Genomic DNA, 121,896 nt, shown 5'->3' on the forward strand with positions numbered 1-121,896 from the left:
GCACACGTGCGCACGCCGGCGCCCGCTGATACTGTGAGCTCCCATCAGTTATAATAGCTTTTTATTTTTTCCTTTCGGTTCCCGTCTTATAGAAGCACCAAATCCGTCTGTGTGTCCTGTGTGGTCACGATGGAGAGCGTCACCCTCACAGCCTGAACCACTTCTCGGTTAGACACGTGACTCCACTGCGAGTAGCTACAGCATGTTCTCTTTCTCTGTTGCGTTCCTCCTAGTCCCCCCCCCCCCCCCCCCCCCCTCCTGACGATTCGTCCCCCTATTTCTCCACCCGAATGGTCTGATCCGGCCGTTTCCTAAATTCTCATCAACTCCGATCTCAAATGTTGGCTAATGAATAAGAAAGGACAACTGTATGTTGAATGTAATAATGCTGGTGTGAAGTTAGCGAGCACTCAATGGGATTTTAGAAATATTATTATATATATATATTTTTTTTCTGGTTTAAGGAATTATTCCTGTATGTCTTTTCGGTGCCATTGTAGACAGGAAGTGTTCCCTGCTGGAAGAGACTGCTTGCTTTCTTTCTTTCTTTCTTTCTTTTGGGTGGAAAAAGAAATCACACACTCGCTTAGAATTGATTAAAGTTGAGATCCGCGCGCCAGTGGGTATCGCCTTTCACCGATTACGCAGATGTCTTTTTTGTCAGGCTCTTTGATACGCCGACGTGTTTCAATTCTGTTACATTTGCCGCACAACTAAGCGCGTTGTCTGTCGAGTTCTTCAGGGATTGTCCAGCGCACTCTTTAACAGTACGATCAGATCCCCTCAAAGAAAACAAAATCATTTGCACTTTAGAGACGAATAACGCCATGATACACAAACTGGGTTTTTGTTTGTTTGTTTCTGCGCCATGTTCTCTTTACTTTGGCTTTAAATATGAGTAGCTCTGTGTTTTGTTTTTTTTGTTTTGTTTTGTTTTTTTTTCTTTAAAGTCTTATTAAACTTCGAATCCGAGAGAGAGGGGGGATGTATGAAGTGAAGAACAACGTGTTATCGTGAATCTAGCTCTTGTGTAATGAGGTTTGAATTCTGTTTGAGAACCTGGTAGCGTTACAACCAATCCAGGTCATGAGTTTAGAGACTGGCCCGACGCTCTGGTGCACCGCCGCTCTGGTCTCATCTTAAAATAAAATTTAAAAAAAATCAACTTTTTAGGGTCTATAAAAAGGTTTCTGCTTGGAGTGGGGATTCAGATTGTTTGAAATCAAATCAGGACGTTTTGGCGAAGCTTTTGAAGCGTCCCCAAGCTCATGCGCGAATGATCCCCCCCCCCCCCCCCCCCCCCCTTTTTAAAGAAAAATAAATAAATAAATAAATAAATAAAGAGAAGTGCTGAGCAAGCCCGTCAGACCATGACATTACCACTAACTCTTCACTTTTTTCAGCTTGAGGTTCAACACAATATAATGATATACATTGCACTAAGATAAAAATGCCTGATGTGTGTGTGTATACACACACACACACACACACACGAAAAAATGTGACAGTTTGATGGTGAACCTGGTCGCTGGCTTGAATTATACAACAAAATCGTTTACTTTTAATATCTGTTACATCGCAAGCTGTGTAATTTAAGGCTGCAGTATTTTCTCCAAAGCAGTACCATTAAGCTGGAGAAGTGGAATAGCAGAAGGGATAGCGGTGATGTCATGGTCACATGGCGGTGTGATTAGCCGATCGGATGATCTCGTGCTTTTCGGATGCGTCAGTGACGAACTGTGTGTGTGTGTGTGTGTGTGCGGAGGGTTGATTGTGTAGGACCGCTGATCCAGGGTCTGTGTTGAGTTTAATTCAGGATTCCTCCGCTGTGCTCATGGACGAATTCCAGCTCTTGAGATGCTTTATCGCGTGGTATTTAATTCGTCTTTTTTTTTTTTCCCCTCCCCCTGAATGTCAACGGAGCACTTCTCCGCTTCTCTACCAGCATTTGGGAGTTTGTATGCATTCTACGTTTTTTTTTTTTTTGTTGTTGTTGTTGTTTCGTTCGTTTCTTCTTTTCCTGCTCGTGCAAGGTTTATGATGAAAGACTCGTTCGTGCTTCGTTCTTTCGTCTCGTATCAATAAGACTCGGTAAGGTTCGTGTTCTTGTCGTGGCTTGAGGTTACCTTTGTGGCTCTTGTGTACTTCCTGTAGGCGCTACGCGATGAACCTTAGCTACATGTGGCTTATTATTATTATAATATTGGTCTATTGGTAGGCAGCTAGTATAAAGCCCTGCAGTTCAGGATGAGCCGTCTGATTGGACGATTTGGTCGTGGCTTGGAGGATGGCATGAAGGGAAATGCCTTAATGAGCCAGAGAAGTTGTGTGTCGTAAGTATTTGGGTTGTACCGAGCGCTCTCTTGCTCGTGTAGTGCAGTGCTGAGGACGTGTAAATCCTCTGGTGTGTCAAATTTGGGATTTTGCCCTAGCAAGAGAGAGAGAGTGTGTGTGTGTGTGTGTGTGTGTGTGTGTGTGAGAGAGAGAGAGAGAGAGAGAGAAGTGAGCGAGTCCTGGACTGATGCAATAATCACATTAACGCCACACACTGCCCCGGTCCTCCTCCTCCTGCTCATATGAGATGTCAGACTGTACATACAGAGTTTCATTTTGTAAAGGTGAAACAGGATTCTTTTCTCTCTTCTAAAAGAATTTGATTGGCTAACGTGGTTTTTTTTTCTTTTTTTTTTGGTTTTGTTTGTATTTCCTGAATAAAGCAATTGTACAGCATGGTGTACTTTCAGTGACCAGCTTGAGGTTTTTATTCAGAAATGAGAAATAAATAGTTGTTCAAAATCCTTGTCCTTGAATTTTTTTTTTTATTTTATTATTCTTCTCTCGTCAGTACTCCTTTTCTCCGTTCTCCTGTTTGTTTGTTTTTTTTCTTTCTTCTTTCTTTCTCTCTCGCATTTTAGACTTCGGTTCTACCTTCATCGGTGGCAACTCGCGGTTGTTGCACAGTAATTCCTGTCTGTTAAAGTCCATCGCAACCTAGCGACAGCTTCCAGAACCGCCCATGAGAATGACCTTGATACGTCCTTCCGTGGTCAAAATACTACAATCCCAATTCTGAAAAAGTTGCGACCGTATGGAAAATAGAAAAAGCTCAGTGGTTACTGATCGGAAGGTCGTCAGGTCAAACCCCAGCACCACTAAGCTGCCGCTGTTGAGCCCTTGAGCAAGGCCCTTAATGAATAAATGAAATAAATGTAAGTCAGTCTGGATAAACTCCTCCACCACATGCCGCGATGTAAATATTGAGATGTTTATCGGGTGGGACGCGGTGCAGGACGACACTCGTTAAGGAGCTCGTAAAAAATACACATGGTTCAAGTTAGCCTTGCGAGAATGTTGTGGTGCCTTTAGAAACCTCTCCAGTATCGGCAGTTCAGGCGGAAATGGGAGGAGCGCCAGTGGATATTCGCAGACTTAAGTTACGTTGGTATGTTGGACCTCTTTAAAAGGACGCATCCAGCTGAAGATGGTGGGAGAATAAGTCGAATGATATTTTTTGGATGGACAGTACAGAAAGGCTGAGGGTACAGGACTGGCGAGAATAGATGCAAGTCCTACGGTGGTGATTCCTACAATACCGCCGTGGTTATTTCCAATGCCGATAGTAGACCGCCAACTTGGGAAGAAATGGATAACAAAAAGATAAATGTTCCTAAGAGAGATTTACAGATGGATTGAAAGACCCTGGCACATGACGGAAAGCGGCTTCTGATGGCGCTGCATTGGGTGGAGGAAATTCAGCCATTCAGAACAGTCACTGGCTCGGACTCGTATTCTCCTTCGACCAAGTTTATTAAGTGGCAAGTCTACATCTAGACAAGACGTATTATATGATATTCTACAAAGCATGTTCAAAATGAGCATATTTAATAGATCGAGCAGATTATTCTTATGGGTACCAGCACGTGTTGGGATAGAAGGAAATAAGTAAGCTGGTCAAATGGCTAAGAAGGCACTGAAAAACACCAACATGGATACAAAAATAACACAAAGTAAAGCAGAAATGAAAGGAGTAATTAGAGGGGCTATGATTAAGAAAAGAAACGAGGAGGTAAAAGGTCATCATCTATCATCTACCAACATTCAAAAACAAGTTGGAAATGGAAGGAAAAACTTTGGAAGCAGGACATGATAATATCTAGACTCCGTATTTGGTCACACAGCTCTCGATCAGACGCTAGCTATTATTGCAAACATGACTCGGGTCATTGCAATAAATGTGGACTACCAGAGGCCGTTGAACATGTACTATTAAAGTGTGTAGCTTATGAAAGGGAACGACTCAGGCTAATAGAAGAATTACGTTTGTTGAACGTTGAAAATGGAACTCTTAAAACAATATTAAAGAATGCATCAGTACAGTATAAAGTCTATTATGTAATTATAAAATATATTAAAGCAATAGGTGTAATAAATAGGATTTAAGGTCCTAGAAATTTTTTTTTATATATATATAAAGATGCACCGATCTATGATAAGGACTAGAGATGATACCGATTATCGGCCGATAGTTTAAAAACATCTGATGATCAGGGCTGATTATATCCTGTCAATCAAAAGAGGGCGGGAAAACACATTGATTTCATGCTGTGTGTAAAGAAGATGTCTATGGTGTGGAATGAAGACAAAAGTGCAGTTTGTAATCTCAGTGATCTCTGCACTGATAACATTAAACACCGCAAGTGAGCAGCAGTGAAGCGGGAGTTTCAGGAGTCTTTTTTTTTTTTTTTTTAAATTAAAGCTCCAGTACACTGTTGAAAGACTTAAATGAAGACGAGTTGACAAAAAAAGTATATATTGCACAGAAAAATATATTTGTAGTGTATTTCATATCCAGTTAATGTTAATATATATATGTGTATATATATATATATATATATATATATATATATATATATATATATATATATATATAAAAAAGTTGATATTATATATTACCGGTTTGATGTTAATAATGAAGTAGAAATGCTTTTGTTTGTGGTGAGTGAATGTGAGACTAACAGTTTTTTTTTGCAATTCAGTCAATGTTAATATGAATTAATATCATTCAATAAGTTAATAATCTTACTTTAATCTTCAGAATTGAGTTCATGTGTTCATGTTAATCAGAGTAATGTGTTTTCTGTTGATGAGACCAGTTACTGTCAAACAACGTGTTGAAATGGAGAGAATAAAGTTTTTATTTGCATTTCTTTCAGAATTGTGGAATTAATTATTATTCATTTAAAAGAAGGTATAAAAGAGAACTATCGGTATCGGCTGAGAAATTTAGTTTCGGTGCATCTCTAATATATAAATATATATGTGTACGTTTTGTTTTGTCACTAATATCCGTCATGCTTCACACTCCAGCCCAGTAGGTGGCGGAATTGCACTTTGAATCGAACCGCCATTAAAAGGAAAGAAGAAGGCTCTTAACGTGAAGCGAATCATTCGTTCGAGAATGAAGGATCACTACTGCGTATGCGCAGTGGAAACCAGCAGCGAAAAAGCACTGCGCATGCGCAGCTCACAGGGCACTGGGTAGCGTCGAGCGGTTGTAAACATGTCTGTTGTTTTTGTGCCAAAGAGACAACGTGGGAAAGCGCAAATTAACCAAGAAACCATTCAGAGAGTAAGTAATTGTAACTGAGCAAAAAAAGCAAAAAAGCGTGTGAAAGTTGAATTAACTAGTTACACGACCAACTATGTTAACTAGCTAGCATAAACAGCTAGGCTAGTTTCGTTTCAGGTAGTAATGTTTTATTTTTTAACAGCGTTTAACATTTAAAAAATAAAGTCTTGGGTGTAATTCGGCACTCTGAAATCTTAGAAAAACGCGTAAACTACGTTTCTCAAAAGGAGGCGTTCTTCTTCGGTGGTCCAAACGCTGCTAGGTCATGCCACACGTTAACTTGTCCGCCATATTGGAAGGGGCTACATTAACTCATAAAGCAGTATAAATCTATGGAGAGTTGCATGTCTCCCCTGCATAAATCGATTCTAACTCATTCTAACAAATTTCCACAAAGTTAGTTTTCTCAGACAAGTCATCAATGCGTATTATAGACCTGATAATGTGCTTTAGAACTAAATAAAAATAAAACACTGTGTTTGTCTGGTGTGCTTTATTACAGCTGCTGAATGAAAACGACCAGCTCGTGAGATGTATAGCGGAGTACATGCAGAAGGGCAGAGCCACTGAATGTGTACAGTAAGCACTGAGCTCATACACACTCATACTTTATTACATCTAATAAATCCATGCATCTCTCTTCCTTTTCTTTTTAAGCTGACATGACCGATTCAGAGTCTCGTAGATGGCGTGTTTTCATTTGCAGAAATGCAATTCTAAATGCTGTGTAAACATCCTCCCGCTGATTAAAGTTCGCTTCGGTTCTCTACATGTTTAGGAGTGTGTTTTGTGAAAGTCCTACAGGAGAACCGGACTCGTTGGAAGTGATGTTTAGACTCGTGGCACTAAATGGCTGATTAAAGGAACCATTTTAACGACCAATCTTTGGCCTTTGCTGGTTTAATATGCAGACATGACTTCTTATTTATGTGCAGGTATCAACAGATCCTCCACAGAAACATAGTTTATCTAGGAACGTTAGCAGATGCCAGTCCTGATGTGTCTGTAAGTCCATCACAACCTGCACAACTCTCACACACTCACACCTTGTGTTGCATAATCTTAAATTGTAATGACCCCGCTTGTCTTTCAGGCTCCTTGTGAAGGCGCAACTCTCACTGGAACGAAGGACGTCTCTAAAACCTGATATAGAGCCGCATCTGCAGTCTGACTGAACCTTGCAATATGTACGGTGTTTGTTTTTTTGTTTTGTTTTTTCTTTTCTTTAGGGCTAGTTACACCTGAGCGCTGTTCCATCCTTCATTCTGATTGGCCAGGTAGTGTTGATTTAACCTTGCGTAACAGCGGCTTAGACAGAGGACGGGTTTTTGATCGTCGTTTCTATCGGAAGGTGGACAATAACGTTAAAGGGATTCAAAGACAAGTGGTTAACATTTGTGGAAGGAGTCTCCAGTGTCAGCGTTTCGTAATGGTCAGTTTATCACCGTGGCAACGTCTTCAGAACGCAGGACTAATGTCGAGAGATGTTAAAACGGAATGATTGTTTAGAGCTGCTGTAATACAAGCGAGAACTCGTTTCGTGGACGTTCCAGAACAACTATAAATGGATAAAAAGTACACATTTTGTTTCTTTAGTTCCTTGTTAAGTGTGTAAGAGAAATAAATCACTTCAGGATGTGCCTGGTCATGGCCTCAGAGCCACTTTTGGTAAAAAAATAAACTGCTAATTAAATTGTGTGTGTGTGTGTGGTTTTAAATGAGAGCGTATGACTCGTTCTGTATTATGTTTATTTATTTTTTTTGCATTGCTGGTACACTTGTAAAGATTCAGACGCCAGCTCTAGTGAATAAGCAACGTAAGCCAAGCGCTCCCTCTTCACGTCATCGTATCATATCGTCCCGGGCTTTGTGTTATTCGTGAAGCCACTAGTAAACCGTTTCTGACACAGCCCAGTAATGCTAACGTTTACAGTCCAAGGTCTTCAAATATGTCTTTTTAAACCAAAAAAAAAAAAAAAAAAAGGGTGCAACAGTTTTGGGAGAGAACACAGACCAAGCAACAACCCCTATGTTTTGATTGTGCAAAGCACAGAACTATAAAAAGATATATATTTTTATATACAGCAAATGATTCTCTGTAAACATGTTAAGTATGTTAGTTTCAGGAAGGAGGGAAAAAAAACAAAAAAAAACATGGTCATATCATAAATACAGGCAACATCGGCATCCACAAACTTCAGAAAAAGAAAAGATCCTGGTCAGTTTAAAATGCGATGAAGGGCGGGGAGGGGGGAAAGAAAACAATCCAGACCACCCCAATCTAATATCGGGCTTTAGTGTTTGTGATTTTAATTGTATTTGGTGACGTTTTTATAGATAAGTTCAACTCTGTAGGAAAAATAATAATAGTAATAATAAGGAAATGTGCTTTTCACATCTTGGGGAAGAAAAAAAATAATGTTTTACTTAATAAGCCTATATTATGTTAACATATACAGTAATGGTATAACATAAGAAAATACAAAAATAAGATTAATACTGTCAATATCTTTAACAAGAAATATATCGTATCTCAAAGGAACAGATGTAATGAGAAGTCGTTTTTTTGTTTGTGTAGTGTTTAAGTGTTGCGCCAATAGCCAATCGAGAACAGAAAGTGAGCGGACGATGATGAACAGAACGGGGCGTCTCTCGCTTCTTTTCATTACAGGTTACTAGACTCCATCTGCTTCCATCAAGCACCTTTCACTGACTGAACAACAACAACAATAACAACAACAACAACAACAACAACAACAACAACGCTTTGGTTGGAGAAAAAGAAAGAAGGGGGGGGATTATGCAAGTGCTATTAATATCAACACATGGCACATAGTTTACTTACTGCGAACGTTTTCTTTTATTCTGTTTTAAACTTTGTCAGATGTTGAAAAAGTAGTGTATTTTCTTTTCAAATTACACATCTGCTATGATTTATTATATTTCTGCCGAGCCTGCTCAAAGCTTCTTCTTCATAAAAAGAATTATTCGTTATTTTTCTTCCGAGTCATTTACACGCTATGGAAGAGTAGCTTATGGGAGCTGTAGTCTAAGTGATCCGACACGAGATTTTGGCAGTTAGAGCTTTTTTTTGTTTGTTTTTAACTCCCTCCCCGTCCCTCGCCGATACGGTAACGGCGACCGGTTGTGTCCCGTTAGGCTCTGACGCGCGCCATGAGATCCGCTCTCTACGAGTCCACGGCAGCCTGGAAATAAACTGGAGAATTCCCGCTGAGAGCTGTTTTATGATCTTGGCAGATTTATTTATTTATTTATTTATTTTGGGGGGGGGGGTTTCTAGACTCGAGCATTTTTTGGCGCGGAAGGAAGCTCAAGCGACAACTTCACTAGCTGCTGGAAGCGGGAGTCATGCACTAATTCGGCGCGAATGGCAGTTTGGAAAACCGGGGACTCGTATGGATCTGACAAATACAAAAAGAAAATATATATATATGCCACAATGTTCAATATAAATTCGCCTATAAAAACACACTCGTCTAAAGGACTATCAAAATTGGGATATCGGAGTTCGGTCCAGAGTAAAGTGTCGGCTACGGGGGTGTAACTAAGCACATGAGTAAGGGTGTGATGGTGTCGCCATCCACCTGACCTCATATGTTAGTCCTTTCCGACCTCCTGACCCCCCCCCGCCCCAAATTTACATGGCGTGATGGTGTGAGCTGTAGCATCTCGTCTTTACACCAGCACCGACTCCAACCGTGGCATAACCATGGCAAAACCCTTAACCGCTGGTCTAGGACCAGTCTACAGCTTACCCAGGGACCTAAACGTCATGATTACGCTCCCTGGTCTCAGAACAGCGATTAAGAGGAAGCCGGGGCGAGGCGAGGCAGTGGAGAAGCGCGGGGTCAGTACTGGTGCAGGTACGAGGGCCGGTGCTCAGGTTTCAGAGGGAAGTTTTTGAAGCCTTTACTCAGAGCTTTATGCTGCGAGACCTGCTGCTGCGAGACCTGCTGCTGCTGAGTGAACGGGAAGCCGGACGAGAGGCCGCTGGAAGGAGAGCACTCATTGGCTGTTGACCAAACCGGAGACTGCAGCATTTGCATGGAGTCACCCCATTGGCTGGAAGGTATCGTCATTTGATAGAGGGAAGAGCTGGGATTGGGCATGGTGTTGGAGTGGGTGGAGTGCTGCCACGGCGCCTTCGGAGGCCATGTTTTAGTTTTGCTGTCCTGCGAAAACAAAAGGAAGAAGAAAAGAAAAAAAAACACGTACGGTTAACGAGACTCGCTGAAGTGCTTTATTTTTGTCTGGAGCGTTATTCCAATTTCCAACGATTATAACGTCGTTTACTAACGACCGACGCGTCACACTTTTTAACGGTTTATACACACGGGGTCTTCATGGACACTTTTCAACAAAATGTCTTCCCACGTTTTTCATACTTAGTTTATATATTTATTTATATATACACACATTAAAAAAAAAATTCCAGATAATTTTTAAGAACGCCTTTGACAAAAGAAGGACGTATTGAAATTGTCGGGAAGCTGTCGCGAGGTGGTGACGGACTTTAACAGGAAACACGGTGGGCGCTTCACGCTGTTGCCGAACCCATCAACAAACCAGAAGGACCTCAATAATCAGTATTGACCTGGGACAAGTCTTACCTGGTTATTGTCATCACTGGCGTGGTGGAGAGGAGGTGAGGGCAGCGTACACACTTCCTGCTCACCACAGCTGTGTTTCCTACACACACACACACACACACACACACACACACACACACAGCATTCAGATACTCTATTAAGTATTACAGCTAATATGTCAGTGACTGATAATATGCATTCATAGCTAATACCAAAATGTTCACTTAATGATCACACTGTTTTATTGAGGAAGCCAAAATAAAAACAAGTTACAGTAGCAATAGTCAATTTTTTAAAACAAAAATTCTTACTTGTACAAATAACCTGCAAAATATGTGGATGTACATTTTATAGCCACACTATTCTGTAGATCCTGGGGCAGAGCTTTGTGAACATGGGTGGGAATTCGGTGGGGATCGAACCCACGTACTGAACCGTTAAAGAGCTGATCTTAAAAAAGAGACTAATCTTATCTAATGCACCTTTAAAGCTCAAGGGCATGTTAAAGCTAAATGTTTCCACTGAAGTTCCTGAACCTTCTGAGGAACCGTTCCCTGGGGGGGATGGGGTTGTCTGTGTGTGTTGGGGGGGGTTAGAAGAGTTATTCATTTTGTGAATCACAGATGTTATGTTCAGCAAGCCCCACCCTAATAGTTCCTTTTCAACAGAATCTGGTGCAGGAGCTAAAACGGTTCCTGGAACTGCGGCCTGTGAAACTAAAACTGAACCAGGTTTCTGTGGTGGAAATGCGTTTAAATTCCTGTGGTGGAAATCCACCTATAAGGACAGTATAGGGTCTGGTGAGCGTGGTTTGTGTGTGTTTTTTTTTTTTGTACCTTCTTGGCTTGACTGCAGCTACCAGATCAGGACCAGAGAACATGGAGAACAGGCTGTCCCCGTTGGCTGAGGAGGTTTCGTCACTCGAGCTGGCAGAGTCACCCTGATTGGCTGACCAGGTACTGTTCACTGCTTCCCTGCTCACAGAAAAACACTCTGTCAGTAAACTCTACTTTTCAGAGTATAAAGACACACTCCTTAAATAAAAATCAATCCTACACATCACTATGTTTGATAACTCGCATTCAGGTATTAGCCTTTTGTTAGTGTTTTTCTGAACACGGTCATGGCACTTAGCTCGTTTGTTATGCCAGTGTTTGCAGTATATACCATTATATTACTTTTATTTTATTGAAAACTTTTATTTACAGCTTCTAAACCTGCACTATAGAGAGCCACAGTTTTTTTCGGTCTGGATATCCAGTGCCGTGCTATTTCCGGAACGCGTCTGTCCATCTGTCCAACGGACAAGTTATTACACATCGATGCCTAATGCCGAGACCTCATAATACACTCGGTAGATTTTATTTGTCCAATCATTGCCTCTATGATGATTCCTGAGTTTCAGCGCCATGCTGAAACTGGCTTGTAGTATGAAGCTGTCGAAAATGCAGAACCTGTGATCTAAAAAACACATTCATGCAAATTATGCCAAATATGAGAACAAGGATATGATCATAACATCACAGAGATGGTGTGTGTGTGTGTGTAAAACCTACTGTAGATACAACAAAGCTACTTACCCCTCGCTATAGTATTCTGGGTGGGACCAGGTCCTGTGCTGGTCGTCTGGGAGGGGCCAGTTGCTACGGGGGTTGCTGGGACGACGCACATGCTGTGCTTGCCTCTTCTGCTGCATCGCCTGGTTGACCCCAGCGACATAACGCGCAAACTCTGGATCTGAGCCGACTGAGAGACAGATAGATAGAGAGAGAGAGAGAGAGAGAGAGAGAGAAGAGAAGGAGAGAGAGAGAAAGAAAGAGAGCAAAACAAAACATGAGCTGTAGTATCATTGATGGACAGACAGGGGGCATCAGTGAGTAAAAAGGAAGGGAAGGAGAGAGAGCTTGGTGCGGGTGGAGGGACTGGATTCAGCATGCTCAGCTCTTTTGCCCCAGTGTGTTCAGTCTCTTTATCCAGAGTTGTCCAGCACAGCACAAACACACAAAGGAGCCATCAAAATCTGGCTCTGTGATAATGTGACCGTTCCTAATGCGCTATGAAAAACACCACATACACACACACCTACTTCAGCCAGTGAAAACATTAAACACACATACCTTATACCAACAGTTCCAGGAGGGTCCCCAGAATAGTCAGAGGATCCATGATTTAAACAAAACTGTTACAGTGGAGGAAATTACAATCCTCATCATTAAAGTTGGGTTTAGGGGTCCAAGCAGCAAAGTGTTCAAACCTAATGTGTTCTCTATGGCTCCAACTATATTTTTATTTATATATAAATATAAAATATAAAATATATATATATATATATATATATATATATATATATATATATATATATATATATATATATATATATATATATATACACATACACATACATGTACACACACACACACATACATATATACATATATATATATATATATATATATATATATATATATATATATATATATATATATATATATACATATATATATATACATATATATACACACACATACATACACACACACGTTTTATATATATATATATATATATATATATATATATATATATATATATATATATGTATATATATATATATATATATATATATATACACATTTGGAAATCAAGGTTCCAGAGTCTGGAGGAAGAATATATATATATATATATATATATATATATATATATATACACACACATACATACACACACACACACACACACATTATATATATATATATATATATATATATATATATATATATATATATATATATATATATATATATATATATATATATATATATATATATATATATATATATATATATATATATTCTTCCTCCAGACTCTGGAACCTTGATTTCCAAATGAAATGCAAAATACACTTCCATCTTCTCCGTGATTGTGGTTGTGTACTGAACGAGAGAGATTAAAGCCTCAGGAAACCTTCACAGGTGTTTTGAGTTAATTATCTGATTAGAGTTCTTCTCAGGTCGACATTTCTGTATTGTAAATTCTTTATTCTGATGTACTGGATTTTTGACTTGACCATGAGCTGTAAGCCGTAATCATCGAGATTAAAACAAACAAACAAAAAAGGCTTGAAATATTTCACTTTATGTGTAATGAATCTAGAATATATGAACATTATACGTTTTGAATTGAATTAGGGAATTTTAACGGAATATGTTTAGTCTATTTTGGGATCCATTCAGGGTTGTTTTAACAACTTTCGCACTCCTATTAGGATAATTTAAGTGCGATTATTTGCAGAACGTGTCAGGATTTTAAATCGCCTACGAGGGGAGGGAAGGCAATGCACTTATCGAGCATTCATTGCTACGAATTTGCCCAAATTAGAAGAGGCCGTGAAGCGGGTGAGGCGATATCCTGTGTAGGAAAGTTTTATTTAAAAAAAAAAATAAAAAAAAAAAGAAGAAGGAAAAAACAGACGAGAGCGTGCATTGCCGGCTGTGTGATGCTCTTCTGAAATATAAGAACAAGAATTCTGGAAATACCTTCAATTTTGTAACCCTGGAGAGATCCGATGGTTCTGAATTTTTTTTACATACAAAATAATACAAGCTGTGTTTCTTTGCTGCTACAATAACACACACATACACACACACACTGTTCTGTCAGATCCTGACACCAACCGACAGCACACAATGGACCATTTATCTTTTTCCACCTCACAGTCACTGATAATCTGTCGAGTTAGACGTCAGAGAGGAGGTTCAAGCACGTTCACACGTTCATGCTCATCCTTCAGCATTCTGATCTTTATCTACTGCACCTGACAGATCAGACATTCAACGTCAATCACATTTTCATCACTGCAGTCGACACTCAAAGATTTGGCAGGAAGTCAAGAAGTAAAGGGCGGCGAACGAGCCGAGACACGCCAAGACTTATCATCTTAATCAACTTGGCAGTGAAAAAATAAATAAATAAATGAACAAATCTCAGGAACCATGTAAGTGCCAACATGATAAACTGCATTCCTTACATGAATGTTACACACACACAGTAAAATTTTTTAAAACCTTACCTGCAGGGTCAAAGGGCATGGTGTCACCCAGCACCCCGAACACGCCTTGCTCGCTCTGCTCACGATTAGGCCAGGTGTTGTTGCGTGGCCCTGGCGGCGCCTTGTGACCCAACACCTCTGACATTACGCTGTCCATGTACGTGCTGACCAACCCCAGGCTGTACAGGTCAGAGCTCAGGTCAGGCAAAGTCCACTGAGTCATGTGCCCGATGGGTGAGAGCCCGCCCGGGGGAGCCTGGGTCCACTTTCCGGGAGCCCTCTGCTGCGGCGGGAGAGTCTGGGGCTGCTGTGAGGGGAGTTGTGGTGAGACGGGTGAGGGCTGCTGGGATTGCTGCAGGAGGTGCTGGTAGTACAGGGTCTGTGGGGAAGGTGAAGGCTGCGCTGGGGCTTGTGGTTGTGGAGGGACTGTGGTCTGTTGCTGCTGTTTGGGTGTAGTTGGGAGCTGTGGAGGCTGTTGCTGCTGCTGCTGCTGCTGTTGTTGTTGAGGCAGATTTTGAACCAATGGGATTGCAGCATGCAGAACCGGAGCTTGCGAAGTGGGCGGGGCCACAGAGCTAGGTGGTTTCAGGTCGGCGGCATTGCTGGAGGCGACCGAGTTCCTCCTCTTGACCAATGGCGAAGCCTGCTGCGACTTGCCCATGTTGAAGCCGGACAGAAAGTCAATCACATCCTGCATTTCCTGGTCCGTAGGCAGATTCATACCCTGCTCGTCCGGAGTCGAACCGTTAGCCGCGTGCTGGCCGGAGTCACCGGTACCCGACACGGTCATTTGGAGAATTTGGGACGACGCTTTGGGCTTGTCGTCGACGCCACTGGTGCTTCGAGACGGCGTGCTGGGGATGGAGAAGCTTCCGCCGCTTCCGGAGCTGGACGAAGCCTTTTTGGTGAACTTGGAGGTGAGTTTGGAAATGGTCTTGGGCAGGCCGCTAGAGGACTTGCTGCTGTTGCCTTGGTGGAGGTCGGCAGGGACGGTGTAATCAGCGCTGTCCCTCTGAAGCTGGATCTGAATGGTGGGAAGGGCTTGTTCCCTGACGACACACACCACCCATATTACATTACAGCAAGGCTAAACAAACCGCAATCTATATGAAAAGATAACGCACGCATCCAAGCTCAAACGTGAAGGGAAAATTTGATTTCGTTTTATTTAGAATAGATTATTACAGACACCCAACCCTAATTACACCACACTAATTACATCACAATTCAAAAGGAGGTGTAATGTTGACACGTTTTTTTCTCCAAGATGGTTGGGAAACTGAAGGATTCTGGGATATAGGGCAAGAACGGTGACCTCAGACAGACACGTAAATCGGCTTCCTTTCTGGCCTGGTTTCTAAACTCGGTTGAAAGTGCAGAGGCAGCAGATTGCTGTGCGTTTTGGAGGGAGGGAGGATGATTACGCTTTTCAGAAGTGGTGGAAAGAAATCATATTAAAATGAGAAGAGAGCTCGGCGGACATGTCAAAGCCTATTTAAAAAAAAAAAAAAAAAAAATTATTATTTTTTTAAAGAGTTAAACTGATTTGTCTCGCTGCTTGTGTTGAAAAGTTTTAAATCTGAAATTCAAAATGCAGTTTCCAAAAATAGGAGACAGAAATGAGAAACAGGGACATCAGGATAAATGTGAGCGTTTTTATGTACGTAAAGCCAAACGAGCTAAATTTGTACGGGACACAGAAGACGCATGCAACTGCTGTGCAGTTCCCCAGCTAACTTCACCTTTTTTCTCTCTCCCTAGAGCAGTCCTTATTACTACAATTTTGCACGTTTCTAGACATCTACGTACAGTTATGTGAAAAAATAAGTACACCCCATGGAAATTTGATCTTTTATGCACATTTGGACAAGGAAACATTTGATCCTCTTTGAAACGGTGCCTATTAATAAAGGTCATACACTATCAAATGATAGATTAAATTGACATTTTGTAGTAATTTTCACAATTTAAATTAACCCAAAAAAAAACAAATCATTCACATGGAACAACTAAGTACATCCCTACATTTAGCACACCTCCGAATCACGTGTTCAAGATTGGGTGCTAGTGATGAGAACATGCTTAGGGAGTGCAGGTGGAACCGGACTTAATTATACCCCTCATATATCTAGTGTCTATATGAGCATATAGGCAAAGACCAGGCCTTTCGGAATAATGTGCTCTGGACAGTCGAATGAAAAGATAGCGTTGTTTGGCCACAGTAACAGCAGACATGTTTGGCGCAGACCAAAGTCGGCTTTGTCAGCACCACATACCAACTGTGGTGGTGGAAATGTTATGGTTTGGGGTTGCTTCGCTGCCTCATGGACTGGATAGATTGCATTCGTGGATTCAACTATTGATTCCGCATCATATCAAAGAGTGCTTGAAGACAATGTGAGATCATCGGTCTGAAAGTTGAACTGAAAGTGGACTTTTCAACAGGATAATGATCCTAATCACACGAGCAAATCCACCAAGGAACGGCTCAACAAGAAGAAATGGAGGGTTATGGAATGGCCTAGTCAAAGCCCGGATTTGAATCCCATTGAAATGTTGTGGGGGGATTTGAAACGGGCAGTACGTGCAACTGAAAGAATATTGCATGGAAGAGCGGTCAAATCTTCCAGCAGACTGTCAAGAGACTGGTGGACAATTATGCAAAACACCTACAAGAAGTTATTTCTGCTAAAGGGGGAAATACTAGCTTCTGATGCCAAGGGTGTACTTACTTTTCCCACAGAAGACGATCACATCCATTGATATTCCTGTTGAGTAAATGATTGAAAAAACTAACTTTCCTTGTGTTTTTTTTCCCCCAAGTATATCGACAATATTAATAGGTGCTGTTTCAAAGAGGATCAAACTATCTCCATGGGGTGTACTTATCTTTTCACACGACTGCATGTTTACGCCTTATACCTTCCTGTCTCACATGTCCAATAACAATATAACTTAAACACAATAAATCAATCGATCGCTTTAATTAAGGGCTGGATATTTAGAAAAGGCATAATAATTCAATTCCAAAGCAGCCCTTTATGATGATTATTATTAGTTTTGAAGCAGATACAGTGTGTCGCAGGGCACAGAGAGAATAACGCTCCAGTAACGGGAGAAAGCAAAGGATCCTACTCACTTGCGCTCTTTCCAGCGGTTGAGGTCGAACACGGTGGTGTAGAGGACGTCGACCAGGCCGAGCGTTTTCTCCGGGTCCAGACTGCGCTGCAGCAAAGACATGGTGGCCGGGTCCTCCTTCAGACACCTGCAGAATTGAAACCACATCCATGCAGCTGACTAACACAGCCTGAAAAGGCTACTCAGCCTTGAGCTGGAGAACAACACAGTTACGAGCCGGTTCCAGATCAAAACTCGCATGTGGCTTTAATCAAGGACAGGATTTCCAGACAGGCTTGGACATGCTGCTGATTTACAGTCGCAGATAAAATCTGTTCGACCACAACACCACGACCGCATATTAGACGCTTCCCAAAAAGGGTATTTCGATTCGATTTGTATAGCGCGTCTAACGATGGACATTTTCACAAAGCAGCTTTACGGAAATATGAAAACTCGGGATATCAATTTTAAACGTATAAAACGATCCCTAAACGAGCAAGCCAGAGGCGACGGCGGCGGCAAGGAAAAACGTGACGTGCTCGCAGGCCTCGATTTACTGCCACTGAGAACAGATAGAACAAAAGAAGGCTTGAGACTCGAGTTTTCTGCTCTCGGAGCCTCTCCGATCACGCCGATGGATGACGTAAGCAGAATGTACTAATCTGCTTTAATTGCGGGTCTACCGTTCGAGGATCTTTTTATCACCTTATCTATCGCACGGCCTGGTAGAGTATTTTATTTATTTCATCTCACACTGTACAAAGTCATCCACCTAAATTCATTCAATCGCCCTTCACATAACTGGTCCATGTGTTTACGTTTCATTCAAAATGAGTTAAAAATGAATACAAATAAGTATCACAATAAGCTGCAAATACAAATAGTGATTAATAAGTCTTTAATAACACTCTTTTTGTTGTTGTTGTTATTTTTGTTTGTGCTTTTCTTACCCAATTCCCCCTCATTCACGTTCCTCCGCTCCCCGCTCTTTTTCGGTCACCTATTCTAATTTTTTCCAGTCTAACAGCTAAACAATAGCAGTGTTTGTTTATTTTTTTTTTTCTTTTCCGGCTGTTCACGTGAGTGCGTATGTTCTCACTCTGCGGTCCTACTTCAATGATGTCACCTGCATGTACGTTCATGCCCGGCTGGATATTCCTGCTCGGAATATCCAAGTGACATAATATATCTATTTAAGGGTGTACGGTTTCTTCTAAGAACCGACTACCTGTGAAACTGTGCCAAATAAAAACTTTTTTTCCCCCTTTAAAAGTAAGACAAAAATTGCGCAGTATTCAAGAGCGCACGTGCTTTCTTAAAAGCTGCATTTCGATTCGATTTCTCGGCGTTTCTACGCATTTGTAACATCCGTTCTTTATTATTTACGGATCTAGTGATTTTGTCGAATATTTCCGGCACAAAACTCGCGTCGCGTGAAGTGAATCGTATCTGAACTGACTCTTATGAAACATATGTGCTAATCAGAAGGCTAAGAAAAGAAAAAAAAAAACTGGTTCAGATAAAGGAAAAACATTTGCACGGAGCTTTGAAGGATGTCCAAACATAGACATTTTCCATAATTATGACCAGTTGTACTCACCATGTGGAAGGAACCTGCACCACAACCCTGGATCCCTCTAAAGTAATCTGTGGCGCGTACGCCTCCTTGTTCTCGATCTGAGCCGTGTCTACTACGACCTGCACGCAGAACACCAACACACAGGAGGGGGGAAAAAAAAAAAGTTATATACACACACACGCACACACACTGTTTAAACAGTATACATCATTGTTGTGTGTGTGTGAAATTTGCTGCTAATGGGAAACACATGTATATCATACACTATAATTATATTCCTAGCTCTAAGAACTAGAATATAGTGTATATTATTTAGATTCTTGCATTCCTGTGGATCAGTTCACGGTGACCTGCTCTGTGTATTGTAGACATTTTACTTTTTTTCTTACTTGCAGTAAGCATTAGGTACGCTAGGGATCAGACCAGCAGTAAATATCAGGGCATAAATAGGAATAATAGAAGGCACACAAATAAATATCGACCTCTCTATGGAGAAACGTTAGAAAAACTAATCCGGGTTGAATTGGCCTCTACGATCATAGAGGAAAGTTTTTAAACCGCTATTTAACCCCTATTTCAATTCTTTCTCAAACTAAACTAAACACAGACGCACGTCGATCGAAGAAATACGACGAAGACGCTTTCAGACGAAGAAGAAATGCCTCCGTGACCCAAAACGGCTTCGGCTTACGCTTAAACGTAGACCTTTTCTACTAGACGCGCTTTCCTGAACTGAAAGAGGTCTCATGTAAAGTTGTAGCATTTTAAAAAGTGAAAAAAGGAGAATAATAAATAAATAAATAAATAAATAAATAAGATGCACTGCGGTTCCACTGAACGACGCCTCGCTAATCCGTACATTTATAATCTAATCTCTTTAAGGAAAAAAGCATTACTGTACGTCCATCCAGTAAGTTTTTTCTTTTCTTTTCATGTTATATACATACCTACAGTAAATTCTGTTTTGATTGTTATTTAAAAATGTTTATATATGTTTGCTGTAAATTTCTATACAAATCCGAATGAATATCTTACTTTCGAACACTGGTCTGCGTTTTTCCCCTGAAAGCTCACCTGGCCAGTCATGCTAAATATATCTCACTGATGCTAAAGCTTGTGTGTGCAAAAACCTGGGCAAGTCAATACTCTGTTTAAATGCGACATCCGTAACGCCGAACGGTTTCAATCCTGCAATGCTGCGCTCCGCCCGCAGAAAGCCACGATACACGACTAAGCGCTCCGCTAAGAGCACTTAGACAAATCAAATCAATGCAACATGCAAGTAACAAATGCTGACACAGGTCTTTAATCCTAACTGTACGTCATTATCCAATCAACAACAGTCAAACAGTTTTGACTTTGATGCTTTGTTTACATCGTGACCCGATAAAAGGAGCTCGTTTTCCCTTTGAGGACATCAAACAGAGAAACCCGAGCGCTACTATAATGACGTTTCGGTCAAAACTAATCTTAACTCGACTAGGTATCTAACAAAGCCAATGATCGAGTCCAGAGTTCACTGACGTACGCCGAAACGCGGCCCGTTCTCTAACACACGCAATTAAACCGAGTTCTTTGAAAGAGACAGTGGTTTTCCTTACAGAGTTCTGCGTGAGGGAGGGGGCTGCGTTTCCTGCTGGACAGGAAGTGCTCTATTGTTATTTATAGAGCAGGTGTATCCTCACAACCCACATGACCCTGACTATCTGAAGCAAAGGAGTGCCCACTAACACACACACACACACACAGTTTGCGGGCTAGCGGGAAATCTGTTTCGAGATTAGAGTTTTTAGAAAGGATGAACCATTATAGCTATTTAATATACTTATTTTTAATAAAAAATAAAAGCCTGGGAGAGGGAAACACACACAATGGGCCAGATTTTGTAAATATAGGAGTAACAGTAATAAATTTATAAATAACTTTATCTTTAAAACTCCTTTCACATGGCACCTCAGAGTTGCTCTACAATCAAGCAGGGAAAGTTAAATACTAAAAGTAATGCAATAAAGTACGCAGGGACAAAATAAAAGCAGGTTAAAATAAAACACTCGGATATCGAGTAAAATATACAAACGAGAATGAAATTAATTCAAAGAACTTTAAAAATGTCAAAAGAAAATAATAATAAAATCTACTGTAAATGGAGGAAGTATTTTCTTCTTCGATCCACGTGCGCTGAACGCGAGTACAGCTAAAAAGGGCTCGTTTACCGACAAGCATCGCTGCGAAAGGCCGTGCCAAACTACTGCTACATTTCTAAATAGTAATACACTAGCAATAAAAAAAGAGCTCTGTGCGTGTGCGTGTGTGTGTCTTTAGTATCGGACATTAGTGTTCTACATAAACACTACAGCATGTTCAATCTCCGTAGCTCTCTCGTAAATACTGCGATCAGCGCACGGCTCCAAATCCAATAAATCTTTACACTCGTAGTGTTTTCCAGCCCCGGCTCCTGTACTTCACTGGATAATTTATTGGATTTGAGAACGTAACAGAAGGTAAGCTGTGAGTTATGTATGAACTCCTAATGGAAGCGTGGTTGTATGCATCTCGATATAATTGTATAAGGGGCAGTGATGGCTCAGTGGACTGCCAAAGATGCACTTAAGCCATTAACCTTCATCTGCTCAGCTGTAGGTTTGGACTTCATCAGTATGAATGAATGAATGAATGAATGAATGAATGAATGAATAAATAAATGTGGTGGAAGAAGCGGTAGAGGTCTCACCAGCCCGGCCTGTCCGAACAGCAGCTGCACAGCCGTTTTGCACGCCCCCCTCCAGGTGGAGGGACACACCAGGTTCAGCACCTCAGTCACGGGCGAGTCATCACGTGCAGACACGCCATTCTGCCCCGACGCCTCCTTAATGAGCTGTAACATGGTGTGCTAAAGAGCAGAAGAAAATCCCCTTCAAATACAGATACAACTCCAAAACCGAGCTTTTTATACACCTCTTTAACATTACCATACAATTCAGCTCAAGACTCCAAAGTGTACGATGAGCATAGGAATAGTTCGGCAAAACCATAAGACAGTTTATTTAGCTGCACGGCTGAAAGTTAGGAAGAATATCCTCAAGTTTAGCATCACATGCTCCTCTTCCTTTATCCAAAGACACTCTCGTTCTCTAAAGTTGTGTCTGAATCTGTTCGCAGGCCGAACCAAACTAAAATTTACTCACAAAGCATTCTGTAGCGCTGATCGTTATTTGAATAAATGGTAATCTGCCTACAAACGACGTCGCGGCTGACTTGCGTTCGGCGACGCCCACAAAACTCCTTAAAAGGCCAAGCTCATACAGAGCTGAAAACAAACAACGAAATGACGACTAAACGGCGAAAAAAAACAGCGCGTCAGCTGCAATAAACACGTACTAACTCTTCATCCTCTTTTAAAGTGCCTTTACTTTTTTTCCTTAACTGAACGGCTAGTGTGTTAAATTACGAGTTTTCGTCATTCAACTGCTTTCTTTCAAGTCGTTGATGTGAAACGAGCGGTTTTGGCGAACTTTTAATTAAATTTGTGCGCGTAATTGAAATAAATAAGCAATTCACGCTTGACGGCGTAAAACGTTAAAAAAAAAAAAAGATTACACTGTCGAGGTTCATCGTTGAGTCTCGTTATATAGAAATCTGCACAAACTCAGTAATAACTTAAGTTGTACAGGACAATTATTCAGAATTCAGGTCTGTTTTTAACCGTGACATCTCTTTGAACTCAATTTGACAGAAGAAGTGTGTAAGGATTTAAACATGCAGTCTGCACTATGCTAATCTGGAGCATTATAATATAGCTCACTTTATTTAACTGCCGCGCAAGGGAAGGGGAAGAAAAAAAAAAAGCCAAGTTCAGACACTGATCATATTTTGGCTGAAGTAAAAAGTGAAAAAGTACTGCAGTGGAACATAAACTCAAACTTCCCAGGACAAGGCAAGACAGGAAGAAAGGAAAGTCTGTGCCCCAGGGGACGTCTGTGTCGCAGGGAAACATTTGTAGGATTTTGTAACGGCAGAGCCGAGACAGGACCGGAACGCAGAGCGGTTGCTCGGGTTGAGACCGAGTGTCGATCCTGGAACAAACGATCAGGACTTGAGAAACGAGTAGAGAGAGTGCGTTGTGAAGTGCGTGTACCGTTTTGAGTTTGAGGTTGTCGGCAGCCGACTCGTTGAAGGAGACTCCTTTGAGGAAGTGAGAGCCGATCTGCAGGGGGATTGTGGGTAACTCGCATTGGAGCGGCTGAGATGTGGTCTGCATACGGCCTGCCTGCTGAGCCTCAGCCTCACTACAGCAACCCTACACGCACATACGCACACACTTATAAATATATAATATATATAAATCTGAACAATTAAAGAAAGCGTTAGCACGCTCATATACATCTCTAATAAATACATTGGCAATAAAAAAATAAATAAAAAAAATCGACAAAAAACAACATCTATACACACACTTCGCCGGCTCGGATCATACAACGGTTGACTCAGCAGCCCGTACCTGTAACACTGCTTCTATAGCTTTGGGTTTCAGGTGAAAGCCTCCTTTGAGAGCGTACTCACAGTGACCCAGAGAGTCCAGCGCGGATCTGTATGCCTGCACACAACATACGCAACACAATATAAAGCATCTTTGTGTATTTTTTTTTTTTTTTAGTAAAACTGAAATTAAAAAACAAATCGGATCCAATCAAAACCCCTGAATAATCGGATGATTCTGCGCTGCTGTGAGTCACCATGACATCCCGGTAGTAGTAAATCACACTATATCAGTATACATCTGTACGTACACATCATGAACCAGCTCCGATACGTTGACTACAGGCGTGAAAAAAGGCCGATGACAAAGTGGCAGGCAGGAGCCATCAGCCAATCAGGGTCGAGGAAGTATAAGTGTGTGAGATAATATCAAACAGGAATCAGAGTGATGCTGTAAGATATATTATATAGTGAATGACGTCATTCACTGTGGAATTTGCATCATTACCCAGTTGTGAACTTATTCAGCTAGAGAACTCATGTGTTGTCGAGCTTCTCTGCGTTTTTCTACGTCAGGCTCATTTACATTACTTCATATAGAGTCACCTGGTTATCCATTCACCCCGGTGTGTGTTTCCTGCTTCGTGTTTTAGCTAGCATGCTAACACTCTCCTGCTTTTAAGATTTAAGATTCAAGGCAGAAAATACAAATCAGGTAATTAAAAAAAAACAAAAACAAAACAAACAAAAAAAAAAAAAACAGTTTTCTTCTCCATGCTGTATTATTATTATTATTATCTCTCAGCGTTGGTGATGCATGGAGCTATCTCCAACACAGAAGCTCCATGACCGTACTGTGAGGTGATCGTGGAGCAAACAGAGGTTTTGCTCTTTTACCTGGTGCTTAAAGAAAGTGTCCTAAAACGGGCGCGCCGATTACCTGGGTAAGGTGCATCGCTTGCTGTAAAAGTGTATATATGCGGACTGTCTCTTATGCGTTGCTGTGTTTATAACCATCAAAACATCTCGTCTTTCAGTGTTTTATTACAAAAGGCAATCTAGTCGTCAGAGGTCTGACCTGCAGAGCGCTGTTTATCTTCAGGTTGAGCTCTTTGAGCTGTTGGTCGGGGAGAGAGGGGCTGTGGGAGCAGAAGAGCTGCTGCACCTGAAAACCAGCCAGACAGCCGTCACGCCCTCGCTCTCGGAGACGCGCCGTCGCCTGAAGAACGAACGCACACGCACACACAATCACAATCCACTAAAATGGAATAATGACAAATGTGGGCCAATTAGCAGCATCTCGTTTACTTCTACCACCGGACCATTCATCAGCAGGGAAGTTCACATTTTTAGTTAGTGAGGACACGTGTACATGGCCACGCCCCCTCCGAAACCACAAGTGACTGCGTACCTCTGCAGCCCCTTTCCACGAGCGTGCCGCCTCGTCCAGCTCGCCGAGAGCACCGGCCTGACTGCGAACCCCTGCGCAGCGCTCCTGCACCTGCGCCAGCGCCTCGGCCAGGCACGACTGCGCCACCGGCTGCACCTTCTGCAGAGCCTGAGACAGGAACTGGAAATGAACTTGCATCACGGTCAGAAAACAGCGGCCCAGTACCTGAGGGGAAGAAAGAAAAAGAAAAAAAAACAGCTCAGTGTTTAACGTTCTCAATTACAAGGGTGTGAGATCAAATCCCAGGAGGACAGGAGAGTCACTGTAGCTGCGTAGCACCGCTATTTATGGATCAGATCCCGAACGAAATAAAACCACCTTCCAAAATGAAACGTCTTGGTATTACTTCTAAGGTGTGTATTGAGTGTGTAAAATGAATAACGGTGTTAAGCGTCGAATGATTCTCTCAAGGCAAGGACCAGATAAAGTAGAAAAGTTAGCGTAGGTGTATAATCATCGCAACAATTCCCGTTCGATAAAGCAAAAATGTGGAACGCTTGGGGTACTCCATTCTCGAGTAAGCCTTAATAATATATAATATAAACACCATCAGATTATGGAAAGGCTGGGAATTACACACTGATTTCTGCAGATGTAGAAGTTTATAGTGGATCTCCACTGAGGTGAAACAAAACGACGTACCGATATCGTATCGGCGCTTCATCACACGCTTGACACTTGGGTCAATTCGGCCAAGAATAAAATCTGTACAGTGTGTGAACTCCTTTAACACTGTTTAAAAATCATCTCGGGGAAATTCCTCAAGAAATCGCTCGAGAAAACGCCAAGAATACATTTCTAGGTGAAACGCGCGTCTACTTTAAAGATGAGGAAATATTCGATTATTTTGGATTTTTTAATCACAACGTAGTTCCATTTGTGCTACTCTAGAGTTTTGATGACTTTATTATTACAAAATATGGGAAAACATAACAATAATAAAAAAGAACGAGTGTGTGTAAACTTTTGAGCGGTAGTGTTCGTAAGCAGACAAAATGTCTTAAGGTGCAGAAAGTGTATCAGACGGGACTTCGAGCGAACACTAATAAGTGTTATATGAGCCGTTATATATTTTGTGTTACAGGTAATCGTACTCCTGCCGCAATTCATTTGTCCTCCATTATGAAAAATTGTGCTTCCTTTACACACACACACACACACACTCCAGCTTGTGGCTCACTACCCGCTCTATCAAATCAGACGAGTTAATCAGACACACGCTCAGCTCTGCTTCATTTCAACGTGTCGTAATTTAGGCATAGACATCCGATAGCTCTAGTGGGAAAATCGAACGAACAACCACAAAAATCACAACCAAGGTCTCCGTCTTAGATTTTTACATCTCGCTCGTTACCAACGTCCAATCAGGCGTTTATCGAAGTCTCTCCCGTCACACCTGAAATCTAACCTTTTCGCGATCTCGAGAACTTTCGCACGCTTCCTACTGAGAAATGAGGCATTATCAGGCAGAAATGTACCATGCATCCTGAGAAGCTGTTGCTCCTGAACTACACTCTGAATGTTAACGGTGCTCCGGTTCCTTACGGAGATCCTCAGGATCTTCTGCCTTAATAGGGAATCTCTCGCTCCCTGCCGTTCACCGTAACGTGAAGGCCAAGGCCAGAGCGGAAAACACGAACACACGAAGTTTTTGAGGTGAGCCTCACAACAGCTCCATGTGTTGTGGATCGCATCGCATCGCTTCCGAACGTCTCCGATTTCCTCTGTAACTGACTCGCGTTCCACTGCCGTGCGACACACACTACAAGTGACGTGTGGAGAAGTCAATGCCGAGTGATTCCGAAGTATAAATAAAGAGAGAGAGAGAGAGAGAGAGAGAGAGAGACACACACAAAAACACGCCGACATCCCGTCTTCACCGAGGGAGGCCGGGGTGTTTTTTCACAGGTGCATGCTGAAAATACCTGCAGGCTAAGCTGTAAAAAGCAGAAATATGTGCCCCCCCCCGCCACCCCCTCGTAGCAGAAGACAAGAAAAACAAGGCTGCGCTAGTTTCAGTCACACACAGAGCATGGGACAACCCTGACCACAAGAATGGAGCTGAAATAATGAAACCAGACTGGCTTAGCTTAGTCTCATTCCAAGCCCGGAAAAATCGAGCGAGTTTCAGAGGAAAGGTCAATAATGAACTCTCAGAGACTGAACTGCCAACGACGAGCGCAAACAAACCATTCTAAACCAAAGGAAGAAAGCCATGCCACTGGATGAGACTGATATTTGTACCAAAAGCTTGTAAACCTTTCACTTTTAGTTGACTAGATAATAATAAACAGTACACTATAAAATCGAAGAGGCAGGAAAAGACTGTAGAGCAGACGGAGGCCACGCCTCCGTCACCGAAGCCGACGACCAGAGGCCACGCCTCTGTCACTGAAGCCGACGGCCAGAGGCCACGCCTCAGTCACTGAAGCCGAAGGCCAGAGGCCACGCCTCCGTCACTGAAGCCGAAGGCCAGAGGCCACGCCTCCGTCACTGAAGCCGACTGCCAGAGGCCACGCCTCCGTCACTGAAACCGACAGCCGGAGGCCACGCCTCCGTCACTGAAACCGACAGCCAGAGGCCACGCCTCCGTCTCGGAAGCCGACGGCCAGAGGCCACGCCTCCGTCACTGAAACCGACGGCCAGAGGCCACGCCTCCGTCACTGAAGCCGACGGCCAGAGGCCACGCCTCCGTCACTGAAGCCGACGGCCAGAGGCCACGCCTCCTTCACTGAAACCGACGCCTAAAGGCCACATCTGAGATGTTTTACACAATGCCCATCAACATGGGAAAGTGTTTAAGGAGGGAAAAACCCAGCTAGAAGAAGATACCCTATGCCCAGGCAAGCTGGGTGTTATATACACTTCCAATTTGTTCTTCCCCGCAGATAATAGCAGTGTTTAATTTAGACAAAAGCAGTATCAGGTATCGCAGGGGATGGTGGGGAAAACCCGGCATCAGATCCTGCCAAGAGCTCGGCGGCTTTAGTGCAACCCGACACCTCCATCCCTACAGAGCGCAGGCTTCCCTCGAACAAAAACAACTAAAACAAGACACTCAGAAATGCCACACCTTGTACAGTCCATGTGTGCGTGTGTGTGTGTGTGTGTGTGTGTGTGTGTGTGTGTGTGTTTGTGCCTGTCCGGAGTTCTGTTTCCTGTAGTTAGCTCCTGAGCACAGTAGACAGCAGACTAATAAACTGACATTTTCATGCATACTTTGTAGCTGAGTCGCACAGAGCAGACAGGGAGCAGTACTCAGATTTTTTTTTTTTTTTTTTAAAAAGAGGGAAAAAAAAAAAAGAAAGAAAAAAAAAAGACGCCATTTGTTTTCCATGAATCCTGAACTTCCCGGCCAAAACTGGAGAATCAAGGACACTCGCACTGCATTTTTTTTTCTCCTGAACACAGAATCACAGATTAACAAAATCAACAGTGAAATAAAATTACTTTAATGGAGAAAATGCGGATCTTCAGTTTATTTAAAAAGAGGTTTCAGGGACGCAAAACCTCACCTGACTTCTCCAACATGAACGTTCAGGGTACGTTTACTTCGGCAAACGATCTGCGAAACGATCTAGGACTCGTCAACGGTCCACGTTAAAAGTCTCTGCAGGAAGACTGCGTGGAAAACAGCGCTATCTATCTTTTTTGGGATGATCTGAAGTGATGAGTAAGAAATAAAACACCTCAGGAGTGTTCAAGTGTTTTATTCCGCTTATACCACATCAACGTACCAACACTGACAATCTTTAATTAATTAAAGAACGAGACGTCCCACTTTTTATCCCGCTAGAGCTGGGCGATACGACAAATTCAACACGATTCGATGATAAACGATACGCATCACTACACACACACGTACGTTTCCTAACAAACTGCCAGCGGGACTGCGGTGTTCATTTTACCTTAAAATATTTGCTTGTACAAAAATAAATGAACCCAGAAAAACTTCAGAACAGGTAATTATCTTTTTTTTTTTTTTTTATGATAAACATATTATATGCTTTATACAATCGTTCCCTCACCAGCCCCCCCCCCCCCCCCCCCCTTTCTCTCTCAGGCGTGATGTCACATGTGACATCACAACACGCATCCAGCCAAAGCCCGAACACGAGCACAGCTAAACGGTCTCCCTTACCAACAAACGTCGCCGTCGAAAGACAATCACGTGCGATTGCGATTTCGCCAATTCAAGCAGTTTCCCGCCAAAAAAAAAGAGAAGGTAATAAAATAAATCACAATGACATTCCGTGAAATCCTGTACAGACTGCTAGATGAGCTGTTGCTATAGAAACAATAACGAATCAGAATGAGCGCATTAATATACACCTGTTATGCAAAAATAATACTCGGCTTCTGACCAATCAGAATCGACCGCGCTGTGTCTCCGTTAATATGATGGTATAAGAATAATTCACACACACACACACACTGCTCTAATATTCGTGTTGAGTAAATTACATGATACACTCTAACAGCAGATACAGGAAGGAGAGCATACATTGCACAAAGCAACTTTAACATTAACGACCTGAAAATAGAAATGCACGTCTACTCGGTTTGATTACACAATATATTTTAGACACAAGTTCCTAAACTCGCATGTTTCTAGTCTCGAAATCAACATTTAAAGAAAAAGTGCTGGTGCAGGTCTGCGGTCTTGCTGGCTCTGAGGCGACTCTCGCTCCTCACCACAAGATGACCTGCTTTACGGATTGTGGCATGCGGCCTTCCTGCTCTGGGCACAACCACATCCCCATCCACATCCACATCCACCAGGGCACGGTCCTCCTCCACTCATAAAAGAGCGTTTAAAACTCATTTAAGCTGACGAGCTAAACTTCACTCTATCCGGCTCTGGGAAAACACCAGCAGGGCTAACCTCAGGAACGACCGGCAAGACCAAGGAGAGACTACTGTTGTCCGAAAGAGGGAAAAAATAACCGTGAGCCACTGAAATATTTTAAATCGAGCGAGAGGAAGAATTCCTTTGTAAGGAGCTCGACTGGACTTCCACTAAATTAGAGAGAAGCTTCTTTAGGAAACTCTCAAGGACTGAGCAAGACCTTACACACTCGTGCGACTCGGGAATCTACGTCTGAACTAACGCTCAAACTGATTAAAGAAAAAATTATATAATAGGAATATATAATCTCTATAACAGGAAAAAAAAAAAAAGACTAAAATCCACATCAAATTCTTCCTAAAGCTTTTGACCCCCAACCCATCGCAAGCGCGCTTTCTAACGAAACGCTCAACGTGATTTCAAGTCGAAATCTACAAAGACGTCGTGCGTTTGCGCGACTTGACGTTCCGTAGAAAAGTCTCGGAAAGATAGCGATACTCCTGGATAACCAAAAGAAAGATGAATAAAAAGATAGTTGTTCACATTTCTACGGTCTCAGCAAACGATTTCTACTTTGAGAAAAGCTTTCAATAGCTAACAGTCGGTACGTTTACACGGACGACAATGATCCGATATGATCCCGATTAAGACGATACTCTGATTAAGAAACTAGCATGTAAACAGAGATTATCGATGACCTTAATCCGATTAAAGTCGTACTCGAAGTAAACACTATATAGTAGGAAGTGAAATACATGTATCTCGGCTACTATATAGTAGGCAAGTACGCGGTTTGGGACGCAACCCACGGCTTCAAGCAGTCGTCTATCTGCATGACGAATCATTAACTGCACTTGAAGCTTTTGTAAAAATTAAAAATGAAACACCCAGAACTGTATACGGTTCCATAACGAAGACCAACTGCATGTCGATACGTGAAATTCTGGAGGGAACGTCGGACGGCGTGGCGTGGGGACGTAATGACGTGTGCCGTCAATCGATCTATGTTCTATAACACGTAAAACAGGAACATGAAAGGAGTATTCTAAAAGCGACTCATGTAAACACCTTAATCAGAATATTGTCTTATTCAGAATAAGGTCGATAATTAGATTACTGCTGTCCGTGTGAACGTAGTCACTCTTAAGGTCCTTACAGATGATGTCAGCATGGGTTTCCTCCGATTTCGTTCCGTTTTACACAACGAAAAAGGCCAAGCACCCCTCGTGGCAGGATTAAAAAAATACATAAATAAATAAATTTTAAAAAAAAGGTCGGTGAGGTGGGGTCAGACCCTGATGTAGCTCATCCTACCTGGGCGGAGTTGAACCAAAACTCCTCCAGTGGGTGGAGACTATACGTGTTTCACTCTGGATAAGTGTGTTTAACGTGTTCTACAGAGCTGTATGGGTTAAAGTTAGGGGCTAGGCTTACAGGAGGAGTCGGATCAGATCAGATCCGGATCCACCCACTGGACTTTTGGCTCTGTAGCGAGGGGCGTCTCCAAAATGCCAGTAGTTTCATTGGATCGGAGACTCGAAATTGTGTGTATCCTATCCAGGGTTTCTTTTCCTGGAACAAGCTCCGGATCAACGAAGACCCTGACCGGGATGAAGCTCTTACTGAAGAAGAATGAACGAAGGAACATGTTTCCGTTTCTTTTTCTACACAATCTGGTTATCTGGTCTGTAGTAGAGATGTGAGGAATGATGGCTATGTGCAAAGGAGGGGGGGGGGCATTACAGTTCACCTTAAACGACCCACTACTTGTTCTCCCTCTATAGAAGTAGAAGAACGCATTAAACTATATACACTAACAGTACAGAAAACAGATTATTGCCATATTTATTCACCAGATTGTGATTTTGAAGAGACGTGCTTTAACTTCTGCTGCCATTATGCATTATTAATGACTGTTCATCAGTTTTGTGCTATCATTCATTTCTCTACTGTATCGTCATATCAAATGCTGTAACATCAGCACTGAAAGTATTTCATGTTAGGAGAAAGATAGAAGAAGAAAAAAAAAGAAAAAAAAAAAAAAAGGAATGATCACGGTAATAAAAGGGAACAGCTCTCCAACACATTTCTCAGAAACATGATGGGGTTTGATATTATTGCACATAAATGGAAATAACTTACAAAGTGATGAGCAGAACTTATTTCCCTGTTCTCTCCGGTCAGTGTGTTTACTCAGCAAATAATGGAAAAACTTTTCTTTTCTTTTTTTTTAAAAAAAAGCTATAGTTTCGAGAAGCGGCCAAATCGACACGTCAAAAAAAAAAAAAAGATTCATCTTTTCTACCAGTGAAGATTAAATTGCTAGATTTAAGTATATTTAAGTGAACCTGTAATGCTAATCCAGAAGAGTTCCTGGAGACGTGTAGAATCTGAAGCGGTTCTTTGTGACCGGACACGTGACTAACGTTACTACTGTATGTCGAATTTGACTCATTTCGTCAGCGTAATAAGCGATGTCGATTCCCTGCATCGTACCTCTACGTCCTGAAGGCTGAAGTCGTTCTGGTCTTTGAAGTTGGCGGCACCGGCGCTGAGCTCCATCAGCATCTTGGCGATCTCGGGCTTTATGGCTGCTGTGAGGCGGCCGGCCGCCTCCATCACGTGCTCCTGCACGTCCTTGAGCTGCATGGCAGCTTTGGAGTAGCGCGAGTTGCGAAACACGCTGCCGAAGAGGTCCGTCAAGAAGGCGCTGGCGCGGCAGAAGACGTTCAGAGCGTCCAGGTACTTCGAGATCCCTTGCTGGATGTCGGCGACGGCGGTCGTGGCGTTGCCCGTGCCTGAAACATCGTGGCAAGCTGAAAGGGTGGGGCCTACAGGTGCCATCGGGGTCGGGGTGGAGCAGGAGGTCCCGAGCGGTGCGCTAAGGGCTCGGCTCAGCTCGGGCAGCGAGTATTGCTGGTGCTGGTGCTGCTGCTGCGCTTTCTGCTTGGACCCGCCAAGCAAGAAGCGTCGCTTGTAGTCCATTTTACTTTCTTGCGCGCTGCAACAATACATAAGTAGTGGACGCGGCCAGGAAGTGCCCTTTTCCCACCACGGGCTTGGCAAAGACTTTCTCGGTTTGCCTTTATTTTGATTTAGAAATCGCTAATGATTTCTGCCCCGATGTACGGCCGCGGAAACTTCGTTTTTTCCTCAAGTAAACTGGTAGCTTAAATGCTCCATGAGCCAGAGAGTCATGTCAGTATTCCTTATCGTGGCAGAGAAGTGATGAGAGAGAGACACACACAAACACGGTCACGTGTGAACGTCCGAAGGAGACGCGCAGCACTGCTGTAGCTCACAACGTGTGGGGGGGAAGGGGGGGGGGACCAACAATAACAAACAAACAAACAAACAAAAAATATATACACAGGATCAATGTGTAGCTATATTATATATTTTTTTGTAATCGAGTTAAAGATCAAATCTTTTTATCTTCACACCACAAGTAACCGTAAATCCTGAAAATAAATCCCAAAAGTGCATAATATATCCTTCAAACGGAACTGGGGGGGAAAAAAAGAAAGAAAAATCCTTATAACGTTGTATTGTAATCCCGTTTGTGTGTGTATATAGACCTCTAATAAAAAATAGAAAACTTTTAAAAAGGTGTCCGAAGAAAAAACAAAAACAATCCCACAGTATGATTATGAGAATAGTAACGGTCCACTGGTCAACAGTAAGGAAAGTGAAAAAAGTGAAATGTCCAGCTACAGGACGACGGCGCCTTGGCACAGACTGAACACTAGCAGGCTGACAGATCCAGTCCGTCAGAGAGATAACACACCACTGCCGCTGCTGCTGGGAAACTCATCCAGATCCTGTCTAGAGTTCCTCCCTAATGCCCCAGAGGTAGTTAATCTTCATAGGAAGCGTGTGTGTTAGCAGATTTCGGATTCTCCGTGAAAGCGACACAAAGCGCAGCGTGTCCGTAAGGCCTCGCGGTCACTTCCTGCGAAAAACAGAGAGAACGGGGTCAGAATGATATCACAGGAAGTGTGCTTTTTAAAATTCACACCGGTTTATATATAGAAAAGGGTATACGGTAAGATATACTATTATATATGGTTTAATAAAGCAATGCTTTATTCATGCATTCGAACCGTCGAAACCCGATTAAAAAGAAAGACTCGGGTCAAAGGGTCATTTCAAAATTTTGCAATGACTAAGACTTGAGAAACCATAGAAACATGAGGTCATATCCCGGCGCAGGCTGTGCTAGATGCAGCCCAGTGTTTCAGAAACCCACATATGACACACGACATGTCGAAACACGGAGCCACTCGGAGACCGGGCCAAAGTGTCCCATTGTTCAGAGACACTGGAGATCTGTACGCAGAGAATCAATACCGCCATTCAAACCATCTCCACCCCTGCCACTCTAACATCGCCGGCACCGAGCGAGGCCCCAGATTTTGCATACATGGAAATGAAAAGGTGACGTTTACATCGATTCTTGTGGGAGACACTTTTATCTACGATGGAGACGGGAAATGATTCAAGCGCACAGCGGAGTTCATGAGGTGAAAGGTCCGGCGGTGGGTCTCACGACGCCGAGATTCCGCTCTTGAGGTCTTCGTGAAATCTAATCTAATATATACAAAAGTACCAGAAATTCTGGCACCAGAAGGCTGGAAATGTGCTTTCTTCATTGGCCAGCAGTCCAGCACAAAATGTTCCAGCTGTACACGTCTCCCTTATCTCCAGAAAGGTTCAAGTATAATATCTCAAAAGCACAAACCATCATTTTTATAGCTCTCACATAGCACAGTTTTCTAAACCCATGAGACAACAAGCTTTAGGTCTGGGCTTTCTTTTGTATACACTGTCACGCCTTTCATTTATTTTTTTTAATACACGCGTCATCCTTTAAATCCTTTTAATTTTGGTAAAGTGAAAACTAGGCCTGGGTGATGTGATGAATTATTTCACAATACACATTTCTGAGATAAGCACGCTTGGTTTCCAGCTTCCTGTCCAAAGCATTTGGGCGTGGCCTAATACTCTAATAAGCACACTGGACTGCAATCTTCCTGTCCAAAGTGTTCGGGCGTGGCCTAATATTCTAATAAGCACACTGGACTGCAATCTTCCTGTCCAAAGTATTTGGGCGTGGCCTAATATTCTAATAAGCACACTGGACTGCAATCTTCCTGTCCAAAGTGTTTGGGCGTGGCCTAATATTCTAATAAGCACACTGGACTGCAATCTTCCTGTCCAAAGTGTTTGGGCGTGGCCTAATATTCTAATAAGCACACTGGACTGCAATCTTCCTGTCCAAAGTGTTTGGGCGTGGCCTAATATTCTAATAAGCACACTGGACTGCAATCTTCCTGTCCAAAGTATTTGGGCGTGGCCTAACATTCTAATAAGCACACTGGACTGCAATCTTCCTGTCCAAAGTATTTGGGCGTGGCCTAATATTCTAATAAGCACACTGGACTGCAATCTTCCTGTCCAAAGTGTTTGGGCGTGGCCTAAAAGTCTAAGAAGCACACTGGATTGCAATACAAACCTATATTATACTATAAAGCACCAAACCTCAGGACAGGATATAATGGATATAACTCCCCAGCAGTAGAACGATCACAGACGACTAACTAGGTTAGCTTTGTCTTGCTAGTCAATCGGTTTGAGCCTGTTCAAGAGCGAACACAGTTCTGAAGAAAGCCTAATCAGCAGGACAGCCTCGTAACTGGTTAACGCTTACGCCAGGATACGACCAAACATTTTACATAGAACTCGGGGAAACAAACACTAAAAAGTCAGCAGTTATTAATACACCTACGGCGCATTGTTCCCACAGAACGAACAGTACCCTCAGTGGAAAAACAAAACGATTCATTACTGCTACTGCTAGGGAAATATGGACACCCAACCCCTGCTTGGAAAACTCACTGCCGGGTGTGTTATGATGTGATACACATGGCTACTGCTGGCTGAAGATGAAGCTGGACAGAGAAACCGAAGGGGGAAAAAAATAATCCACTCTTTTCCTGAGGATGTGTCTGGTTGACTTCGCCCCTCCGGCTCATCCTCGTTACACCGCGCTAACATTCCTGTGCGCCACATAGTTTGTTCCACTGATTTCCAAACCTCGCTTCCTTTGACAAAAAGTGTGTACGTGTGAACGTGTAACAAATAGAACGAGAGACACAAAGTCGTATTAAATAAACACTGAAGGGTTTCATCATGTGCTGGAGGTCCCATGGGTTTCCACAGCTTGTCTCCGTGTGTGTGTGTGTGTGTGTGTGTGATTAGGGTGGAGGTGACGACAAAGAGCAATCTCCCTTCCAACCCCAGCGCAAACAGATTCATGTGTTTACCCGGCCTGGCCATTGTGTCACCTCAGCTACAGCGTGTCGAGAGGCTCTTTGGTGAACTCCTCTCCCTCCTCAAAAGCAAACGTCCCCACCACCTCACCGCGTTCAAAAGGCGAAGAGAGAAAATGAGTGATGGGGGTCGATTTGAAGGCTTTTAAACAAAAGTTCCTGGTTGTAAATCTGACGGATTAACAGCCAACCCGATCGTGCCAGCAGGCCCAGCGAAAGAGGCCTAGAAAGCTTCTTTATGAAGACCTGAACTGACAGGAGCAACTCGGATTCTTCTGAAGAAAAAGATCCGATTGAGAAACTCAGAAGCGCATCTGGAAAAATAAGGACGTCTCGTGATGATCGCTTATGTGTGCCGAAGGGCTCGGGTTTAAAAACGATCGACGTGCTGTAATCGATTGCGAAAAAGGCGACAGAATTAAAGAGAACCAGGATGCGTGTGAATTACACAGCCAAGTAAGGGTCCGGGGCGGCAATGTGCATCGCAAAACAGCGGCTTGTATACGTCAAAGCACTGAATATGTACTGAAATATAAATAAATAAATAAATAAATAAATAAATAAATAAATAACACCAAAACACAACTAATGACTAACGTGTGACGGTGTGCATCGTGGAAACGTGCTATTAATGATGCATGTAATGCAGCCGCACGGTTCGTACGCCGGACGTGCCACAAGTACAAATATATAGAGCGCACGCTGGTCACGCTCTTTCGGGGACGTTATACGGTTACATGAGCACATTACTGGTTCAAAAAGAGCTCTTCGTTAGCTTATAAAACACCAAACTCTGCAGAATCCGGGCACTTTAACCGACTTTGGAGCTCCGTTTCTGCTACAGAGTTCATTACAGTTCACTTGACCTTTTTCCTCAGGTCAGATTCTTTGTTTCTTCAATCAAATTTTGGGGAGAATTCATAAAACTTCTCATTGTTTACGATTCAGTCTGTTCAGTCATCACTTTTCATCGAATTTTGTTCCAAATATTCTGAGGATTGAAACTGAACTGAATCGTGAGTCGAATCGTGACCGGAGTGACACCCCTACTGATTAATTATACATCTGACGTCGGATTACGAGATATCTATGACAAAACTGGCCATTGTGTGTAAACACTTCACTTGTGTGTGTGTGTGTGTGTGTGTGTGTGTGTGTGTGTGTGTAAACCCTGTCACTGGAGTAGGTATGGTTACACGAGCTGGCGTATTTAAAGGACAATAGTGCAATCAATATTGATGCGACTGGCTGCACTTTCATTGTCGCGGTGCAGAGAGAATTAGTGCCAGCACCCAAACAAACTGCTCCGAGAGAGCCAGAGAGAGAGAGAGAGAGAGAGAGAAAGAGGGGAAGCAAGACATTAGGTGCGTTCCCTTTATAAATCTTAAGCAGTTTTCTCAGCAAAAGGACATATGAATCATTGTGCATTTTTCCACCAACTTCTGCTGAGTCGGCTAAAAAGGAACATGATGATGTGATCAAAACGGCACGAGCTAAACGCTGTAAAACCTCCCTCACTACCTACTTATTTACTTACTCAAAAACAACTATTAACAGACTACGCTGAGGAGCACCGAGGGGAAATAGTCGCTCGTACAATGCATCAGAAGACGCGTGAAGATTCTGCACCGGTGGAAGAAACGCGAGAACTGATCGTTAAAACACAAATCATATCGACTTTCTAAAGAAGACGGAGGGAGAAAGGGAGAGAGGAAAAGACAGAGGGGAGAGAGTGAGGAAAAGAATAAAAGAAGGCGATCAGTAGAGAGGAAGAGAGAGAGAGAATAGAGAGGGGGGAAAAAAGAGAGATGCAGAGAAGGAGAGAGGAAAAGAATGAAAGGCGAAGGAGAGAAGGAGATCAGTAGAGAGGGAGTGAGGAAAAGACTGAGAGAAGGAGTGAGGAAAAGAATAAAAGAAGGAGGGACGGAGATCAGTAGAGAATAGAAAGGGAGAAGAGGAGAGAATGGGAGAGGAAAAGGATAAAATACGGAGGGATGGAGATCAGTAGAGAATAGAAAGGGAGAAGAGGAGAGAATGAGAGAGGGAGAGAATGAAAGAGGAAAAGATTGAGAGAAGGAGTGAGGAAAAGAATAGAAGAAGGAGAGAAGGAGATCAGCAGAGAATAGAGAGGGAGAGAATGAGAGAGGGAGAGAATGAGAGAGGGAGTGAGGAGAAGAATAAAAGAAGGAGAGAAGGAGATCAGCAGAGAATAGAGAGGGAGAGAATGAGAGAGGGAGAGAATGAGTGAGGAGAAGAATAAAAGGAGAGAATGAGAGAAGGAGAGATGTCCTCTACGAAGTTAAGTAGTAAGGAACGTTCGCAGCGAGAAGTCGAAGCAGCGGTTTCTTTTCTAAGTGTTGACAGTTGGGAACACTTTGGGTTTTACGAGGCTGAGGATAAAGAAAAGAGAAATAAACAACACTCGACAAGACATTTGTCATTTGCACGCCCTGTTACAGTCCGAGTAAACACCATGACATCACCCCGAGCCAACAGCGGGAAAAACCGTTCTGTCGAACACGCGTCCGACTCGGACACGCCGAAAAAACACAAAGACGTTAACCTGAACTAAATTAATCAGAATAATTACTGCCGTGGATCTGCATCTTCTCTTACACGCCTTCAGACACACGCCCATACTGCCGCTCCATGGACCTCGAGCACTGAACACTCACTGATTGTGTACACTATAGTATTTGCGACGCGCGAATTAACGCGATTTGACGTGTTAAATCTGCAGTGTTTCATCAGGCGTAAACGATTCCTCGTTTACGTTAGCGCATCATTCGATCAAGTTTGACCCCGACTTCTCCCCGTTATCGCAGCGCAGTTAGTTACCTAGCTTTCCACGGCTAACTCGAGTATTGAGGAGACGGCGTCCCGCGCTGCTGAACGGCAAGCTTCCAGACGGACGTTAAACCGACGTTGTGTGCACTTATGAACTGTCCTTCCACCGAAGAGAGACGAGTCTAAAGTACCATCTCGTCAAAGGTCCTGATGTCAGCAAAGATGCTAGTGCTGAGACGGCGTCAACGAGCCGGGCTCGTCAAACGAGACTGGTGGAGTGCAGCAGGGGCAAGCCACAGACTGCAGGCCCATCAACATAGTTCAGGACCGGGGGCTTCAAGACATCATTCAGATCGCCCGAACGAGGCGACCCATCATACACGCTACCTTCGAGGGGAACTACCGTTACGAGAACACGTTACGAAAGTGAGGCAGTTGCTGAAGGATTGAAAACCTGCACCACAGACCTCTGGAGAAAAAGTGGAGCCAGAGCCTCCAAAGAAGAAGATGGGATCAGCCAACTGATGGGATCAGCGCCGGAGTCTGATGATGAGGTTCTAGCCACAGGTAAATCTCTAGAGAGGACGTCGCAGGCAGGTGCATACGGTAAGCTGGCCCATATTGCAAAAAAGGTCTACACCTGCCTCGACGGTTCCATGTGAGAGACTGTTCTCTTTGGCGGGCCACATTCTGCAGAAGAAGACGTCAGCTCTACCATCTGAAAATGTGAACAAGCTAGTCTGCCTGAGCAACTGGTTGAAAGAAGAGTAGACTGGTATGATCGGTTGACAGGAGGCATGTTGCACAGATGCACACTGTCTGAAGTAATTATCTTTAACCCAGAATGTCGAGACTGTTCGCTCGGTCTCTTCACAGACATTACGGCATTCCATTTCTAAAACAGGCCTACTTATTGTTGCATTGACGTTACTACGCAAAAATCTTTCACAGGTAAGCTATTTCCGAATTTGTCGCAGACGTTACTCTGTAACGGTTGTTGGTTTCTGCCAAACAAGCCTGCGGGTCATATGGATGCCGGACAAATTTAGAGATTGCTATTGAACACTCGTTAAATAAACACCAATAGTTGATATAACAAATCTGAAGAACCTGTTTCCTTAAACCGGTTTGTCGTGCGTTTATTTATTTACTTACTTATTTGCTTATTAACACTGCATGGAAAGGGACGGTGTGGGTGCAGGTGCCACACCTGTTTAATCAGTTGATCTTGGCTTTCAAAGACTTTCGTAGAGGTGTGGCTTCTGATTGGTTGGAATGAAACCCTGCACCCACACCGACCCTTCCCGGATACGATCGGACACCCCTGGGTTAGACGTATATATAAAACACGGCAATCGCGCTCGGTTCGCTTGTGGTGAGAAAGCAATCCCGATGCACCGACGAACCTGCATAGCAACGCGTGACGGGAACTGCGTACTTCGCTGATGGCTCGCGACATAAGTCGCGGTTTAACTCGGACCAAAGACGACGTACGACGCCTCGCTGAGATTTTAATGTCTGAACAACTTTCACTTAAACCACCAAGGCGTAGAAAGTGTTTACCGAGCACTCTCAATGAGATGGCCTTGAATCGCTCTGTGGAGCATATGAATTTGATCAATTATAGTAACTACAGCTAAAAAGAAAGCCACGATAAGCTCGTGGAGCTGCTGTCTCTCCATCTTGATGGATGACCGCTATGGGCAGAACCCCAGAACATCAACTCACGCACTCTGACCAATGAGAGGACAGTTTACTCACCTTGTGAAAGCGAACCGAGCCAAGGAGAAAATACAACAATATTGTGACAGTTTAAGTTCCCGTTTCCGAACAAAGCACAGATCTACAGGTCTGAAAGCACCCTGAGACTGAGACAAAGGCAGAGACAGAAGACTTGGCCTTGGGCCAGTTTAGCTTAGGGAGCTCTCTAACTAATGTTATCTCCCGGCTGTTCCTTCAGAGAGAAAACCGGCTCGGGTTTCTTCAAGCGTCCTCACTGTTGCCGGTTACAAATAACTCATCGACGCGGTATGTCCGCCAACAGAACTGCCATTTGCTGGGTGTTTTTTGTTTTTTCGCACCATCCTGTATAAACTCTAGAGACTGTTCTGGGTGAAAACACTCGAACCAACCCACCTGCCACCAATCATACCACTGTAAAAGTCACAAGCTCACATTCCGATGTTCGATATGAAAAATGGCGGACGTATAACTGACGCTGCTCTCTTGCCCGTTCTCGCTGCTGCTACATGATTGGCTGATCGGAAAATTGCACGCAAGTTGGGGCGTTCCTAATGAAATCTATATAGACAGGATGTAGGAATACTTTAGCAAAAACATCCTATAGACTCGTGTTACTCTTGTCCAAAGCTGAGAAAGTAAACACTAGACACTTTGGGCGTCGTGTCCGATCGTCTACGTTCGGTGTTTAAACGCGTAAATTAGTTTCGTTTCAATCCTTAAATGCAAATCTACAGAATACGCTTTGATCCGGGGGGTCGGGGGGAGGAGATAAAAAATATCCTCAGAGAAGATGATTGCAAATGAAGTGCTAGAAAAAAAAGCTGCTCACAAGCTAGAACACAATCACTACAGAAGTGTTTCTAACTATTCATTCACTTTTAATAACTGTTTTATTATTCCCGATACTTTTACAGAGAGGGAGAGAGAGAGGGAGGGAGAGAGAGAGAGAGGGAGGGAGAGAGAGAGAGAGAGAGAGAGAGAGCGCTCTGAGCTGCTTTGGCTCTCACAGCCGTCCTGGACATCTGGTGCCAATGAAGCAGAGGAATGTTTTACCTCACAGCCCGTCTGGGAGTCTAGCACAGCTCGCAGAGTTACAGCTAAAACCTGACGGATAGAGCTTAGGGTCGTGCTTCTTTTACACAGTGTAAGACATCATGTTACAAATGTTTTGCACAGCTAACTCCAAGTCACTGAGAGTGCATTTTAATGTGGTCCTATTTAAACAACATTTATACACAAATCTACTGTTTAAAAAAAAAAAACAAAAAAAAAAAAACACTCGATTAAGTCAGTTTAGGCCACGAAAAACGTAAACGTGGAAGAAAACGTAAACTGTTGTGCTATAGCGTGACCATCAGGACGACTGGGCCCGTCTCGCTTGCCTGGGTTCGGTCACAGAGACCAAAGTTGCAGCCCAAATCGCATACTTGTGCGCTATTCTACGCCATTTCGTAGTACAAATATTGCGCCCTTTAGCAGAAATAATTTCTCGTAGGCGTTTTGCATAATTATCCACCAGTCTCTGATATCGGCTTGCTGGGATTTTTGACCACTCTTCCATGTAATATTCTTTCAGTTGGGTTTTTCTTGCGTGTACTGCCTGGTTCAAAACCCAATGCAACATTTCAATGGGATTCATATCCGGGCTTTTACTAGGCCATTCTTTAACTCTCCGTTTCTGCTTTCTGACCAATCGCCTGGTGGATTTGCTAGTGCGCTTGAAAAGGTCCACTTTCGTTCAACTTCAGCTTTTGGACAGACGATCTCACGTTATCTTCAAGCACTCTTCGATATGATGCAGAATTCAGAGTTGAATCAATGAATGCAAGCTGTCCAGTCCCTGGGACAGTGAAGCAACCTTAAACCATAACATTTCCACCACCACGGTTGGTATGAGGTGCTTCTCCTGAAAAGCGGTCTTTGGTCTGCTCCAAACATGTCTGCTGTTACTCTGGCCAAACAACTCCATCTTTGATTCGTCTGTCCAGAGCACATTATTCTAAAAGGCTTGGTCTTTGACTATATGCTCCTTGGAGCTCATCGTAGTCTTGCAAAGGCTTCTTCCTGGCACGCCTCCCGTGCAGGTCAAATTTGTGCAATCTCTTGCTGATTGTAGACGCGTGCACTTTGACACCAACAGTTGCGAGACTTACTAGCACACCCCTTGATGAAATTCTTGGAGCCTTGAGATGGGCTGTTCTTGGGCTGAACTTGCTGGGATGGTCAGTCCTGGACGAATCGGCAGTCGTTTTAAATCCGCGCCATTTGTAGACGATTTTCTGTACGGTGGAATGATGTATTTCAAATAATTTAGAGATCTTATTACATCCCTTGCCAGACTCATAGGCATCTACAACCTTTTTTCCTGAAGGCCTTACAAATCTGCTTGTCTACCGATTTGTTCACTCCTACAGAAATACACAGAAATGCCGACGTCCTGAATTTCCTATTTACCGTCAACATTACCCGTGCTGAATAATACAGGAGAGAAAAAATAAACCCACACAAACCTGGCCTGCTCCGTCGCCACATACTTCGGTAATTAGATTTTGTTTGAACACACCTGCGATATAAGTAACCAGGAACGCTGATAAGATCTGACTAACAGACAATACATGTTCGGCTGAATTCCACACGGTTTTCAATCTGATCTGAGATTATTAAGCAGGCAGACAGACCGCGTATCCCCGGTGCGACTGTAAAATTAACCGAAATGGGCTTCACGCTGATTTTACAAACAGCGTAATGAGTCAACGTGTCGTTTATGAAGCAGCGTTTAAAAAGGCGTCTGAAACAGAAGCAGAAACGAGCTGAGAACTAAAAACCAGACCTGTTGGACAAAGTGTGTGTGTGTGTGTGAGAGAGAGCGCAGTTGTTCAGCTCCGTGTGAGTATTTATGGACATTCCTAATGTGGCGAGGGCAGAGGTCACGCTCAGCAGTCGCTCAAGTGGCAGTAAGCAACTGTGTCGTCTACTGGAGTGGAGAATGGCACGCACACACACACACACACTTTGTTAACACACGAGTGGCAGCTGATACGACTGAACGTAAGAGAAGTGGTTCACTTCAGAAATAAAAGACAACACAAAGCGTAAAACTTCATGAGCCGCACGTTTCATGATCACGGACCTTCAATAATCCTGATCTGAATTTACCTCGGCGAGGCTGCGTCTCGGCAGCGGGCCCAAAGTGAACGTGGCTCATGTTTCAGACTCGCACGCCGTGTTATAGGTCTGTGAGGGAACGCCGCTCCGACTCCTGCGGTCAAACAACTCGACTGGTGTTTAACAGAGACAGAAGACAATATTACCCCTTCTGTTCCACACACACACACACACACACACACACACAGGTACGAGAACAGTACCCGAATCATAATAAGTACAAGAGATTGGATTCATGAGCTGAAGCCTCAACACTGCACTTTCCACTAGTTTCTGTAACAAAAAAAAGATTCAGTTCACAGGAGCTATTCGCTCACTTCCTCTAATCACATGACAGGATATTTAAGATTGGTTGGTTTGTTTGTTTGTTTTAATCTTGATATTGTAAGCTTGATTTATTAATCTTGACTTCACAAGTATTGTGAATGTTTTTTTTTTTTTTTTTAAGCAGCCGATTTGATCATACTTTGGTACTGAACATTTAAAATATAAATTTATTTGATTCATTTATCAGTAGAATGTTTTGCAAATATTATTAGAATTTATTGAAATTATCCGAATACATTTATTTATTTATTTTAAACTTTTTCCCGTTTGTGATTTACTTTTATAGACATCATGTTTTTTTTCTTCCGTGGCAGTTTGTTCTAGCAAACACCGGCACCGAAATCTTGCACATCAAGTAAACACCACCATTCCCACGGTGAAACTTGGTGGTGGCAGCATGGTGATGGTGGCAGAATGGGGGTGAAACATGGTGGGGGTGAAGCATGGTGGTGGTGGCAGAATGGGGGTGAAACTTGGTGGTGGCAGCATGGTGATGGTGGCAGAATGGGGGTGAAACATGGTGGGGGTGAAGCATGGTGGTGGTGGCAGAATGGGGGTGAAACATGGTGGTGGAAGCATGGCGGTGGTGGCAGAATGGGGGTGAAACATGGTGGTGGCAGCATGGTGGTGGTGGCAGAATGGGGGTGAAACACGGTGGGGGTGAAGCATGGTGGTGGTGGAAGCATGGTGGTGGTGGCAGAATGGGGTGAAACATGGTGGTGGCAGCATGGTGATGGTGGCAGCATGGGGGTGAAACACGGTGGGGGTGAAGCATGGTGGTGGTGGAAGCATGGGGGTGAAACACGGTGGGGGTGAAGCATGGTGGTGGTGGAAGCATGGTGGTGGTGGTGAAGCCTGGTGGTCGTGGCAGCATGGTGGTGGCAGCATAGGGGTGGTGGTGAAGCATGGTGGTCGTGGCAGCATGATGGTGGTGAAGCATGGTGGCGACAGCATCATGCTTAAGAGCTGCTTTTCTTCAACCAGAACCAGGTATTTTATCAAGGTGGAGGGAATCATGAACAGCTACAGATACCAGTCGATTTCAGTCCAAACCCTTACGGTGTCTGAAGACTTTTCAGCACGACACTGACCCAAAGCAGACGTCCACATCAACAAAAGGAACACAGCTTAACCAAAAGATCATCAAGAAAGACGGGGATAATACTGCCAAGTCAAGACGTGCCACGCCGACCCGAAAAGCCCGAGTGGTGTAACAACATCTACACGTGCTTCCACAAAGTATTAGTTTACACGTGTGCACAACTATGCAATTCAATTATTTTCCCCCCTCGGTTTCTTATTTATTTATTTATTTCAGTCCTATACTTTGTAGTTGCACATTAAAAGGTGGGTAAAGATCTGACATGATGAATTTGTTGCATCGCTCACCCCTGATTCCTTCCTCACGCCTTTCCCGGGTGCACACGTTGGTGCTTTCTATTTTAAAGTCAGTATTTAAAACGCTATGCAGACGTCGGTTAATTTCATTTCCTCAAAAGAGCGATTCTTCACAAGTCTGGTCTCCTCTAGGGATGTCGCCGTTAGCCGTGGTTACTGATCAATACTTGCCCTCACGCTGGCTTTTACAAAACCGCGATTAAAATGAATCTCACTTTTTTTTTTACTTTTCGCTCAACATGCAAGTTTTCCTCTTAATCACTCTCTCTCTCTCGCCCGGTCTCTTTCAGCTAATAACCAGAACGTGATAAATACTGACAGTGTAACGGATCTTTAAGTCTTTCTAAGAAAGAACAACCACCAGGGTATCTGATTTATTGTTAAATCCTGTGGTATTTGGATGTGGAAAAATAACAGACGTTCGTACTGTAAGAACCTGTACTATAGTTTTTCATTATTTATTTATTTTTTTAACCACCAGCTTGTGCATTTTAATTTAAATTTTATTTTTACGACATGATCATACTGTGAAATCTTGGTAGAATTTCCACCATTTACTTCCTAGGTTTAAACAGCTTTTCTCACGTAGCGCTGCATCTATAAACCAGCCGCCGTAGCTTACGTGCTTCGTCCTACCATCTACGTACTTAATAAACAGTCGGCAAATCTGTACGACTGCGAGCCTGGAAGTTGCTTCGTCCGAACACGCCGTGCACCGACGTCCGCACGCCTGACGCCGAATGCGCACGCTTCAGACCGACAACACGACTTCGCCAAATGGCTAAACTTCCAAGATTTCCGCAAGTCAGCAATACAACTGTCTGAGCTTCTCTAGGGAAATTTCACATGCAAACAGAGCAGGCGAGCAGACAGGCGGAGGACACGTTACCTTGGAAACCGAATAAGAAAAAGCGCTGCCCTCTCTACTTTAAACACACACACACACACACACACACACACACAGAGAGCAGCCTAACCACGGGATCCCGTAATCCGGCTATGAGAACACATTTCTTCTGACTGGAGTAAAAAGAAACAACAACTTAAAATAAATAAACAAACAAACAAACAAACAAACACAAGTTTCCATAGTTCCTGCCAATTACAAAACTCCCGTCTGATTCACGTCGGAAAACGGTTCCCTTTCCGTGTCTTTGGTGGCCTCGCAAGCATGAGTAACACACCGCACGTTACGGACTCCACATGAACTCGCTGATGCTCTACGACACAGTATAAACCTGCGTGAGAGTTCAATTACGAATAAACGTTAACAGCACGTTTGCCGACAGGAACCAGGCCTCCGTGTTGCGATACGGTTAGCGCACAGATTTCCATTCTTCTCATCTCAAATCTGATTGGTTTACAGTAGCCTACCGCTCCTTATAGAAACGTTATCGTTTCTATAGTAACGGCTAATTCACAGGGACGCTCTACACAACTCGAGACGGCATTTAATGACGGAAAACGTATCATCGGTGAGATGGTGAAGTCTGACGTAAGGACACGTTTGTGAAAGTTTTTTTTGTTTTTTGTTAAAAGGGAGGAATCTCCAGTGTCGGCGCTTTGTAACAGGAAGTCATCAGGACTTGGTTAAATGGTTAAGAAAGCACAATGAAACATTCTTTAATAAAAGTAGAAATTGTAAATGTAGTCGTTGTACTCTTCAGAGAGCCCTGTTGAGTATAATGGATATGTTTAAATGAAGAACTGGTACGATGATGATGATGATGATGATAATAATAATAATAATAGAGCTATTTATAGAAAGATCAGAAAGCTACTCTCTTTTAGAAGTTAAAAACGTCATATTTGCATAGCACATGCAGTTTTCTGACTGAAATGACGAGAGACTGAACAAGCACCCGAGTGTCCTGCATGAATGGAAATGGACGAATCGTTCTGATGTTGTCATGGAGAAGTCGACATGAGCGTGTCAGATTAGCAATGTAAGAGGAAAAGGACAGTTGACTGTCTATGGTCACCCCAAGGTTGCATGCAGTAACCGAAGGTGGGATCAGAGAGTTGTCCAGGGAGATCACAAGATCCTGACATGGTGATGAATCACCTGGGATGACCAGCAGTTGGGATTACGTTTCAGCTGATGAGCTGAAATCAATGATGAGATGTCTGTCATACATGCTGAGATCTGAGTAGAAACGAGAGGATCTGAGGGAGGGAAGGAGAGGATGAGTTGAGCGTCATCTGTATAGCAGTGGTATGAGACCCCATGTGAGGATATGACCTCACCAAGAGATCGGGTATATAGGGAGAACAGAAGAGGACCACGTACTGAGCCTTGAGGGATACCAGTGGAGAATCTGTAGGGAGCAGATGTGGAGAAGCAAACCACTACCATGCTGCACCACAAATTCCAAGACTCATGAGGGTGGGCAAGAGAGTCTTGTGGTTGACCATGTCAGACGCTGCTGAAGGTCAAGGAGGATGAGGACTGATAACAGTTTGACTGATTTAGCAGCATGTATCTTCTCCTTGGCAACCAAACGGGCGGTCTCTGTGGAATGTGCCGCTTTGAAGCCGGACTGGTTAGTATCTTGGAGGTTGTTCTGTGAGAGGTATAGAGACAGTTGATTGGAGACAGTGCATTCAAGGGTTTTTAGAAAGAAAAGATGATATCGGTCGGTAGTTGCCGATGTCAGAATGATCCAGAGTGGGTTCTTCAGGATAGGAATAACCCTTGCTCTCTTGAATGTAGTTGGTACATGACCAGAGGTTATGGAGCCATTGTTAGTCATGATGAAGGGGAGGAGGTCATGTGAGATGGTCTGGAGCATTGTGGAAGGGATTGGAACCAATGGGCAGGTGGTAGGATTGCAGAACAAGATGACCTGCAGGATCTCTTCTGTTGCTAGATTAGAAAAATGAGCCAGTGAAGGAGAAGAGGAATCCTCAGTGGGTAGTGTCGGAGTCGGGGTAGAAGTGAAAGTCTTCGGCAGTCAGGAAGGACGGAGCAGGAGGAGTCGGTGGGTTGAGTAGTGCAGAAAAGTTGAAGAGCTTGCGAGGGTCTTGTGCAGAAGTTTCCAGCATTTCCTTGTAGAAGGCGGTCTTAGCAGAAGTCACTTTAGATGAGAACTTGGACAGGAGAGCACAGTAAGAGGCGAGATCCGTGTCGAGTTTTTCTCTGATGTTCTTAGTTCTCTCCGATCGCTGCCTAACAAATCCGACAGCCAAGGAAAGGGGTAAGAAATCTTCCTGGGCTTAGAGGATAGAGGGCAGAGGAGGTCCATGGATGAGGAAAGTGAGGAGAGGAACGTGTCTGTTGTTAGAGAAGATTAGATCTACTCTGAGCAGATGAAATAAAGACTGGTGCAACCCTGCTGATGAGGAGGTAGTCTGTCTTCACTGGAGCTTTGGAGGCAGAAAATCAAGAGAATACGTGCTGCTTGTGAGACTTTACACTCTCTCTGTCTCTCTCTTTTTCCCCAAGCCATGTGACCAGCAATATCGCGAGCGGGGAAACTCACTGAACGTTCCTCGTGGAAATCAGTGACAAGAAGTGTGTGTGGTCCAAAACATCCCTGTAAACACGTCCTGGAGCTGAACATATCATCATCAAATACAACTTCATCATGCAACACACACACACACACACACACACACACACACACACACACACACACAAAGACAAAACCGTGTTACAGTGAAGAATCACAACACATGGAGTGGTGCTGCTGCTGATGTTTAAATCCACATCACGATGCGACTCTCAGGGGCTTCACGATCGGCTGCTTCTGTGCACAAGATGACCGTTGTCTCTTCAGCTGTTCGTGAGCGCGAGTGTGTATTTCTCTCAAATCTGAGCATTCACACAATGCACGTTATGCCCGGTATATAATCCTTCACTGAGCAAAACTATCAGCAGATGCTGCTGAACAACAGATAAAAAGATCCAAATAAGCCTCTAACAAATTACACGGATCATTATGACAATGACGATGATGAATATTATTATTATTATTATTATTATTATTATTATTACACGGCTCAAACTGCAGCCACTGTGGTCGCATGTGCTCCCGAAATTCAATCCGTGCATGTGTGCGGGTGAAAATAATTGTTGTGGTGCGAGCGGTTTTCATTTCTCTACAAAGCGTTTGCTAATTACTGCACAGTATGTTCCTGCTGTGAGCTGATACAGTGACGGGATCTTTCTGTCAGCGGTGGGCAGGACCAGCCGGCATGACTGTAGCATCAAATATGATTGGCGGTCATTTTTTTAGAAATCAGCTCTGATTGGCTGGCTGCCACTGTAGTGAAACTTAGTGACGTTACCTGGTCTTACACGAGAGACACGATGTCATCCCCGGACCCTCTGCGTACGAGGCATTTATTTTTCCATTTCCTGATAAGTGTTTTGGCACGGGTTTACCTCCATACAGAGGTTGCAGGTATCACTGTGTTTGGCACGGAATCCACACGTTTTAAGCACGAGTGGTGTTTTGAAATAAAAGAAATATATAAATAAAAGAAGTATATAGAAATAAATTGCAGCTGTGGTGCTCCTTTATCGTCGGTGTGTGTTCCTGACTTTTTCAAAGTTACTACCAAGTAAAAAAAAAGTTCATTTCAAGCCTTGTTATTAATATTTAGAGATGGCATGATAATTTCCAACAATAAAATGCAAACGGTATTTTTTTTCCCCCTTTAAAAGTTACTGAGCTGTAAAATGAGATTTTTCACTTTTTTTGGGGGGGGGGGGGGGGGGGGGCAAATGGACTTCAGAAAAATACAGAAAAAATGCATTACAGGATCGGACTAAACTTATTTTATCCCCCAATAGACAATTATTATTATCATTATAATTATTATTGCTATTTATCGTTTTGTTACTCGGTATTGAGGACATGGGTCACGTGTGTGTTTGTCTTCGGCTGAAACAGATCCGAGAGCGACCCGAGGCGACGGTGTTCTCTTATGTAAGAGACATAAGCACATTTGCAAAAGGTGAAGCTTTATCCTGAGGGAAAGAAGGATCCAATCCCATAACACCTGCTCCACAATGACATCAGACTGAGAGAGAGAGAGAGAAAGAGAGACAGACAAAGAGAGAGAGACAGACAGAGAGAGAGAGACACAGAAAGACAGAGAGAAAGAGAAAGAGACAGAGAGAGAGAGAGACAGACAGAGAGACAGGGAGAGAGAGAGACAGACAGAGAGAGACACAGAAAGACAGAGAGAAACAGAAAGAGACAGAGAGAGAGAGAGAGACAGAGAAAGAGAGCGCGAGAGATGGGATTATAAACAATATCAGTGGTGTTTATTAACATCGTGCATTAATCCACGTCCACTAACATCGTCCTCGCTCATCTGAGCTCTGGACCATGTAGTGTACGTTTCTGACAGCGCTCGACTTGCTCCAGCTTTCACCAAACACAAGACAAACCTCGTCCACGTTGTACCAACAAACGGTCCCAACTTCTCCGCTAAGGAAATAATCCTAAGCATCCAGACCGCGAGAGGCTTTTACCGCATCTCTCGCGTAGACGCACTCGGTATCAGCCGAGTGATAACGGTACCACTTCCTTCGTATTTAAAGAGTCCGATAACACCGCTTCATCCTTTATTTTCAGTTTCTGTCAACACGTTCCCTCTTCACTTTTAGCTAGACCTAAAAAAAAGCGCGCGCCGGTCGTGTTGTTCGGACGGGTCTGGGGTTCCCGGCGCTACTAGAAACGCTTCAGGGCCAGACATGCGCAGTAGCACTGTAACTGGTTCGTTATCGTTTATGCCCGTGAAATGGTCTGTACACTGCCGAAAGTGGTCCATCTTTCAGCACCTAAACATGGCGACACGAGCGGTGTGAGAAAGTTCTGAGAAAGCGGTGTGAGAAAGGTCTCAACTGTTCGGTCGGAAATAAAAAAGGTCAGACAAAATCACGCTACAGTACAAGGGAATTTTTCCAACCAGTCCATCAGCGCGACGGATAATGATTTACTGTAACGCGAACCTCCGCTTAACACGCCCGCTACACTCGCAGCTTACGAGCTCCGAGTGGGACTCGTACGATCGAGTCAGAAACTCAAGCTCTCCCAAAGACTCCCGTGAGGAGAAAAGGTCGCTCGGGTTGTTGGGAGGAGGAAATCATTTCACATCGGAACAAATCCCAAAGAATGTGGAGGCCTCCTGCACCAACCACAAACACACAAACAGGTACAAACTCGGGTAATAAGATGACTCATATACTCCACTTCAAAGGCGGGAAGAAGAAACAAAACAAAACAAAGGAAACATGAAACAAGAGACAGCGCAGCTTTACTAATCGGGCTTGTTACAACATACCACTACACTTTGATAAAGAGAGAGAGAGAGACAGAGAGAGAGACAGAGAGAGAGAGAGAGAGAGAGAGAGAGAGAGAGAGAGAGGGAGACAGAGAGAGAGACAGAGAGAGAGACAGAGAGAGAGAGACAGAGAGAGAGAGACAGAGAGAGAGAGAGAGGGAGACAGACAGAGAGAGAGAGAGACAGAGAGAGAGAGACAGAGAGAGAGAGAGAGAGAGAGACAAAGGGAGACAGCGAGAGAGAGAAAAAGATAGAGAGAGTGAGTGAGAGAGACACAGAGAGAGAGCGAGAGAGACACAGAGACAGAGGGAGACAGAAAGAGCTAGAGAAAGAGAGACACAGACACAGAGCGAGAGAGACACACACAGAGACAGAGGGAGACAGAGAGAGACAGAAAGAGCTAGAGAAAGAGACACAGAGCGAGAGAGAGAGACACAGAGACAGAGGGAGACAGAGAGAGACAGAAAGAGCTAGAGAAAGAGACACAGAGCGAGAGAGAGAGACACAGACACAGAGGGAGACAGAGAGAGACAGAAAGAGCTAGAGAAAGAGAGACACAGAGCGAGAGAGAGACACACAGAGACAGAGGGAGACAGAGAGAGACAGAAAGAGCTAGAGAAAGAGAGACACAGACACAGAGCGAGAGAGAGAGACACAGAGACAGAGGGAGACAGAGAGAGACAGAGAGAGCTAGAGAGACACAGAGCGAGAGAGAGACACACAGACACAGAGGGAGACAGAGAGAGACAGAAAGAGCTAGAGAAAGAGACACAGAGCGAGAGAGAGAGACACAGAGACAGAGGGAGACAGAGAGAGACAGAAAGAGCTAGAGAAAGAGAGACACAGACACCGAGTGAGAGAGAGACACACAGAGACAGAGGGAGACAGAGAGAGACAGAAAGAGCTAGAGAAAGAGAGACACAGACACAGAGCGAGAGAGAGACACACAGAGAGACACAGAGAGAGCGAGAGAGACATAGAGACAGAGGGAGACAGAGAGACAGAAAGAGCTAGAGAAAGAGAGACACAGACACAGAGCGAGAGAGAGAGACACACAGAGAGAGACACAGAGAGAGAGCGAGAGAGACAGAGACAGAGGGAGACAGAGAGACAGAAAGAGCTAGAGAAAGAGAGAGACAGACACAGAGCAAGAGAGAGACACACAGAGACAGAGGGAGACAGAGAGAGACAGAACGAGCTAGAGAAAGAGAGACAGACAGAGAGAGAGACACACACAGAGAGCGAGAGAGACCCAGAGAGAGACAGAATTATTAATACAGGTGGTTGTCATAAGTCATTAATTCATCATCAGGAAGCGCATTATCGAAGTCAGTGTCAGGGTGGACTCGAAGTCTATTATGGGGCGTGAGGCAGGAACACACCCTGTACAGGATGCTGGTCCATCACAGGGTCCCCCCGCACACACACACACACACACACACACACACGGGGCAATTTAACACAACACTGTAATGTTGGAAAATCTCTGTGGTATAAGCGGAAGAACACACTCCAGACACACACACGTGGAGAATTTCCAATAAACTCTGATTTAGGATATTAATGAATACTGGTAACACGACCACTTAATTAATCCGTTGAGGATGACTAATCAGACGGTGCAGCTTCCATCAGGGTGATGATTCAGAAAATAAATGTCTGAATATAGGTCTGCATGAAGCGAAACGAAGAAGATGAAGTGATACCCATACCCCAATATTCTGACAAACCTTTCTGAGAAGACGTCTAGCGGTCTGTAATCGCGTGTTACGACACCACGACTCTTCCATACACGAGTACAGCTGAAAGGCTGCCAACAAACATCGCATACCTGGAGTGAGCGTGCAGTCATACGGACTATAGCTCCAGCTGTGCTGATATTCAGTACAACCGAACGTCGTATATCGCTAGAAACACAAATTGTATTCTAAATACAATTTATACAGGTCTATACATAAAAGATTTACACGGAGTAAGTGAAATATCGAACACAACACGGACAAACGTCCGGCTTATTCGCGCTCCGCTAGCGGAAAAACAGATCCCGAAGAAGCCACGCCCACTTCGCGGCCCTAACCCTAGCTAGCCTACGCTTAAAAACTAGCGAGGTTTCGACGAGGTCTCTTCCTCTACCGTAGTAACCGTTTCAAACTAGGAAGTGGAATTGCACGTGGCGGACGCAGATCAATCCATGATGACGTCGTTCGGTGAGGTGGTCTTCTGTGGTTTACGGAAGGAGTCTCCAGTGTCAGAGGTAAAGCTACAACGGTGCTTTCTGACGTCTTCAAGACGGACGAGCTAACAGTTTGTAACAGTCTTAGCATGACGAAACGCTGGGCTTTTATCTTATTAGAAAGAAAGAAAGAAAGAAAGAAAAAAAGAGAGCGCAAGATAGAAAGTACAACGTGTCGGTCTTTAATAAATAAAAACAGCTGCGGTGCAGGAGGAATAAAGCCTTCGGTGTGGATCTCTTCCCACAGCTGCATGTTTGGAAGTGTTTTATTTATTCCTCACTAACGGTCTAACCGGAATTCTTCTGTTAAGAAACGTCCTGTTTATTCGCCCTCTTTCTAGAACGTCTTTCAGTCCTGACGTCGTATCGTATAAGCGGCTAAATAAAACCACGTGCTCTTCACGGGACGTATTTCAAGAAAGCCTTCGGATCGTTTTTCAAGACCCGCCATCGATTCAGCGTCAAGGCGTGCTTTCCCCCCCCCCCCCCTTTCTTTCATTCCTAAACTGAAGGGACCCAAACAGGAAATACATTCTACATGACCTCAGTGAGAGCAGAGCGAGGCGCTGCCAAACAGCCCCACTTGACAGACTCGGTACGATGCCGCGAGCCTCGGTCTGCTCTCGCTGCTCCAAAAAAAAAAAAAAAGATTCCATGCACCGAGGCCGTGTTTACACTGGTGCGTTTTGGTTATAAAACGGCGTTTTAAAATGAAAACGATCCTCGTCCACACTGGCGTTTCCGCTGCGTTTCAGAAACGATCTCCGTCCACACGACACGACCTAATACGCACGTCACATGACCATTCGTGCACACTGGGCACGTGCGTACAAGTGTAAACAGGAAGTTGGTTGCTAGTATGACTTACGCCGCTTGAAATGAGATTTGTTGGCGAACGCTCTAATCGTAGCTCGCCCCTCGCGCATGTAGCAGCCAGCTACATGACAACGAAGCCAGCAAAGCTTGCGGTTCAGTCTCCGTGTCGTTGCGTATACGATCAAGGTAGCGTAACGGTCATGTGTTAGGAGCTTGACGAATCAGTGAAGGATGCGCAATGATCCAGAAGACCCAATCAGGGGGCGAACGTGGACGGAGCCACGCCTTCTGCGTTTTGGTCTGTTTACACTGAAATGCGAGGCCGGAGTTTTCAAACTAAAACGGGGTCTTCGGCGTTTCCGAAAGTCTCCGTTATTCGAGGGTGGAAAACCTTGTTATTGCTGAACTATGCACGAGGATAACGCAAAAATTGACTAAAGTAACCATCTTTGATATTTATAATATTCAGCATGTTGTGCGTTTCTGTCATGGCGCCGTAGTTCGGGAACCTCTGCATTAAATCTCAGCGACCTCAAATCGGGTCGTCGTTTACATTTCGCCGCCGCGACGTCCGTATCCGTCCTGCGCCGTCCTGCTATCGATTGTTTTCAGACGAGCGTCGCCGCAGCACTCGCTCTCCCGAGACACAAATTTACCAATCGTATAAACGTTTCTCCGCGTAAAAATGTCCCGAGGGATTTTTCAGTTTCTCTCCCTACGCACACGATGCCGATCGCCTGTAAAGCGCGAGGCGCGTTCCTGACACGGCTCATTTGCATGTCACGACGCCCACAAAACTCCATAAAAGGTCACGCGCACAGACAGCTGGGGAAATCAGTCCGGAAAAAAAAAGCTATTTTGACTCGCTTCTATGCCAGTAAATATATTAAATAATAAAATATATTATTACTTTTTAAAGGCTGGGTGTTCGTTTAGAGATTACGGTTCAGCACAGATAGACCGACCCCGTCCTCCGTTTCTTTTATTGTAGCCGATTCGTTTTATTCGTCTAAATTTATGGCTTCGTGCCGGCTCGCTTTCTCTCTTTAACTCCAGTGAAATGAATCGACCGGGTTTTCACGAAACGTTCTCCTCTAGTGCGTCGCTCTTAGTCTCTGACCTACTGAACTAGCCCGAGGGTGTGTTTCTCATCGAGACTTCTGCTGTAAATCTAATAAAAATAAAGCCGACAGTATAAATACCCTGTACGTATACGGGTGCAGTAACGCGTGGAAATTATTCTTGACGAGAATCTCGCGTGAATTTACAGACAAGTAGGTTACGGACAGGTTTTTTCCCCCTGCTGAATAGACAGGATTTTCAGGCATACCGTGAAATATCCCACGGTCGTTTCGTGTCGTGAAAATAACCACCTCGTACATCTTCTACCTGAGAGATCACACGAACGGAAAAACAGAAAGACATTCCGATGAGTTGCGTAAAACCATCCTGGATTTGTGTGAAACGGTGTTGATTTGCGGACTCGTCCCTGCAAAATAAGTACTAAAGATAACTAATAAAGTGCTGAAAAACCCCCACCGAGTCAGTCTGACTCTAAGAGACAGTCTGGCGATCACGTTGCTGATCTGTGAGCAGGTGAGACGATAAAAACCCCACAGACGCCTGGATCTGTTCGAGTTTTATCAGAATGATCTGAAGGAAGTAGTGCACTAAAACTCAGTCAGTCAGGTTTTACCGAAACTCCTCAGCTCTCAGGGCATTACAGCTTTACCAAGCTATTAATTCAGACCCTGCAGTGAGAGTGTGTGTGTGTGTGTGTGAGTGTGTGTGTGAGTGTGTGTGTGTGAGTGTGTGGCAAGCCAGCAGACGATTTAAGAAAGCAGCACCTCTCACCCGAAAGACACACCTGAATCCTAAACACATCATACACAGTATATTAGTATCAAGGGTTACTTACGAGGGCACCTACACAGGGAGCATGGAGATTGAGAATCGAGCCCTAGTCGAATAGCTGAGATGAATAAAGTTAGCACTAACCAAGTTTAGAAGATAATAAACCTACCTGGTCGTTTATTTTCAGGGATTGTGTGGAAGAAATCTCCAGGTGTGTTGCTGCCACTTAGTTTCCAAGCAGCTAACGCGATTAATCGGGTTTAACTAGCTGTCTTAGCAACAACACCGACACTAACCCAAACACTTTAAACGTAACAACACGCCCTGAAATGACCAACACGGTGATTCGTTTCCGTTTTACACCTCTCTCTCTCTCAAAAAAAAACCCCCAAACAAACCGGATGTAAAGAGCTCGCGCAGCTAGCTACATAACCCCCTTTAGCTAACCAGCTAATATGAACTAATGTTACCTCCTCATAGGCGTTCTGATTCTTCGCCCGTATTCCAAACGAAAATCCCGCCTCCTCAACTGTGATTGGATAGTCGCGTCTCGAAGGTCCTGCCCCGATTGGACAACTTCGATCAATATGACCGTTCAGCCAATCCTAGAGCAGTAAACCGGAGTAAGGGTGGGGTGGGTTGTGGAAGGAGGGGGGGATAACGCTGTCTAGCGATAGCAGCAGCAGAGGAGGAGGAGGAGGAGGAGGAGGATTTTCTCGCCAGCTAACATGTTAGCCCCGGTGCCCTTTAGCGACTCCAGTCTTCTTCTTTTTAAACGCACCGAGAACTTATAAAGAAAAACGAAGCCGCGTTTATCCGGTAAGAGTCGGTGTAGGTGGCGCGGTAACTTGACTAAAAGTGGACGTTAATGTGGATTTGATCATCGCATCACTTACCGCTCCATGTTCCCACCCTCCTGGCTGACAGGCGCGCGCGAACACAGCGACTACTAGCGACACGAGAGCGCGCGCGAAGACAGCGACTACCAGCCACACGAGATCGCGCGCTCCACCGGAAGTGCACGGCTTACATTAAAAGACCCACAAGTCCCGGACTTATTATTATTATTATTATTATTATTATTATTATTATTATTATTATTATTATTATTATTGTCCCGATCCTCTTATTATTATTATCATTATTATTATCATTATTATACATTTATATTATTGTAGTCCCGAAACCCTTATTATTATTGTTGTTGTTGCTGTTGTTATTAAATTTTAAAAATTATATTTATTATTGTAGTCCTGCTCCTCCTCTTCTTTTTCCTCTTCCTTTTTAGTTTTTGTTCCTTTTCTTCCTATTGTTATCAATATGTATGTGTATATGTAATATATATATATATATATATATATATATATATATATATATATATATATATATATATATATACATACATACATACAGTGCTCCTCCACTAATATTGGCACCCTTGGTAAATGTGGGCAAAGAAAGCTGTGAAAACCTTTTGATCTTTTGTTTAAAAAATCACAAAAATACTCTTCTGTCATGGATATCAAACAATTGCAAACACAACACAGGTTTATCAAAAAATATATTTGTTAAATATAAGTGTGCAACAATTATTGGCACCCCTATGAATTCATATGAGAAAAATATATTTGAAGTATATTCCCATTGATATTTTAAAAAAAAAATTATTACACCTGGGTGACTAGGAACAGGAAATTGCTCATGACTTCCTGTTTCACACGGTTATAAATATGAAGCAATAAAAATAATGTGGAATTTGGCCTATCCAAATTCACTTACTCATTCATAACAATGGGTAAGACCAAGGAATATACCTGTGATGTGCGGCAAAAGGTTGTTGAGCTTCACAAAATGGGAAGTGGCTATAAGAAAATAGCACAAGCATTGAAAATGCCCATTTTCACCATCAGGGCAATAATTAAGAAGTTCCAATCTACTAGTAATGTTATGAATCAACCTGGAAGAGTGTGTCTATATTGTTGAATATATTGTATATCACAGCTGGAGAATTGCAGAAGTTAGTTGTGTCTTGGGGTCAGAAAGTCTCCAAAACTACAATCCAAAGTCACCGACATCACCACAAGTTGTTTGGAAGAGTTTCAAGAAAAAAGTCCTCTACCCTCATCCAAAAACAAACTCAAGCATCTTCAGTTTGCCAGACACTACTGGAACTTCATATGGGATCGGGTTCTATGGTCAGATGAAACCAAAATAGAGCTTTTTGGTAATAAACACCAAAGGTGGTTTTGGCGCACACAGAGAGGTTGCCATATGGAAAAGTATCTCATGCCCACGGTTAAATATGGTGGTGACTCTTTAATGTTTTGGGGCTGTTTTTCTGCCAGAGGACCTGGACATTTTGTTAGGATACATGGCATCATGGACTCTATCAAATACCAACAGATATTAAATGAAAACCTGACTACCTCTGACAGAAAGCTTAAAATGGGCTGTGGATGGATCTTCCAGCAGGACAATGATCCAAAACATACATCAAAATCAATACAAAAATGGTTTACTGACCACAAAATCAAGGCCCTGCCATGGCAATCCCAGTCCCCTGACCTGAACCCCATAGAAAACCTGTGTGGTGAACTGAAGAGGAGAGTCCACCAGCGTGGACCTCAACATTTGAAAGATCTGGAGAGATTCTGTATGGAGGAACGGTCTCAGATCCCTTACCATGTATTCTCCAACCTCATCAGGCATTATAGGAGAAGACTCAGAGCTGTTATATTGGCAAAGGGAAATAGCACAAAGTATTGACTAAAAGGGTGCCAATAATTGCACAACTATATTTAACAAATATATATATATATATATATATATATATATATATATATATATATATATATATATATATATATATATATTATAAACCTGTGTTTTATTTGCAATTGTTTGATAATTGACAACTGGAGCAGTGATATTTTCAGAAACTGAGGATAAAAACAGAAATAAAGGATTAGAGATGTTACGTTGAGCTGCTCCGCCCTCTAGCGGTCAGACCTCAAATCACATATTTACACCTCATTGACTGAAGGTGGCGCTAAATATACATTTATCTTGGAATAAAAATATGGTTGTATTTTATATGATATTTCTCTTTTCAAAACGTCAAACATGTCTGCCACTCCGGCTATTTTTCAACATTGCATCTGTAAATATCTACCTGCTGTACCTAAAAAAAATAAATAAATATATATATATATATATATATATATATATATATATATATATATATATATATATATATATATATATATATATATATTATACAGGATCTTTTACAAAATACATGAATTTGTAAACAGAATGTAATAACGGATTATAAACTTAGTATATAAACAAAGTATTAGTTTGCAACGCCCACTTCCGGTTTAACCCTGAATTTAAACAAGAGATATAATTTTTTTGGGAGGCACTACACAGATACAGACAAAGGCACTGCTTACACCCCTATTACAGAGTCACGTAAGCAAAAAGAGATATATTTATGTAAATACGTCTAGGCTATATCATTTAAGAGTGTTTGGAATTAGGCCCATTACATAATTACATAATTATAACATTATAAAGTTTTTAAAAAACTCTTTAGATTGGTTGTAAAAGCTTTTTCCCCTCTAAATTACATAAGCTGAATTGACCCGGTCATGACGTCACGAGCACCCCCGCCCCTTAGCCGTGGTGTCCTTGTGAGGTGCTCCGGTGCCGGTTGTGTGTCACTCCCGGGCAGGCACGCGCACACACGGTCACTTCGCTCAGCATGGGACTCAGCAGCGACCCAAACTTCCAGAAGCTCCAGCAATGGTACACAGCCAACTGTCACAGCCTCAACATGAGACAGCTGTTCGAGGCTGACAAGCAGAGGTTCAGCAAGTTCAGGTAAAATCTTCTGCACAAGTTCTTCAACGCAAAAAGAATGGCATTATACACCTTAAAGAGCTAGAGGAGCTACATTAATATATCTGTCAGTTGTTAACTCTGCAGGAGAACTGATATTTAATGATATATTATAAATAACACTGTATTGCACTCTATACAACCACTATCACATCATATATATATATATATATATATATATATATATATATATATATATATATATATATATACTACCAGTCAAAAGTTTGGAGACTGAAATGTTTCTCATGATGTTAAAAAGCTTTTGATCCGAAGGTGTGTGATTAAATGTTTGAAATCGGTGTTGTAGACAAAAATAAAGTCGTTCCAACGTATTCATTTCCTTCATTAGAAAACTAACATTTTATTTACAAAATAATATTTTTTAAAGGGACTAATCGGAGTGGAATATTCCGAAAAGCAGGCGATAAGAGTCCGGCGTCGGTGTGAACTCCTTTAACACTGTTTAAAAATCATCTCAGGGGAAATTCCTCAAGACATCGCTCGAGAAAACGCCAAGAATACATTTCTGGAAATTTCTAGGGGGAAAGCGTGTGTACTCTGAAGATGATCAAATATTCAATTATTCTGACTTATTTTGGATTTTTTAATCACAACATAATTCCCATAGTTCCATTTGTGTTACTCTAGAGTTTTGATGACTTTATTATTATTATAAAATGTGGGAAAACATAATGATAATGAACGAGTGTGTCGAAACTTTTGACTGGTAGTGTATAAATATACAGTACTGTATTATTATTTTTTTTTTTTGGAACAATTATTAGTTTATTAATTTTATAAACGGAGGAGATCATGGACGTGACTGCACAGGATCCCTAAGTGGAGGCGGGCCTCAGGGGAGCCTAAACGAAAAGATGGAAATGGCCCAGAAATTTGTCGAGCATTTCTGCAATTGAATACGTGTTAATGACAGTAAATGTCCATGTACTTTTTAGCAAGCATTTTTGTCCTTTCGCTATTTTTTCCCTTGTATGAACAGCCTCACACTGAAAACCGATGATGGGGACATTCTTCTGGATTACTCGAAGAACCTCATCAACGAGGACGTTATGAAGATGTTGAATGAGTTGGTAATGACACGAGCTGTAATAAATCATTATTTCACCTACAATACGATATGGCACGGCATAAACAAAACGTCCTATAGAAGATACTATACTATATCCAGATTCAACCGTGCACTAATATTCTGGGACTAGAGGGGATCTTGCAGGTTTGGATGGGAAATAGTTTTTTTCCACCTTATATGTTTTTTGTTTGGTTGTTTTCAGGCGAAGTCCAGGGGAGTGGAGGCTGCACGTGATAGGATGTTCTCCGGCGAGAAGATCAACTTCACTGAGGTTTAAATCATGGCTCATACATTTCTAATGAGTACTGGTTCTTCATTCAGAAAGCAGAATCTCCGCACCATGTAGTTTAGTGTTTTCATGCTTTGAACTTCTTCCATTAAGGCTTTTTTTCCTCAGCACAAGAATACAGAATACAATCAGACATCAGAGGAAGCTAGGGGGGGTCCTGTAGTTTTACACGATGGTCTCAAACAAATCTACATTTAGGGTCGTGCTGTGCTCCATGTTGCTCTGCGGAACCGCTCGAACACTCCCATCGACGTGGACGGGAAAGACGTCATGCCCGAGGTCAACAAGGTCCTTGAGAAGATGAAAGGGTTTTGCCACGTGAGTTTCATACACTGTGACTCGAGCTGAAACACACGAAGCTACATGAGGCTTTCTTATATAAAACTAAAGATGTGATTATAACTGATACCTGGATAAAGATTAAGACTAATCATCACTAATGTTGATGGAATTGAATCCAAATCCAAATCAATCCATATAGTTCTAGCTACATTCAACATCTCAATTAAATATGAAGTTTCATGCTAAATTGAAAAAATCTGATATATACTCACCATCCACTTTATTAGGAACACCTGTACACTTGCTCATTTATGCAGTTATCCAATCAGCCAATCATGTGGCAGCAGCACAATACTAACAGAACTTACTCTGGCACTTACACCTCTACTCTGCACACTTTGCTTCTTCTGGAACTCAATTAATAGATCTTGTATAGTAGCACTACTTGTATTGTTCTCTGCTTGATATATCGCTTTGCTTGTATTTTTCTCATCTGCAAGTCGCTTCGGATAAAAGCGTCCGCTAAACGAATAAATGTAATGTAAATGTAAATGATCTCCTGGGATTTAGACAGAATGGTGTAAAAAAAAAAAAAAATCCTGTGTGTGGAGGGTCTGCAGGCTGAAACACTTTGTTGTTGATGAGAGAGATCAGAGGAATATGAACAGCCTGGTCTGAGCTGACAAGAAGTCTATAGTAACTCAAATAAGCACTCTTTACAACTGTGGTAAGCAGAAAAGCATCTCAGAATGCACAACGCATCGAACCTTGAGGTGGATGGGCTACAATAGCAGAAGACCACATCAGGTTAAATTCCTGTCAGCCTATCACCTGGTCTTTTTCTGTCCAGATTCGGCGAGTCTGTGCCCATGATAGCATCATGCTTGATGTTTGATTTGAATGTTAACTAAAGCTCTTGACCTGTGTCTGTATGTTTTTTTTTGCATTGTACTGCTGCCACATATCTGGCTGATTATATAACTGCTTGAATGTGCATGCGTACACATGTTCCTAATAAAGTGGCCGGTGAGTGTCATGTCTGTAAACCACTTTTACATGGTTAGTAGTCATATTTAGGTTGCTGGCTGAATTATGATCACATGCAGTTGGGGAAATGTCTCATTGCAGAAAGTCCGCAGTGGAGAGTGGAAAGGCTACACCGGGAAATCCATCACTGATGTAGTGAACATTGGCATCGGAGGCTCTGATCTGGTAAATGCAATATATCTGCTTTATCTTGATCTGTTTTTCCTGTTCTGTCCTTTTCAATGTTGTCCTTATGTGGCAATTTAGCAAAAACGTGCAATAATGTAGCACGAAGTCCTTGGGTTAAACCAATATGCCTTAAAGGTCTAGTTAGCATTTGTGATAGCTGGATAAACCTATATCTTGGAAATTTCAATCTCAGACTAGGAAAAGAAAAAAAAAGACCCAAAGAAAACGTTCTCTCAACTTCCTACTCGTAAACTCAGGAAGGTCTTCTAAACCCAGAGTGCACTTTGTTACTTCCCACTTTTGGTTCAAATGATTTCTGCCATTATGTACTAGCTTACGGTTAGCGTCTTCACTCTTTAGGGTCCCCTGATGGTGACTGAGGCACTGAAGCCGTACTCCAAAGGTGGCCCACGTGTCTGGTTTGTCTCGAACATCGACGGAACACACATCGCCAAGACGCTGGCGGCGCTCAATGCCGAGACCACACTCTTCATCATCGCCTCGAAGGTATCATCACTCAGATAAAACTTAACCGACGTTAATGGTTCTTAAGATGAACTCATGCCGCAGAAAGAAAGATGTGCCAGTAAAAATGCTTTGCTAATAAGGTTGCGTTTGTTGCAGTACGCAAATGCTCTCGTGGTGGTTTCGGATCGTATTACATTTGAGATTCTTCCACGCAGGGGTTCATGTTCTAGTTTTATAGATTTCTCTCTGTACTTTTCACCTTCTTACAAATGTAGTCCGGGCTCCCTTCAAGAATATTGAGGCTGAACAAGCACCTAATAAAATTTCTTTTCCTCATAGATAGTGCCACATAATCATGATACTCCACATAATCTAACACTAATAATACACGGATTAAATCATGTTGTTCTTTAGCAAAAAAAGAAGAAGAAAACATTAATGATGGAGATGTTTATTTAACATTTATGGAAGGACCATAAATGTCAGGGCTACGTAACTGCTGGTCAGTTTTCCACCATGGGAAAGACTTTAAGGTGCGATCTGGTTTCTTGGCATCCTTACAAGCTACGTTTTATAACTTTGCTAGATAAAAAAAAAAAATAGTACAGTGAGGGAAGTTAGATCCTTGTTAGTTAGGCGTTAGATCCTAAGTGATAACAAGAACTAACTTGTTTCTCGGAGGTTCCGCAACATTGAATGTACCAACAAATGGATGAAAAATAGGATGTGTAATTCTTTAATAAATTTAAAGATACATTTGCTTTGATACAAGATTAATACGACACTTCACTGGTTGTTATTTTATGCCAACCCTAACCCTAACCCTATTTTACTGTACTGTACACAAAGTGTTTTATTCCTTACGTCAGAGATTGACCAACTCTTATAGTAATCATCCTGAATATATTGTGAATCTACCTGAAGCTTCTTCTGTACATTTCAGACCTTCACCACTCAAGAGACCATCACCAACGCAGATTCGGCCAAGGAGTGGTTCCTGCAGGCCGCCAAAGATGTGAGTCCTGACTCATGGGGAATCGTGTTATGAATCTTGAGCATCATTACTTGTTCCCTCTGAGTATACAGCACTTTTGTGGACGGCGATCTGGAAACCGAACAATTTATGGTCAACTGTATGTAGATTTATTCATGAAACCATATAGTGATTTTAAAATACGTTTGAACATTTTCACTCTTTCAGAAATCTGCTGTCGCTAAGCACTTCGTAGCCCTGTCTACCAACGAGGTACGCCGATTCACATTCCGTTTTGACGTTTTAAATGCACCCTGTCCCCGTGTCCGAATTGTAACCTCAGGCTTTTTGTCCTCCAGCCCAAAGTGAAGGACTTCGGAATCGACACGGAGAACATGTTTGAGTTCTGGGATGTAAGTATGTGTATGTGTGTGTGTGTGAGATGATGCGCTATCTCTATGCTGAGTGTTTGAGCCTGCCTTACTGTAAGAGGCTCATGCAAAGGCTATTTTAGCATGGTCGTTTGACCTGTGAAGTAGGCGTCTAGATCCGCACACTGGCAGCTGCATGGTAACCGGAATCTCTCCTCATGTTATAAATACAGCACAACCTTATCTTACGCAGAGGTCACTCCAACGCTGGGTCGCTCCAAAGGTCAGCAGGCTGGTTTTAAAGTGCAAGGTGAAGTGCAAGGTCTCAGCTGTGTGGATGTGTCTGAAAGCTGGGATCAAATCGAAACAAACAGGCAAAAAATGAAACCTAGTAGGCTTTTCCTAGTTTCTACAGTGCCTGGTAGACATTCAAAGCAAGGCTGGCGAATAAGCTGGTGAATAAGCTACATTAGCCTCATAGCGTCATTCCAAACACGTCGTTGCTGAGCAACTTAGACAGATGGAAAGATGTAATAAGGTAGAAATCTTTGGTAACTATAAACAAAAGTCTTTCAGAAAGTTTAGATTATGCAATAAGGGAATGTTTATTTATGTAGGATCGAGACGAAAGAACAGTATGTAGCGTAGGTGGAAGCTGGAAAAAGTGAGATCTATGAAATGCAGAACAGTAGAGTTTATCGTTATTTTTAAACAAGGTCATCTACTTTGCAGTGGGTTGGAGGACGCTATTCTTTATGGTCTGCAATCGGACTATCCATCGCTTTGCACATTGGTAAGTCAAAACAATTACCGTTTAAAATAGGACTGTTTTATTAAAACTCAAACTTTGTTTCCATCTTTTTTCCTTCTTAGGCTATGAGAACTTTGAAAAGCTCCTAGCCGGAGCTCACTGGATGGTAGGTGCTTAGTCCTTTATAAATAAAAGTAGTAGAATGACAGTTAATAGATCAGAAATAGTGGATGTTAACAAATAATCAATATTAATAATTAACTATTATTAATATTAACAAGTAGAGAAATAAGGACTATAAATATATAATATACAACACCGTATTGTCAGCCTGTATATGCTAATGTATTTTGTACACTCTTTGTAGGACACTCATTTCCGAACAGCTCCACTGGACCAGAATGCACCGGTTCTGCTGGCCATGCTGGGTATCTGGTACATCAACTTCTTCCAGGCGGAGACTCACTGTCTGCTGCCCTATGACCAGTACATGCACCGCTTCACTGCCTACTTCCAGCAGGTGGATGCCTGACTGTACTGCTGGAACACCCAGCTTCTTGATGGATAGATGGATGGATGGATAATAGGGTTGATGGTTGATGGTAGGAACTTGATGATGGATGGTAGGGATGGATAATAGAAATAAATGGATGGTAGACATCAATAGAAGGATGGTAGAGAAAAATAGATAGTAGACATGGATGGATGGATGGATGGATGGATAGATGGATAATAGGGATGGATTACAGGGTTGGATTGATGGTTGATGGTATGGATGGATAGGAGGAAGGGATGGACAGTAGAAATAAATGGGTGGTAGATATGGATGGATGGATAATAGACATTGATGGATGGATGGTAGGGATGGAATGATACATGGTACGGCAAAATGGATAGTAGACATGGATGGATGGATGGATGGATGGATTGATGGATAATAGGGATGGATTACAGGGTTGGATTGATGATTGATAGTATGGATGGATAGAAGGTAGGGATGGACAGTAGTAATAAATGGGTGGTAGATATGGATGGATGGATGGATAATAGACATTGATGGATGGATGGATGGATGGATGGATAGTAGACATGGATGGATGGATGGATGGATAATAGGGATGGATTACAGGGTTGGATTGATGGTTGATAGTATGGATGGATAGAAGGTAGGGATGGACAGTAGTAATAAATGGGTGGTAGATATGGATGGATGGATGGATAATAGACATTGATGGATGGATGGATGGATGGATGGATAGTAGACATGGATGGATGGATGGATGGATGGATGGATAATAGGGATGGATTACAGGGTTGGATTGATGGTTGATGGTATGGATGGATAGAAGGTAGGGATGGACAGTAGTAATAAATGGGTGGTAGATATGGATGGATGGATGGATGGATGGATGGATAATAGACATTGATGGATGGATGGTCTGGATGGATGGATAGTAGACATGGATGGTAGGAGTGATTTTAGATATGGATGGATGGTATTGATTTATTGTAGGGATAGATTTTAGGGTTGGATTGATGGTACGAATGGATAGATGGTTGGGATATGTGGTAGGGAATCGATGATGGATATTAGAAAATGTAGAGAATGGTATGGATTGGTGGTAGGGATAGATGGATGGGTGGCAGAGATGATCTTCTAGTATATAACCTAGTGTATAGCATATAATCAATAACATGCATCCATCTATGATAGGGACAGATGGATGGATGAATGGATGGCAGAGATGGATGGTAGGGATAGATGGATGGAGTTGATATACTAGTATATAACACGTAGTGTATAACATTTCATTTATAAATTTGATATTTACTTCTCTTGTCATGTCCAGGGTGACATGGAGTCGAATGGGAAGTACATAACCAACCACGGCACATGTGTGAACTACCATACAGGACCCATCGTATGGGGGGAGCCTGGCACTAACGGACAACACGCCTTCTACCAGCTTATTCACCAAGGTGACTTCTGCAAGATCGAGAACACGGATGTGATGCTATCTTCCCTGTAGACATGCATAAAAGAGACTTATCCCAGGGACTCATTCGTGAATAACTTTCCCTGCTAAGCCCTGAGGCTAGGAGGGATAAGAGAGAGAAGTTAACCAACTTTGTCCTAAACAAATCTGTTTGTAACTACTGACTCGGATTTCATATACATACACATATCTCTAGCAGCACCAGACTCACATTTTGTCCTTTGAGATATGATAATATTAGAAGAAGGAGGGAAAAAAAAAAAACAATTCTTAAAGCTGCTTAACAAATCCAGAACTGGAGAACTTCAGGGTTAGAATATTGTAAGGCTTCAACAAATGGATGCACAAAAAAAAGATCATCAGACACGCTTTAGCTCATTTGGAAAGCCAGAGTTTCTCTGCACAGGCAGAATTAGAATCAAAATCTCTAAATCTCTTCAAGCATTAAAAGCTTTGCTCAGTCCCAATCTATATTTGTCCAGACACGGTGTGGTGTGTAGCCACAGTGTGTGTATATCTGTGTGTGTGTGTGTGTGTGTAAAAATGTTTCATCCTTCTGTCTCCTCTGTAGGAACTCGTATGGTCCCTGCTGATTTCCTCATCCCAGCCCAGACTCAGCATCCAGTCAGAAACAACCTACACCATAAGGTACGGTTAAAGAGAAAATATCATTGTTATACACATTCAGTATATTAGTTCACTCCTGATTATGTGTGTGTGTGTGTGTGTGTGTGTGTGTGTGTGTGTGTGTGTGTAGATCCTGATTGCTAACTTCCTGGCCCAGACCGAAGCGCTGATGAAAGGAAAGACGACAGAGGAGGCGAAGAAGGAGCTGGAGGCCGGAGGAATGAGTGGAGAGAAATTGGAGAAGATCCTTCCCCATAAAGTAAGTGACCGTCTATAAAGAACAGTATACTATACTGCCCCCTAGTGTAGTGGGGATATTTATCACGCCCCCTAGTGGTGGAGCTTACACTGCTCCGTACAAAGTTCATGTCAGACCAGCAAGATTGTAATATAAAATTGTTAAATTTGGGAAATATGGAAGAAGAAGAAAAAAAAAAGGAAACTTTCAGCTGAATTTATAAAATTGAGAGATATCAGCGATGAATTTCTGATATCAGTTATTTATTTTGCTTAATGATGATCTGATGATGTTCACATTATCTCGTCATTTCTCTTTGCACTGTTTAGCCTAACAGGAGTTGATTGTTTTGCTGAATATTTGGACATTTCCTTCAATCAAAGAAGAAAATTTGACTTAGCTCGTAATAAGACAATTAAACTCATGAAAGCCATTAGCTAATGAGATGAAATGAGTTGTGTTAAATCAGGTAATACACAGAATGCAGTTTTGTGGCAATCTGAGACAGGACTCTGCATTAGACATTGTTAAAATACAGTGCCCTCCACTAATATTGGCACCCTTGATAAATATGAGCAAAGAAGGCTGTGAAAAAATTGTCTTCATTGTTTAACCTTTTGATCTTTTGTTTAAAAAATTCACAAAAATACTCTCATGGATATCAAACAATTGCAAACAAAACACAGGTTTATATATATATATATATATATATATATATATATATATATATATATATATATATATATATATATATATATATATATATATATATAAAACACCCTTTGTTAAATATAGGTGTGCATCAATTATTAGCACCCTTTTGAATTCATATGAGAAAAATATATTTGAAGTATATTCCCGTTGATATTTTAAATTTTTTAGTACACCTGGGTAACTAGGAACAGGACATTGTTCAACCATGACTTCCTGTTTCACAGGGGTATAAATATGAGGTAACACACAGGCCAAATTCCCTTAGTCATTCATAACAATGGGTAAGACCGAGGAATATAGCTGTGATGTGCGGCAAAAGGTTGTTGAGCTTCACAAAATGGGACGTGTCTATAAGAAAATAGCACGAGCGTTGAACATGGAAATTAGTGCAGGGCACGGTATGAATATGGACTGCTGTGTGCAATTTTATTACGTTTATAGACTATACTAGACATTATTTCAGTATACATAACCATCTACTGTGTTTGTTTGAAGAAATATAAATAATCCTAGTGAAAAGTGTTGATGATGGACGGTCTAACCTGTCCCTTTATGTGTTCTGGGGAAAAAAGAAGAGGAGGGGCTTGTACCAGATAATAGACAGAACTAACATGGCTACCAGGCACTGCACTAGAGAGAGTTTTTCTATAGCTGTATCTCTGTCTCAAATCTTTTAATATTACAGATCATAAAGATAAAAGAATACACACGCGATTCACCTTTGCACTTCGCAAACCCAGTTTATATCCCAGTCCGACCTTTGTTTTAGTGAATAATCTCATATGGATGCGTTAGATTTGTACCTAGAGTGCTATACAAGTAAAACTGACTCTTGGTTTAGTTAGTACAATACAAAACGTACCAAATTACTTAACCATTACATGTACCGCGCACACTTATGAGATAGTCCATTTAAAGACGTCCTTCTCCCATCTACATTATTTAGATTAGTTCTCGATGCAGTTTGGTTTATCTTTATGTCTGAATGTGCTTTAAAAATAATAATAATAATAATATATTTTTTAAAAACACGTTTAAAATGTTTTAAATTGTTTTAAATAGATTGCTTTACCTGTGAAATGAGCTGCATCATAGAGCAGTCTTAAACTGCTTATATTTTATACATGTCAAGAATATTGCTAGATTTATTATATTCATGATTCAAAACAAATGATAACGTATATCATTCTGGCGATAAGATGAACGATAAATATTTCAGACCTGAGCGTTAACAGGTTTTATTTATAAACACGTTGAATGTTTTTGCTCTTGTTTTTTGTTGATATTATGCTATTTCTACACATGGACAACCCGTCATTTTTTTCATACAAGTGTTTAAAAAGGTGAATATTCATATGATATGCAATTTAAATAATAAATCTATATTTAAAAAAACAAAAAAAACATCTAAAGAATACGAACGTTTTCAAATCATTTAAGCATGAAAGGGTTAAAGGTATGTTCTATGTACTAATTTGCTGTACTATTGGGGCATCTTATGTCATTTGATACTCAGCTAGAGGTCAGAAAACATTAATACGACAATTAGGCTGCGTGTTTGACACACTTTGTCTCTCTGTTTAAAGGTCTTCCAAGGAAACAAACCAACAAACTCGATTGTCTTCAAAAAGCTGACGCCTTTCACTCTGGGAGTACTTATCGGTGAGATTTTTAGTAGTCCTCTATTAGAAGTTTTACAACAGAAAGATTACCCAGGTTTTAGCAGTCTCGCATACATGCTCGAGCTAATTAATCATTCATAAGCCTCAAAAAGTTAGCGCTGAGAGGGTCAGATCGGTGTTTGTGGTCGAGCTTTCCCCTTAGAATATGCTGTTCTTAAATACTGCATCGATAAGACTCATTGGATAAAAGATAGCATAGCTTCTAAGCGTTAATAGCTAATAGATTGTTAGCTATAGATAAGTGAATTAGCAGTTAGCGTACGAGTTAGCGCTCTAATTAGTTAGCGCTAATCACAACATAGCTACCTTCAAACATGACTTCACAACAGTCTTAAATGTGAGATCTCTAAGCTAACTCACTGCTTAGTGATATTTCTTCATTTCTTAAGGTTAACCCAGATATACACTCACAGAGCATAATGTGTAACACACAACAGCTCCTCGGCTATCAAAGCTACAGTTTATGGAAAAAGTCAAACGTACTGTAACTATTAAGAGATTTCATTCGACCCGGTTCTAAGTGCTAACATTAAATATCAGCTCAAATATCCGATGTAAGAGCATTAAACATGACTGTGAGGTCTAGCATTAGTGCTAGTTTTAGCCAGAGCGTCACACAGCTCTAGCACTTCACTAAGGTCTTCATCGGCATCAGAAAACATTACAGTGTGAATGACTGAATGAATAAAGAAAATACTCTGACTGCACTGATTATTTACCAACAACAAATACGAATCCCAGTGTGTGTGTGTGTGTGTTTTTTCCCCTTCTTTTTGTTTTGTTACTGCAGCAATGTATGAACATAAGATCTTCATCCAGGGGGTCATGTGGGAGATCAACAGCTTTGACCAGTGGGGGTGAGTACGACACAGACTGACTCTAAGGGCTTTATAGCAAACACCTGGAGTATTTTCTTTTTTTTTAAAAAAGCATTAGTTTGTGCTAGAAATTGCATGATACCACTTTTTCTTTTGCGATCGCGATACTGATAACGAAAGCTTGAGTATCAGGCGAGGTGGATCCTCAGACGACGTTTTTTTCTTTTCGTTAAGCTTTACCGAATGCTATTGATTTTAATTGAAACACTTCACTTAAGCTGGAAAATCCCAAACAATAATAAATATAATAAAGTGTGAAGTATAAAGCGAATAAAATCAAGCCGGACGAAAAATACAGTGACGTCTCTTTATATGTAAACATTGCCAGTTCCAAAAAAAATAATAATTTCTATTTCTTACAACATCGGATTGAGTTTGTTTCGTTTTTTTCCTCCGATATCCAACCCACTAATGTTTACTGGTATCAGCAAGATAGTGATCCTGTGTATCGGATCGATGCCATTTCCAGTCTTCACAGAAAGTAGTCGATCAACCAAGACATAGTTTGGTGTCGGAAGTTGCGTTTTATTTTTTGTTGTTGTTCGTTTCCATAGAGACCATAAGGGAAATTTTAGCCTCTGATTTAGCGTAATGTGAAACACACTCGCGTTGCATCAAACTGTATTGAGTTGTTTGTGTGTTACAATATATGACGCACTGTTATCTAGTAAAAATACAAAAAAAAAAAAAAAGGATGTTCCAGAGCTACAACCAGGCATAAACGCCGAAATCACAGAGATCACTGCAAAAGATATGAAGTGTACACCTGTACATTTTCCCATGTGATAATGTGAGTAATATGAGCACATACAAAAAGAGGGATTTACAACGTTATGCCCTGAAATTACACGTGAGCTCAAGGAAACGTGATGTTGTGTGAACAATTATTCCCGCAAGAAAATCACACACACGCAAAAAAAAATTAAACCACATGTGCTACATGTAAAAAAAAAAAAAAAAAAAAAAAAAAAAAAAATGTGATAACATGTGAAAAGAAATAAATCATGTAAAAATCACAAATTTTAAAAACCACATGAAATTTTCCATGTGTCACATTCACATCTGAAGTGACTTTTCTATATCTTATAGATGATAAATTAAATATTTTGATATTATTATGATAAAACATACATATATATATATATATATATATATATATATATATATATATATATATATATATATATATATATATAGTGTGTGTGTATGTGTGTGAGTGTGTGTATATGTATGTGTGTGTGTATATATATATATATATATATATACACATACATACATACATACATATATATACACACACACACACACACACACACACACACACATATATACATATATATATATATATATATATATATATATATATATATATATATACACACACATACATATATATACATATATATACACATATATATATATATATACACATATACATATATATATATATATATATATATATATACGCATACATATACACATATATATATACATATATATATATATATATATATATATATATACACATATATATATATATACATATATATACACATATATACATATACATAGGAATAAACTCTACAGTGAATAGCACTGACATTATTAGCAGCACATTATGCATAATGTTCATTAGTCTTTCCACTAATGAAATTCTGTAAACAATCTTGTCTGGACCATTTGTTTAGTGACTCTGTGTGCTGAATGGATTCACATACAACCTTCAAATAATCGTCTCTTCTCTTTGCATACATTACTTGTTAGAATAAATGCTGGCTATTACTTTGTCACACACACACACACACACACACACACACACACACACACACACACACACACACACACACACACACACACACAGGCATCTGGACATTATGCTCTGCTCCATGTCTGTGTGTAGGGTGGAACTCGGGAAACAGTTGGCCAAGAAGATCGAGCCGGAGCTGCAGGACACGGCTGAGGTCATCTCCCATGACTCCTCTACGAATGGCCTCATCAATTTCATCAAGAAAAACTTTGCTTGAACACACACACACACACACACACACACACACACACACATCTCAAAACATGCTTCACAGGCCCCCTGCCTGCCCTACGGCCGCCTGGGATTTCTGGAACCTTCCATCAGTAGCTGTATAAAACCACCAAGCTTGAATATTTTAAACGTGGCCTGAGCTTGAAATTTTGATTCTTCACACATTATAATAGCAACACTTCCTCTTAGACGTACAACAGTTAATTATTAAAAGTATCCAACTTTCCCAGTCAAGCAATCGATTGAAATACCACATTTACTAAAACAACACTGTGTATCTAAACCTGTCCTGTTGATATGTTTGTCTGATTTGCATCCTCATCGCTGCCTCACACCACTGAGATTTACACAGCAGCACCAGCTGGGTCTCCAACATGTAGGGGGGAAAAACCCACTAACCACAGATCCACTATTTTATTAGCTCACGAGATAACATTTCGGAGGACCGAGACTTTGGGAGTTGAACTTACCCAGAAGTGGTGCAAGCTGGTGCAATTTCCTTTTTAAACCAGCAATAAATTGCAAATGAGAAAACAGTTTTTTTTTTTTTTTTTTGGATAATATAAGATTTGATTTGCTACTAATTTATTTATGACCATAGGGGTTAAATTGGACTTTGGAAGATGGAAGAACAGTAACTGTGGGGAATATCAAATAGATCATAACCATATTTTATATATTTGTGAAAACGCTTCTATTTCGCGTCTATTTCTTTTCTAATTTAATACGGCAATTTCCATTGCAAACGATATATTACTGACAGCTTCAGTGAAAAGGGAAAAAAACAGATGCTTTGAAATATTTACAGCTTCTTAGTATTTGGTACGTCCCCTTTTTGCTTTAATGAGAGTGTGCACTTGATCATGGACTCTACAAGTTTGTGTAAAACCTGATGATCCATTTTAGATCAAATCCATTGGAGTGTCGTCTGAGCACGTGCTGCAACAGAAGAGATCAGACATGAGGAAATTCTGACCTTCTGTACAAAGTTAATGAACATGGTCAATATCACACATTTAAATAGGGAGCTAGAAATAGTGCAGAATATTAAACATTCGAGATACTGAACATTTTCTTTCTTTTTAAAAATCGTTTTTTTTTATCTTCTGTTTATTTAAAAAATATTTTAAATGCAGGAAAAAAACTTAGAAAAGGGATGCCAGTGGTTTATTACTATTTACTGCTCAGCCATTTTTAGTATGTAGAAATGATTTATTTCCTTATCTTTGAAACTGTCTTTGCTTTACAGCATTTCTTTCGCACACATCTGTGTGTAAGTGTGTAGCCCGTACTCTGTGTATAAGCTGGGGGTGTAACCAAATATGAATACACTTCTTTCTTCTTCCAATCAGATATAAAGCTCGAAGGACAAACAAAGACCACGTTCAATAACATGGACTAGAGTGATGTAGCTGAGGTTGAGGAACTTTCAGAGCCTGAATTCATACACCATGTTGAAAGGGCTGCCATTTCTAACTCAGGTTTTTTTCCCCCAGGGGGCGTTGTGGTAGTGTTCATATTTAACCCAGATACGAATATTTGGAGCACTAAACGGATACAGATACACTTAGTTGCATTCAGTTACACCCCTGACATAAGCTTCGAATTCTACACTAATATGGAGTCTGAAACAACGAACTAACTCCAGATCAGGATCAGGTTGAACCAGACATCTTTGTCCAGCACGCTATTGTAGTAACTGCCGTAAAACATTGGGAAGAGCTCTGAAAAAAAAACCCCACTAAAACGTAATAACATTTCTCCACCTTACACCACACCACTGACTTTGGTCCTGTTTTTAGAGTTAAATTTATTAGCTTGGTCTTACACAGGCGTCTTCAATCTTATCCACAAAGGGCTGCAGGTTTTCCATCTATCCATCCATCCATTTGCGATACCGCTTATCCTACACAGGGTCGCAGGGAGCCTGGAGCCTATCCCAAGGAACTCGAGGCAATTAGGAAATGCCAGTCAGCCTACAACGCATATCTTTAGACTAGGCGAGGAAACCCCTGACGCACAGGATTCAAACCGCCAACCGCATAGGTGCGAGGTAAACGTACAAACCACTAAGGCTGCACGCTTTCATTCCAGCAAAATAGGAGCAGGTACACTTGATAGATGATTGCCGATCAAATGAACTGATTAAAAAGGTGTGTCTCCTGTTTGGTTGGAATGAAAACCCTTTGTGGAGAAGAATGAAGACTTTCCAGGTTTTCTGCATTACAGTTATGAGGTGGGGGGAGGAGGTGTGGAGCTGCCACTTTTGACCACCAGGTGTCACCATGTTTTTCCCTGGAAAGCCTCTGGCTTTCCTCTTGCTGATTTCCCAGCGCTTCCACTGTGGAACACAAGGTCGAAGGTCACCTCTTTTCTGTTTTTCTCAAATCCCAATGCTATTCTGTGTGACAGGGCTTCCTCAGAGAAAGGGAAATCAATACGGAGCGCATCTGGAAAACATCACGTCCCCGGCTAAATTCCTCTTACTAAATCAAAATAAGAAAGGGGGTGGATACTGTACGACTCGATACAAATAACTATAATAGAGTCTAGTGACTGTCATGAATGTAGACGGAGAGATAAAGCCATAAAGTGAGACTAATAGCAGCTATAATAGATTATTTTTTCATCCTGAAGCAGACAGAGATTGAGATCGGTTTAGGGAGCCTGTTGCCTGGCAACAAGTCTTTTTTACTTCCAGCCTAACTGAGCTGTACTGTTTTTTTTTCATGTACAGTTCAAGAGCATATTATTTTGATTTTGTTCTGAAGTGATTTTGATAGAACCACTGAAAAGAAGATGTAATGAAATTGGACTTTTACTTCCTGGCTCAAACATTGCCCTCGACAAGCCATCATAGATCACGACGTGTGACGTCGCGCCTTCTTACGTCATGAGTTGTACAATAATTTAGCGCGGCTGGTACTTTCTGTAGGTTTATTAATGAAATTGGTCAGAAACTAATGACTCACTAGTTGCTCTTTCAAATCTTAACCACGTTTCTAACCTTGTTTAATCTGCCAATCATGTAGTATCGTTTCCTTTTAACTGTCTGGATCCCAGGCTGCATTTCAGTACTGTTTATTATGAGTCTTGGATGTCTTCTGCTTAAGAGAATCCCAGTCGCCTTCTTCGGGGCAATTCTGATATTTCGTTAGATTAAATTTTCAAGACTCGAGATACTGAGTAAACATGACAAGACTTTGAGAGTTGACCCTACCCAGAAGGCACTGCAAGATGATGCAATGTGCCCTTTTCACATTTCTGGGGTTTTTTTTGCTGCAGGAAGTAGCCTTCGCACTTCCACTACAACAAGAACAACAGCTGAAATGAACGCTTTCAGAAAAAAAAAAAAAGAGAGTTACCTCAGCTTGCATAGCTTTCCTGTGGATGAAGGAGAAGAGTCGATGAAACAATGGAGCAGTCAGTAGGGATCGAGGGAAGGAATTTTGTAACACGCAGAGGAAATACAATTTGTTTATAGTTAGAATTTCACCTATGAACCTAGCTCATGGTTAAAGACTGGTGCTCTTCACAGTCACTTTCAAAGGAATCAGAGACACAGTTTGTATAGAGTTTAGGGGCAAATAATCTGCAACCACAGCAAGAAGAAATGGTTCATTATCTGAAGCTAATCTGACAGACTCTCAAACCAGCAAGTGGAGTTTAACCTCAAGATCATGTGGCGCTTCATTCCACCTTATCGACTGCTAGCATCAGCGCCATTTAGCTAACACTGAACAAACAAAAACACTCTTCATTCTATTATTATTAACTCTCACAGCTAGCTAGTGTTAGCAAAAGGATGCTAACACTAGTGATAAAACTCTATCACCTATCCACAATTTGATCATTTTGTAAAGCAATGAATGGAAGTGAAATCTTATAAGTATAAAATAATACACACCTGATATCAATTAGCTACTTATCATCAATGCTAGCATCGTTACCGTACCCTGCTAGCTGTGAATGAATTCTTACAATTTATTCAGCGTGGAATCCTCAAAGTGCTGAGTTTTTGTCAACAATTCTTAAAAGTTTAGTCTCTCAACGATGATGTGAAAAAAAAAATCTTTCCATTGAGAACAAACGTGATCAAAATGGCTGTTTCTGTGGTAAACAACTGGCTATAAGGCTTAGCAGGAATCATTTTACTCTGCGTCTAAGCTGTAAAGAGAAAGTCATTTCTTCATATATAACATGTTACTTAATATTAGTTAATACATGACAGCTTTTTATTTATTTATTTTTTTAGCTTTATTGTTAGCTAGTTAGCGATCCACCTCATTAGTATGCTGATAGGACTCTCTACATAGTGTAACTCAGAGGAAAAGAGAATAGCCTGTACAAAAACATCTTCAGTTGTTTTTTTTTGTTTTGTTTTGTTTTGTTTTTTTAGTGTTGCTGTCAAGGTCGAGTGAGTTTTTATTAAGACCACTTCCTGCTACGACCACTCAGGAGCAAAAGTGTTATACACTTCCAGACCGTGAGGCGAAAGTGAACGAGGTCATGTTAAAAACAGTAATAAAACACACAGCTTATGTCTAATGTCTCAGTGCTGGTCACCATGGCAACGTACAATAACCGTTCCGTATAACCTCTCTGAATAAAAGTGATAACTTGGATTCATAAAGATGCATAGACTTAAAAAAGCAACAGTGTCTACTGAATGTAAAAGTGTTACAGTCAGGACTACAAACAGACCTCTTCGTCATGAAAATGAACAGCACATGATGTACCTTCAGGAGTGTCCTTAAGAACCTGAATGTGGGAGCTGTCACCGAACGTGTCTGTCAAATCTTTTGTAAAAGAACGTTGTGAGAGGAGGCACTGACGTTGTCTACAATTGGATTGGCTCATTTTGCTGACTCATATGCTGAGACCAAGAATAATTATCTTTTAACCCCTAATGTATCAGCCGAGGCATGTTCGGTGTTTGAAGTCTGCTTCTTGAGAGCTACAACTGAGCTACAAATGTGGTTAACAGTGGTATGGCACACCGTTATCTATATAAAAACCACAAAATGGCATCACAGCCATCTTGAAACAGTCTCAAAACATAGTTGGGTGTCAAAACAGCAAACATCTCAGGTAGGAGGTGAATACTGGTATACTTGGAGATAATATTTGGAGGTGGAATTGTCCTTTAGAAGAGATTCAGATGATTTGAATTCAAGTTGGATGTGTAATTATACACACACATATATATACACACACTCTGATTTACCCTGCTGAAAAATCCAGCATGTTCTGAGCAGCTACAAGCACAAGATGATCAAACCGGGAGAGCGTCTTTGCCAGCTGGTAACATGTAAAGACTGCTACTAATGGTACATCGTAGACTAATTGTAGACGAGTTATTATTAAGAAAATATTACAGCAGCAAAGCAATTAGAAAACCTCACGCATTTTTGATCGACAAGTAATGACAAAGCTGTAATAAATAACCTACCGGTTGACGAAGAGGGTCTACGAGTTTGGCCAGCTGAGTGTTTTGGCAGACAATTATGTAGAAATTGCCTTCCTAAGAAAAAGGGTTGCTGATTTAATCTTTCAGTTTGCGTGATGTTGAACTGGTAGCAATAATGCTAATGCTAATGAGTCTTTAGTGATCACATATACATATGCATAGTGAAATTCTTTTCTTTGCATACCCCAGCATGTCAGGAAGTCGGGGTCAGAGCGCAGGGTCAGACATGATACAGCGCCCCCTGGAGCAGAGACTGTTAAGGGCCTTGCTGAAGGGCCCAACAGTGGCAGCTTGGCAGTACCAGGCCTTGAACCCCTGACCTTCCTTGTCTTGTTCACAGCATTAAGACCAGTCCAGAAGCAAACTTTGGACCTCGAACTTGTCTTGGCTCATCACCTATATTTAGGATAAAGTGCGAAATAATGAGGTTTGTTTGTGCCATTTTTCTCATTACATTCCCTCAGCAATCATTAATCATTCAACACGAGCTGACAAACAACAACAAAAAAAAAAAATACAATTTTTATAATGATGCAATTCATCCAAACAACTTGCACCCAAAAATCATTTCTCATAAACTGCCCGAGGCCTTGTTCTCAGACTCACCGCCACATTACAGAATTCTACACTGCCCAGTTCTGGCACTGAGATCTGTCCGAGATCATTACGCCGAGTGGAGCTCTGCGTCCAGTTCCCACGGCCTGCGCGGTTACGCAAGTTACGTCAAAGTCAGCGTCACTATGTGGCTGATATCGCCTAGGCTTGTGATCAGTCCAGCTGGGTGGTTTTTGGCAGAATAAAAACAAAAACAAAAATGTCCTGCTGGGAAGGGAACTCCATTTCTGTGGTGAATACAGAGGAGCTGGCTTTGAAGGTAAGTCCAAGTCTTCTGATGGACAAGCGTTGAAGGCCTTCCAAGAGACCAGTGATGTCCAAGGAAATAATTATCGGGTTGTCCTGAACCGAGTTGTAAGACGTAAGATGTTATTGGCACGTATTACATGGAAATAAATGGCGGCTGAACAAGATATCCAGATAGACTTCAATTTCATTCATGGATGTCAATAAAAATGTAAACATCCAGATTTAAATATGCCTTTGTTGTAAGTAAAGTTTCTACACCATCTCTAGTGATATCGGTAGTACCTCAATTTCAAGACTCTTCTAGATCCTTTTTCTTTTCTTTTTCTTTTTTTAAATAAAACCTTAAAAGTCTCATTCTCACCTCTTTCTGCTCTTTTCGTTTCCGTCATACTATTACATCTTAACCTCCTGCCTTGTTTACGATCCCCTTCATAGAGTCTTTTCTGTTGCAAGACATCGACTTTTATTTCTATGGTCCACTGATCCTCGTTCATTTCTTGTCCATCTGCTGGGACTCAGCAATCTATTCAGGCCTAAAAATGGACAAGTCCTGTTTTAATTCCACTCGTACCTCTGGATCCACAGAGTTCGAGCTGAGGCCATTCCAGCGAGTCATTTTGGTGAAGCTAAATCCATAGGGACGGTGTTTATCTGGCATCAGGGCAGGGCTAGCAGTTATCTCTGCCTCCCTTTGGGACAGTGCTGAGGGAAAGGGGTTTGTTTGCGTGCAGGGCCGTGATTAGAGCCCGTAATAGCACACACTGCGATATGGAGCAATAGCACCGCTGAGTAAACATTCTGATCTCACCGATGGCACCAGGCTTTTAGGGACTTCTCATAGCAAAAGGACTTTACTCATAACTGGAAACCTTGCAAAGAAAACACGAGAACGATAAAACACGGGACCGTTAAATATTCTTAGAGTGTCTAGATGGACTTATGCTGTAATAAGCTAAATAATTACCGTCATAGCCATCTGTCACTATAATGTTGCGATCTAATGATACTCGTAGCTTTGTAAGGAATAAAACGCTTGGGGGTGTACTGTTACAGGAAAATAATAAGTAGGAATATAATCATTACTCTTCCACCCTATTACAGCACACCCCCAAGAGGTCGCCCCCCCCCCCCCCCCTTATACTACAGCAATTTGCAGATGATTGCAATTCTTCATGATCTAAAGTATGATAACTACTTTTATCAGCTTGTAGTTACATCTGATAAGTTCTGTAAGTTTGTAATTGCGATCACTTACGCTATAAAACCTAGCAAAACTGTAAACAGTTGTTTTCACCAGTCTAATTATTAGTTAATAAGACAAACAAACAGACAAAAAAAAAAAAAATGCTGTGTCACATTACCGAGAAACCATAAATCCCAAAGTCCTCTTTCCTGATGACTTTCCCCTGAACTGCTTAATCACTGACTGTTACAAAGTACTGACACTGGAGACTCCTCGCTACAAATAAAACAAATAAATATCTCCTTATAGTAAAATACGTTAAGGAGAACACATTTTATAATCAGTTTATTATAATCGGACTTCGGATTATATGGAGCATCAAATGCCATACAAGTCCCTGTGAATGCTGTTAGTATAGAAAAATGTGATTATGTAAGTGATGATGTACTGAAAGTTATCATTTCTATAGTAAAAGGTTAGGAAATGAGGCAATGTGGTTCTGGCACATCCAGGCCTCTAGAGGGGGCTAATGCATAGACTGCTTTTGGTAGTGGTATGGTAGTATGTGTGGTAGCATTGTTCGGGTTTTCATAACACCCCAGTGTCACTGCTGGGTTGATCATAATCCCAGAATAATCCGCGTGAGTTGGTGGGATTGGTGGGAATTTATTTGGGAGTGGGCAGGATTGGTTAGGATTCCTTTGTGATATTGTGGGATTGGTTGGAATTCATGAGGGAGCAGGCGGGATTGGTCGGAAAAAGAAAACCAGTCCAGAGCACATATCTAGTTGAGGATGATGAACACATAATCTATAAGACTGACGAGGTGTTTAGGAAAGTAGCTAGTAAGAACACACAGTGTTTAAAACCCAGGAACACACTACCGTGCCAGTGCCACAACCGGTTTGAATGATGCTGACGTACAAAACACACCCGTATTCCGTGACAATAAACTCAAAACACGCAGGATTAAGTTAACTACAAAACCACTTTATTGAAAAAGCAGATTATCTCATCTACGGTTAAATGATACGTCCCAACTTCTTATAACATTAAATAACTTTAAACCTTTTTTTCGTGTTTAGATAAATAAATCTACTTTCCTTTTTTTTATTTTTATTTATGAAATATCTAAGGAATCAAAACATCGAATGATACAAAAAGCAGAATGTGAGATACGTGCTCTGAGAACTACACTCGAGAAACAAAGCTACGGCTCACCGCCGTGTCGGATCGAAGCGGAGGATAAAAGCTAGCGGTGTTTATTTACAGGGAATCTATCCGTGTTCTATCAAATAGTAGTACTTTTTTTTTTTTTTGTATTAAGTGTATTAAGACATCATGGAGAGGAAATAGGGTGAAGTTTTGTAAAGGTAAAACGACCTGGGAATGATCTGAGGAAAAAATATCAGCGCGGTGTGGAATTCCGAACGGGACTCATCTTTTCTGTCAGGAAAAAAAGAAAAGAAAAATACTTTCTGTGCATTTTTGAGTGGAATTGTACGCTCTACAGGAAGTGTGTGTTAGAAATGATGATGTCGGAGACAGGATTGGTTTTAGCCTGCCTGTGTCCACTCAGTAGTGTTACAGCAGGGCTCCTGTATGTGTGTGATAGACCACACACACACACACACACACACACACACACACACACACACACACACCCACACGACAAGGAGACTTTGCTGGTTTGTCATCAGGTTGCCATTAGCGTTTACATTTTAACCTTTAACACACACACACACACACACGCACACACGCACACACAGTCAAGGCCAAGCAAACATCCACATACAGAACGGCCCTGCCACTGATGCATGTTGGGAATGTTCACATACACCCCTCCATCCTGTGGAACTCCGGTGAAACCAGCACCTTTGAGCTTCAGCAGAACATCAGATCCACTCACGAGTGAAAAACATCAGATCCTCTCTTCCGGCTGCAGCACATCTCCGACGTGAGTCCTCCCAGACAAACCAGTGTCGGAGTCTCGTACCAGCTCAGAAATGATGCGTCAAAGCGCTTGAAACTCCAACACGAATGAAACCAACAGAAATGAAGAAACTCTACGTTCGTGTAAAGGAAACGTCTCTGAATGTCAATAGGGTTAAATATGATATGTTAAGGCGGTATGTGTGTGTCAATTTGTGAGTGTGGCTGCTCATGTTGACACACAAATTGTAATGTCTGTCTGTCTCTGTGTGTGTGTGTGTGTGTTTACTGTGAGCACATTGTAAGGATCTGTATTCCTTACCAGTATCACACCACATCACATCACATCACACATACTGTATATATGAATACAAAACGACGCACAGATATTAAATGGTGCAACTTGAAGGCAATGAGTGAGGAAAAAAAAAACAACGTTAAGTGCGAGATTTTCAGCGAAAGGCCACGTGTAAGGCTTTTCCTTTCTCGGAATGTAGCTGTATATGCTGGTTGTGTCTTGTAAGTGGGACCAGGGGGTCAAAGTTCGAGTCTGTGACATCATTCCAGGGTGGAGCTGCAGAGAGACAGAAAGAGAGTGTGTTTCCCGTCTGTCTGCGCCTCGTTTCAGTGAAGGTGTGGATGGTTGGAGCAGCAAAGGACGTCACACACATCTCCCTTCGTGGCGCTGTCTGCTCTGAGTGTGTGTGTGTGTGTGTTTGTGTGTGTGTGTGTGTGTGTGTGTGTGTGTGTGTGTGTGTGTGTGTGTGTTCACAGCTCAGTGACATGAAGCGGATAGCTGGTCGGTGGCTGCGAGGGACCGGAAGCTTTTAACCGGTGCAGGTGGCAGGCGTGGCACAGCAGGTGACCCTCCAGCGGGTAACAGCGGTGGCCCTCTTCATCAGTCAGCTGAAGGCCGCAGTCCTGAGATCAAACACACACACACACACACACACACACACAGATGAGTTCAGCTGTAGCGATTTAAGTCCTTCAGGTTTTTTTTTTATTATCAGAAAGTGGATTCCTATGCAACATTAACATGTATAAAATATTCATTTAATGATAATATTAGTAAAAGAGGAATATGTATGGAATTAAAACACACGTGAGTGTGCTGTTATACGACAATGATCAACAATGGGGTGGCGTGAGGGTGTTACACAGGTGGCAAGCTGTTACTACAGAAACTAGAACGTATTACATAAGTAGCGCATTAACATGCGCCTTTGATTTGATTCACGGCCGACTGTCAGAGCTTCTGTTACAGGAAATGGATTCTGACCGATCAGAATCGAGAACAGGACAGAAAATAAATTCTACCACACACTCCAGGTTATAACCCAAGGTCGATGAGGGCAAACAGTCTTAAATCCTTCATTTTTATTACATCTTGGTTATTTACAGCGACTGAAGGCTTTGTGTTTCGCCCAGAGGGTACGATAAAGCGGGTTTTAAGTTTATGCAAATGAAAATGAAGCGATGTAGCGACGTGTTATGACAAGCAGAAATCACACCTTACCGAAAGCTAAAGCTTCACCCTGAGCACGACTGAGAGACGGGCGGCTACGAGACACTGATATGCTAGCACTCAGATATGCTAACGACACTAACTAAGATACATAGGAAAATAATTCCCACAGTCAAATGAAGCTACAATGATGTTCACAACCAGAGCAGACAGATTTATTTTTTCTCTCTCTCTCTCTCTCTCTTTTTATTTTTTTTTTAGGGAACACACAGCTTCATTTATGCAAAAACATTGAAATCCATACCATCAAAAGGCTCGTTAGCAGGGACTTGTTTAACACCGCTGGTACGGTGTTCAATTCCACACGATTTAAAAGTTTAACACACAGTGGAATCTGGTGAATGATTTACGTTGTGCTCATGCACACGTGCTTTGCATGCTTTTTTTTTTTTCTGGCCTTTTAAAAACACAGTCATGACTTTAAGACAGATTCAGTGAAGTCTTATCGTGATCACGGTCTGAAGATATTAGGAGCGTTTAATCGGACACTACTGCGGTGGAAACGCACATCCTTTTCTTCTTACCTCACAGTGATAACACTCTACATGGTAGTCTTTATCCATGGATACGACTCGTATGGTCTCCTCTGAGCCCTGGGGGGGGGGCACATACATACAAACACACTCAGTGACTAAATAAAGACTGATGCGAGAACTGAACATGAAGGAGTGTGTGATGAGAGCCCTTACTTCAGCTGGGAGGATGGGTTGACCACACGATGCACATTTTGGAGCAAAGACTCTGTGAAAAGCAGAAAGATAAGTCATATATAGAGTTTTTACAGCCATCATGTTTAATAAATGAGTAAAACATCACATGCTTTACAAGTAATTGTTTTTTTTTTTAAATGTTTAAAGGGAACATAGTGTAAAATAATAATTAAAAAAGTAGATGAAATTTCAGTATTATACAGTATTAACATTCAGCAAAGATCAAACACCTACACCTATTACACAATTATAACAGTAGGCTACGGTTGCCAAGTTCCCCGTTTTCAAATACGTTTTTAAAGCGATTTTATATCACAGTGTTGTTTCGGTTTCTATCACGGCAGCTCTGACAGCAGTTCCAGCTGCAAATCACGGGTTTATATTAATGCACTCGTTCTCAAATCACGTGATCGTTTCTATAGTAAAAGTTCATCACCTGTCCCTTCAGGATTATTTATTTATTTATTTAATTTTTTTTGCAGTTTTGCGTTCGAAGAAATGAATGCAAAAGCAAGCAAGCTCTGCAACATTCGGGGGAACTTTTCGGAGGAAAATTACCGCAGATTTTCTGCAGATTCGGGCCAAGACACGCGTCGTGTGATGTCATCACAACGCACATTAAGCTCGCTCCGAGTCACACGAGTGCGTCGAACAAAAGGTCTCGTTTACCAATCAAACGAAAAATCATCGCGAAAGACAATTTAATGCAATTGCAACTTCGCCAATTCGAGTAGTTTTCTGCAAAAAAAATAAAAAGCACATATTGCGAAGAAAAAAAAAAAAAAACGCAGCAAAATCACGCATTTTTGGCCGCGACGTTGACAAAAAAAATCTAAATAAAATAAAATAAAATAAATAAATAAAACTCGGCGAAATCCTCTACGGACAGATTCAACACTTAAAGAAGAATCTATAATCATTTATACGGTGAAGTTTTCAGTTAACATTTACGGAAGGAGTCTCCACTTTCATCACTTTGTAACAATAAAAAAAAAGGTTTAAAAATAAAATAAATAAATAATTGTAATTGCTGGCAAACTTCTGTGGTAGAAGAGGAATAAAACACTTCAGGATACGCTGTTACTGAAACTCCGCACACCACCCCATCGATGCTTGATTATTTTCCTAAAAGAGTATGCCCCTGAGTGTTTTATTCCTTACATAGGCAGGCGAGGGTTACGACGGCACAGTTTACATTAAATTCCAGAAATACAAGTAGGCTGTGCAAGATCAACATAACCGTAATTAGAAAGCAATCTCGGATTTAGCTCCTGGTGAATATTTCCTCTGATACATTTCAATTACCAGCGGGAGTCTTTAACTCCACTGACTCACTCTTCAGTGTAATTTAAAGTGGCTCTAATCCAAAACTATTGCAAAAACATTGCAGCATTACAGCGTTTGTGTTTAATCAAATTGAACCGATGAGTGTTTGGTAGCGGTGTAAATAGACAATCGGAAACGGTGCACCGGTTTAAAACAGCACGTATGGGGCAAACCGGATGGATTCGGACGTCTGAAATCGCGACCCTGACCGGGATAAAGCGCTTACTGATGAAGACGAAGCACTTACGTGTGATAGTCTTTAACACAGTAGATGTTGTTTTCAACATCAACGGTGAAGGGGACCCCATCTAGTCCCTCCTTACACACCACACAGCGGAAACAACCCGGGTGGTAGGACTTCCCCAAAGCCTGGAGGATCTACACACACACACACACACACACACACAAATACAAAAGAATACAAACACTCAAACCGTAAGGTTTTCTGAAAGAAAATTTCTTGTTGTTCAAAAACCTTCACTGCTTTCTAAGGTTACTGTGAAAAACATCCTCACTGACATCATGGCGAGAAAACATTCTGAGAGTGTCAGTGTGTGTATCTGTTAAGACATGTTCGTTAATTACATTGCCGACTGAAGCAACTCATCTGAATACTGATCATTAAAACAGGAAGAAAATAAACGTACCATCTCCATGATGAGGTGTCCACACACAAAGCATTTCTCAGCCGTCTGCTGGAAGCCGGAATACTGAAAAACACACGGGTACGCGCCTTCATTTACACCACAGATTAATACACCGACATGAATCAATAAAGGATCGAATCAAAGGTCTTTCATAAGTCTGTGATTGTAAGGAAGTAACTGTGAAATTGTCACAATTGCGACAGGAAGCCTAAGACTCGCCACGCACTGTTATTTTACACAGTGAAGCGCACTGAATTTGAATAATGTCTACAATCACGCTTTAATAGAAAGCTCCTCGTAATCGATTAGGTTTATACTGGAAGTTTTGTGTTGATGAAAATCAGAAGATAAAATGTTCTGGCAGCTTATTTATCTCCAACAATAAAAAAATAAAAAAAACCCATCTAAAGTAATTCCAATTTCAGATTCTGAATAAATGACCAATATTTACTCTAAACTTGGCAAACTGTTGAAATTCTCCATTTGCATAAATCGAATCGATATCACCGCTTGCCATCGTTAGCTCCGGCTTGTTATAGGTCCGGAGCTTGCAATTTTTCAAAAATCCGGGCCGAGACGCGTCGTGTGACGTCATCACGGCGTGCGTTCAGCCAGAGCCGTCTTCGATTCACGTGCCTCGAACATGAGCACGGCTAAAAGGTCGCGTTTACCAACAAAAACATCACTGCGAAAGACACTTTAATGCAAGTGCGATTTCGCCAATTCGAGTAGTTTTCCGCAATAAATAAATAAATAAATAAATAATTAAAGCACTGAAAACGCCGCAAGTCGCACCGCAGCAAAAGCAAGAATTTATGGCTGCAACAATCGCACACAAAGCTCTGCCAAATCTACAGGGCTCTAAATAAAGTAAACATTTAGGCAAGAAGTAGCTAGCATTAATCCTGCTAAGTTTCTGCAAACGGGTAACTGCCAATGTTCATATTGTGAAACATCTGTCCATTAACAATGTTAAATGAATTACCCACCCGTTTCATTCTGATCTAAAATCACTTTATTTATGTTTACATGAACGTCCTTCATTACGACCGAGTGGGCAGATTTTTTTAGGCCGTATCCGACTGCAAGGTAACACAACAGGTGGCTTGTACGTGTACTGTAACCTGTCCTGAGGCCTGTGGTGTATGGAGAATCTGCAAATTATAATCTCGATCTGGTCCACATGCTTGTCCTGCTAAAAGCTATACTGTCTCAGGCTACAGGGTGTGCTGCTGGTCTCTGATGGACTACAGGAAGGAGTTAAATAGTTTGGGGACAGCACTGGGGCACAGCGTGAGAGCAGTCTCCAGCACTCCCTACATGGACAAAGCCATACACTAGGTGACCAGCCATAGACCTAATACGTCCAACAGTTATTTATTTATTTTGTAAAAAAAAGAAGAAAAAAAAAAGGCTCTAATCTGTAGCTTTCACGATACAAGGTTGTAAAAAGGGTGAGACTCACATGACTACACCTTTAGTTGGCGGTGTATTCAACTAAAATTGGTAAACATGCAGCTATAATTATACGATTATTAGACAAAAGGTCCATATGAGCAACTAACATGAGTGTATGGAGATGCACTTTCGACACTCAGCCATTAATGATATGTTCACGTGTATAATAAGATAAAGTTTGTTTTGCAGTGGTGCTTCACATCGACACAGAACAGCCGAGATCTTTTCTGAACGTCAAGCAGGTAGAATAAACTCAGACTTTTACTGGTCCATTCGCGTTTAAAAATTCTGCTTTCGTCCTTGACTTCTTCTGGACAAACCATGGCTTCACGTCACGAATATGTGAAGGTCTATGAAAACTCTTTCCTCTCTCCAGCTAAATAATTGACACAAAAGCAGAAATGCACACAACAGGGGACGTAATACAGATACTCAATGGTTCACGGTTTTTAAAAACTAAAAAGGTGCTGAACTACAGACAGTTTCTTAAAAAATTTTTTTTTTTATATATACGCTGATCAGCTCTGATACGGTATTGTTCGAGTGTTTGGTTTGAGGAACTAGGGGTTGACGTGTATCTTTAGAACGCTAGACCACCTTTGGAGAGTTCATTTACATTGCTCATGACCCGGAGAACAACTACAAAGCTGTACAGTAGGTTGTTTTTTTTTTTTAAATAGTGAATCAGTAACAGATTTAAAAACATCCAAGCATTCACAAACCTTGACCAGAGATTGGCCAGGATACGATAAGATAAGATAAGAGACAAATTAAAAACCTTTAGCAATGGGTTATTTTGCATATTGCAGCATTCTGGATCAATAATACTGCAACAATTAACAAACAGTACATGATCCATAGCTATAATCCAAAGTAATTCTCAATGAAGAAGGCATCGCTTTTCGGTAGTGCTGGGCGATATGAGGATATAATACAGTATTGTGATATTTTACGTCAGAATACAGTTCTCTTAGATATCGTGGGTCACAATTTACACACTCTGATACGGAGCAGAAGATTACATGCTAAAATGTCAATTGTGCTTTGATATTTAAAACTGTCCTAAGTATTATTGAGTTGTTTCACATTACTACGGTTTTTTCAACATCTCTTGTTTTATTGAAAGCCTTCTCCACCCCTAGCCGTAGGCCGATGGAATTTACGTGTGGATTTAAACACTGCTCTACAAACAAACAAGCACATATGCATATCCATATTCCTTTGTTGTTTGGGTGGACATTTTCAGCCAACAGGTTGCAAGCGTCTAAAGGAAGGAAATGACCTCGAGGGTGACCATCTGCCTGCCCTCTGGCCATCAGGGGAGAAGCTGCACTGTGGTGGAACCGGTAATTGGACTGATAGAGCATTCCACAATTGTGAAAACAACATATTCCCATTGTTTGACCTCGATTTCTATTTTTGGAATGTATTCCATAGTTGCCATATGGTCTAAAAAGTCTAATGAGACTTAAATCTTCTTGATCATTACATTCCATCCTAGGTGCTACTGGAGCGAGTGGACGGGTGCCTGGGCGAGGAAGGGCTCAATGGTAGCAGGTGGGCTTTATAACAAGCCGGTCAATACCAGGAAACCCCCTCCACCACCTTGTATACTTTGGATGGACCATCTGTCAGACCCCTGGTGTCAGAGCCAATTATCTTCGTAATTAATTCAAAAAGGAGGAGGAAGGGGACACACACCTACCATATGACCAAGACTTATAAAGTCTACAAGAAGGGGTTAAAACTCTTAAACGCCGAAGATTTATGAACGTATAGCTCAGGGTCCCTGGGTCAATCCTGAGCTTGGAGATCTACATGTTCTATCCGTGTCTGCTTGGATTTCCTCTGGGTTCCTTGGTTTCCTCCAACTTCCCCCACAAAAACAAGCCAGTAGGTGGACTAGCAACGACAACTCCCGTCTAGGTGTGAAAGTGTGTGTGAATGGTGCCATGGGTTTGGCATCTCATTCAGAATGTATTCCCACCTCACGCCCAATGCTCCTGGGATTGGACCGGGTTCCAAACGACCCAGACCAGGATAAATCACTTACTGAGGATTAGCGATGGAATTTTAGTGTTGCCATGCTAGAAATACACAATGCTTGATCAGGTATCCAACCCATTCCCTCAAAAATATCTATATAGATTTCATATTGAAAAGATCTAGCTTTTTTTTAGTTAAATGTATAAGGCAATAATTCCCCAACAACTATCTGTTAAAGAATACATCATCATGAGAAGAACATCAATCCCCAACTGTGCAATATATATACAACTTATAGATTCGCCAAAGATGCTCAGCTACCTTCAAGTCCAATCCCTATAACTGACCTTTATAAATCAAATCTCCTCTCCTGTACGGCTCCCAGCCAGAATATTATCCAGCTAATAAGTAAATAACAAATCTATGGGGAATATTTTCCATAATAACCCTGCCCATACAGTTTTCCGAACGGTTTTCTTATATATAATGACAATCTAAAATACGCTACTTAAGGACTGGCTGCTCTTAAATCTGAACAGGAATGTAAATTAGTGCTTTATTTTAAAGACTCAGTGTTAATGTCAGCTGTGGGACAAATTGTGTCAGAGGAATTTCTCAATCTTTTATACTTAATCCTTTTCTACTTTCAGAGTATTAAAGATGGACCAATTACCCAAAATGTCACCAGAAATGCTAAAAACTATTCTTCCATGCTCAGGCTACTCAAAACGTTTGAGTGGCAGTGTGTGTAAATACACTAAACTCCTACTCCTACACAAGTTCATAAAATTCTCACATAAACTCGCATAATAACCGGAGGCTAGGATGATGATTTTATGATGATGGTTGAAGGAAACCATCAGTCCTATAGTGTATAGTAGACAATATTTGCATTGTTGTATATTGCGACATTTCGTTGGAAAAGAAACCAAATCATTTGAAAAGACTGGATAATGAGCTAAAATGATATTGTTTCTGGAAGAATAAAAAGAGAATTTACAAGAACAACAGATTTATTAATATTTTATGGCTGGCGCAGGAGTCCACAGCAGTAGCTCTTCTCTGTGTTTGCCACTGTGATTATGGTTTAGGGATTTCGACCTCATAACGCTCCCCTCCCTCCTTGTCAGACTAATAATCTCAGAGTGGAGAGAATGTGCTCAGGGCTCCTATTATTGCCCTTAGGGGGAAAAGAAAAAAAAAAGAAAAAAAAACTACTGACAATTTTCTCATGCAATGCCGAGAATTTGTCTACTAAGAATGGCTCATCTCTCTCATCCCTCCATCTCCTTCTGTAATTGTGTGTGTCTTGGGGGAGGGTAATTAGTCCCTGTTGGGAGATGGGGGGAAATGGGACTAAATTGGGCAGGGGGGTGGATTTCTATTCTAGCCAGTCACAACATCTGTTCTCCCACGAGGGTTAAAGAATGCGCAAAATGCACTTTATTCTTCTTATCTGCTTATCCATCCATCCTTCAGTCCTTGTTATCTGTCCAGCCTAGATCCATCCTGTCACCCCATCTCTCTTTCTCAGGAAGTTTATACTCTAGCCACACTTCCAGTTATACATCTGTCCATCAACTCATCTGTTCGTCCATCCCTACTGCTAACATTTCATTCAATTAAATCCACTTGTATTTGTATAACGCTAACAGTAACACTAGATCTTGTCAAAAAGCAGCTTTACAGATATCCAGACACACCTTGAGATCTCTAATGAGCAAACCAGAGGCGACAGTGGCAAGGAAAAACCCCCCCGAGACGACCTGAGGAAAAAACCTTGAGGTGCAGAAGTGTAATGACCAACAGTACAGGACGAATCTATAGGAACCATGTGAGAATATCCACTGGAGCAAGCGTGAGACTCGAGCATTAGCTGTTTTGAAAGTACAAATCTTTGGGGTATCCCATGTGGGAAGTGAGAAGCAGCAGAAGTGAGTTAATTTGTCCATGAATACTGACAGGTGAACTGTACGGTAGTGTATAAAAGCTCAGGCATTGCCATAAGTCTCAATACTTACGGCACATGTGCACTGATCGAGAACAGTGTGTATCGCACAGCTGAGTGGATCTGGCCGTGTCTGTATAAGTAAAATTGGTTGCCATATGTAGCTCTTTATCACTAGTGCACGTTTACAGACATTATCATTATATTTAAATATATCTGAATTTGTGTATCTCCTGATCTCATGTTTCTTTGAAACCATCAGTGAAAGAGGTGCCACCTCATCAATTTTGGTGAAAGAGGTGTGGCCTATGTGCTTGTTTGACCTGTAGATGGAGTGGCCTCTGCACTTGACAATCCCAATAAAACAGGTGCAATCTATGTGCCTATAAATCAAAGAAAAGTAGGTGTGGCCTATATGCCCAGTAAAAGAGGTACCCATCAGTGCAAGTAAAGGAGGTGTGGCCTATGAGTCTGTCAGTCCCAGTAAAGGAGGCCTGGCCTATGTGCCCCTCGATAAAAGTAAAGGAAGTGTGGCCTATGTGCCTATCAATCCCTGTAAAGGAAGTTTGGGCCTATGTGTCGGTCAGTTCCAATAAAGGAGGTGTGGCCTATGTGCCTGTCAATCCCTGTAAAGTAGGTTTGGCCTATGTGTTCGTCAGTCCCAATAAAGAAGGTGCGGCCCATGTGCCTGTCAATCCCTGTAAAGGAGGCGTGGCCTATGTGCCCCTCGAACCAAGTAAAGGAAGTGTGGCCTTTGTGTATATCAGTCCCAGTAAAGGAGGTGTGGCCTATGTGTATGTCAGTCCCAATAAAGGAGGTATGGCCTATGTGCCTGTCAGTCCCAGTAAAGGAGGTATGGCCTATGTGCCTGTCAGTCCAAGTAAAGGAGGTATGGCCTATGTGCCTGTCAGAGCTGGTGGAGGCGGCGTTACTTCTCACTCCTCAAAGGTAACATTTTTTCCAGACAGAAAGAAGCACAAACTTTTAAACCCAAACTGCCATATAACAGAGTTGCTAAATCCTCAGCTGGTGTGCAGATGAGCAGTGGTTTTACAAACTTACCAGGAAGTCCTCCTCACAGTAGACTTTTCCGTTCACATTGTAGAATGCTTTTCCTCTCAGTCTCCTCCCTGAAGAAACAAAAACACAGCATACGATTAGCCGCAGCCACAAACAAGCTTCACCTCACCAACCAGAGCCATAATATCCCACCCACAAGATGTCTCGCTTCTTCTGCTCCAATGCAGGAGTAACAGACATTAGTCTGGTCTAATGAAAGTTTTGCTGAAGGACATGTTATGTCTTGACCTGATGTATGAGGCATGTTAGTCTTCAAAGAAGACCACAAGTTTGACCCTTAAGGAAAAAAAGTGGAGAATACAGACACTAAATGAGTTCCTACAACAGCTCAGATTCTGCAGAGACATTTTCCCCCACAGCATGTAGTACTGAGTATGCAAAAGAACACAAAATAGACAGATGATCTACTACTGGGCTGAATTTCGAACTATATAAATCGGGTCTAACTTCGTGTCATTAGCATTATGGGATGCACTACGTTAGTAAAGTTATGATCTGTCCACTCCAGTATGCTAGTACTAACGTGGTTCTTAAATGCCTTGGGTTACGATAGGTAGGGTTAGGTGAGAGTACAATGATTCCCCCATCACAATAATCCACTGCGTGGATGAATAGGGTTACGGTTAGGGTTCCTCTGCCATCTTAATACATAATCACACATTTCTGTCACAGTAGCTGACGCATAATTCTGGTAAAGAAACCCTGTGTTCATAAGACATTTTGACTGACGCATGGCCCCATGACTGTGTAGTATAGGATACCCAATGATACTCCTTACATTTTACACATTACTGAGAAACAATATTTGATATACAGTGCATACTGCTGCAGTATACAGTATTATGCCATCTCGAATAAAAATCCATACATATGTACTGGATCTACTTTCAAGATTTCTTGGCATGCATGCACCTGATTCAGCTTGTGAAGGGCTTGGTAATTATCTGGCAAGTTCAATCAGGTGTGCAAGGCAAGAAAAAAAAAAAAAAAAGCTCCAATGGAGTGTGTATCTGCCTCTAGGTCTTGGAGTTGAATGAGGTTCAACAGTGACGTGAGTGACAGAAATTTTGTTTCCATGCCAATAACACGTGCCGGTGCTATTTTAACTCTGGAGCGAAACTTTGCGATCAGCCGTGAAGAGAGTGCAGTTTGAAGGAAGCTAATCCCTACACTATGAGAGAAATTATGTTAGCTGTGATTATGTTGCTGTGAATTAAGGGACATCGGGCAATTAACTCATAGTGCATGAATCAGACAATTAATTCACAGTGTATGAGTCAGACAATTAAACCAGTGAGCCTAATGCATGAATCAGCAACCTGGCTGTGTGTTCATTAAATGTGGAAGAACAATGAGAAACCAAACCACACACACACACACACACACACACACACACACACACACACACACACACACACACACACTAAAACGACCACCATCAACGGTAACGAATGGAAGAACCCTGGACATACTGATGATCTCTATCTCATCCAAATCTTGCTATGCTACAGATACCAAAAAAAAAAAAAAAAAAGGTATACTGAGAACATAATATTGTATTTTCGATAGCTTCACTCCACTGAGAATTTACAACTTGTATTAGATTGCAGATATGGTCTCGTTCCCTGTCTTTCTGCTCAAAAGCAGCCAATCAGTGTGAGCCTGGGAGCAGAAATCTAATTATAATTAGTTCAATTCAGCAACTAATGCAAACAGAAGGGAGGCAGGGCTTACACCATTCACACTTAAATAAATGTCATGAGTATTTTTCTATATTTAGGCAAAGAGATACGTCACCCCAAACATGTCTGGATCTCATTTTTGTACAGTATGTATTTTGAGTGAGTAAATCCATTCACAAACTTTTTACAACGGTAAATCCTTTCTACTTCTTTTACGTGCTTAGGTGGCAAAAAACGCTGCGACTTATAGTCTGGAAAATGCTGTAATTGTCATTTTAAATTGGAATCTCATACATTTAGCTATTTTTGACTATATGATACTTTCCACCATCGCACATTGTTGCCATACGGCAACAATATACCAACTACACCGTCTAAAAATTATTTACATATTTAAAAAATATACATCTTTATTACTTGAATAAATTGAAGTAATAAAACGCTAAAAAAAAAAAATAATAATAATAATTCATGCAGTAGAGGGTTAAGCTTACCTGATATCTAGCTAAACAAATGGTAATGCTCGTGACATTATTTAATTAGGTAGAACCGTACTGTGTGATGGTTAATACTGGGGTTATTTTTAAACCCTTGAACGAAAGGAATGGGAACAACAACATAGAAACATTTTTGACAAAATCGACAGCATTTTGGTTTTGGCCTGATGGGAGGGATTAAGATTTGGACTGTAGCATGCTTCAGCTTAAGAAACAATAGAGTATGGCAATGCTAATAGGACAAACACTAAATTGGATTATGCAATAAGGGGTCTCTAAAGTGTGTTTAAAAAACAAAACAAGAAGAGCAATACACCCCCCCCAACCCCCCCCACACACACACACACACACAAACACAGAGGAGTCTGTAAATCAGTCAGATTGTTGTGTCTGTGTTTAACTGTTCCCGCCAAGCTTGTCTTTTAGTTCCTGGGGTTTGTGGGAGAGACCCATTACTTTTCTTTTAAACCTCAAAATTTATTCCCTTGCCCCTTTCAACCAGAACCCCAACACAAACACACACACACACACACGCAAGCGCACACACACACACACACGCAAGCGCACACACCAGCCAGACACCAGCTCTGAGTTTACTAACAGAGGCTGTGATTAATTCCCATAAATGAGGGCTCTAATGGGCGCAGGCTTACAGAGTGGGTGTTGTTTGAAAGCCTCTGTTTGCTGCCAGCTGCAGAGAATCCGGATTGGGGCTTTGGACACAACAAAACACCGCACACACACACACACACACACATTGCAGCGGAGACAGGATTCGACAGATAGCGTGTGAAAACTTTTCTACATATGCTGATTAATAAAAGGTGATGAAAAGATAGGAAGGTGAAACGTACAGACACACGAAATACGTGACGAGGTGCAGTACAGCGAGCTGGGAGTCACTGTAACACGCTGACAGGTCGGGTTAATACGTGAAGAAGCGAAAGAGCAAGCGAAGGAGACACACATGGAGCAAAAATGGAGAGAGACACAAGAAAGATGCAAAGTAAGTGAGCGAGTGAGTGAGTAAATGGGGACATTCCTTTGGTCTGAGGTCACTGGCTGGTCCCATTCACCCCCTTCTCTCCTCCACCCCACAGAGAGACAGCGAGAGAGAGGTGGGGGGGAGGGGGATGGTGAAGCCTGATTCTTCTACAACTCCCTGCAGTCTTTTCAAAAATCCTACGTCCATAGTATCCTCTCAACTCCACTTCGTTCCTACTTTTTCTCTACTCTTCCATAAACTTTCTCTGAAGTCCTCTGATATACACAGTTACAAAAAAACTCTTGATCTTAGACATGTGCCATATGCGACATGTCGCAATATTCGACACACAATAATATTGCGACGACAGACACTTCGTCACAAATCATCACTTTCGCTGTAGTACATTTGGGTGAAGGCTTCCTTGGTAGCCATCATTCGTTTATCCATTTTCAGTAAGGGCTTCGTCCTGGTCAGTATCACGGTGGATTTGGAGCCAAACCCCAGAGCACTGGGCGAATACAACCTGGATTGGACGCCAATCCATCTCAGAGCACCATACACACACATATTCAGACCTAGGGACCAATCCAGCATGTTTTGGGAGGTGGGAGGAAACTGGAGAACATGCAAAACACAGATGGTAAGCCAAGCTCAGGATCGAACCGGGAACTCTGGCACTGTGAGGTAACAATATTTATTCTCCTGATATACATCTAGCCGTCATTTAAATGGTCCATATTTTTGACAAATGAGCAAACAATCCTTTAATGATATCTTAAAAAGATGAAATATTATGGAAATGTTGTCCACTCAGACTTATATTAAGGCCTTTCTGCTTGGACGTACAGAATGTTTTATATTTTGCACTTTTAAAAGTAACATCACCTGCCATTAGTCTACATCTCTACAAATAGTGCTTGAGAAAAAGTGTTTAACGGCTAGCGCTTTTCAGCATCGCATTCGCTGAGATTTTTAACATGCTAGTTAATGAGACATATCCTGAGGAGAAAAAAAAAACAGTATAGCCTGAAGTTAAAGACTTACAGTGTCTATATAATGTCTTTGTAGTAATTTCCAGAGATTTCATACGAAGTTGTAAGAAAAGATAGAGCCAGTAGCCTTGTCTCTCACCTTAACCTTTAAATTAAGGTGAAGTTGCAAGTTTGAAAAATCTGCCAGGTTTGAGGCACTCTTCTAATTTATAATAGGATATTTAGTGCTATATTTTATAGTATCCTGCCTAATATAAACATCCACCCATTTATCCATTTTCTGTAGCGCTTATCCTGCACAAGGTCGTGGGGAGCCTGGAGCCTGTCCCAGGCGACTCGGGGCACACGGCGTGGGACACCCTGGACGGGGTGCCAACCCATCACAAGGCACAATCGCACACGCTCTCACACACTACTGACAATTTAGAGCTGCCAATCAGCCTACAAAGCATATCTCTTGCACCCATTAGGTTTGAGTTAACATTACTGAGTTAACGTTACTGAGGTTTGAATTAAACCCATTTAATTTGGCCAAACAGCTAATAACGCTAGATAATAAATATAACATATAAAGACAATAATTTGAATAAGGGTGGGATGTGATTTCTACCACTGTGACAAATCACAGATTTCCTTGGTTATGCTTCACTGACCCCTGTTCAAACAATGGACAGGATTTTTGCCAAGTTGATGGAAGGAAAAAAGGTCAATATTCCCAAACTGGTGCTTGAAATGTAGCTCAATATCTTTAATTTGCTGCCTTGGGAATTAAGCTGCATCCATTTTACTGAAAGAGTGAAGAAGCAGTTTTGTTATAAACAGGAAATAGTATTTAGGAGGAGGCTGGTTTATGGTGGAGGTAATCTGGACTTGTGAGTGTGTGTTTGTGTGTTTACTTGTGGGCCTCCTGGTGAGCTGTAAGTTTCTGGGAACCACACACACCCACAGTGTGGCCGGAAATACAGATCATGTGTTGACTACACACCACCATCATTAAACCCCACGTCACACACTTCAGACTTCAAACCCAGTACAGCTGCCACGGGTACACCAGTCATCTGGTCCTGCTTTAACAGAGGGTTATTGTGTGTATGAGTGTGTATATATATATATATATATATATATATATATATATATATATATATATATATATATATATATATATATATATATATATGTGTGTGTGTGTGTGCGCGTGTAGCCTGCACTGCCAAAACATATGTTAGTTTACTGAGCTGTGAGACTGGAGTTAATCTGTGGATGGCTGTAGCACCCTTGTGGCACATTATCTATTGGTTCTCGGCTCTGAGGGGGCAACACAGCCACAGCGTGAACACTATAACACAAATCCCTCTACAAAATCACTTCTGTCTCCTCTGGAGCTGTAACACTTCAGGCAAAATGTACGTTCTGGCTTGTGCTTAGACGTCAAAGACACACTCTGAGTTTTCTCTCTCCCCTCACTTGCTCCCTCTTTTTCTGCACCATATCAAAAGTATGAAACACACCAAGCTAAGCATCACACAGCCATGCATTCGCCGGAAGAATTCTTTAGGATGCTGTATCCCCCCCTGAGTTATTTTGAAGACAGCACGAGAACATTCACACGGACAGAGACAGAAACATGTCGATAATGCATTCTGATGCTGGCAGAATGAGAAAGCAACCCCAAAGATTTGTATCCATGAAACCTATGCATTTTGTATATGACTGGAGAGGAATTTCAATGAAACATTCATTCTGAGGCAAGGTGTCTCCTCAGAAATGATGCAAAGAGCATCTTGCCCCAAAAATGTTATTTAATTTAGTAGCATATGCAACTACAGTACTAAAACTTTACGTTCCTATATAGACATTTAACAGGCTGGCTAGCACTAGATTCATCAACTAACAACTGTCAGCACTGGAAACATTTGCAGCATACTAGCTGATTAAAAGGTTGTTGTTGGTTTGTACATGCTAGCTGATGAAAACATTTTTAGCATTGTACCTGAAGAAGACATTTTAGTATACTAGCTGAAGTAAACAATTTAGTGTAGAAGGTGAAGAAAACATTTTTGCTGTGTAAGGCGCAGAAAACATTTTAGTATACTAGCTAAAGATTTTTTTACTACATGCTAGATGACAAAAAAAAACAAAACATTTCTAGTATGTTAACTGAAGAAAACCTTTTAGCATGCTAGCTGAGGAATTTTTCTTTTTTCCATGCTAGCAGATTTTTAGCATACTATTTTGAGAAAACTTTCAGCATACAAGGTGAACAAAATATTTTAGTACTCTAGCTGAAGAAAACGTTTTAGTATTCTAGCTGAAGAAAACAATTTAGTGTAGGTGAAGAAAACATTTTTAGTGTAGAAGGTGAGGAAAACATTTTAGCATGCTAGCTGAAGAAAACCTTTTAGCATACTACTTGAAGAAGACTTTTTTAGCATGGTAACTGAAAAAAAGATTTTAGCAAAAAACAAACAAACAGAAAGCTAAAGAAAAACATCCTGAGGTATTAAAAAAAAAAAAAACAGTTAAAAAAAAAGAAGAAAAAAAAAACATAACCCTTACATAATCCTTAATGGCATTATTTTAACACAATCCTACATAACTATTGTAGTAGTCATCTAGAGAACAGGAGCAATTATATTTTATACAAGGACAGAGTGGCGTTTGAAAGTTTGTGAACCCTTTAGAATTTTCTAGATTTCTGCATAAATATGATCTAAAACATCACCAGATCTTCACACAAGTTCTAAAAGTAGATAAAGAGAACCCAATTAAACAAATGAGACCAAACTATTATACTTGGTCATTTATTTATTTAGGGGAAATGATCCAATATTACATATCTGTGGGTGGCAAAAGTATGTGAACATCTAGGATAAACGGTTTAATTTAAGGTGTTTTCAATCAATGGGATGATCAGGTGTGAGCGAGCGCCCTGTTTTATTTAAAGAACAGCGATCTGTCAGAGTCTGATCTTCTCAACACATGTCTGTGGACGTGCATCAGGGCACGAACAAAGGAGGTGCTGTGGACCTCAGAAAAAGAGTTGTTGATGATTATCAGGAAGGAAAAGGTTACAAAAACCATCTCTAAAGAGTTTGGACTCCACCAATCCACAGTCAAGACAGATTGTGTACAAATGGAGGAAACTCAAGTCCATTGTTCCCCTCCCCAGGAGTGGAGACCAACAAAGATCACTCCAAGAGCAAGACGTGTAATAGACCACAAGGTCACAAAGGAACACAGGGTAACTTCTAAGCAACTAAAGGTCTCTCTCACATTGGCTAAGGTTAATGCTGAAGAGAAAGTGCAGCAAGACAATGTTCTTAAGCACACAACTTGTTCTACCAAAGAATGGTTAAAGAAGAATAAAGTTACAGTTCATGTGAGGAAACCCACCAACATCCCAGAGTTGAAGCTGTTCTGTACTGAGGAACGGGCTAAAATTCCTCCAAGCAGATGTTCAGGACTGATCAAGAGTTACCCCAAACGTTTATCTGCAGTTATTTCTGCACAAGGCAGTCACACCAGATACTGAAAGCAAAGTTTCACATACTTTTGCCACTCACAGATATGTAACATTGGATCATTTTCCTCAATAAATAAATGGCCACGTATAATATTTTTGTCTCATTTGTTTAACTGGGTTCTTTTTTTAATCTACTTTTAGGACTTGTGTGAAAATCTGATGATGGTTTAGCTCATATTTATGCAGAAATGTAGAACATTCATTCAAGCACCACTGTAAATAGGATCACTCTGTATGAACCTCATCTTAACCTTAACCAGTTGATTCGAGCAAATTTCTGTTGAGACCAAATTAACGACAGAAAGTCGTTGATCTTAAATGATAAACTCGCAGACCTTCACCAATTCACCAATATTCTTCACTATTAGCCTTGGTTTGTCTTGCGTTAGCTGTATGGCAGAATTGGCTGGAAATTTTAGGTTTAAAAATCACTAGTTGCTTCTATAGATCAGAAGTCAGCAAGTGGCGGACCACAGTCCAGATTCGACTCGGAAAAGTATGAGTATCAATACGGATATTGTAAAAAAAATGCTGCATGGGAGCCGATCGATGCATGAAAAAACAAAAAACAAAACATGGTCGTAGTTCAGCAACTGCAATTCTTTTAAAACATGAACTAATTTGGCTTCTGTAGCAGATCCTCTGTTGGGGTTTATCCAATCACATGCATTTCTGCACATTATTAACCTAAAGGCACTTCATTGCAAAAGGAGAGTTTTCACACTTTGACTTTCATATACATATATATTTTATTTTCCCTTTCTGCTCTGATTAGGGAACTAAAGACATGACTTCTTAAAAAAATGGCAGAAAAAAACAGAATATTTAACGACAAATGAGAAGTATGCGTTTATTCTCTGCTTCAAGCTCGACAGCACCATGTGTCATCTGTTCAGAGTTACAGAGCCATGAAATAATCACTAATGATTAAGCACTAAGAGGATAATGCTGTCCTGTCACCATGTAGTCATGCTTGCTATGCTTCTTATCCAGATCATTGTATGTAAGGAATTTGATGTAGATGGGCCTTAGTGTAAAATGTCAGTATGTCACTTGTAGTTTGGTTTATTTTGGTCAAACGATACAGTACATAGTGCAGGATTTGAGGTGTAACCCCTGTGTTTCAGGTCTTGCTATTGTATTTGAGCAATAAGCAGTGTTGCTTGTTTTTTTTTTCTTCTTTTTCTGGAGCCCAGCATAGTTTCTAGCTTACACTTTACCCAGTTATTTTCTTTTGCATGTTTAGCATCCTCCGTATTTGACCGTTGCCTGTTTGGGACTGGCGCTAATGGAATTTTCTTTGATTAGCATGCCTGCCTGTGTTGTGACCCCTGCTATGACCGATACAGCATGGAAAAGCCTGTATAAAAAGAGAGATGCGTTTGCAAACCCAAGGCCTACACCCCTCCACCTTCCCAAAATCATTCACTCCCTTTTCTCCTTAATGTCTCATTTATCTCCAGCTCATTTATTTCTACATCAACAGATATGAACATCAAACCGGGGCCATTAGAAAGGAATCTCGGCCCATGTGAGCGATTGCGTAAGCTCACCTGGTTCAGCTCGGTCTCTGAGTAACGCAGCTCTTATCAGCTGTTAAATAAAAGCCCGATTTCTGCTTCTGCTTATTCAGAAAAAAACATCCACAGAGCTGCCTTGTATTTTCCCAATGCTATGAAAGAAAACATGCTCGCTGTAATTCTGCCCTTCCTGTGCTGTGTGCACCCCCATTCTCCTCACACACACACAGAGCGGAGAGAACAAGCGAGTCCTTATTACCTGCAGATGGGCACAGTGCATGATGGGATGCGGAGGTGATGACTCACTGGATGTGTTTTATTTGTGAGGGGGAATTCTAGCCTTCGGTTGTGAGCGTGTGTAGGCCTGCTAGTCCATACACTTAACCAGCCTCACTCTCACTCCCACACACATACACACACACACACGTTTCAGGTCAATGTACTACCAAACACAAGCAGGCGGATGTGCGTGAAATGCCAAGCACATTTAATCTCCTGTCACCCACAGGAAGCTCTAATCTGAATGCTGTGTCATCTCTGGTGGAGTAATATACTCAATAACAACTCGAGAGGAGAGGGGGAAAACGGACAAAAAGAAAGTAAAAGAAAAAAAAAATGAATGAGATGATACAAAAGGAGAAGTGAGACAGCACGAAAAGAGAAGGGAAGAACCAGACAAACGAAAAGAAATCGGAAAAAGAGACCGGGAAAAAAGAAAGGAGAAAAAGACGAACAGATTAGGCGAAACGAACGAGAGTCGAAAATGCACAACAGGAGAAGAGAAGAGAAAACCAGCGACGAATAAAGGAAAAGTGGAGACAAAAAGGAAAAAGAAAAAGCAGAGACAATAATAAAAAGAAAAGAGACAGGTGTGAGGAAATAGGAAAAGAGAAAAAGAAGATACGAGACACAAAAGACGAGAAGAAAAGACGAGAAGAGAAGTGAAGAGAAGAATCCGACAAATAAAAGGGAAAGGGAAAAATAGACAAAAATGCAAAGAGGGGGAAGAAAGAAAAAGAAGAATGGATGAGACGAAAGGAAAGAGACGAGTCGAAAATGCACAAGAGAAGAGAAGATGGAAAAGTAAATAAAAGAAAATAAGAGTTAAAAAGAGAAAAGAGGCAAAAAGAAAGGAGGAGAAACAAAAAGACAAGAGAAAAGAATAAAAAAAGAAAAGAGAATTGAGAAAATATGACAAGAAAAAAAAGAAGACACTAGACAAAGAAAGGACAAAAAAGAAAAGTCACGAGAACAAATAGTTTCCTCTTAGCCTGTGTGTGTGTGTGTGTGTGTGTGTGTGTGTGTGTGTGTGTGTTACTTTAGAAGTGCTTTTATTGTTTGTGCCTGGCTCTTGGTGTGTGTGCGTGGTAATATGTAAATGTGTACATGCCAGACGTGTGTGTGTGTGTGTGTGTGTGTGTGTGTGTGTCTGTGTGTGCAAGGCCAGTTCCGGAGGGTGGGAGGGAATTCCTGGCTGTTTGATGAGAAAAGGTTGCAGCTGTGGGACAGAGCCAAGAGCCCAGAGCAATTACATAGAGCCGAGCTCCTGTACAAAATGACCGTGAGGGCGCACACGCGCACGCACACACACACACACACACACACACACACACACTCTCTCTCTCTCACTTTCCCAATTATACAAACAAGAGTCACCCTCTGTAATGCACATACACACAAGCATAAATTCAAAGTCTAACACACACACACACACACACACACACTGCATGTTTCTGCTACGCATTTAAAAAGGAACTTGGGGTTCTGGGCTTCAGTGACACAGAAAAAGACACACAACAATGGCATCAAGTCCCAAAATGGAGGAAATGCTTAGATTTATTTTATTCCGTTTATCTGAACTGCTGCTTGGTTAACAAACTAAATTTACTCAATCCCATGTAGACACATTTAAAGTGTTCCAAGGATGCAACACAGTAGGAATTAGAGATGCTTCAGTGACACGCGATGTGCGTGAGGTGCCAGTACGGCTAATAAGAAAATCAGAATTTCACCACAAAAAACTCCAAATGCATGCGAGTGGACAGGGTTCATAATTATCCCGCGACGGATGTGTGCCATCGACAATAAGAGAGCGTCGAGACAAGAGTCGGTAGTGAGCGCTGGGTAATAATAAGCGGCTCCTGCATTTTTATACAGACCAAAAGAGACGACAGCTCTGCCATCGTGGTTTCTACTGGCTCGAAAGACCGAGTCTTGTGAATACACAGGTCTGAAAACGATCTCGAGAAAGTCAGCGTGAGGTGAAAGTAATCGCTCCCAGAAGCTAATGAGTCCTTCACGTCCAGGCATTCTTATTCCTTCAGCGTACTTTTCAGCTGGGTCGAATATCATGCGTGTTTGGTTTCAGGAGTCTTCCAGATCACTGTAGGAAGGGGTCAAAAATTATTGCTAAATCAATGCTAAACCAAATCCCTTCTGTGATTCATTATATTTCACGAAAGATTATTTAACACCCATGAAGACTGGGGCCACGCCTTTTAGCCCCTTTAATCAGTCCGTACAGGATTTCAGAGTTTTAGTTGTGATTGCTTAGGCCAAAAATGCTAGGTTTTTAAAAATCTATATTTTTTTTGCAGAAAACTTCTTCAACTGGTAAAATCGCAATTGCCGCAAAATCGTTTGGTCTTTTCGGTGATGTTTGTTGCTAAATAAGACCTTTTAGCCGTACTCATGCTCAGTGCGCGTGAATCGAAGAGGACTTTGGGTGAACGCGTCGTGATGACATCATGAGCTCCAGCGAATATTGCGGAGTTTGTTCGATTTTGCGTTCATTTCTACGATCACGAAATCCTGGAGGGACCGATATTCATCTAACAAATGAATAAAACTAAAAAAAAATTTAAATGATAATGGATTCTACAGTCAACACACTTCCTTTATATGAAGTAGACAATGCGGGGTTTTGAAATAATAATCAAAGCTACCCATAAAAGGTCACACGCTACACAAACAGCCCACCTAGTACACCCTTCAAGTGACGCGCTTGCGGCGGATTACTCCTGCTGTAATCTCAAAGAATGTCCTGTGCTCATCCCAGGATCACAATCTTTCCATACACTCTATACCGATTGACTTAAACAGTTGTAGTAAAGGTAATGATTCATAATCACACCGTCCGATGTCCCTCAGAAAAAGTTTCTGCCTTATGTCGTCTCAGGAAGTTTTCCCCGTGCCACTCGATCTAAATCTACATCTGGATTGCTTTAAAGCTGCTTTTTGGCTGTGTCTTATTATTTTAAAAATTCTTTTAAAAGTCTTAAACTGCACCATGATGGCCTCAGCAGTTCTCCATGTCCCTGGAGCTTTAGGTGCCGACGTTGCGCATTCCTGCTCCGAACAATGCGTCCAGAGAAATGCGTAAGTGATCTACTCAGCCTTAATGCAGGAGGAATCGTATCTCTATTCAGAAGAGACCTAAATTGTGGGAAGAGCTTTCCAGTTTTCCAAGCGAAACAGGACACCGTGTCAGTGTGAGGTGACACGGCGGTGTGCGTGTCCATACACACTCTCAGAATCGTTCACAAATACGCATGACAAACCGGTACAATCTCGGCATGTAGCAGCCCAATGACGTGAAAACGCAACAGGACAGGACGAAATACAAATTCGCAAACGCACCAATCAGGAAAGCCCACCTGCGATAAAGCGGGCAGGTGTGTGTGTACAGGTATGTGTGTGTGTACTCACCACATGAACAGCAGGTGAAACAGTTAGTATGGTAGAGTTTCCCCATCGCCTGGCACGCCTGACTTGCTCCATACACCCCTTTACCGCATTTTACACAAATACCTGAAACAACACACACACACACACACACACACACACACGTCAGAACCAACAAGTCAATCCATAGAAAGTGGCATGCATAAAAAATATGCCAGTGAACTGGACCAGAAAATACATGAAAATTGATCCAGTGCAGAGATTTTAGATACGAATGCACTGAAACCTTTCAGTTAAAAAAGGGCAGAAAGTATGCTTTCAACACAAGAAAACTGAATTTCGACTTCAGACACTAATCTCTGTTTTGGTGCCTTGGTAATGCCAGCGACGTGCTGGTAGTAAAGTGTATACACACTTGCCAATGCTATTTCCAGTCATCTAATAAATGAGGAGGAACTCTTAAACCTGAAACAGATGGGCAAGGATTTGAAATTGCTGTAAAAATCTGACAGAAATGGTGTAAATAAATGTGTGGAGTGTGGTTCCAGTAACACACACACACACACACACACACACACACACACACACACACACACAGGTTGCTCCTATAACCGCTACTGCAAATTTCTCCATAACAAATCAGGGTAAGATGCTTGATGATGAAAGTATCCCAAGTGTCTTTCTGCTCCCTACATTAGGGCTGGAACTAACGATTATTTTCATTGATCGGATTAAAAAATAAATAATTTTCAATACCACTTTTTTATTATTTAAAATAAAATCCACAAATTGAGTGTTACAAATATAAACTTCAGACTGAAACTTTCTCATTATGCCTGCTAAAAAGTCATTTGGCTCTTTTTATGGCACTTATACAGGCACCATGTTGAGCTTTAGGCACTGTCACATTCAAATTTCAAGCAGTGGCCTGTCTCTACTTGTATACTGTCTCTGGTGTCATGCTGATATCAGTGCATCCTACCTGTTTGGCAGTTTGCAAAATAATCTCAAGCTGGTAAATGATTCTGAACTGATTCATTCCTCAAGATGGTAAATGATTCTGATTCATATATTCATCTCTAGCTGGTAAATGACTCTGATTCATCTCTAGCTGGTAAATGACTATGAACTGATTCATTCCTCAAGCTGGTAAATGACTCTGAACTGAATCATTCCTCAAGCTGGCAAATGACTCTGAACTGATTCATTCCACAATCTGGTAAATGACTATGAACTGAATCATTCCTCAATCTGGTAAATGATTCTGAACTGATTCATTCCTCAAACTGGTAAATGATTCTGAACTGATTCATTCCTTAATCTGGTAAATGATTCTGAACTGATTCATTCCTCAAAGTGGTAAATGATTCTGAACTGATTCATTCCTCAAGCTTGATCCTGTCTTTGCACCAGGTCACACTTATTTCGATAAGTTCGGTTTTCCCAAAATATAAACAAATTAGTAATGAATGCAAGAGCAACCTTCACAAATGTAAAGCTTTTACTGAAGGTGAATTAATGAAAAAACGAATAAATGAATGTAGTAAACAAGTCGCATACTGCCACATTAGCACCACGCTGTGTCCAGTATGCTCTCTAATGCTCCCTGGCCCTGATGCACACCTCTACTTTAAGGGTCACTTACAGCTTTAAAGGCTAACGCGCATAACGTGCTTCTGAAATATTTACTTGGAATCCGTCTCATTGACAAATTTCAGTCTACACCTAGCGAATCGCCCAGCTCACACTCCTCAACACACAACACAAAACATTACCATAACAATGTTGTGGTGTTTCACCCCTACGTGTCGATACATTGTAAACGTGATGCAAAACTATCATCTACAACAGAGTTCTGATAATGTGAGCTGTGTTTGTAGAGCAAAGGGGGTTTTCATACGCATTACAGCAACATGGGAACTGAAATATTCTGTTCACTGTCCCATATCACATTTTGGCCCGACTACAACTAATCATAATCCCCATCGACATCATTATACATACGCGCTGTTGCTCTATTCCCAAACATAGCACTCAAGAGTTCAAGCTGCTGTGAGCCAGGAAGCTTCTTACACTTTCACCTGCATGCTGCAACCGGAATTCAAAGTAACACCTGAATCAGCTGGTTAATGAGTCGATGAGCTTGATAATGTGTGTTGGAACAGGAAAAATATTAAACTGTGTGATTTTGCACATCAACAGACTAAAATGCTGTAAAAGTATAGTTATTATATATATATATATATATATATATATATATATATATATATATATATATATATATATATATTTGATCTGTTGTGCTCACAGTAATTGTAATAATACTCTGAGCGCTAGTACACATGCTAATCAGCAGGGCGTGAAGTTTTAGCGGTCATTGTCCACTTTTAGTTGAAGAGCAATCGCTTGGCATTATGGGAGAATGAATCAGCACAAGGCGCTCTGATGACTGCAGAGCTTTCGGGCACAACGTGGCCGGTCTCCGCTGGGGGGTCGCATTCCACAGCGAGGGCAGGGTCAATGCCTGGGGTCACTCTGAGGTCACCACGCCTCCAAGACACAGCGTCGCACCAGGGGGGGTCGAATCACACGCCACACACACACACACAGATACTCCCGCACATACAACACGGGTGAATGAACAAATAAACAGGAGTCCTGTGAGTCATATGATATGAATCTTCAGAGCTTCAGTGTTCCAGCTCGAGCTGGTAAATGACTCCAGACTGAACTGATTCATTCCTCAAGCGTCTGAAGCGCTGTAAACCAAACCGCTGGGCTGATATTCACACAGTTCATTACAGCAGCGCTTCCTGTTACTGTTCCTCAAACAAGAACAGCAGCAACTCAGCAAGTCCTACTTAAACGTTTTTTTCCCCCCTCCCCTTTTTAACTCACACTCATGCATGAAAGACGGTATTATAACATGGCTCAACAGAAATCACTCAATTATTGTCGGTATGTCTAATCACAAATACTTGTACAGCACAGTAAAATCTAACTACTCGAATCTGTAATCATTCGGTTGTGTTTTCTGTCTCTTTCTTTTTGTAACAGTAGGTGGAGCAGTGTCATTGGTGACACAGGTGCTGTGCTAATAAAAGTAAAGTGAGAAGCAAGTACTATATGACAGAGATATAGACTCTCTACTCTGTCTACTCTACTCCCTGCCCTTATGACATAACCGAAAGTGAGACCTGACCAAACCAACGCTCGACATCCCTGCTGTGACGCAGCTTTAAGTCGTTTTCACACTTGTGGGGACTTGGTGAAATTAATTAGTTGTTTTCAGACCCAGGAGCAGTCCAGAGACCCGATCCCATGTCCTCTTAAAAACAGCGGTCTGGGTTTCACATCAACCAAACGCAGGTGAGGTCTGCATCGCGTGCGGAAGTTATCTGCGCTTAGAACTGCATGTCGGTTCAACTTGTCACATTACTTCCTGTTCCTACTGTAATTATACTGGGCAAAAGGTTGTTATGGTTATTGATACATAAAACCATTGGACTAGAGCATCTTTGCGGTTGAACTGAGGACGTCATGGGGAAAGAAAAAAAAAAAAAAAAAAAAAAAAGGTTTTTTTTAAAAAAAAAAACCTCCTCCTACCAAACAAACCCAGAATCGAGCGTTCAGACCAAGTGTGAAAGATTCTTGCAGTAGTGTTAAAGTACTAAGTCACATGCTGTATTCTGGAAACACAGTACATTGCATTGGAATAGGTGGTGAAACAGGTTTGTTCAATTCGTTGGTCACTGAAGTGAATATCCAACACAAACTGAAGTGAGAATACAAGTACATCAGTTAAAACTTCGCAGATATTTTAAGAAGCGTTCAGTGTTTTGGGCGAAAGGAGAGTCCAAGTTCTCGTTCTCTCTATCTCTCTCAGAATTAAAGATTCAGATTCCGAATCACATTGCCCTAAATCGTACAGCATAAATGACTCACCTTATGAACCCAGACACGAACATAAGCAGGTATGCAGAAACACACTCAGACGTATGTATACTCAAGACAAAGCCAGCTTGTTTATGGAAGCAAAAACAGACTGCCTCAATTTTCCTCCAAACACACACTCGTTAATAAGGCGAGATATTTTCTGCCGTCCCATCATAACCCTGTGGTCACGGCTGACCAGTACACCTTAAAACTTTTAAGGAGTCGAGAATTTGGAAAACTGCCAGCAAATCCCTTTCAATTTCAACAACAGTCACGAGTCCTGACCATCTCACTCTGGCAGTAAGCTCACCCAGGCCTGTCTGAGTGGCTAGACAACTTCCTGCTACACATCCAATCAAGCCGTTCCAGCTTTGTTTTTCACCCTGATCGGTGCAGCCTCACCTGGTACACCCTGGTACACACTTCCTCTTTACGACTCTGATGAGGAACAGCTGGAGAACTGCCACGGTGTGCATTGTTCCCTGCATGAGCAAAACCTGTGCCGCTTCCTGCTGCACCGCTATTCATTCCAGCGTCTCACTGAGAAACAGGATCCCGCTGCGCTAATAATATATTAGCCTGGGGGAACGGGTTATTGTAAATGAAACGTAAAAACAATCCGAATGATCAAAGCTACATTGCTGAAATGGTTCTGAATTAGGGCTGGGCGATATGCACAAAATATCACATCACGATACTTTTCTACAATACAGATTATGTATCAAGGTACATAGGTTTGCTAATAACGTACCAAATAAACAGGAATACCGCATTACATTTTTACACAACCTGTAAAAATGTGAGTTAATCGATACTTTTATTTATTGTTGTACATACACCACACGGGTTTTGTTTTTTTCGAAAACGTATCACGTATCGTATTGAACTTTGTGTCTTGCCCGCTTGTTTTCTACTGGTTCACAGGTTAAAGTTCACCTAGATCAAGTCTAGAAGCAAATGTGCGGCTTTTACCTCCTTTGTCGTTTAAAAGGAGGAAATCACAGTGTTCGTAACCATCGGGTGTTTCCCGTATCGTCGTAGCAAGGGCTCAAAAATCCCTAGATGTTAGCATCTCTGCTTCTGCAAATCGCTCTGGATAAGAACATCTGTCAGAGATGTAAGGATGCCACTGATGTATTTTTTACAGTATTTTTTTTATAACCATAAAAAATACATCAGGCCTGGACGATACATCAAAGCTGATATCGATCCAGCACTTCTGGCCAAAATCATAATGACGTCAATATCCCACGATGCACTGCAGGAGCTAGAAAATGGTGCCCTTGTCTCAAATTTCCAGTTCCAACAGGACTATACAATAAAGCCAGATTCTAGATCTCCATAATATCTGTACTGAAACAGAGTGCTGTATTTATACAGAGCCCAACATGAAGAAACACTGAGGCAGATGACTGTAGTTCCCATGGCGATAAAAGCGCAAGCGTTCACATCCTGCAACTGTCTTTTCAAACGAGCTTGGAAACAAATAAGCAAGCTTTTAGTTACTCTTATCCTTCAGGCAAGAAAGTACCACCTGGCTTTATTTACCCACAAGAGAGCGCCTGGGGCTACGTGTGGGTGTAGCAGTGCTGACACAGCCTGACAGAGACACAGCAATGCCCCTGTGCATGTGAGTGTGTGTGCGCGCGCGTGCGTGCGTGTGTGTATGTGTGCGTGTTCATTATCATTTGGAGCAGACAATCAGACTTTACCCCCACCGGTTGCATCTGGAGGCCGAGCCGGTGTCACGTGCCAAACGTCTGGCATCGCCCCCTGACCAGGTAGAGAGAGAAAAAAAATGCTGGAAGAGTGAGAAAGTATAGAATATAGAGTGTTAGAAACCGAGAGAGAGAGCAAAAATGAAGGAGACAGAGGAACCAGGGATAGGGAAAGCACCAGGGGAGAGAAAGCCATAAGTAAAAGAAAGAAAAGAAGTGAGATAGTAAGAACACTGGAAAGTGAGAAACGGGAAAGGGAGAGATTAGAGAGCATGAAAAAGAGAGCGCTAGATAGAAAGAATATGAGGGAGAAAGGGAGAGAGAGAGAGACGCAGATACACAAAAAGCATTACAGAGCGATGGAGGGTGGAGGGGGATTATGCTACCGTGAGCCACGGAGCCAAACACCCTGCATGACTATCAATTTTTCGGGACAAGGTTGTCACGGTAACCGAGAAGTTTTCCTTTTACAAAAGGAATAGAGTTTGTGTGCATGGTCACTTGGCTAACTCATGAACACATTACCAGAGAACACACACACACACACACACACACACACACACACACACACACACACACACACACACACACACACACACACACACACACACACCTTTCCTCTCCTTAACTCGCCACTAAACCCAGAGAAGAGCACTCACGCAAACAAGGAGAAGTTTTCACTAAAGTCAAGGTTTCATAACACTGCTGAGTAAAAATAAATAAATAAATAAGTAAGTAAATAAATAAATAAATAATTCGATGAACAAGTGAACGACTCCACTATTCTCCAGTCGTCCACTGTGTTTGGAGTGTGCGCAATAACCACAGGCAAAAAGCACTGGAAACGTCTAGCAAAACTCACTTATAAGGGAAATCTAAGGGCAGTCGTTGGGGCACTTGCACTCTAAGACCTGGTTTACGCTCGACGTGTGTGTATGTGGACGGAGCACCAACGTGAGCGCCACTGTTCGCATACTACTCGCCTGCGTACCTTTTATACATCTGGAGAATTAAAAGGGCCATCCGCTAGAGGGCAGGTCCGAGAAAAACTCCTGTCTCTGTTAGGTTTCCACGACGACAGGTCAGATCTATTCTGGGACCTGTCTCAATTTGGGATGAGCAGACGAGCTCCGTCAGTTTCTCTTGAAAAAAACTTTCGGCCATCCGTGTGATTGTTGTGTCTTAAATCGGAGCTGCGTCTCAAATACGAAAACCTCACATTTAACGATCCCTCCAGGATCTCCTGATCGCAGAGATGAACGCAAAAGCAAGGAAACGCCGAAGTATTCGGAGGAGCGTGAAGTTTTTCCCAAGCAGATTTGGGCCGTGTTGCATCACGTGACGTCATCGCAACGCGCGTTCGGCCATAGCTCTCTGGTTCACGTGCGTCGAACGCGAGTACAGCCAAAAGGTCAGATTTACCACCAAACATCACTGCGAAAGACCGTGCAAAACTATTTCGTGCGACTGCAATTTCGCCGATTCAAGTCGTTTTCCGCAGAAAAGCACAAAAACTCAGCAAAATCCTGATTTAAAAGCATTAGCGAATCTAATCTATCATGTAAAACATTTTCTTTCCTTAGGTTTGAAAGCTACATGAGTTTATTTGTTTGTTTATTTATTTATTTCTAATTCAAGGGCGTACTCTTTCTCCCCTGTCAATCACTAGTGACACTAGCCAATCGAGGGCGTCTGTGAGCTCATGTATGTGGAAGAGGGTGGAGAGCGCTTTCCCCCGAAAGTGTTACGCAGCTCTTCGAAAAGTTGCAGTTCACGTGTCTCGGAGGAAGCACGTGTCAGCCTTCGCCCTTCCTGCTTGGTAGCTGTACGATGGGCGAGAGCCGGCTGGTGATCGGCCAAGACCAGAAGACAAAGCTGCCTGCAATTTTTTTCAAACACAGCGAAAAGTATGTCATCCCTCAGACTTACAGGACAAACAGCGAAGATCCTTCCTCCTGAAAAAGTAGTCCCTGAATTATTCACGTTTGAAGTTTCTTTTACAACTTTTTTTGACTAAGGAATTCATCACAACACACTACAAAAAAAAAAAAAAAAACAGCAAAAAAAAAAAAAAAGGGGTTTCAACTTGATTTTTTGTTAGAAGTTTCTTTTTATTTTGTGTGTCGCTACAGGGAAAAGTGCCGACATTCCTGTGGTAGCGGTGCGATTGAAAAACGCCGGAGAATCGCTTTAAGAGAACAATGCAAGTGCACAAAGGGTTTAGTCATATATAATGTACTGATAAAGAAGCGCTCTTACATAACTGCTCTGTATGAACTCATGAGCCGCAGCATCGCCAGATCAGCTGGGAACAGCGAGCCTTTATTTAGCCTTTTACTGCAGCGAGGATGTGTGTGTGTGTGTGTGTGTGTGAGTAAGTAAGTATATAATTATGTCAATGACAGAGAAACCATGTGTGTGTCAGAAAGAGTTAGGATTCCCTTTGGAAAGAAAATACCCATTTGTACGGTTCCAGTAAGAGATTGATTGGGAACACACACACACACACACACACACACACACACACACACATACGTTCAGCTGATGCTGGAACACACGTGTAAATTCTGAACGTATAAACGTAGCATCTCTGACAGACCATTTTTAAGATTGTCCTGAAACTGGCTCACCGGTACACAGTCTTATGCTTTCAGAAACACAGAGTGAGATCCTGTCCATCCGTGCTGTGATTGGTCAGCGGCCAGGCTGCTGTGACCTGCCTGGAGTGAGCGTAACCAATCAGAAGTCAGCTGGACACACGTGCAAAAGAGCCAGAGTGTTTAGTGAATGCTTGAGTTTGTCACTGCTAGTGGCCATGAACACACACACACACACACACACACACACACACACACACACATCAAATACGCATGCTGGAGATAAGAAACAAAGCCAATGCATGCTGTTACCGGGCAAACAGTGATGCAAGGAGCAAACCACACACACACACACACACACACACACACACACACACACACACACACAATCAGGACACAGAATCAGGACACACAGAAAGGCTCCAGTTTACTGACTGAAAAAAATGTTCAAACAAGTTAAAGGCACAGTTGTAGCTCACTAGTTTGTGACCACAAAGTTCCATAAAAAGTCCAAATCCTAGAACTGATCTTTAGCAAGAAGTGATAGTTCAGCCAAAAAAAAAAAAACAACCAAACACCCCAAACCAACACATTTTACCCAAAATGTAATCAATTTACTCTCCTGATCATGATTTGTGTCTGAAGTTTGCTTTGCTTTCGCACTCGAGCTATGATGCTAACGTAGCTAACTGGTAGCTCATGTCTAGCACACCATATGCTGATATATTCACACAATCTCAATCTCAAACTGACTTATGTGGTTTCTGACACTGTGTAACTCTCTACTCAGACTAGCAAGAAACAAAGGGAAACATGACCATTCGATTTCTACGTACGTGAAAGTAACACGGGACATCTGAACTGGCTCGAACGAGTCCTCGGCCAATCCTGTGGCTCGTGTGGTCCGACGTTTCCTCAGCTCCCGACGCACAGCTTTAGTTCCTACCTAGAGTTAGTTGCCATTTACTGTTTGACACTCAAAAATGGACGAAAAGCTTAATATGACGGGGTGCGTCTCAATCCTCCTAGGCGGTGAATCGGTATATAATGTACATGAGTTGGGGCACTGGTACGGACCCTGGATCACTACACATTGGGACAGTGATGACTCAATTTTCGACGGCACGACTATGTACTCACGTTGGAAAACGTCACCACTGGCATGACCAGTGACCATGACCACAGGCAGGACCGTTATCTTTCTACCATTATACATCATATAAATTTATTAGCTTCATCACACGCGTTTCCCTCATGGTACTTCAAGCAGACTAGCACGTGGATTTATAAAGATCGTTAAGAACTTAAAAATGGTTCGATTCAAACAAACCGTATATAGAACGTCAAAGAATTTAAAAATTGCCAAGGTAAGTTCATCATCATTTGAGAATCGTTTGAGAGCTAAAACGATAACAAGCTGCATACGTTTGTAAATGAAGTTGACTGAGAGTTCGTCCGCCATTTTTAATTTTTTTTCCCCTCGAGCTGAGATGATTCAGAAAACATGACATCATATACAGTAACCATTTGCTCCCTGGTTTTTGCTATGAATTGTGGGATTAGTTTTTTATGGAGCGAACGGTTCAGCGTGCTGGAAGGATTTTACGATTGAGACAGCCCTTAAAATGGCCGACTCCCTGATCGGTGCCCTGACTACTGAACTAGGGAGCTGACTGAGATGCACCCATGGTGTACAGAGACATTATGAAGAAAAAGAAAGCCTGGAAGGAGGTCGCAGAGATCGTCGGTGCCTCTGATGAGTGTACGTACCTAATATAGTTAGTTTGCTTTGCTAATATGCTAAGGAAGCTAGTAAAAAACCAAGCACACGCTCATTAGTGCTTTATTTACTTTGTGTTTAACTAGCTAGCTTTATACATTCATGAATCATCTCATCAGTGCTTCAAAAAAACAACACCACAAGAAACAAACAAGCAACACGGACAAACGACCTCCGACTTGCTAGCGTGAACCTAGGCTAACCGTAAGCTATAATTATGGTGCTAAAAGAACGCTAAAAACATGTGGAGTCATCTTGAAGTTAGGATATGTTTTTTTCCTCAGGACTTACGTGTAGTTTTGGTGTCAATCCACAAGAAACATAAGATTCAAACGAGGTCCAAAATGCTGAGATGGAATTGTAGGAAAAAATCAGAAAGTACATACAGACTTACGTGAAAATGTTTACGTACTGTATAAATACCATTACCGAGAGTAACATCTTTTGAGACGAGCGTGTGATGATTTAGATATGCTGACTGCGCTAAACTGGTAGCTCTAAGCTATCAACAGTGCTAAGAAGAAATTGCTAGCAGGCAGAGAGAAGAAAAGTGAATTTTACTGCAAACCCCCCCCCCCCCCCCCCAAAAAAAAAAACGTTGATGTCCATGGATCAGACAGACGTGCGCAAAGCAACGGTATATAAAGAGTGATGCAGTAGTCTGGTGTGATTCTACTTAATAATAAATATTAATAATAAGTACTTAATAATAAGCAGCTGCCCCATTTCCATTTTATCCAACCCAAGACATCATGGTCACGCCCACTCGTTTTCTGTTGGCTCACAACACAGAAGCTCGTGAATTCATACGACGATAAAGTTGCGAAAGTTACAGCTACCTGACGCAAATGCGCACCACCTTTCACAGCCTGTGTCCTTTCCCCTTCAGTGAATCAGCCTTTCTGCTGAGGGAATTTTATTCACATTTGATCTGAGTCTGTTGTTTCACCCGAAGAAAACAGAAAAAGTGTAGGTTTCAAGTAACAACGCTGTAAAAACGGGACAGAAATCCATCTATCCATCCATCTATTTTCCATACCGCTTATCCTACACAGGGTCCCGTGGAAGCTTGAAGCCTAGAACAGGGGACTCGGGGTACAATGCAAGGGACACCCTGGACGGGTTGCCGACTCATCTCAATGCACAATCTCGCACACACTCACATTCACACACTGCACGATTTGGAAATGCCAGTCAGCCTACAACTCATGTCTTTGCACTGGGGGAGGAAACCTCAGAAGAACGAGGAGAACACGCAAACTCCACAGGGCGGAGGCGGGAATCGGACCCCCAACCCCGGAGCTGCGAGGCAATTCTAAGGCTAAACACTAAGCCACCGTACCCCTGCGTCAAAAATCATAAATCAAGTGTAAAAATAAATTTGAGGTAAGTATGTAAACTAAATAATTTTTTAAAATATATTTTATGATGAACTTTCTTTCAATTCCATTCAGTCTCTCACAACATTGAATCACATTCGGCATCATAAGTGAGTAAAGTCAGTCGTGGCGGAATGGTGTCTGAAGACGATCCCATGATTCACACGGCAGCCCAGACGCTCCTGTTCACCGGCGAAACGATAAAATAATAGACGTTACCTGTGCACCGCGCTCAGCTTGGTTTCCCAGGCTGAGATTAAGCACGGCCTTTTACAATGCGGACTCACCGCACACAATGCACCTCAGTCACAATCCCTGGACTGCATGTGGGAAACGACCCCACCTGCTTTTAAGACACTTCTACACACCACACATGACTCACACACACCCTTTAAGATGCACAACACAGGGCTTTGTTTCAGCACCCAGACTATAAACAGTAATGCTGCTCACCGAGCAACTCCCTTATAAATACAACACACAAACCTAATAATCAAGACAAATCCGCCAAAACAGCTCGGCTTGTGTACCGTACAACAATCTCTCAACTCCCAGACTAACAAGCTCCATTTATGTGAAACTGATTCAATCATTACACTCTCAGGAAAAAGTACTGTACCATTCTTTGTTGCGGGGTGGTACTCTCATGTGTACACCTTTTGTTCGTGTAGCTTTTACCTGAGAAGGTGCATATAGTCTACCAGCTTAAATCTTTTTTAAAGCTGCGCTGCATCAGCATTTCAAGGTGAAGGAAGCATTTAAAAAAAGGTACAAAAGTTTAAGGGTACTTCCCTTCCCTTTACAAGGAACGGTACAGTTTAGTACCCCCCCATTGAACACATTGTAGCGTGTTCAGTATAACAATCTAAATATATAAAATATATAAAATATTAAAAATATAAATATATAGAAATAAAAATCCCTACATGTTAAACTGGAACTAAAGTATTAATATACAAACTAGGATCTGACCTCCAGAGAAGCAGGTACCATATCAACAAGTTGAGGTGACGCCTTCTTTCTTTAAAGTACTTAAAGTGCATTTTATTCCACAAATCCTAAAAATGCTCCACATGCACGAGCTCATTTTGTGTACTTTATATTATTAGTAAATGTTGCAAAGTGCATTATAATGTTGATAACAGCTCTGCATGCTTGTTTTGGGGTTTTTTTGGTCCTACTTTACCGAAATATTCCTTCTTCATGTGCATTTCCAGCTCTCTCTCCAGCTCGAGCGTGAGGGCCTCGAGCCGCCTCTCTGCCTGGCTCGCGCCACTCTCTCGCGCAGGGGTCACCTGGTAGGGCAGCTTCAATCTCGGACCCGGGGCGCGAGCTCTCGCCGAGGCACCGTGGTGTATCTCTTCCGGCACAGTGAACGGATGAAGGTGCGCGCGGTGAAGCACGCTGGCTTCACCGGTGTCCTGTAGCAGCGCGTCTTCCAGTAGAGACGCGCGAGGCGAGGAGGCAACAAGCAGCTCCGGGCACGCGCCCATTGAGCCACGCGAGCTCCGCGAGCTCCTGGAGCTGTGGCTCGAGATGCTGGACCTGGGGCTGAGGGTTAGTCCTGCACTGTTCGGACCACAGATGCTGGAACGAGGGCTCGCGTGCCGCTGGTCGTAGCCCATGCTGACGCCGCTCGTGCGGTTGCTGCTCGGTCTGCTCGTGCACTCGTAGACGTAGCCGGGGCTCGAAGGCTTGCTGGCGTCGCTGGACGTGCTCGCGTAGCTCGAGCGAGGGCTGAGAGCGCCGCTGCCGTCGCAGTGCGCGAGACTCGTCCGAGGGCTTCCACACTTCTCCTGTTGCCCGGGCGCCGCGAGGCTCGAGCGGGGGCTCGCGTGAACGCATGATCTCCGATGCCGGTCGCCACCGCCGCCGCCGTAGCACGGCAAAGCAACTTCGGATCTCGCGCTACAGTACGCGTCGTCCACGTAAAAGGCGTCTCTGTGCGCGCGCTTACTCTTGTGCTCAGGTAGCCCGAAGTCCGCGTCTGGCTCGAGCTCCGCTCTCATGTCCCGGTAAGGCTCGCACAGCGACAGGTTCTCCATCAGCTCGCTCGCTCTGCGTGCCGGATCCTCTTCGTAGTAGCGATCCATCGGTGTTGCTGGTGCACGTACAAAAAAAAATAAAGCTCGTGCATTTCACTCTGCACCGAAACGCTCGCTTTGTCGGTTCATCATCTTCCTCAGGTTTCTGTCGTGATTTCCTCCTGGTGCATAATTCCTAAAAAAAATCAACAACGAGGCCTCCTTTAAGGAAAAAAACACAAAACAAACAACTGTCGTTTAAACAAAGTTTCCGCACGAGGTGCTCGGTGAAGTTGAAGGGTCCTTTTGCAGTCAATGGCGGAGGAATTTCCTCTCTCTCTCTCTCTCTCTCTCTCTCTCTCTCTCTCTCTCTCTCTCTCGCTCGCTCGCTCTCTCTCTCACACACGCTCTCTCTCTCCTTTCCAAAACAAAACGTCGTCTTTTTCGAAACGAATCCGAGCCGCGTTTAATTTCTCGCGCGAAAAGTTTTGGGGCAAATCGAGTAAAGAAACAAAAAATAAATAAATAATAATAACAGTAAGGCAGGAAGAGAGAAAAAGAGAAGCCCTACGTGACAAAAATGAGGAATTTAAAAAAAGAGAGAGAGAAAGAAACAGGGGGAAATAAGAGAGAAAAGAAACAGAGCAGCGCGCGGGACTCGTTTGTGTGCGGCAGGAATGCGGGGAGGGAGGGCGGGAGGCGCGCGAGGCCGGGCAGGGGTGCGCTCCGCCGCTCTGGAATGCGCTTTAATGCGCGCGCGGAACAATGACGGCGAGCGAGCTCAGCAAAGGGCGCGCGGGGAGGAGGGGGGGCTGGAGATGGAAGAGGGGTGGGGGGTGGAATCCTGGCCTGCCAAAGATTAAAGCAGTGGTTAAGGGTTGGAGTCAAATTCATGCATTTATCGCAAAAGCGGGTTACTTCTTTTCTTTTCTTCTCGTCAGGTGGTTGTGCTTAAGGCAAACTCAGCTAAACAAATGATAGAATAATTACAGGGTGCTAATTTGCATCATGCAAAATCCACCCCAGAATCATATGAGAACTTTACAGACTGTTCTATGTACTGCACAGGTTCCCATGGCTAGAATAAAACCCTCGGTTCCTGCACATGTTAATGCTTCTCCTGCTCTAACACCCCAACTTCAACTCGGGTCTTAAAGCGCCCGGGTTTCAGAGGTGTATCCGTCCCTCAGTGTTACAGACACTGATACAAGAGCA

The 121,896-nt window shown here is 42.0% G+C and overlaps 5 protein-coding genes and 1 long non-coding RNA gene across 14 annotated transcripts in view; 3 read left to right on the forward strand and 3 right to left on the reverse strand.

Moving 5' to 3' along the window:
• The window catches only part of lsm14ab (LSM14A mRNA processing body assembly factor b), a 13,663-nt gene extending 10,867 nt beyond the window's left edge, over positions 1 to 2,796 (forward strand). For all 4 annotated transcript variants that reach the window (XM_053678155.1, XM_053678156.1, XM_053678157.1 and 1 more), the window contains one exon: positions 1 to 2,796. This exon is cut by the window's left edge and continues 459 nt beyond it. The gene's annotated coding sequence lies outside the window, so the exon portion shown is untranslated.
• Positions 2,797 to 5,529: 2,733 nt separating this feature from the next.
• ss18l2 (ss18, like 2) lies at positions 5,530 to 7,325 on the forward strand. Its single transcript, NM_001201125.2, is given in 4 exon segments — positions 5,530 to 5,629; positions 6,132 to 6,208; positions 6,565 to 6,634; positions 6,723 to 7,325. Coding segments are annotated over 4 exon segments (270 nt in total). The 5' UTR covers positions 5,530 to 5,560; the 3' UTR covers positions 6,777 to 7,325.
• A 1,590-nt stretch (positions 7,326 to 8,915) lies between these two features.
• Positions 8,916 to 57,692, reverse strand: garre1 (granule associated Rac and RHOG effector 1). 3 transcript variants are annotated; one of them, XM_017465748.3, is made up of 14 exons: positions 57,607 to 57,692; positions 32,255 to 33,710; positions 24,871 to 25,074; positions 24,538 to 24,678; positions 23,482 to 23,577; positions 23,119 to 23,280; positions 21,715 to 21,873; positions 19,005 to 19,102; positions 17,424 to 17,549; positions 14,306 to 15,333; positions 11,820 to 11,985; positions 11,076 to 11,213; positions 10,261 to 10,339; positions 8,916 to 9,822 (listed from the first exon to the last, which is right to left on the reverse strand). In XM_017465748.3, the coding sequence occupies exons 2-14, from the start codon at positions 32,771 to 32,773 to the stop codon at positions 9,499 to 9,501; spliced, it is 3,240 nt and encodes a 1,079-aa protein (XP_017321237.1). In that variant the 5' UTR covers positions 32,774 to 33,710; positions 57,607 to 57,692; the 3' UTR covers positions 8,916 to 9,498. The 3 variants fall into 3 exon arrangements, with proteins under 3 accessions (XP_017321237.1, XP_017321238.1, XP_017321236.1); XM_017465749.3 differs by having other exon boundaries at positions 57,181 to 57,628; XM_017465747.2 differs by lacking the exon at positions 57,607 to 57,692 and adding an exon at positions 56,880 to 57,174.
• Positions 57,693 to 60,412: 2,720 nt separating this feature from the next.
• gpib (glucose-6-phosphate isomerase b) lies at positions 60,413 to 74,765 on the forward strand. The gene is made up of 18 exons (XM_017465750.3): positions 60,413 to 60,595; positions 61,617 to 61,707; positions 61,909 to 61,977; positions 62,194 to 62,313; positions 63,406 to 63,489; positions 63,853 to 63,999; positions 64,904 to 64,975; positions 65,162 to 65,206; positions 65,293 to 65,346; positions 66,037 to 66,097; positions 66,178 to 66,221; positions 66,423 to 66,575; positions 67,906 to 68,035; positions 68,624 to 68,700; positions 68,810 to 68,938; positions 71,218 to 71,293; positions 72,104 to 72,170; positions 74,092 to 74,765. The coding sequence occupies exons 1-18, from the start codon at positions 60,477 to 60,479 to the stop codon at positions 74,213 to 74,215; spliced, it is 1,662 nt and encodes a 553-aa protein (XP_017321239.3). The 5' UTR covers positions 60,413 to 60,476; the 3' UTR covers positions 74,216 to 74,765.
• On the reverse strand, positions 64,927 to 81,674 carry LOC124628103 (uncharacterized). 3 transcript variants are annotated; one of them, XR_006982440.2, is made up of 4 exons: positions 80,306 to 81,673; positions 79,884 to 80,095; positions 79,682 to 79,753; positions 64,927 to 65,065 (listed from the first exon to the last, which is right to left on the reverse strand). It is a non-coding gene; the product is annotated as an uncharacterized LOC124628103 (long non-coding RNA). The 3 variants fall into 3 exon arrangements; XR_008393933.1 differs by lacking the exon at positions 64,927 to 65,065 and adding an exon at positions 75,062 to 75,168 and having other exon boundaries at positions 80,306 to 81,674; XR_006982439.2 differs by lacking the exon at positions 64,927 to 65,065 and having other exon boundaries at positions 75,085 to 79,753; positions 80,306 to 81,671.
• Positions 81,675 to 82,715: 1,041 nt separating this feature from the next.
• wtip (WT1 interacting protein) lies at positions 82,716 to 121,410 on the reverse strand. 2 transcript variants are annotated; one of them, XM_017465751.3, is made up of 8 exons: positions 119,844 to 121,407; positions 107,272 to 107,373; positions 94,344 to 94,411; positions 87,890 to 87,952; positions 87,490 to 87,620; positions 85,896 to 85,947; positions 85,731 to 85,799; positions 82,716 to 84,599 (listed from the first exon to the last, which is right to left on the reverse strand). In XM_017465751.3, exons 1-8 carry the CDS (start codon positions 120,748 to 120,750, stop codon positions 84,447 to 84,449), a joined length of 1,545 nt encoding a protein of 514 aa, XP_017321240.1. In that variant the 5' UTR covers positions 120,751 to 121,407; the 3' UTR covers positions 82,716 to 84,446. The 2 variants fall into 2 exon arrangements, with proteins under 2 accessions (XP_017321240.1, XP_017321243.1); XM_017465754.3 differs by lacking the exon at positions 107,272 to 107,373 and having other exon boundaries at positions 119,844 to 121,410.
• Positions 121,411 to 121,896: the final 486 nt, after the last annotated feature.

The sequence above is a fragment of the Ictalurus punctatus genome, chromosome 4, assembly GCF_001660625.3.
Source record: "Ictalurus punctatus breed USDA103 chromosome 4, Coco_2.0, whole genome shotgun sequence".
In the NCBI taxonomy this organism is placed as follows: Eukaryota; Metazoa; Chordata; class Actinopteri; order Siluriformes; family Ictaluridae; genus Ictalurus; species Ictalurus punctatus.

Bases quoted from the DNA above. Each gene is read 5' to 3' on its own strand.
- garre1 (XM_017465748.3), bottom strand. From the start codon at position 32,773: ATGTATTGTTGCAGCGCGCAAGAAAGTAAAATGGACTACAAGCGACGC. The intron at 23,578-24,537 runs GTCAGACCTCTG...TGTTGTGTGCAG, and splicing joins AGATAAACAGCGCTCTGCAG to GCATACAGATCCGCGCTGGA. The intron at 11,986-14,305 runs GTAAGGTTTTAA...TCTGTCTCTCAG, and splicing joins CATGCCCTTTGACCCTGCAG to TCGGCTCAGATCCAGAGTTT.
- gpib (XM_017465750.3), top strand. From the start codon at position 60,477: ATGGGACTCAGCAGCGACCCAAACTTCCAGAAGCTCCAGCAATGGTAC. The intron at 64,000-64,903 runs GTATCATCACTC...TGTACATTTCAG, and splicing joins TCTTCATCATCGCCTCGAAG to ACCTTCACCACTCAAGAGAC. The intron at 72,171-74,091 runs GTGAGTACGACA...GTCTGTGTGTAG, and splicing joins AACAGCTTTGACCAGTGGGG to GGTGGAACTCGGGAAACAGT.
- wtip (XM_017465751.3), bottom strand. From the start codon at position 120,750: ATGGATCGCTACTACGAAGAGGATCCGGCACGCAGAGCGAGCGAGCTG. The intron at 85,948-87,489 runs GTAAGTGCTTCG...TGCTTTTCACAG, and splicing joins TGTGTTAAAGACTATCACAC to AGTCTTTGCTCCAAAATGTG. The intron at 84,600-85,730 runs GTAAGAAGAAAA...GTTTGATCTCAG, and splicing joins TAGAGTGTTATCACTGTGAG to GACTGCGGCCTTCAGCTGAC.